General features: G+C 42.8%; 7 protein-coding genes, 1 non-coding gene and 1 pseudogene across 15 annotated transcripts; 4 read left to right on the top strand and 5 right to left on the bottom strand.

Moving 5' to 3' along the window:
- Positions 1 to 13,061: 13,061 nt before the first annotated feature.
- On the bottom strand, positions 13,062 to 27,009 carry LOC106588449 (protein shisa-7). Its single transcript, XM_014177459.3, has 6 exons — positions 26,695 to 27,009; positions 26,216 to 26,297; positions 19,760 to 23,545; positions 19,310 to 19,464; positions 17,903 to 18,094; positions 13,062 to 17,368 (listed from the first exon to the last, which is right to left on the bottom strand). Exons 3-6 carry the CDS (start codon positions 20,500 to 20,502, stop codon positions 16,542 to 16,544), a joined length of 1,917 nt encoding a protein of 638 aa, XP_014032934.1. The 5' UTR covers positions 20,503 to 23,545; positions 26,216 to 26,297; positions 26,695 to 27,009; the 3' UTR covers positions 13,062 to 16,541.
- A 3,217-nt stretch (positions 27,010 to 30,226) lies between these two features.
- Positions 30,227 to 47,231, bottom strand: LOC106588450 (CCR4-NOT transcription complex subunit 3-like). Of its 2 annotated transcripts, none has more exons than XM_014177462.3 (18): positions 47,067 to 47,231; positions 44,175 to 44,241; positions 43,470 to 43,537; positions 42,793 to 42,867; positions 42,209 to 42,298; positions 38,680 to 38,808; positions 38,026 to 38,121; positions 36,469 to 36,688; positions 35,839 to 36,011; positions 35,425 to 35,481; positions 34,311 to 35,268; positions 33,992 to 34,097; positions 33,728 to 33,869; positions 33,475 to 33,571; positions 32,867 to 33,059; positions 32,503 to 32,635; positions 32,194 to 32,319; positions 30,227 to 31,941 (listed from the first exon to the last, which is right to left on the bottom strand). In XM_014177462.3, exons 2-18 carry the CDS (start codon positions 44,197 to 44,199, stop codon positions 31,843 to 31,845), a joined length of 2,787 nt encoding a protein of 928 aa, XP_014032937.2. In that variant the 5' UTR covers positions 44,200 to 44,241; positions 47,067 to 47,231; the 3' UTR covers positions 30,227 to 31,842. The 2 variants fall into 2 exon arrangements, with proteins under 2 accessions (XP_014032937.2, XP_014032938.2); XM_014177463.3 differs by having other exon boundaries at positions 36,469 to 36,682.
- A 1,026-nt stretch (positions 47,232 to 48,257) lies between these two features.
- Positions 48,258 to 64,433, bottom strand: LOC106588451 (splicing factor U2AF 65 kDa subunit). 2 transcript variants are annotated; one of them, XM_014177465.3, is made up of 12 exons: positions 64,310 to 64,433; positions 63,589 to 63,724; positions 63,395 to 63,433; positions 62,842 to 62,948; positions 55,375 to 55,529; positions 55,023 to 55,139; positions 54,693 to 54,831; positions 54,511 to 54,590; positions 54,218 to 54,340; positions 52,305 to 52,391; positions 51,584 to 51,835; positions 48,258 to 51,201 (listed from the first exon to the last, which is right to left on the bottom strand). In XM_014177465.3, the coding sequence occupies exons 1-12, from the start codon at positions 64,356 to 64,358 to the stop codon at positions 51,067 to 51,069; spliced, it is 1,419 nt and encodes a 472-aa protein (XP_014032940.1). In that variant the 5' UTR covers positions 64,359 to 64,433; the 3' UTR covers positions 48,258 to 51,066. The 2 variants fall into 2 exon arrangements, with proteins under 2 accessions (XP_014032940.1, XP_014032941.1); XM_014177466.3 differs by lacking the exon at positions 63,395 to 63,433.
- A 2,312-nt stretch (positions 64,434 to 66,745) lies between these two features.
- Positions 66,746 to 68,385, top strand: LOC106588287 (transmembrane protein 238 pseudogene; annotated as a pseudogene). Of its 2 annotated transcripts, none has more exons than XR_014382975.1 (3): positions 66,746 to 66,802; positions 67,529 to 67,881; positions 68,093 to 68,385. The product of XR_014382975.1 is annotated as a transmembrane protein 238 pseudogene, transcript variant X2 (transcript). The 2 variants fall into 2 exon arrangements; XR_001324622.3 differs by having other exon boundaries at positions 66,749 to 66,840.
- Positions 68,386 to 76,913: 8,528 nt separating this feature from the next.
- LOC106588288 (visinin) lies at positions 76,914 to 88,103 on the top strand. The gene is made up of 4 exons (XM_014177123.3): positions 76,914 to 77,183; positions 79,054 to 79,615; positions 85,975 to 86,086; positions 86,201 to 88,103. The coding sequence occupies exons 2-4, from the start codon at positions 79,235 to 79,237 to the stop codon at positions 86,287 to 86,289; spliced, it is 582 nt and encodes a 193-aa protein (XP_014032598.1). The 5' UTR covers positions 76,914 to 77,183; positions 79,054 to 79,234; the 3' UTR covers positions 86,290 to 88,103.
- Positions 88,104 to 88,984: 881 nt separating this feature from the next.
- On the bottom strand, positions 88,985 to 101,571 carry LOC106588452 (germ cell-specific gene 1-like protein). Its single transcript, XM_082969988.1, has 6 exons — positions 97,229 to 101,571; positions 96,189 to 96,383; positions 95,141 to 95,188; positions 92,932 to 93,090; positions 92,655 to 92,766; positions 88,985 to 91,152 (listed from the first exon to the last, which is right to left on the bottom strand). The coding sequence occupies exons 1-6, from the start codon at positions 97,422 to 97,424 to the stop codon at positions 90,741 to 90,743; spliced, it is 1,122 nt and encodes a 373-aa protein (XP_082826114.1). The 5' UTR covers positions 97,425 to 101,571; the 3' UTR covers positions 88,985 to 90,740.
- On the top strand, positions 100,082 to 100,161 carry trnae-uuc (transfer RNA glutamic acid (anticodon UUC)). Its single transcript has one exon. It is a non-coding gene; the product is annotated as a tRNA-Glu (tRNA).
- A 591-nt stretch (positions 101,572 to 102,162) lies between the features above and the next one.
- epn1b (epsin 1b) lies at positions 102,163 to 116,712 on the bottom strand. 4 transcript variants are annotated; one of them, XM_014177478.3, is made up of 11 exons: positions 116,632 to 116,712; positions 115,838 to 115,978; positions 115,569 to 115,670; positions 114,549 to 114,704; positions 110,468 to 110,596; positions 109,315 to 109,435; positions 108,948 to 109,129; positions 107,824 to 108,805; positions 106,042 to 106,194; positions 105,424 to 105,561; positions 102,163 to 104,022 (listed from the first exon to the last, which is right to left on the bottom strand). In XM_014177478.3, the coding sequence occupies exons 3-11, from the start codon at positions 115,635 to 115,637 to the stop codon at positions 103,589 to 103,591; spliced, it is 2,364 nt and encodes a 787-aa protein (XP_014032953.2). In that variant the 5' UTR covers positions 115,638 to 115,670; positions 115,838 to 115,978; positions 116,632 to 116,712; the 3' UTR covers positions 102,163 to 103,588. The 4 variants fall into 4 exon arrangements, with proteins under 4 accessions (XP_014032953.2, XP_014032954.2, XP_014032955.2 ...); XM_014177479.3 differs by lacking the exon at positions 116,632 to 116,712 and adding an exon at positions 116,394 to 116,619; XM_014177482.3 differs by lacking the exon at positions 102,163 to 104,022 and adding an exon at positions 105,861 to 105,882 and having other exon boundaries at positions 105,435 to 105,561.
- Positions 116,713 to 116,967: 255 nt separating this feature from the next.
- On the top strand, positions 116,968 to 124,244 carry LOC106588454 (adaptin ear-binding coat-associated protein 1). Its single transcript, XM_014177483.3, has 8 exons — positions 116,968 to 117,283; positions 118,134 to 118,234; positions 118,415 to 118,519; positions 120,042 to 120,123; positions 120,362 to 120,470; positions 120,640 to 120,787; positions 122,187 to 122,283; positions 122,430 to 124,244. The coding sequence occupies exons 1-8, from the start codon at positions 117,189 to 117,191 to the stop codon at positions 122,482 to 122,484; spliced, it is 792 nt and encodes a 263-aa protein (XP_014032958.2). The 5' UTR covers positions 116,968 to 117,188; the 3' UTR covers positions 122,485 to 124,244.
- The last annotated feature ends 12,119 nt before the right edge of the window (positions 124,245 to 136,363 follow it).

The raw sequence follows: 136,363 nt of genomic DNA, 5'->3' as shown, positions 1-136,363 counted from the left end.
GTTTGTCTCTGTGAATGGTTTGTCCTCTGACAAATCAATTGTAAATTTCGGTGTTCCTCAAGGTTCCGTTTTAGGACCACTATTGTTTTCACTATATATTTTACCTCTTGGGGATGTCATTCGAAAACATAATGTTAAATTTCACTGCTATGCGGACGACACACAGCTGTACATTTCAATGAAACATGGTGAAGCCCCAAAATTGCCCTCGCTAGAAGCCTGTGTTTCAGACATAAAGAAGTGGATGGCTGCAAATTTTCTACTTTTAAACTCGGACAAAACAGAGATGCTTGTTCTAGGTGCCAAGAAACAAAGAGATCTTCTGTTGAATCTGACAATTAATCTGGATGGTTGTACAGTCGTCTCAAATAAAACTGTGAAGGACCTCGGCGTTACTCTGGACCCTGATCTTTCTTTTGAAGAACATATCAAGACTGTTTCAAGGACAGCTTTCTTCCATCTACGTAACATTGTAAAAATCAGAAACTTTCTGTCCAAAAATGACGCAGAAAAATGAATCCATGCTTTTGTTACTTCTAGGCTGGAGTACTACAATGCTCTACTTTCCGGCTACCCGGATAAAGCACTAAACAAACTTCAGTTAGTGCTAAATACGGCTGCTAGAATCCTGATTAGAACCAAAAAATTTGATCATATTACTCCAGTGCTAGCCTCCCTACACTGGCTTCCTGTTAAGGCAAGGGCTGATTTCAAGGTTTTACTGCTAACCTACAAAGCATTACATGGGCTTGCTCCTACCTATCTTTCCAATTTGGTCCTGCCGTACATACCTACACGTACGCTACGGTCACAAGACGCAGGCCTCCTAATTGTCCCTAGAATTTCTAAGCAAACGGCTGGAGGTAGGGCTTTCTCCTATAGAGCTCCATTTTTATGGAATGGTCTGCCTACCAATGTGAGAGACGCAGACTCAGTCTCAACCTTTAAGTCTTTACTGAAGACTTATCTCTTCAGTAGGTCCTATGATTAAGTATAGTCTGGCCCAGGAGTGTGAAGGTGAACGGAAAGGCTGGAGCAACGAACCGCCCTTGCAGTCTCTGCCTTGCCGGTTCCCCTCTTTCCACTGGGATTCTCTGCCTCTAATCCTATTACAGGGGCTGAGTCACTGGCTTACTGCTGTTCTTCCATGCCGTCCATGGGATGGGTGCGTCACTTGAGTGGGTTGAGTCACTGACGTGGTCTTCCTGTCTGGGTTGGCGCCCCCCCCTTGGGTTGTGCCATGGCGGAGATCGTTGTGGGCTATACTCGGCCTTGTCTTAGGACGGTAAGTTGGTGGTTGGAGACATCCCTCTAGTGGTGTGGGGGCTGTGCTTTGGCAAAGTGGGTGGGGTTATATCCTGCCTGTTTGGCCCTGTCCGGGGGTATCATCGGATGGGGCCACAGTGTCTTCTGATCCCTCCTGTCTCAGCCTCCAGTATTTATGCTGCAGTAGTTTATGTGTCGGGGGGCTAGGGTCAGTCTGTTACATCTGGGGTATTTCTCTTGTCTTGTCCGGTGTCCTGTGTGAATTTAAATATGCTCTCTCTAATTCTCTCTTTCTCTCTTTCTGTCTTTCTCTCGGAGGACCTGAGCCCTAGGACCATGCCTCAGGACTACCTGGCATGATGACTCCTTGCTGTCCCCGGTCCACCTGGCCGTGCTGCTGCTCCAGTTTCAACTGTTCTGCCTGCGGCTATGGAACCCTGACCTGTTCACCGGACGTGCTTGTTGCACCCTCGACAACTACTATGATTATTATTATTTGACCATGCTGGTCATTTATGAACATTTTAACATCTTGACCATGTTCTGTTATAATATCCACCCTGCACAGCCAGAAGAGGACTGGCCACCCCTCATAGCCTGGTTCCTCTCTAGGTTTCTTCCTAGGTTTTTGGCCTTTCTAGGGAGTTTTTCCTAGGGAGTTTTTCCTAGCCACCGTGCTTCTTTCACATGCATTGCTTGCTGTTTGGGGTTTTAGGCTGGGTTTCTGTACAGCACTTTGAGATATCAGCTGATGTACGAAGGGCTATATAAATACATTTGATTTGATTTGATTTGATTTGATTTATACTGACATCATTCATACTGAATCCACAAGGGTGACAAAGGGGAATAAAGGGACAAACGACTTCATGTTTTGGTATAAGAAAGGTTGAGAGAACAATATCAAAATGACTCCCATATCACTAGACACTTAATAACAGCTGCGCATCACATATGTGAGGTAAAGCAATTAGAAATAATTAGTTCAGAGCGTGTGGCCCAGAGAGTTTTATATTCCTGGAATTTTAAGTAAACGAGTACAGTGTAATTATAGGGCCATTTATAGAATTTACAACCAGTTTGAAAACTTTATTTATTGTATTTACTTATTAAGGATCCCCATTACCTTCCTGGGGTCCAGCAACATTAAGGCAGTTATATACAATTTTAAATATTACGTGACATTACATTTCATAACACTTTTCCCAACACATGAAGTGTGTTCCCTCAGGCCACTACTTTACTGTCACATATCTATAATACAAAATCCTTGTGTGGGTGATTCTGAAACTTCGGGCACTTCGGCCCTGCATTTTTCAGAAATTAAAACTTATTCAAACACCATTTTACAAGTATTTTTGATTGTCTTTGATTTGTCTAGAAACAATATCTGATAACCGCGGTATCTATAACACATTTCACCTTTATTTTTTAATATATTTTTTGATTTCACCTTTATTTAACCAGGTAGGCAAGTTGAGAACAAGTTCTCATTTACAATGGCGACCTGGCCAAGATAAAGCAAAGCAGTTCGACACATACAACAACACAGAGTTACACATGGAGTAAAACAAACATACAGTCAATAATACAGTAGAAAAATTAGTCTATATACAATGTGAGCAAATGAGGTGAGATAATGGAGGTAAAGGCAAAAAAAAGGTCATGTGGCGAAGTAAATACAATATAGCAAGTAAAACACTGGAATGGTAGATTTGCAGTGGAAGAAAGTGCAAAGTAGAAATAGAAATAATGGGTTGCAAAGGAGCTAAATAAATACATAAATACAGTAGGGGAAGAGGTAGTTGTTTGGGCTAAATTATAGATGGGCTATGTACAGGTGCAGTATTCTGTGAGCTGCTCTGACAGCTGGTGCTTAAAGCTAGTGAGGGAGATAAGTGTTTCCAGTTTCACAGATTTTTGTAGTTCGTTCCAGTCATTGGCAGCAGAGAACTGGAAGGAGAGGCGGCTGAAGGAGGAATTGGCTTTGGGGGTGACCAGAGAGATATACCTGCTGGAGCGCGTGCTGCAGGTGGGTGCTGCTATGGTGACCAGTGAGCTAAGATAAGGGGGGACTTTACCTAACAGGGTCTTGTAGATGACCTGGAGCCAGTGGGTTTGGCGACGAGTATGAAGCGAGGGCCAGCCAACGAGAGCGTACAGGTCGCAGTGGTGGGTAGTATATGGGGCTTTGGTGACAAAACGGATGGCACTGTGATAGACTGCATCAAATTTATTGAGTAGGGTATTGGAGGCTATTTTGTAAATGACATCGCCGAAGTCGAGGATCGGCAGGATGGTCAGTTTTACAAGGGTATGTTTGGCAGCATGAGTGAAGGATGCTTTGTTGCGAAATAGGAAGCCAATTCTAGATTTAACTTTGGATTGGAGATGCTTGATGTGAATCTGGAAGGAGAGTTTACAGTCTAACCAGACACCTAGGTATTTGTAGTTGTCCACATATTCTAAGTCAGAACCGTCCAGAGTAGTGATGCTGGACGGGCGGGCAGGTGCAGGCAGCGATCGGTTGAAGAGAATGCATTTAGTTGTACTTGTATTTAAGAGCAGTTGGAGGCCACGGAAGGAGAGTTGTATGGTATTGAAGCTCGTCTGGAGGGTTGTTAACACAGTGTCCAAAGAAGGGCCAGAAGTATACAGAATGGTGTCTTCTAGCACCTATAGTTGAAGTTTACATACACCTTAGCCAAATACATTTAAACTCAGTTTTTCACAATTCCTGACATTTAATCCAAGTAAAAATGCACTGTCTTAGGTCAGTTAGGATAACCACATTATTTTAAGAATGTGAAATGTCAGAATAATAGTACAAAAAAATACCAAAATAAAAAATAAATAAATAAAAATGTAAATATAAATGTATGCATTCACTACTGTAAGTCGCTCTGGATAAGAGTGTGACTAAAATGTGACTAAAATGACTAAAATATAAATGTAAAATGTAGAAAGAATGATTTATTTCAGCTTTTATTTCTTTCATCACATTTCCAGTGGGTCAGAAGTTTACATACACTCAATTGGTATTTGGTAGCATTGCCTTTAAACTGTTTAACTTGGGTCAAACGTTTTGGGTAGCCTTCTACAAGCTTCCCACAATAAGTTGGGTGAATTTTGGCCCATTCCTCCTGACAGAGATGGTGTAACTGAGTCATGTTTGTAGTCAACCTTGCTCGCACACACTTTTTCAATCCTGCCCACACCTTTTCTATGGGATTGAAGTCAGGGCTTTGTGATGGCCACTCCAATACCTTGACTTTGTTGTCCTTAAGCCATTTTGCCACAACTTTGGAAGTATGCTTGGGGTCATTGTCCATTTGGAACACCCATTTGTGATCAAGCTTTAACTTCCTGACTGATGTCTTGAGATGTTGCTTCAGTATATCCAGTCCCTCCTGCAGCAAAGCACCCCCACAACATGATGCTGCCACCCCGTCCTTCACGGTTGGGATGGTGTTCTTCGGCTTGCAAGCCTCCCCCTTTTTCCTCCAAACATAACGATGGTCATTATGGCCAAACAGTTCTATTTTTGTTTCATCAGAGCAGAGGACATTTCTCCAAAAAGTACGATATTTGTCCCCATGTGCAGTTGCAAACCGTAGACTGGCTTTTTTATGGCGGTTTTGGAGCAGTGGCTTCTTCCTTGCTGAGCGGCCTTTCAGGTTATGTCGATATAGGACTCATTTTACTGTCGATATAGATACTTTTGTACCTGTTTCCTTCATAAGGTCCTTTGCTGTTGTTCTGGGATTGATTTGCACTTTTCGCACCAAAGTACATTCATCTCTAGGAGACAGAACACGTCTACTTCCTGAGAGGTATGAGGGTTGCATGGTCCCATGGTGTTTATACTTGCGTACTATTGTTTGTACAGATGAACGTGGTACCTTCAGGCGTTCGGAAATTTCTCCCAAGGATGAACCAGACTTGTGGAGGTGTACAATTATTTCTCTGAGTTCTTGGCTGATTTCTTTTGATTTTCCCATAATGTCAAGCACTGAGTTTGAAGGTAGGCCATGAAATACATCCACAGGTACACCTCCAATTGACTCAAATGATGTCAATTAGTCTATCAGAAGCTTCTAAAGCCATGACATCGTTTTCTGGAATTTTACAAGCTGTTTAAAGACACAGTCATCTTAGCGTATGTAGACTTCTGACCCACTGGAATTTTAATACAGTGAATTATAAGTGAAATAATCTGTCTGTAAACAATTCTTGGAAAAATGACTTGCGTCATGCACAAGTAGGGTTCCTAACCGACTTGCCAAAACTATAGTTTGTTAACAAGAAATGTGTGGAGTGGTTGAAAAACAAGTTTTAAATACTCCAACCTAAGTGTATGTAAACTTCCGACTTCAACTGTATTTATTGAGGGAAGAGTTAAAGCTGACAGCTGTACATGTTTTAATTAATGTATGATTTACATATATTTACATAAACAGTACCTTTATGTCCTGCTTTGTATACATTGTATAGTGAGTTTCCAAGGGTACCTAAGGCTTAGAAAGAGAGCTAAGTTCCTCCCAGACCAAGGCATCCAGCTCCATGTGCCTTTTGGTCACTGGATGGGGCTCAGGGACAAGTCCAAGCACATGCTGCGGTCTGTACCATATAATGTCGTCTCTCATCGGCCCCAAAAAACGATTGGGGCCAACGCGACTCATGGTTTTCACAGGAGCACCACTCTCTGCGTGACCGACTTGCACGATGCCAGGGTAAACGTCCTGATCATACTCCACCACACACCACTTTCCGATCAATGCTTCACTTAGATCTTCAATGGGCTGGAAGGCGTTGTGAGATGTGTTGGATTTTTCCATCGCAGTCTGCCTCTCTTTTTCCAACCAGAGTCACAGTCTTTGGGCTGAAACAGCTGCAGTGATGTGGAAGGGAACAGAAGCAACTGAGTATTCTCTGGAGGACTGTCGGTGACCATCTGGAAACACAGGAAATTGTCAAAGTTGTGTGCGTTCGAAATATATAATGATAGCATAGTCTAATGACACATAGTGTAGTGATAATATGTTTGTTTAACAAATGTGAGATTTGACATAAAATAACCCTGAACTATTACCGGGTATATCATTGTCTCGCGGATCGTCTCCAGGTGATCCGGTAGGAGAGACTCCATGCTCTCTATCTCCTCCTCTGAGATATATAAGAGCTTGATAGCTGACTGATCTTTTGGCAGTTCCTCAAGAACAGTTCTTCCATTTGGGAGGTCCTTGCCTTGTGCCACAATTTCCATCTGCTCTTCATTTCACAGCTGTCCCTACCCCATCAGCTGGGCCTTTTCTATGTCCAGCTTCTAGGAAATTCTATGTGACTCTCTGGAAGCCCATTTCAAAGGGAAGGGTGGAGAGATAGTATAAATAATTGTAAGACCTATACTGGGTTGTTGGCCCATCACTCACAAAATGTACAGGAGTAGCCGATGGGCAGAACTCAAGGAAGTTGGACAGTGTTTTTGAGAGATGGGCCCGGATAGCAGAGAGGTCATAGAAGAGCTCATTGAGCAAAGTGAAACTGTATAATTTGTGGTATATCCAACACAAGTGTAGATGGTGACCTGCTCGTGAGAATCACCAAAGTGAACTGGTTTGATTTCACTGGTGGATTTACGCAGGTAGTTCTCTGAAAAGTCAATATGTACTATGATCTCCTCTTTCCCCAGATTCTCTTTAAATTCTCTCAGTTTGGAGAATTGGTGTTGAATGTTTTACATGTGTTTCCACAAATTCTCTTTCAATCCTTTCGAGAAGTCCTCCAGTAGAATCTGCAGTGTGCCACACACCTTTTCTTTAACTGTCAAATGTACAGTGAACTTCTACATGTTTCCATCTTTGTTTTTCTTCTCTCTCTTTTCAGCTTTGTTTTTCCACTCAAACCACCATGTCTGCTCACCAGCATCAAAGTCAGATGTTTAAGCTCTTTTGCTTGGCAAAGGGAGAACTCTCTGTACATGCACTCTTTCTTCAGGTTTTCACATCAACAAAGACTCCAAAGGTTCTCAATGTTGCTGCAGCTGATCATTTCGTGATACTGTCATTCAAGAAGCGCTTCTGCATTTTCTTCTTGGTCCTCGTTAGTGTGTCTTTTTCCTCTGTTGTTGCTCTACTGTTGAAATCACGTTCACAGAATCGAGTGATTTTCTCTTCTCTGGCTGTGCTAATTCTGTTACACTGATTTTTCCTGGAGTATTGAGGACTTGTTGGCCTGTTTTCATTTGCTGAAAATCCAAGTGATCTGTTTGTGGCTTTGACCAGGCCACACTTTCTCAGGATGTTGCCTCTGAGCATTTTTGAAGCCACTTGTTTGTCCTTAGCACTGTGCATTTTTTGATACTTTTGCTTTAACTCTGCAATGATGGCATTTTGAAACAATAAAATGCTTTTAAAGTTCTTTGGAGTTCCCTTCATTTGCTGTTTTGTTTTTGGGGAATCTTGTCTCTCCATTTTCTTCATCAAGTCGATCACACTTTTTTGGTATTATTTAGCTTTCCGTAAAGCATTATCAAGTTTGACATTTGTCATGCAAAGTTATCTGTATGTTTTTGAGTGACCTCATCCAACCTTTTCCCTTCCAGCAAGTATTCAACTTCTCATTCGTGTTGCAGACGATGAGGAAGGGGTATCATGCAGTGTATCAGGGGCAGGTAAGTTAGGGGCAGGTATATTGGCCTCTGGCTGCAAGTTATCTAGTTGCAACTGTTCTCTTTAAAGTCTGTCTTCTATTCCATTGGTTGCATTTCCATTGCCTTCTCTTGCTTCTTTGTTCTCACTTTGTAAGCTCAGAGATAGATTTCACTTCTCCTTTCTCTTTTTTCTCTTCGCCTAAAGTAAACACAAATGAAAGCTAATGGGATAATGAATTTTGTCATTTTCACCATGTTCTGTCATTTCAACCACAGTTAACTTTGTGATAGAAATGATGCTTCTACAGTTTTTGGAGAAAATTGACAGGCTGCTTAGCATGCTTTGGCTAGTATTACAGCTAGCATATAGTTTACACTAAATGCATGAAACAGTAAAAAAAAAAAATAATAATTATACAACAAATTAAAGAAATTATAGCCTGTTTGGAAATGACTGACAATAAAAATATTTTCTACACAAGCAATATTTACCTACATTTTTCTTCAACCTGAACTTCACATCTGGAACAACTGTCCGCTACAGCCATGTGCTTCAGTGTCACAATACGTTTCCATAGTATCTAAGTTAACATTCTCTTGAAAAAAACGTTATTAATGAGGAATTTGTCCTCAGCGGTGGAAATGACACCACTACCAAAGGACAGTTATATTTTGTGTAAAAAACAATATAAATGGCATACTCACAATAAATATTGATATGGATTTTATTTCATTGACTCTGTCTCTAGTAGAGAACACTATATAATGTGTAATTATTCATGTTTCTCATAGAAAAACAGTAAAATCTCAAAAGTCTGGGTCAGGGACAAGGGGAAAACAGTGAAATTGAAGTATAAAATGCATCTGAAAAGTCGCTAAAACACAGTGGTGGAAAAAGTACTCAAATGTCATACTTGGAGTAAAAGTCTAAAGGTTTTTGGTTTTAAATATACTTAAGTATCAAAAGTAAATGCAACTGCTAAAATATACTTAAGTATCAAAAGTAAAAGTATAAATAATTAAAAAATCCTTATATTAAGCAAAGCAGATGGCACATTTTATTTCAAAACACATACAACACATACAGTGCCTTTGGAAAGTATTCAAACCACTTGACTTTATTTTTTTGTTACGTTACAGCCTTATACTAAAATTGATTAAATAAAATATTTTCCTTATCAATCTACACACAATATCCCATAATGACAAAGCAAAAACAGTTTTTAGCATTTTTTACAATGTTTTAAAAATAAAAAACTGAAATACCTTATTTACATAAGTATTCAGACCCTGAAATTTAGCTCAGGTGCATCCTGTTTCCATTGATCATCCTTGAGATGTTTCTAAAACTTGATTGGAGTCCACCTGTGGTAAATTCAATTGATTGGACATGATTTTGAAAGGCACACACATGTCTATTTAATGTCCAACAGTTGACAGTGCATGTCAGAGCAAAAACCAAGCCTGGAAGTCGAAGGAATTGAACGTAGAGTTCCGAGACAGGATTGTGTCGAGGCACAGATCTCTGGAAGGGTAACAAAAATGTCTGTAGCATTGAAGGTCCCTAAGAACACAGTCGTCTCCATCATTCTTAAATGGAAGAAGATTGAAACCACCAAAACTTTTCCTAGAGCTGGCCACCTGCACAAACTAAAGAATCGGGGGAGAAGGGCCTTGGTCAGGGAGGTGACCAAGAAACGGATGCTCACTCTGACATACGTCCAGAGATCCTCTGTGGAGATGGGAGAACCGTCCAGAAGGACAACCATCTCGGCAACAATCCAGCAATCAGGCCTTTATGGTAGTGGCCAGACGGAAGCCACTCCTCAATTAAAGGCACATGACAGCCCACTTGCAGTTGGCCAAAAGGCACCTAAAGACTCTTAAAAACATGAGAAACAAGATTCTCTGGTCTGATGAAACCAAGATTGTCCTGCATGCCAAGCGTCACGTCTGGAGGAAACCTGGCACCATCCCTACGGTGAAGCATGGTGGTGGCAGCATCCTGCTGTGGGGATGTTTTTCAGAGGCAGGGAGACTAGTCAGGATGGAGGGGAAAGATAAACAAAGCAGTGTACAGAGAGATCCTTGTTGAAAACCTGCTCCAGAGCGCTCAGGAGCTCAGACTGGGGCGAAGGTTCACCTTACAACAAGACAACGAAGGAGTGGCTTCAGGACAAGTCTCTGAATGTGCTTGAGTGGCCCAGCCAGAGCACAGACTTGAACTCGATCGAACATCTCTGGAGATACCTGAAAATAGCTGTGCCGCAACACTCCCCATCCAACCTGACAGAGCTTGAGAGGATCTACAGAGAAGAATGGGAGAAACTCCCCAAATACAGGTCTGCCAAGTTTGTAGCGTCACACCCAAGGAGACTCGAGGTTGTAATCGCTGCCAAAGGTTCTTCAACAAAGTACTTGAGGGTCTGAATACTTGTGTAAATGTGATATTTTGATAGTTTTACATTTTTTATACAAGCAAAAATGTATAAAAACCTGTTTTTCTTTGACATTATGAGGTATTGTGTGTAGATTGATGAGGGGAAAAAACTATTTAATCCATTTTAGGATAAGGCTGTAACGTAACAAAATGTGCACAAAGTCAAGAGGTCTGAATACTTTTCGAATGCACTGTAATTTACAAACAAAGCATTTGTGTTTAGAGTCCGCCAGATCAGCGGCACTAGGGATGACCAGGGATGCTCTCTTGATAAGTGTGTGAATTTGACAATTTTCCTGTCGAAAAGTAACGAGTACTTTTGGGTGTCAGAGAAAATGTATGTAGAAAAAAGTACCTTATTTTCTTTAGGAATGTAGTGAAGTAAAAGTAAAAGTTGTCAAAAATATAAATAGTAAAGTACAGATACCCCAAAAAACTACTTAAGTAAAAATACTTTAATGTACTACCTAAGTACTTTACACCACTGCATAACATATAGGTTTTTCCATCAGCAGACTACAATCGATAATGTCAAAAGCCACACTGAAGTCTAACAAAAAAGCTCCCACAATCTTTTTATCATCAATTTCTCTCAGCCAATCATCAGTCATTTGTGTAAGTGCCATGCTTGTTGAATGTCCTTCCCTATAAGCGTGCTGAAAGTCTCTGGTTAATTTGTTTACAGTAAAATAGCATTGTATCTGGTCAAACACAATTTTTGCCAAAAGTTTACTAAGGGTTGGTAACAGGCTGATTGGTTGGCTATTTGAGCCAGTAAAGGGGGCTTTACTATTCTTGGGTAGTGAAATTACTTTTGCTTCCCTCCAGGCCTGAGGGCACACACTTTCTAGTAGGCTTTGATTGAAGATATGACAAATAAGAGTGGCAATATCGTCCACTATTATCCTCAGTCATTTTCCATCCAAGTTGTCAGACGTCAGGGGTTGCCATTATTGATAGACAACAATCATTTTTCACCTCATCCACTATCACTTTACATAATTTAAAATCACAATGCTTGTCTTTCATAATTTGATTAGTTATGATTGTATGTTTAGTGTCAGCGTTTGTTGCTGTCATGCCTAAATTTGCTAATCTTGCCATTGAAAAAATAATTAAAGTAAATGGCAATATCAGTGGGTTTTGTGATGAATGAGCCATCTGATTCAATGAATGATGGAGCTGAGTTTGCCTTTTTGCACCAAATTTCATTTAAGGTGCTCCAAAGCTTTTTACTATCATTCTTCATGTCATTTATCTTTGTTCCATAGTTTAGTTTCTTCTTCTTTTTATTCAGTTTAGTCACATGATTTCTCAACTTGCAGTACGTTTGCCAATCAGTTGTGCAGCCAGATTTATTTGCCATTCCTTTTGCCTCCCCTCTCCTCATCAATCCACGGGGATTTTACAGTTTTTACAGACATTTTCTTCATGGGTGCATGCTTATTAGTAACTGGAATACGCAATTTCATTAATGTGTCAAGTGCAGCATCTGATTGCACCTCATTACACACCACAGGCCAAAAAATATTCTTTACATCAACAACATAGGAATCACTACAAAACATAGTTCTTGTATGACCACTATATTAGGCACAGTCTTTGGAACTTTGGTTTTCCTAGATATGGCTACTATATTGTGATCACTACAGCCGATGGATTTGGATACTGCTTTAAATAAAATTTCTGCAGCATTAGTAAAGATTTGACCAATACATGTTGATGATATCATCCCGGTGCTGTTTGTAACTACGCTGGTAGGTTGACTGACAACCTGAACCAGGTTGTAGGCACTAGTTACAGTTTGAAGCTTTTTCTTGAGTGGGCAGCTTGATGAAAGCCAGTCAATATTTAAATCACCCAGAAAATATACCTCTCTGTTGATATCACATACATTATCAAGCATTTCACACATTATCCAGATACTGACTGTTAGCACTTGGTGGTCTATAGCAGCTTCCCACAAGAAAAGACTTTAGGTGAGGCAGAGGAACCTGTAGCCATATTACTTCAAAGGTATTTAACATGAGATCGTCTCTAAGCTTTACAGGAATGTGGTTCTTAATATAAACGGCAACACCTCCACCATTGGCATTTCTGTATTTTCTGTAGATTTTATAACCATGTATTGCTACCACTATATCATCAAAGGTATTATCTAAGTGAGTTCAAAAGCACAATACATTTTTTCATCCAAATGGCAGCCCCGCCACTTGATTTGCTATAATAATGAGGGATGGGGCTGGAGAAATGTTACCACTGTCAAATTCATGGAGATATGGGTGCAAACTTTTACAGTCCATGAAATCAACATATTTTTAAGCAATACATGCTTGTTTAAAAAAAAAAAAGGCATTGATACAAACCACAGAGTACAACATTTGTATTTTTGGTTATGATGGGGTAAGTCAATTGTTGGCTGCTCAATTCATTTGATAAATTGTATTATTTAAGAATCAATGGATACATAAAATGTATAAAATTTATGTTGAAAATGCATTCTCTCTCCCGTGATTACTGACCTAAATTTTGGACATGTAAATGACAGTGCTCAGCACCGCCACATAGTTGCAGCATCTTCTGTCTTTCTTGTCTGTTTCCTATCCATAATTGATCAGTCAGTCCACCCATAAAACAATGAGCCAAAGTGATTTACATAGAATAATCACAATCATCATTTGTGTTGATCTGATGAACACCAATAACCCAGTGGAAGAAAAAATTTGTAATTGTTGGGATTTTTTTAATTGTTATTATCAATTGAACAGTATGATTCTACAAATGCGAGAATTCACCAATAACCAAAATAAGGGTTGCACGCTTGTGAGATCTTCACTTTATATTCTTGGAAACAGACATGGGGTTTATCTATTAGATTAATCCCTATACATTTTTCTGAGGTAATACAGTACACCCCTGCCTCATCTTCCCGCAATACAATTAGGGGCCAATAAAGCTATCTCATGTTTACTTACACTTCCTTCTATCTAGAAAACCTCACGCCACTAAATGTCACCCCACGAGCCACACACCAAAACAACCATTTTATACCACAACTTCCCTCTTACCTCCACCCACCCACACACACACCTTCTGGAATCATTTCCTCAGACCACACACACGCATGCAGGCACACACGCATACACACACACATTAATCAACAGTACATTTACAGGCACACAGATTAATGAGGGCGTACTCAACAAAAACATAATCACAACATCAGTATACCTCCAAAAGTACAATAAAAACATACATTTAAAATAACTGAATCTTCGTGTGACATAAATATATTTTGCCTCTCTTCGTTTTAGTTTAACAAGATTCCAATTATGGAATCTGAAGTTCTTACTGTAAAAATCATTGGGCCATTCTAGTCCTATAATTGGTGATCCATAATCATGTTAGACAACAAGGCAAGTCACAATGCATTCTCCAAACTATTCTAGCAAAATCCTCATTCTTTACAATAAATAGTAAAGTTCTTGAAAAGAGTGAGATTCCGGTCACATAAATGTAATCTTATAACGAAATGCACAAATCTTCACAAAAAAATGGCAACAATGGAATTGTATAGCTTTTGCTCTACACCTTGAAATGTGAGAAAAGTAGATTTTGTTACATTTGCTTTGGTGAATGTCACTTTACAAGGACAGCTTTGATTGATGTCCTTTCTGATACTAGGCTTTTGAATCCAAAAAGCCAATGTGAATAATAATATCATAGCTTTGGGTTTGAAATAGTTTGTGGATTCTCTGAGAAACACAATTGTCTTACTTGTAATATCCCAAGTCAGATCAAATGTGAGATTCAGCATTCCTGAAAATAAATAAAAATACACACACGGGCACACAAATACAGACGCATGTACATTACACATACACGCCATGACATCATAAGTCAGCACTATGACATCGCAAACACTGGCTTTGACATCTTCATGCGGTTTGTCTTTTCACTTTGATTGCATCTGCTTTTTTTTTTTATCAAGAATACAAAGGTTAAAATCCACTAGAAAGATGAATATTCAAAATCCAGGAAACATTGAGCTTCACAGAGAATAAAAATAGGGGAACTAATAATCATGATGATGATAATAATAATCAGAGTAAATCTATAGTAATCATGACCATAAACACAAACACATATCATAGAGTTTTAAAAACATTGTCTGGTTGAAAGTAATACATTTTTGTCTTTATCCAGTCACAGTTAAAGGGGAGAGCCGAAATACTATACAAAGATTTTGTAAATACTATGGTCTCATTATCCCTTCAGTCAAAGTTGAGTTCAACCCTTTCAAAATTGGCCAAAAATGACCACATCTTCCATTTTATAATCCGTCAAAAACCCACAAAAAAATAAACTTTTGTAAATGTACAAAATACGACATTAGGTCCACCTCCACCCCTGCAATGTAAAAAAACAATAATATGATGGCTTTTTGTCACACTCAATGTCAACCTCACGGGGGCACAAAGTAGCTTTGCAGCATTGACTCTGTTTTCTTCACACTTACAAAATGTGTCAGTCATTTCTGCAGCGTTGCACAAACTTTCCCCAATATTGACACAGAAAAAGCCAACATAGTAGACCACAGACACACATAAAGAGTTTTCAGAATAGCCCTTGGTGTTAAGTGTCCATTGTCTTCTGTTCTCCCTTTCCCACCTTCCTCCAAATATTGTGAACGGCTTGAGTTTCAGAAACAGTCATGTGGAATTCAGAGAAGTCGGAGTAGTGATTGGTATATTAACTACTAACAAATCAATGTTTTACCTCACAATCTTGGTAAACAGCTCAGAAAGGATTATCAATGGAGCTTGGCTGGTTTTGGGGATTGTTTTAAGGGACAGACCAATGGGCAGGTATGGCTAAACAAAGCACTTGCATTAGCCAAGAGGTAAATCCTCTGTATGACAGTGTCCCTCAAAATTAACACATCTTCGCTGAGCTTTCATTCTCATCTCATGTGGTCAACAATTTTGTTTAGGTTTTTTCTTTCAGCTGGTCTTTAACTCCTTAAAAACACAACTGACATTGTGTATCGAATAACAGTGTCAAAGCATTTCTGTGTGACTATAAACATAACTGGAATCAGCTCCACAGTTTGGAAACTGACCTCATTTGAGACTTGGGTCTCTATGGGAATGACAGCCATCACATCGACCAGCCAGCCAATCAGGCGAGGGTGCAAAGGTCATGCAGCAAAGTTATATTTGTGTCAAATCATGCTAATAATAACTGAAGAAATCCAGCCATAATCAAGAGGTTCAACCCTTACATGACCTTGTACAAAACGTCTGCAGACTAAGCTATGGCTGTAGTGTGAGATTGTGGTAGCTAGCAACAATACTCCAAAATGTGTCTATTTTCAAGTCGTCCAATCAAAAATTAGGAAAGTGACAATGGGCAACTCAAATGTCCACTCAGTGTCAGCCATTAAGTCATCAGGCTATAGCTGTGTGATACCCCCCCAGAATACACATACTGTCTAACAGGGCTTTATTCCTTTACAAAAACCAACAATTTACAGTCTTGTATTTTTTTTTTTTTTTACAAAAGTCAAACCACCATCACATTGTTCTGCATTCCATTGACATCTCAGTGTCTGTTCAGATTCAAAGACAGTTTCGTTCTCTCTGTCAGAGCAACAAGAAACTCAATAACCATTTATTCATTTAATCCATTAGTAAAAGTCATCATGTCCTCGAATAATGTTTCAATTGCACGAAAAACTTTTTGAAATTGTTCCTTTTTTGCTCTATACATGGCCCTTTTTCTCTCTTCCTCCTCAACAATATGGTTGAATATTCTCTTTCCCAAGACTCACAATAACATGAATCAAATCAATAGGCTTCATTCAAAATTCCCTCTAATAATTCCATTTTCTCAATGGTTTCTTTCTATCATTGCCCTTTTCTGTGTTTCCTGGCAACAGGTAACAATGGCATCCACTCTTCTCTCACGTCTTTCATTCTTGTTGGGACGTAGTATCCCTGTCATATCCTTCTCTCTCATCAGCTTGCCCATGTCTCTCTTGTTTCTTCTCCTATTCATCTATCGTTCCATCATGCCCCAATTGACCTTCTCTTCCTCTCCCTTTCCTTTCTGTGTGAACACTTTCAGCTTGAACATTCTCAACACGACCTTCATCTCTCCTTCACCGTTGGCTTTACTCTCTCACACAGTCACCTCGTTCTTACTAGCCGTCCTCAATGTCTGGCCCCCTCCTCCGCCACCGGGGATATATTGGAGCTGTTCGATGGTGTTCTGCCTCTTGGTGGCGAATGCCATCCTCCGCACGTTGTGGCCCCCGATGGTCCCCGCCCCGCTCCCTTGCCCATGAGGGTCCCCCCAGCTTCCTACCGGGTGGCCCGCCACACTCATCTCCAGCTCGTGGCCCGATGTGGGGTGGGAGTTCATCTTGATCATGTGATGGCGGTCCAGCGAGGGTGTGACGCAGACGTTCTGCTGTGATTGGGCCTTGTGGCTGAGGCATCCCATTGTCGGGAACCCCATCCCCCCAAATTCCCCCATCCCACTCATACCCACCATACCGCCTACCCCTGACATGCCCATGCCCACCATCCTCTCCTCCAGACGGTCGGGAGAGACTAGGAGTCTCTCGTGGGACTTGCGAAGCGTCTGTGAGGTGGAGCTCTTGCTGGTGGTCATAGCCTTGTAGTACTGGTGCTGCTGGTTCTTGGAGAGTCTGGAGAGGGTGTTGCCCTCGCCAAGCGCTAGGAGCTGGTCCTGGGACATAACCCTCCGCGGGGCCTTGTCGAAGGCAGCCTGGTACCCCGACGACTGGGCTGGCAGAGGGTAGGGATTGGGGGTGGATGGTGGCACGTGAATATGTGTCCGGGAGGAGTGGAGGGTACCTTTGGCTCCGAGAGTGTAGTCACCGCCCCAGTAGAGATGGTGCTGGGAGGAGTGGAACGACAGAGGAGCGTTGTTAGGTCGTCGCTTCGATGAGTAGTAGCCAGAGTAGTCCTCCAGATCTTTCTCTGTGTTTTTTTTGGGGGGGGGGGGGGGTTAAGTTTTTAAAGAAAGACGATGAAAGAAACAAATGTAGAAATAACATTTAGTGAAATTCATTCATTATTAGGTGAAAGAAAGTGTTCCAACATTTCTCGTCCTAAGAAGTCTTTAATCTTTAAAGACTTTCCCTGGACTGAGCTCCCTGACAGCAAACTGAAATGTGGCCATTAGCCAACCGTTGGTTCCTCTCTCTCTGTTTATTCTACAATCCCCCTATACATCCTCCCTATTACATCGTTTTCCGGGGCACCCACTCTAGACAAACAGGCCTTTATCAACGCCCATCATATAGACTATAACAGCCTACATTAAAGGCACAACAAAAGAGAATACGTCTGACACACACACACACCGTCGGCCGCTGTGCTTCTCGCCTGTTATTGCTTCTTCCACACACATATCTCTGGAGCTCTCTCTCTAACAACCCCCTCCCAGCAGCGGCTGCCACCCAGACACCCAGCCCTCACTCCGCCCCACCCCCCCACCACCCCCCTCCTCACCGAGCCTCTTCAGGGAGCTGGAGCGGCTGATCTCAGGTTTCATGGCCGCCTCGTAGGAGGGGGGAAGCTGGGCCAGGTTGTGGAAGGAGTGCGAGAAAGGGGGTTGCGGGTGCAGGCCGGAGCTGTTGTGCTTGCCGGTGAGGAGGGTCCCCGTGGAGGCCAGCTGGGCGTTGTTCATGCGGGGCACGCGCTCTGGAGGAGGAAGAGGAAGACAGGAAGACATTTTCAAAGACCCGACACGCACGGGAGCATTAATTAGGGCCCTAACACACAGGGATACATTTAGAATGACCTTACATGTTTATTAACATAATATATACAGTATGATTACATTTATAAAGACCTAATATACACACACACACACACACACACACATATACATTTACAAGGACCTAACACCTATATGGTGGGTAGCTACATTTATAATGGGCCAACATGTATTTAAAATGACCTTAATGGTACATATACATTGACAAAACGTGCCAACTCCTCACAAATTACTAGTCTTAGAGAATTGCAGCCATTTGTAATTTGTACATTTTCAAGTCATTCTAAGGCGACTAGTATGAGGTAACATATATAACAAGCCAAGATGATTGTCTGACACTTTGGCCATTGACCATGTACAATAACGGGCAATAACAGCCAAGAATATCTTTATAACCACTGAGGGAGCACACGGGAGACATTGACCACTGTGGAGTAACACGTGCAGGCTTCGGGTCGCTGACTTCACTCAAGCCAAGGCCCATAGTGTAAGTAAGCACACTTACACCACAAACAGATACAGTACGTAGCGCATACTGAGACACTTACGAGGGAGACGCACACACACACACACACAGAGTGAGTGGGAGCACTGAAACAGCGACAGTGTTAAGGAAACAGCGACTGCGCTGAGGGGAAAAAAAACACCCGGCGGTACATGTACAACACCAGACAGACGGGTCACCAGGCCAACTCACACACTCGCCGCCTGTGTCAGCTCGTTAGGCTTACCCTTAGCAGCCGAGTGTTTGGGACTGGAACCAGACACCTGGATAAAATTGTGGTGCAAGTTGCCAACTGCAAGAGAGCACAGCGAACACTGACGGTACAGCCACTCGTGCGTGTACGCGTGAAGCATGAGCATTGTTTGCGTGTGTGGTGGAGTGTGAGCGGTGGGATTACGTGAGTGTGTTCAGAGTGCAAGCATTGTTGAGCGCGACTCCATACAGTCAGCGTTACCAGGCTACTGCGTCCGTCACCGCCGTCCCGCGATCATCACTGTAAGGGTTCGTGTACATCTGAAAACAGGCTATTACTGTGTTATTACAATGTAATAACAGCGTTAGCGGTTCTTCCACTAACAGTGTTACGACATTGTTATTACAGTGTTGTCCAAATGCGTTCTGTTGCGTCACTCACTGCGGTTGTCTTTGCTCTGGAGCACCGGGGTGTAGAGGTTCTTGGGGGGGCGACCGAGGCCGTCTCCTACGGTGGTGTTGGTCAGGACGCTGCTGTCATTCCTCTCCCCCTGTTGGACTGGGCTGGCCTGGCTGCGTAGGATGTCCACCAGGGCTCTGGTAGGAGGAGGAGAGAAGAGGAGGGGAGCGGAAAAATCATGGACAAGGGCAAGAGAGTAGAACAAACTACTTTCCGTTCAAAAAGTAGAGCATTCGACTTAGCTGGCCACCAATGTAAAATGTGCTACTTGTTCATTGATTGTGGTTCAGTTTCATCACCCCTGTGGCTTGTGACCTCAATGAATTTAAAAGACTAAAACCCACTGACAGACCCACCTACACCCATACGGCCATTTTTCCGACAGTGCTTACTGATCGTCTGCTCAAAGACAATTCTCCATTCTTTTCTCACCTGGGCATGTTGATGTCTCTGTTCCGAGGTCGTCGGGATATCTTGTGGAAGGCCACCTTGATGCCCACTGCCACCACTAGGGTGAAGGAGATCACCCCTCCGATCACGTACGCCGTGCTGTTGCTCTGCTGCTGCAGCTGCTCCGAGTCTGGGTCACCCCGGTTCCCCGACAGCGGGGGGTTCGTCTGCGGTGTGTCGAGCCACCCGGGCGAGATGTAGTTGTTGCACGACTCCTGGTCCAGGCGGCTACGCTGGTGGTCACAACAGTAGCGGTAGTGGCAGGTGCCGCAGCAGTAGATGTAGGTGCCCTTGGAGCAGTTGAAAGTGCTGTCTAACTGGCCCATGACATCGTAGTAGGCCCGACACACGTCCACATCCACCAGGCGCCGGGGGGGTGGAGCCACCTGGGCAGCACCCAGAGGGGGCTTGAGGGCGTCAGCTGCCGTCATGTTCTGAGGGAGCTTGATCTGGGGGAGGGGCTTGGGGAGCGTTTCGGGTACTTTCGGCTCGCCGTCGTGAGCGTCCTCCATCTCAGCCGCTTTAGGCGCCACCTTCGCTCCCCCCGGGGGCGGCGGCATCGGTTTGTTCCCAAAGCCGGTGAGGAGGAACAGGGTGGCGCCGCTGGGGCCGCCGTTGGATGAGCGGCGCTCTGTGGTGATGGTGACGGCGGAAAGGACGAGGCCGGACACAAGGAAAAAGATGAGGGAGTTGCTGAGCATCCTTCTGTAGGTTCTTGGCCTCATTTTTTTTTTTTTTAAAGGCCCGCCGGGTGTTCAAATATCAAGGTCCTCTTCCAAGAGGGAAAGTGTCTTCTTTGAATTTCACTGGCGTGTAAGTCTAACAATATAAAAAGCTTCTACTCAAGGTTTCAATTGGAATACGATGAACTAATCCTTTGTTAGTGCTTCCGTATACAGAACACACACTAGTGTGGGTGTTTTTACGTTGTTGAAAAGTTTTTTTTTTTGTTTGTTCAAGCAATGCGTGTGGCGTGTAACTTATATGTATTTATGTAAACATATTTCTCAAGCTCTCAATACAAATCTTTTCTCGTTCGTAAGCAGCTTATGTAAATGTTGAGGTTTTATATATTCCTATATTTCTACGTTCTAGACCTTAGCATGTACTGGCCTATATTATGGCTATACTTGTGAAAGGACAATTTGAAGTTTGTCTCGACAACTTCAACTTAGCACACAAAAACAAAATAGATGACGAGGATGCTGGAAAATGTATATATTGTAAACATCAGTCAATAAAGTGTTATTTTATGGAATGGTAAGAGTAATGATAATGTCTGTGGTCTCTACTGTGCAGACCTCACTCAAACGGCAAGTGTGGGTTGTCTTTCTTTATGAGAAGCAGTATTATCTTGTAAACAAAACCAATGTGTAAACGTTTCGTACCCTTCGGAGTCTTTTGAACTATCCCACAAAGTTATGAATAAGGTAGCAAGCAAATCCTATTCGAAGGGCAAGTGTAGTCTGTAAACATTAAGGGTTGTATGTAAACTTCATTTTCTTTATTTGAGTACTTTTCACCTATGCTTAATTGTATATTTTCACTTGGAATTAGCACTTCAGTTTCCCGTTGTAGGTATTTGACCCGCAAACCTTAATGTAAAACTTTGTGTGAATTGTAAACAATGGTGTTGGCAGCTTTAGGTGTCTCTAATTCATAATGTCCATACATGTGCTAAAACAGATTGGTCTATTATCAGTATTAGCTTGATAGTGTCATTTCTTCTGCATGGAGCTTTCTATTTGTTCACAGATCAACTCTTTGAATATTGAGAGAAAGGAAATAGAGGTGGGGTGGTCAATTGAGAAAATATCATTCAGAGAGACGTTGGATTCTAAATTCCGACTTAAATACAGTGGTTGAAAGCCTAAAAAAGGTTTGCGCTATGAGAAAAGGACCAATCGCAAAAGCTTGTCACAAGGTCCGGTGAAAATGGGTACTGAAGAAATGTACCAAGCAGCATATATAGTTGAGACAAACTGGGACCACACAATTTACACCTAACTTAGTGAGAAAGGAAAAACTAAGATATAACACAGCGAGTGATGGACAAAATGAATAAAGGCAGTCGGAGATAGTAATTTCTGTTTGTTGGTGAATTAGGAAAAGGTGAGAGAGGGAAGGAGGGACTGGTGATGGGAGGTGGAGGGACGAAAGGAGGCTAAGGATCTATGTGCGTTTGATCCCCTTGCGGGAGTGTCTCTGCTCTGAGTTTAACTCGGCCCAACAGAATAGAACGAAGGTGGGCTTGGGCCCGGTTCTGGCAGGACAGCGCGGCTCCGCCCACAGAACAGACATGAAAATGTCTGGATTCATTCGTTCAATGCAGAATATGTGAAGGAAACGTACACTATGATATGGTCACTTTCCAGCCTAACCTAACCTGGGCTGATGACTACAGATACATGGTAATTGTGACCTAAACGAGAAAAGTAGAACAATCTAATATGAATAGCTTTCTAAGCTTTTTTCTTCAGAATTTTTTTTTAGGAAATGGTATCCTAGTGTCATATAAGCTCTTCACTGTATCCCTGAATGTATGAGCGCGCCTATATTTGAAAGTTACTATATGAGATGTTGTTGATGCAAAGAAATCTTAAACATAGTAAGATGGTAGTTCTAAAATGTTGGGTCATAGTATGGCTGGTATAACATGGCTTATGTGTTAAAGTGGATCTCCTTTGACAGACAACATCAATACGCTGAGGGGCTGTGTTGCATGTTTTGAGAGGAAGAAAAGAAGAACAAGGGTTTGAATATCATTCGGGTTAAAAGGAAACGGGGGCTTTTCAGATTGTTAAATGTGGTGTGCCAACGTGCTGTATGGGAGAATGCTGGAGAGATGCTGATAGAGAAAAATTGAAACAATGTGAGGTATATATTGAGGGAGACAAGCAAAGTAGCGACAGAATAGCAGCAAGGTCAATGTATCACGTTATATGTGACTTGTCTTGCCCTTCAGTCAGTCAAAGCCTAGTTCGATTGATCGATCTGGGGCCGAGCTTTCAGAGCCTGAGCAAGTTTGTGAGTTATCACTGCTTACCATTCTCCAACTAATGTACTACAAACAAATACAGGTCACCATTAAAGATTAGTTGAACGAACCAATAATGCACTATTCATCCAAATCTGAACGATTTTTTTCATTTTTCGTCAGGACAATAAATGTACATTTAACTACAGGCATTAGGCTAACTCTCCACAATGTGGTTCTAACTACTTTTTGATTGATAGAATGTTATAACTTTATGTACGCTTTGAGCTTCAATGCTATTTTGATGTAATAAGGATATGAAATGTGCATTTTATGTGTTAGGGAGACTAATGAAAAATGACTATTTTGATATTGAATCTGAACGCTGTGTGAACTCAAGATAACACTAAGTGAAACATGAGGTACGAATGATAAACGTGGCTTTGGTAGTTTCGTTGTTGTCGTTCTTTCTTCATTTTTCTTGCACAGTTTGTATGGCACCGGTTTTGGTCTCGCTCGAAACGAAACAGGGGAAGAAAGAAAAACAGTCAGTGTAAATAAAGGTCAGAAATCCCCCCCCCAAAAAAATAAAGAAAATAAAAAAGGGATGTAGAAAGTCCGTTGTAATTAGCAAACAGCCTCTGGTTCTAAAGCAGGGGAGAACGTCCCCTTAGTTGTTCCACCTGGCCAAGACAGTGATGATGACGTAATCCAGGTTTGAGGTTCTTTCAGTTCTTAGCTTTTTTTTTTTTTCAAACTTCTTCTACGTCTTTACTTATTCTAAATTGACACTGCAAAAAGAAGAAGACATCGAGCTGATCAATGGATGACCTTTTCTTCATTCCACAGTTTAGCCATCGTGTTTCTATTCTAGGAGAGTTTAGGTACAAGACATAAACTGAGTGTACAAAACATTAAGGACACCTGCTCTTTCCATGACATAGACTGACCTGGTGAATCCAGGTGAAAGCTATGATCCCTTATTGATGTCACTTGTCAAATCCACTTTAAAATCAGTGTAGATGAAGGGGAGGAGACAGGTTAAAGAAGGATTTTTAAGTCTTGAGACATGGATTGTGTATGTGTGACATTCAGAGGGTGAATGGGCAAGACAAAATATTTAAGTGCCTTTGAAAGGGGTATGGTAGTAGGTGCCAGGCGCTGCTGGGTTTTTCATGATCAACAGTTTTCCCGTGTGTATCAAAAATGGTCCACCATTTGGACGTCCAGACAATTTGACACAACTTTGGGAAGCATTGGAGTCAACATGGGCCAGCATCCCTGTGGAACGCTTTCGACACCTTGTAGAGTCCATGCCCAGACGAAATTAGGCTGTTCTGAGGGCAAAAGTGGGGGGGTAAAACTCAATATTAGGAAGGTGTCCTTAATGTTTTGTACACTCAGAGTACAAAAGCACTGGTAATACCAACACTGAACAAGCATGCATGATTACTCCTACATAAACAGTTGACTAATAACTGGTATAAGCAGTAATTAACAAGTGCATACATTCACTCTGTTTGGCTAAATCGATTCATATTTCAGTTTGTGCGATATCCACGGTGTAAAAATAACAACGCACGTTGCATTATTGCATTCATTTAAAAGCAACGATTTCATTTATTCTAATCATCATACTGTCAGCAAATCTATAACATAATACAATTCGGAAAAGCTCATCCTTTCACACCAGACCTTGAATATCCCAGTCACAGACTCCTGAGGACTACAGTCTCCTACAGCCCTTCGTTAGGTAAGGACCTGCGAGATCACACTACATTAACATCAACTTCGAGAGAATAGACATGTTTTGACTTCGACAACAAAAAAACTGCTAGATGGGACATGATGATGAGACACACCATATGGATAATACTGACACCGAGACACGAGTGTCAGGGGAGAAGAGTAGGTCTCATAGTGAAGACTGGGCCTCGAGAGGAGAGAAAGGAGGGGAGAAGCCACAGATGTGAGCAGAGTGGGGGGTTGCCCGGAATGGGAGTATCGTTTCGAAATGGGAGGAGGAAAAAAGGAGGCAAAGCTGGGTTGGAGGCCCTAACAGTGGAGTCTCTTGTGCTGAAAAGTTAAGGGTGCCTTTAAAAATCACTCACTGCCCTGGGGGCCATTTGCATTCCGTTTCCTGGATGCAGCAATTAAGAAGGTATTGACAACAGCTGATCACCTCTAATGGGATGCTTTCTAGGCAGACCCATCGGTTTCGACAGACACACCACTCGGCCTGGCTACAAATAGGGAGATGTTATGAGTCTGTTCGGTTCCATATGGAACAGAGAATTCCGAACATGTACACTGCCTGAGCATCTGCATATGCCTGGCCCCTACCGCGAGCACACAGGTCTTAAAGAGACAGCGCACATGCTGGCACACAGCGTGTTAGCGCTACACCGACCCCCCCCCCCCCCACTCGCTCCCACCTCCCTCCCGCTCTCTCTCTGCCAGTGAGTGGGCTGGAGCAGGCTCTCTCAGAATAGCACTGCAGCACTGAACGAGAGGAAGAGTGAGAAAGGGAACGAAAGGGAAGGCGCAACACCGTCCTCCACTTTCTCTCCATGTCAACACATATCCGTCTATCCATTGTCTTATCGATGCCCTCCGTTGTACAATGGGCTTTGCTTCACCTCTCCTCCTTTCCCAAGGATCTCTCCATCTCGCCCTACTCCCAGGCTGCTCAGTGTCAGATGTTTGTCCACCCCACCGCTCCTCTTGTTCGTCCACCCTACCCCACCTTTTCTCCCCATCTCTCTCTGGACTGAGGCATGCTGGTTCGAAGGGCAGTCCACTAGGACAGTGAGCAACAGCGTCCTTTGTAATTAGGTGTCAGCGTGCATAGGCCTCCGAAGACAAGGCATCATGAATTATGGAAGCAACTTAATTACTGTAGACCCATTACTGACTCCCCTTGATAGTTAACGATAATTACCTTTACTACTGGGAAATGTAGTATTTTTGACCATTATTTAACTATTGTGGCTGTTTCTTAATGTGCCATATCATGTAGCATTCCTTGAGTTTAGTCTATAGGCTCTTTGTGGGAGATTATATATCGATAAGCCTCCCACTGCTGAGGTTTTGGGCAGCAAACATGTGCCTCTATGTGACAATGTTATCAAAGCAAAACCATATCGATACACATTAAAGTTAGGAAGGCTTGCTGACCATGAGCATTATGGTACGGCTGGTGTGTCGACATTTGCATTCATGTGGCGTTGCTCATGTCGGGAACAAGTCACACAGTCATTGTGTGTCTAGGCCAATTCACACACTTCCATTTTCTATTGCTGCTAGATGACTTCATTTATGGGGGGGAAACGGACAAGATAGACACAAAATGGGAGGGTAGTTACGGTGGTCGAGGCGCAAAGAGCGAGACCTGTTCACGTGCGCGTTTCATTAGGCAATGTTGCAGCACTAAACAGAAACAAAATGAAGGAACGACTTACCTGCGTGTCGCTGGTTGTATTCAAAGGGCAATAAGATGATGATCCATTTTTAGATGCGGTCGTCAGGCCCGTCACCATGTTTCTTTGAAATTAAACAAGGGGAAAAATAATATTGTAGCACATTAATTGTTGCCAATACAATAATTCCAATATAAATTGAGTACAAATGGCCCTACACTATGCCACATCACAATAAAAGCCCATAGACTGGAGTTCACACGCGGCTGCGCTGGTCTCTTGAAAATATTAAATAACTACACCAAAATTGTATGTGTCATATGGTCAAAAATAATTGTTAGAAAAATACGAAAATCAGCACTCAATTAATAATTAACTTCCATCCTAAATTGCGAGAGTCGTGTTTATCTATCCACTCGAATGAGGCAGTGGAAATCCGTTTTCAAGCTTTTGAAGTTATGCAAACAGGAGAACATTAATCAGATTTTGTTCATTAAAAAGTGTTCAAAAGGTAGCTTTACCGGATGTCTAGTAGTCCATTCACCAACATTGGATCTTAATTGTGATTCCCGGAAAATAATCGATCATGCCTACATTTTCCATTGTAATTCCAGGTGAGGATGAAATTAATTTGTCTCGAAGGACATGCTTCTCTCCGAAAAGACATAGAAAAACACACAATAATAAAAAAAAGAGAGGGAGGTCGTCTGAAAATATATTTTCTGATATAATTTTGTTAATCACATTTTGCTATTTCCTTTTAGCGGTGACTATAATCCTCAGTGCGCTCCCCCCTTTGCTATAGAGGTTCCACCGCGTTGATAAAATTCATAAAAAGTGATTGCTTTCACAAAGGTCCGCTACACTCGATGCTCATTCATTGATAGGACAGTATGGTAGGACTACTTGTCCACGTTTCCATTTGTTAAGTGAGCAAAAGTATCTACCAATCGGTGACACGCTTTATTCCCAATGAGATATTTCTTTCGCGGAACCATTGGTTTACAAACGAGGATGGAATGGAATGGTTTAAACGCATGCACCAGGAGCGAACACGCACACGCCTTCAAAAAGCAAAATGTTTCTGTTCTATGTGCACAACTAAGCTCCTTGCAAATAACAGTGGAATGTAAAAATCTAAAACACTAGCAAAGTTATGGGGGAAAATTGACACTGCTTTACAGCGTTTCATGGGGAAATAGATAGAGAGGGAAGAGTCTAGGATAATGCAGTGTCATTAGTTGCCTTGACAACCATGCCCATGTATTTCAGCTTAATTATGAATTTGATGGAAATTAGCAGATGCTTGTTTCCTTCTTCCCAGTCATTGCCCCATTCACTAAATGACGTCATCATAAGAAAAAAGGAAATATGCAAATATAAAAAAAAAACTTCAATTTGTTGCACAAACTGTTCCCAAATTCTCTCAGGCACGCCTTCCCTCAGTGACAGATAAATGACAGTACCCTGTAGGCTACATAAAATAGAACCGAACAGAGCAGAATAGAAAATAATATGCATCAAAATCTACCATAAAGTCCACCATTGGTGGGAGCATTATTATGTGACAGAGGCAGCAATATTTATCAGTATAGCAGAACGGGAGCACACTGAAGGACTGTATGTGGTCTGTGGCACCACAGATGGTCTTCTATAACATGGTACACGGTGGCTCTTAGAGCCAAGGTCCAAATCATCACTTCTCACCAGTGATTACTCTGAACGTCAATATATCAATGAATTAACCAAACACATGATCAATATTGCCTCCAGGAGGCTAACAAATATGGCAATAGTCATTTTAACAACAAAGGTAAGTGCTGACCGGACGCTTCGCAAATGAAAACTCTGAAATTGCATCTGAATGAAAATGTCCAGAGACTCACGTTTCACTCCATAATAGCCATTTGCGGACAGGCTAAAAGAGAACCCTTGTGAACCAGCCACAGGAAATACTCCCCCCTGAACAGGAAAGGGAGAATTCTCAGGGGTATCTACAGTCAATGGGTAAGTCCACCTATTTGAAGTAGACAGGGTGTCCGGTGTTGCGGGACTGCACCTCACAATGACAATATGTAGACTTTGGGCAATTTCTTACTTTGTGTTGTCTAGTAGTCTTAGATCCAAAGAAAGAGAAATGTTTGGCAAGTTCTTGAGGGCATTACAAGCCTGTTGGTGGCTACGCCAAAACATACTGATATGAGTACGTTGGTCAAAAAGGTACTGTAATGGAAGATAGTAATGGCTGACCTATTATTCACTTCAGGCTTTGGACCCGTCCCCTTTTTTGGCATAACTACAAAGCATATGGATGTATACAGTATATTTTCTTATCTTTATTTCACTAGGCAAGTCAGTTAAGGACACATTCTTATTTACAATGACGGCCTAGAATAGTGGGTTAACTGCCTTGTTCAGGGGCAGAACGACAGATTTTTTACCTTGTCAGCTCAGGGATTCGATCTAGCAACTATTTCGGTTACTAGTCCAATGCTCTAACCACTAGGCTACCTGCAGCCCCAATATGAACCGTTGAACAAATTAGCATTAAAGGATCAAATCTGGGTCACATGACGACAGCGATAACGACAAGCTCCCAGATGTGATGTGCGTGTGCACGTGGGAGAAAGTTAAGGCATAAGGAGCCTTTCCTCACCATTTGCGTCACTTCCTCCATTCCATGTCTTGAGGGGCAAAAGAGAAGCATTGTCGCCATCGCTATGCAGGCCTCTCAATAGTAGACGTGCCAGACCTCTACTCAGTCAACAGTGCAGGATGACTCAAAGTGTCCTCTGGCCAGGATGGAGTCGGTGTGCGTCACAAGCACACACACACACACACTTTGACACACAGCACCTTCAGATACACAGGGCCAAGCACCTCTGGCTCCCAAACAACTCCAGGCGATAGTCCATGACCAGGTGAAATCATTTCATCAAGTAGCATATGCAGAGCCAGTCTCCCGAGAGAGCCCCAGCAGCCATCTTGTTGTTGAACACATTAGCAACCATGTGTTGTGTTGTGCTGCGTATATCATAAGGTATGTAGAGACAGGGAGAGGAAAACATAGGCACTCAATGGTGCAACGTAAACACAATGAAAGGGAGGGGACAGACAAAATTGAATGGTCAAAGTGGTAACATTTGACTTAAAACCAGCAGGTATGATGCATTATGGTGCAGTTATAATGCATTGAAAGACTTATCATAAGCCTGCATGGACCCCCCCCCTTAAGATATAGCAATACACATTATGTGGTCACACCTTAAAAAGGACTACACTTCTACGACCCAATGCAATATTCATGGGTAGTTCTACCATCTGATTGAAGTGGCTGGTGCATTTTGCGTGACTTTATTCTTTACTCGAGTAGGGTACTCTATTTTACAGAGTACTAGGTCTCTGCCTGGAATAGGTCTTCTACTGAGGTGACAATCGAAGCAGTTACCTGCTGTTCCAGACTTAGGAACACTACATGCTAATGCTAGGCTCATGCACTTAACTCACACCACCCTGTAAGAACAAGATCTTTAAATGGGGCAATCTGCCGTTGCTACATCCGTTTCTGTACTTATCTACCCATTGCACATTGAAGAACGTAACTTCTGACTCATGAGCTTACTTCGGTCCAACTCCACCAGAACCCAAAATACAAGCTTGTTTTACTCCAATGTTTGTAAACGATGTAATTGTAAACAAACATGGTTAGAACTATACGTTTGATCTCATGGCTCGTCAGTCCTTGCATCAATTGCTCTAGGAATTTGAGTGGCTAAATCTTTCCAGCCCCACCCCTCAGCTGTGGGGCAAAAAGTGGCATGTAAACCGCTTTGTTATTGTTTGCAGATTGCCCCTTTAATATTTGCATGTGGTAAATGTAAATCCCATGTAGTGTTCAGTGTACAGTACACTTAGACTATGTGCGTTCCTAAAAAGTTATTACTGTAGTAAAACTGTACTGTTATAACAAGTAATAACGCATTATACTTGTCTGCTACCCAAATTTAAGGCACTCAAAAGGTTTATGAATATGATTAAAAAAAAAAAACAATATTCCGAAAAGTAATTATTTTATTAATATTTTACAATCCTTTATTCATGGTTATGGTTCATATTTACTTAATTTCTCAGCTCCACTTTGCAAGTGTCATGCTGTCCAGAAGACGACAAACGGAAAGGATGAAAATGACAGTCTATACAACACCTTTTCAGAGGGGGAGATTCACATTTCACCTCTGGATGACTTCTCTTCCCTTCCGCTCGCCAAATAGGTAAAGATAACATTAAAAACAGCAGGCTTGTCAGTGAATGGTGCCACGACAAGTTATTTTCTTAAAAAAAAAAAAAAAAAAAGTGTCTCACTCCTTAGAATTTAAACGCTTTCCATCTCTGAGATGACATAAGCAAACGAAAATGACAAAACTTAAGATTGCACTCCAAACATTGGAGGATACTATTTTTAAAAAGCCTTATAGAAATGAAACAAATGGCCATTAAATGGGAATAGAAAGCCTTATTGGGGCAGACAAAACAAAGTTGCCTGGAGGTGTCAGTCTCATTTGTGTGGGTTTTTTTGTGCTGCAATGGAGCTTCTGATTTGGTATATTTCCTCACATAATAATCCATCAAACACTTCCTGAGAAAAGGAAATATCTACCTGGTGGTTGAAGTGAATTTGGAAGTGCAATCACAATTGATTTGTACATTATCATCAAAGCGACAGGAACAAAAATAATGAATTGTTATTACTAGGGCAGTCTTGAGTTTTATTGTAAAAGCCCGCCTCTGGGGTGAAAAACACCTGTAAACTTTCTCTACAGACGAGACGCTTCAGTGCTGGTGTGGTTTCGGTTGCCGTTGACCACAGCAATATAAACGTAATGTAACGTGGGACAAGAATGAATTGGTTACCATGTTGTACTACAGCAGTCTTTATGGCAGTGTGGTCAATGCTGGGTGTACCCAAGAGGCAGCTATTAGTTTAGTATTAGGGTGGGGCTGGTGACCCTGAAGAGAGGATTCATTAGGGCTAAAAACATGGAGTCACCCCAATAAGCCCTTATTGTAGCATGGAAATGCTACCGTTTCCCTATCTAGTCTTTAGCTTGTGTACAACCCAGCGATGACCTGACTGCTGTGAAACACTTTGGAACCATCCCGGACCCAACATTCCCCAAGGGCTCATTTGATTGGCCTTTCTCTGTGCCTTGTCACTTTTTTTTCTTCTCTTCTTTCTTTTTAAATTGGACTGCCATACTGCTGGGAATTAAGACGGATTTGACCAATCATCTTTGGTTGTCAATGAGTGGTGAGTGAGTTTTGAAGAAAAATAAATAAAAAAACAATACAGAATGCGTTATCAACCAAACATTATATGAAATCATGATTTCTTATCTGTCCAACAAAAAAAAGGGTGGGATCCAGTTCAGGTAAGAGATTAAAAGCTTCAATCTAAATCAAAACGGCCTGATGGGAAAAGAGGGAGGGGGTTTATCACTGTAGGGGTGTGGCGTCGCAGGGCAAAGAGGGAGGAGCTCCAAATGCATTATGTTGTTCTCAGACTGGCTCAGTCTCACGTCTGCATCCGTCCCTCTTCCCAGTGTGTTGAGTTCAATCCAGGAATGTCGACAGTAGTCCACCCTTCTTTTATTCTCCTCCTCTGCCTTATGTCACTGGAGGTCTCGGTCTTCAAGGTACCTGTACTCAAACGTGAATCCCTCCTTCTTCCGTTGTCCCCACTTCTCGTAGTCAAAGTAAATGTACGTCCCCTTTTAAAAGACATTGGAAAAAGCACAGCAATGTTAGTGAAAATCCTTAATTTGACAAATCTTCATCTTTAAATATGGGTTATATTTCAACGGAGCATGCAACGGAAAATGCAAGTGAGTGTTTATTATTGGACAAGTCAAGGTAGTAGTCCCTTCCTGTTTCAATCTGTTTTCTTCTGTTTGGTGCCCAATGAACACGACCCAGGTTGCGATCCAAGGAGTCTGCAGTGTGTGGAGGGGGGACGAGCTCACCTGCTCAAACTCATCTGTGATGGTCTTGGGCTCTTCGTGCCTCTGGAACCACATCATGTACTTGGTGTGGAACCGCCATGACTGCTTCTTCAAGGCCTTGGCTGCCAGATACTGGGCCTTAGTGCCCTGTGGAGAGAACACAGAAGGGAATATGCTACGATTATGTACACAACCATGTCCAAAACATGACAAGGCCTGAAGACTGAAACTACACACACAGCCATCTTTCTCTTCAAAAGTAAAACCATGAAAATAAATCAGTGTCTCAGTCACACAGTGAAGCTTGTTTTGTCACATGTAGACACACACCTCTAGGTAGTAGAAGATGAAGAACAGTGTCTCCGTGGACAGTCTCTGGTAGAACTCTACAGAGTCGGAGTGGGGGGGTGGCACCTGGTGGTGGAAAGGCAGGGTGGGACACGGGTTCCTCATCAGGTACTGCCTGGAGGACCAAAACAGTCACAATAGGGGATTAAATACATGCCTTTAGTCTCCAAAGCAACAGTGCAGAGAAGAGATACAGATATCCTCCAAAATGTAAGCCTGGGGTGAATCTCAAAAGTATTTTCCTTGAGTACTCATGTCCTCTCCAAAATGTGAGGGGGAAAACGAGAAGACTTGAGATTCAACCCTTGAGAATCTTTGTGGCTTCAGATTGCCTTCATGTTCGTACCTGATCCTCTCTGAGTCGGAGGGGTGGGGCATGTGCGTCCAGGCCGACTCCTGCATGGCCTGCTGGTACAGCTGGTCTTTGGACAGGGGTACGGGCCCCAGCGGGCACACACCCAGCGATGGGGGGATGCTGACCTCCGAGAGCGAGGGCTGCTGGGGGGCCGAGGGAGGCGCTGTAGTGCTGGGGAAAATGTCTGAAGCCACAGAGAGAGAAAAGAGAATTAGGAGAAGAGAAAAAAAGAAAAAAATAGTCTGGTCAAAAAGGATTTAAAAAAATGGTTACATTGTTTTACAGGGTCAGCCATAGTAGGAGCCCCTGGACCAAATTAGGGTTAAGTGCATTGCTCAAGGGCAGACAGATTTTTCACCTTGTCGGCTCGGGTATTTGAACCAGCGACCTTTCGGTTACTGGCCCAACGCTCTAACCACTAGGCTACCTGCCGCTCAGTAACAATACCATAAATAATTGAAAGGTGTTTAGAAAGTCTCCCAGTCAGCAACACTTAACACACTACATGATGTTCTTGTTGTAAACTGGAAGATATATCAACACATTCCAAGACTGAATCAATGGACCAATTGAGTCTTTATGTCCAGTTGGTTGCTCACCTGTGGTGAGGTGCAGAAGGGGCAACTCTCCCTCCATTGCTGAGCCCAGTGCCGCTTGTTCAGCCATGGACTTCACAGTGCTCAGAGGCTCCTGGGGCTGAAAGTGCAAAAGGGGTTAAACCCAACTGGGTGAGAGATCAGGAAATCTGAAGTCCTCCCCGTTATGGCTCAGGTTAGTATTTGGGGTTGATCCTAGATCAATGTCTACGGCCAGGGTCATTTTTACATGAAGCTCCTTGTGTTTTTCCCTCACCTTCATGCTTTCAGAGGCCTGTGTGTAGCAGAGCGGCCCGTTGAGCATACTGCTGCCTGAAGGTTTACTCTCAATGTAGGATGGCGAGGGAGTGCTGGTGGGAAGGGTCATGGACCCTAAAAGGCTGGGGCCACTGTCTTTACTGGGTGGGTAAGAGAGACATTGGTTGATTTGGTTTTGAGTGAGTTTGAATAATTATGACCATACAGTGAGATTCACGATACAAGATACCATAGGATTTAAAAAAATATATATTTTACTCACAGCTGATTGGTGGTGGAGGTCAAAGACGAGGGTTGGCTGCTTTGTAATTGGCTGGCACTGTTGAGGGCGGAATCTGGTGTGCTGTCTGCTACTACAGCACTGTAACCTGGGACAGAGGAGATTGTAAACCTCTCTCTCAAACAGAACTCTGATAATACTGTACATAGGTGATATTCATTTGGTTTGGTCTACCTTATATAATCTGTACAACCCAATTCTAGGTTGAACAACTACTCTAGACAAAACAATTCACAAAAAAATGCCATGGATGGATATAACCAATCAACAACAATATAAGCGGATGGTAATTCAAGCTTACTAGTGCTACCATTCTGCTTCTGTCCACTGGGCAGCCTTGCGATCGCCGCGCTTCCTCCTCCGATGCCCACACTGTTGCTTGGCGCTCCTGATCCAGAGTTCCCTCCAATGCTTCCTATAGCTCCCAGGCCTCCTCCTATGGGACTGGGGGTCACCAGTGGAGGGCCCTGGACTGTCGACTGTCCTGAGCCAAGGCCCAAGATCCCACCACTGACACCAACTGCACCGGGCACAGAGCCCAACAGGCCCGTGGATCTCTCGCTGACACCGTGTCCGCTCACCAGTCCCACTGCGCTGGAGTTAGTGCTGCTAGTGCTCAGGCTGCTGATTTTTCCTGCAAGGGGGCTTCCTATGGTCCCGGAGCCTGCTGCTGCCGTGGCGTAGGGGGCCGAAGTGGAGCCCGCCAGGAGACCGGCCATGGTGTTTAAGGACGCCGGCATCCCTGACAGGCCAAGGCCCGACATCTGGCTGACGGCCGGTGACCCACTCATGCCGCCTTTACCAAGGCCCAAGCCCAACCCGAGCCCCAAGGTGGAGCCCGGAGAGGGCCTTGACGGAGCCTGGGGCTGGGTGTTGGGTGCGAGGGCTGTGCTAGAGATGGCGGGCGAGGAGGCGGAGGGACTGGGGAGAAGGATGTTGTTCGACGTGCTGGAGGGGGCGTTGGAGGAGAGGACTGAGTTTCTGGCCTGCTGCGTTTGGTGGTGATGCTGCTGCAGTTGCTGCTGGGTAGCGTCGCTGTAGCTGCCAGAGTTGGAGAGGAGACCCCCCATGTTGCCCAGGAGGCTGTTGTTGTTGCCCCCAGCGATGGCCTGGCCGCCTCCGGCCATGGTCACCATAGAGGCCAGCGAGGAAGAGGCGGCTCCCGAGGAGGCGCCAGAGGCAGATGATGAAGAGGAGGAGGACGAGGACGACGACGAGGAAGACAACGACGAAGAGGGGTTGCCGTTCTTGACAGGCGACTGAAATGGAGTAAAAGACATACTTCAAAACCACTTCTGGTGCAGCACAGCACAGCTGAAGGAATATAGACGGAAAGGTGCAAAGTTTTGAAGACCATAGACCCAACAAAAAGCAAGTGACTCAGACAGCACGGTTTACTTTGCAATGCATCTTACCTGACTGATTTCACTGTCTGTCGAACGTCCCCTTTTCTTGTCATCTTCAGAGTTCTCCTGGAGAAAAAAATAAACCCCAAAATAACTCCCAATCAGCACCGAGCTATGACCACCGGTTCTAATTCAACGCAAAACATGTTTTGTACCGAAATTAAATCAAGTGCTGTTCATATTGAGGCTCAATACAAACTTCATATGCTCGCTTTCATCCGTTTCTCTAAACCCCCTCTGATCTGAGAGCGAGGGACCACGGAGCACCCACTCCAACCCAGGAACAAGTCAACATTCACAACACCTAATTACTATACTCTGACAGTACGGCCTGAGAGTGGGCGGTTCTAAAGAATGGGAGAGCAAGTAGGGGACACAACGGAGACTGAAGTGAGAAGTAGACAGAACCAGGGGTTTCCTCACCGTAGTGTACGTGGCGGGGATGGGCGAAGAGGAAGTGGTGGAGGTAGGCGTGCCGCTGGAGATCTGATTGAAGAGATCGTCGTCCAGGAGCGATTGGCCCGGCGGGGACGTGGCCACCAGTGACCCGGCTAGAGAGACAAGAGATGGATGGGGGGAGACAGAGGGAGAGGTAGCTACATAAAAACAAAAAAAGTTGCATAAGGAAAAACGTTAAGTGGGCAGTTATACAGAGACAACAGGATCAGAAATGATAGAATGTACAGTATTGCAATAACCAAGCCATCATAAATTATACACACATGGGGTCTAAGATATGCAGTACACACGCACATTCAGGAATAAACACATACATGGAATAGTGATGTCTAGACACAGTATCGATACTCTTTCCATGGCTTTTGCCAAGGAAATACTCTATGGTCCTTTAAGAAATGGCTTTAGGTAAAAATAGTGTGTGCTATAGATTTTATTTTTCTACAAATGTGACTTTAGGGTGGCCGTTTCCAACATCAGGACTGTTTCCTCAGGAAATTGTCCGCTTCCTGTTTTATTTCCTTGCCGTGATTACCGTCCTTTGTAGTATCAGTAGCGTGAGTATCACGACGAACACCACCATGAAGCACCACTTACGGAGTTCCTCGAGATCCAGGTCGTCGTAGAGGAACTCGTTCTCCTCGAAGTCGGGGTCCTGCGACGAGTCCATGTAGTACTCCACGTCATCCTTGACCTTGCGGATGGAGTCCACCGGCAAGGTGTCGTTGTCCAGCATGCGCAGGATGGTCTCCAGCATCCGGATGTGGTACCGGTGCTTCTCGATGAAGCGCTTCAGCTCTTCGATGCGGTCCTGTTTCTATAGCAGAGATGCACGTGTAAGTTTATGCCTAAAACTCAGTGTACGCATTCAGCGCAGAATGTGCTATATGCATGTGTGGAGGCATGGAAGTGGAAAACAGATGGTACCTACTTTACATTAGGTGCATTGGGTAATGCAGCGTGCCGAGAAAATAAAGAGACATATAGGATGAGAGATGAATTTAGAGTTAGAATGACATCATCTATAAAGAGAAAAGACTTTCGTATGGAAGAAAACAGAGAGAGAGAGAGATGGAGGGGAAGATATGGAGGAGATGCACTATAGACACACAAAAGTATGTGGACACCCCTTCAAATTAGTGGATTCGGGCTATTTCAGCCACACCTGTTGCTGACAGGTGTAGAACATTGACCACAAAGCCATGCAATCTCCATAGACTAATGTTGGCAGTAGAATGGCCTTACTGAAGAGCTCGGTGACTTTCAACATGGCACCGTCATGGGACGCCACCTTTCCAACAAGTCAGTACGTCAAATTTCTGCCCTGCTCGAGCTGCCCCGGTCAACTAAGTGCTGTTATTGTGAAGTGGAAACGTCTAGTAGCAACAACGACTCAGCCGCTAAGTGGTAGGCCACACAAGCTCACAGAACGGGACCGCCGATGCCAAGCGTCGGCTGGAGTGGTGTAAAACTCGCCGCAATTGGACTCTGGAGCAGTAGAAACGTGTTCTCTAGAGTGATGAATCACGCTTCACCATCTGGCAGTCCAACAGACAAATCTAGGTTTGCCAGGAGAACGCTACCTGCCCCAATGCATATTGCCAACTGTAAAGTTTGGTGGAGGAGGAACAATGGTCTGGGCTGTTTTCATGGTTCGGGCTAGGCCCTTAGTTCCAGTGAAGAGAAATCTTAACGCTACAGCATACGTTCTAGCCAATTCTGTGCTTCCAACTTTGTGAAAGGCTTTTTCCTGTTTCAGCATTACAATGCCCCCATGCACAAAGTGAGGTCCATACAGAAATGGTTTGTCGAGATCGGTGTGGAAGGAACTTGACCGGACTGCACAGAGCCCTGACCTCAACCCCATTGAACACCTTTGAGATGAATTGGAACACCGACTGCGAGCCAGGCCTAATTGCCCAACATCAGTTCCTGACCTCACTAATGCTGGTGTGGCTGAATGGAAGCAGGTCCCTGCAGCAATGTTCCAACATCTAGTGGAAAGCCTTCCCAGAAGAGTGGAGGCTATTATAGCAGCAAAAGGGGGACCAATTCCATATTAATGCCCATGATTTTGGAATGAGATGTTTGAGGAGCAGGTGTCCACATACTTTTGGTCATGTAGTGTAGATAACATATGGTGCGACTACTGACCTCTTTGTCTCCCTTCTTCTTTCGAGTCTGGACTGAGAGGGACTCTACTTCGCTCTCAAACTGGTCCACCTGCATGTTCAGAGTGTCTATCGTATTCTGATGGACGACAGGCGAGACATTCAATGATTTAAACCAAAACAACAGACATGATCACACCAGAACCAGTCATTATGCAGCGTGGTCTATGCAAACACTTGAAAACACCAAAACCTATTTCATAGGTGAAACTATTAGGGCTGGGACGATACCAGTATCGTGGCAAGGAAAAAAAACAAGAAGCGGATTTAAGTTCTTTAGGAAAACAGCCCTAATGTTGGAAACAAACATTTTCCAAGCTAAAGCACACTGTTTTGCATACAGCAGGTTTTAAAGGACTAAAGAGTTTGGTCTGCTTGGTGTTTTCATTTTTGCCATGGAGAAAATATTACAATACTGGTACGGTCCTGGCTCTAGAAATTACGCAGTAAAGCAAATTCAGATTTGGACATTTAACAAGTCTTATGTACTTTGAAATCCAAGTACACTGCAATGAATAGGCATAGCTTGCATGATGAAATCCCCAAGTCATTAATGTCATGTCATCAGACCATATTATTGCCAATAGAAATGAGCTCATGTGTGAAACAAATGTTTTCAATCAAAAGTAGTGCTCACCGTTAGCCAATTGCCGACCTCCTCCTTCTCCCTTTGGGCCGGGTCCACCTTCTGTGCCAGGCCCAGCCCCTCTTTCGAGTAAGCCTTTGTCTTGGTCTCTCGTTCCACGATCTTGAACCGCTCCATTTGCTAAAGGGGGAGATAGCAGGAAATGGTTTATAAATCACTACAGGTGATACGTTCTCTTTGAGAGTCCATTAGCTGACCACATGCTAGCTATGCCAGAGATAAAAATAAAAAATAAACTAAAAAAAACTTTTGGCTTGTGAAAGCAGACGTTTCCACCTGCTCACGTCAAAGCATTGGACTAGTTGGCGATCAAAATAAGGTCGTGTTAGGGCATACCGTAGCAAAACTTTTTGAAATGTTATTCAACGGAAACCCAAAGGAAGCATTTTTTTTTTTTTTTTTTTGGGGGGTGGGGGGGTGGGGGCAAGTTCAGATACTACCTTGCGGTTTCAGACCTACTGAACGTGTGCCTGCTGGGCACTGTGGGTAGAGATTAACACGGAGTCCTCACCAATTAAAGCCATCCTCCAATAGAACGCTTCAGAGTGACCGCAGCAGGTGTACCGATCTCCCAATTAGGCCAGTGATTACTCAATTTTGACACCTGTGTGCTTCCTTGACCCGTAATGCTGGATATACTCCACTAGGTGTTCTCAGAAGAGGCTCCACAACCTCTTGACTCCCACAAGCAGAGTTCGGTGCAGAATTTGTATGATGTTTTGCTAAGGCGAATGCTTGGAGGCGAGTAAACCCAGCCAAACACGTAACATTGTTTCAATGCATTTCCCTAGAAGTCAGCAGCCCCAGTAAGTGTAGTAATATGCGTCATCCACACAAGAGCATGCCAGCAGCACCTTTGTATATAAGATTGATAGTCCCCCTGTGTTAATCTGTTAACAGTATAACAAGAAGCTAAATTAAAACCCTAGCATGAAGCCTGTGAATGCTTAGCAGAGCAGTGACTATTTGCTAAATGTTATTCATGTGGCTAACTGTTCTCCTGAGGGGGGCCTGGCTGTGGATGGAGTCTCCGCCTGGTTATTTAATCCACCTCAGCCCTAGAGTGGACTGATGAAGCCTTCATATAGATCAGGGTAGGGCTCTGTGGAACTGGAACCTGAAGGGTACTTTGTAAATGGTACACCACTGTCATTGGGGACCGAGACAAAGGGGGCAAACTGCCTGCCTTGAACAGGTGTCGCCGCATTACAGTAAGTACCTACAGTAGGATCCTACCTCAATGCTACAAAACGTATTGGAAGACAAGCTGGGGCTTCAATAGGTGCTATGGGGCAACTTCCTTCATTTATCATATCTGCGGACCATAAACTGGGATATGGTGACGACATAATTTTGACTAAGTCTGATCAGTTTAGTTTTGTTAAAGTGATGTAGCAATTGTCTGATTCTAGAAGTTGAGTGTCAGGCTGGGGGGGGGGGGGGGGCTGCTGCAAAAAACAGAAGCACATTATGCTTAGAGGCATTTCCATCAAAGGACCCATGAGCGCCAACATGTGAAATTCATTGCAGCGTTGGAGTCAATTCCATTTCATTTGCAGTCAATTCAGGAAGTACTCTGATTTCAGTTCTCTTCAATTAGGAACATTTCTACCTAGAATTCTAATTAGATTGACCCCAACCCTGCATAAGAGCATATCAAACAGGGTGTCAAATGAAAGCCAAGAGTCTATATTTTTGTTTGGGAGAAATTGTTTACCATCTAAGTTTAAGAAATGTTACCAAAAACTAATTTCTTAAAGATATTTTCATGACTGAAGATAAAGTTGACAGAAGTAACTTTTAATGGTAGACCTACCATTTTTTTTTTACAGTGATTTTACGACATCCCTTTTGTTTATGAATTAAGTGATTAAAACTCATTATTCTGTTACCAAATTGGTAACAGAATTAACCCCCCAAAAATCTGTAATGGAATTATGTTAAGCTCATAACTGTTTTCTGTCTCTGTTGGCTGGTGGTCAAACCAAGAGTGTTAAAACAGTCTAAGCCTGGACAATCCCTCCCTCTCCAGGTTCATTTCACCTCTCCCAGATTTTACTGATACCTACCTATGAGCCCCCTCTTTCCATTGACTTTAACCAGCATCCTCACCCACTGAGCATCGACCAATACCGGATGTCCATGGACATTTAAAAAGTAGGTGAAATTTGATCAGTCCACCCTGGCCTTGATGTTAACGTCTACAGACGGACCGGACTGGACCAAATCTGAACCCATCATAGACTTATGTTTAACAAGTTTGGACAGTACAGTAATATACAGTAAAGAAAAGTAGCATGCAGTATATTGTACTGTACTGAAATCCGCTCTATTGTGCTGTGCTGTCCAAACTTGTAAAACATGAAGAGAATGACATTCATATCCATAATTATGCATTTCTGTGTAGTACAGGGACCCGTGATGTAATTCTGTTACCAGGTGTAAAGCCACTTCACTTACTGTAGTTCAATCCCATAGCTGACACCCCATTCTTTTTGCAGACATCTTTAAATCTTAATTCGGAGCAGGTATTTAAGAGTTTTTGGAAAATGTGGTCGCATAACCTGGGATTCTTCAGTGGAAATTGTTAAAAGTAGTCCTTGTGCATAGAGGTGTATGGTTTGTTAAACTTGGAAATCAATGGTTTTTGTTTGGCATACATTTTAAAAGTGAAAAAAAAATATGGTGCAATTCTGTTACCATGGAATTGCCCTCAGCTAAACAAAGTGTTACAGGTGTGAAATGCAGATGATTAGAGATCTGCAGTAGACTCAATATAAACCAGGGGTCGGCAACAGGCGGCCAGCGGGCCAAAACTGCCCCGCAAGTGATTTTATTTGGCCCCCCAAAGTAAAACTTTTTTTTGGGGGGGGAGGGTGTCGGTTCCAAAGTATTCACACGAAGATGTTTTTTTTTTATAGATGTGACCGTGTCTCAATGTAATCAAGGTATGAAATTGTTATTTTCAAATAAAACATTTTGGGGCTTAGTTGTGGTCAATTTGCAGTGTACAAATTATAATTATGTTCCGGCCCCCTGACCACCCGCTCTGACAAATCGCCCCTCGCGGCTGAATCTAGCTGCCCTCCTCTGATAAACCTTACTGCTAACAGAGATCTAGTATTCACAATGAACATGGCTTTGAATACACACACACAAAGGTAATATTAAAAGTCACCATTGTTTGTCTCAATTTGTATTGGCTGATCACCACAATACAAAAGTCACATCAAGAGTCCTGATATCCAAATGTCCTTTTCAACATCATCGCATGTATTTTTTGGCTTAGTAGCACCACATTTCAGGTCAACCAAAACCTCAGATGCTCACACACTTAGATACAAGACCATAGATCCAGAGGTTAAAATGACATCTCATTGTGTTAGCAGGTGCGGTCATTGAAGCTGTCTGAATAACGTCATCAACGCACTGTGGTTTGGTAAGCCGCGCTAAGCACAGGTGTTTATACCAAGGGATTTCTCAGTATGCGGCTAATGAACATGTGTTCCCACACACTCACCGTCTCAATGAGTTTGCGATTCTCCACTAGCTGCCTTTTGTCTTTGATCTCGTTGGAGGCCACCCACGTCTTGATCTGGTCTCGAAGACGCTGGGGGGGGAGGGAACAGAGCGGGAGAGGAAGAGACATAAGTTATCTTATTGAAAGCATGCAGTGGCTTGCCCTGTGAGATCAAGTATGGTTGACACGCATACACATAAGTTTGGTCCACATGGACACGTTCAGAAACAAAATCACAAAGTGGACAGCCAGGTGCTTTTGCTTGGTTTTAAGGATAGCTGACCCTCATCAGATTTAATCAACGCATGCATGTCTGCACGTACATGCACACACACACACACACACACACACACACACACACACACACACACACACACACACACACACACACACACACACACACACACACACACACACACACACACACACACACACACACACACACACACACACACACACCCTGTGGGCAGGCTAAACCATATAACACTAGTACACATTGTTTTGACATTTGAGGAACATCCCAAAACCCATGTGTCCTCAAGCCACATAACAGTTGAGAACCCTAGCGTTGTCTTGTGTCCCACCTGTAGTTTTTTAATCTCTTTCTTGAGGTCGGCTTCATACTTCTCCTTCTGGTTAGCATTGGCTGCATTGTGAAGCTGTGGTTTGGAGGGGCACAGTCACACAAAGTACACTCAGACAAACAGTATCTCTTCCCAAACATATTTCATATAAAGTCTTTGTAAACAATGTAGCCTATAGCTTCACAATGTCTAAAACTAGCGTGGCAAATTCAATCTCATGGAGTGTCAAGCCTAGCATCCATAGCTTAGCCTCTGTCTGTACGTTTTAGTGATTAGTCTACATTCCCTCCCAGTCCCATCATCCCTCAACTTTACACCAAATCAAGTGGCGGGGCTGCCACTGGGCCGAAACACCCAACTCAGGAGTGTGGCTTTAAAACGTGTTCTTCTTTGCTTTACACACTAACAAACTGTTACTTCTCTGTCCCCACGGCCGTGAATAACAATGTCTACAACCCTACCAAACAAGGCGTGATGCAGTATTTAAGACCCTGCATATACAATGGATGTTAAACGTTGAATAATTTGGTGGACCTTCGTACGGTCAGCACAAAACATTCCAACAAGCAAAGCGCTGGGGAGGTAGCGCTCAACTTCCATATCTGTGCGCAGTTAGCACGTTTTCAGATCAACACACAAACATTCTTTCAAAATTAAAAATGAGATATGGCTGTTACCTTTTGCCAAATGTCTTCAAACTGTTCCACGCCTTCCGTTACTTTTTTCAAACATCGATCTATTTCACCTGGGGAAGGGCATAGAATAACAGGGAGGTTTGGGAAAAAGAGCCGCGGCTTCAAAAAGAAATCCTTCACGACGCATCACGTCAGGATGAATAATGTAAAGTCCAAAATGCGAAGCGCTCCCTCTCCTCATAAGCAACACCGCTTTTACAACTGTGGCTGGCAGGCTCATCAATGATAGATGCAGTAAAAGCTACATGTGTCACCCCAAACCTGGTTAAAAATGCAGCGCCACAGGCACTGGCCACGATAGTCTTCATTTAAGAAGGTTGTCTCCGCAGAGTAAGTCTGACTTTGGCCTTGCGCAGCCTTCCTCCTAAACGTTGCTTCTGGCTTCATATTTGTGGCATCACAACCCTTTTCAGTAATACAGTGCAGCACTTTTCTTACTGCGATCACATCCGCGCAGGACGATTTGATCACAGTAAGCAGAGTGCACCATACTGCACTGTAGCGTGACAGATTTAGAATGAAGAGGTAAATCTCTACCTGAATGGATAGAGATTAAGTGACATTTCATCTGTTGGCTAGACGTGCTTCATAGAGAAAACACGCATGCCGGGAGGGAATGTAGTGATTGACTGGGTGGTGGATGTCTGGCAGGTGGTACCATTCTGATCGACCATTTGGTAACCTCACCTTGAAGTTTCCTTTTATCAGCCATGACTGTTGACTAGGATGCTTTCTTCATGCCTTACTTCTTTCACTGTAGAGAAAAATAAGTCTTACGGTGTGATTAGTCATCTCTGGCAACGCTTTTACACTACATTACTTTTTCATAGCACGTTAACTCGGCAGCGAAGTTCAGCGAAGTTAGCAGTGTGAAATCCTGGGTCGTATTCGGTAGGGCACAGGCACACCACAGTAAAACGTTTAGCAAGAGAAGATTTAAAACGAGCGTTTGTTATTGGACAAGTTCAGGTAGACTCCTGCCCGTTTCAGTCCGCTTTCTACCGTTTGCTGCCTAATGAATACGACCCAGCTTTCCACCTGGGGAGAATGTTTCCCACATCTCAATGTGATGAAGATGTATAGTGAGAGCATGCACGGCGCAGGTACATGGCTTCCACATTAGGCTACCGCATCAAAACGGCCAGCATGCAGAACAAAGTTTTGATAACTCAAGATTCATTTCTAATGGTACAGTATTCGACTTTCAACTCAAGTTAAATACATTAAAAAGCATTTTGAATGAGACACCTCTCTGATGTACACCCTGGGGGCATTGTCATTACCTTGTATCAAAGTGTCTAGTTATTAAGGATTAGTATAGACCATAGCTGACAGTCTGACTTGTTGACATCTTACACATCGTCATCTCCTTGTTGAATGGTGCATGTAATTGGGTTTAGACATGGGTCCTTTAATAACAAGGCATTTCTGACCATTTCAAGAAAGGGAAAATTACTTTTCAAGGGGGGCCTCACAGAAACATATACTGCACAAAAATATAAAATGCAACATGTGAAGTGTTGGTCCCATGTTTCATGAGCTGAAATAAAAGACCTCAAATGTTCCATACGCACAAAAATATTATTTCTCTCAAATGTCAGGTGAATGCACAAATGTGTTTACATCCCTGTTAGTGAGCATTTCTCATTGCCAAGATAATCCATTCACCTGAGAGGTGTGGCATATCAAGAAGTTGATTAAACAGCATGATCATTACACAGGTGCACCTTGTTCTGGGGACAATAAAAGGCCACTCTAAAATGTGCAGTTCTGTCACACAATACAATGCCACAGTTTTGAGGGACCGCGCAATTGGCATGCTGACTGCAGGAATGTAAACCAGAGCTGTTGCCAGATAATTGAATGTTAATTTTTCTATGAGCCACCTCCAACGTCATTTTAGAGAATTTGGCAGTACGTCCAAACGACCTTACAACCGCGTGTAACCAGCCCAGGACCTCCACATCCGGCTTCTTCACCTGCGGTACGGTCTGAGACCAGCCGTAGCTTATGCCTGGACAACTGATGAAACTGTGGATTTGCACAACTGAAGAATTTCTGTACAAACTTTCAGAACCTGTCTGGGAAGCTCATCTGCATGCTCGTCATCCTCACCAGGGTCTTGACCTGACTGCAGTTTGGCGTCGTAACAGACTTCAATGGGCAAATGCTCACCTTCGATGGCCACTGGCACGCTGGAGAAGTGTGCTCTTCACGGATGAATCCTGGTTTCAACTGTACTTGGAAGATGGCAGACAGCGTGTATGGTGTCGTGTGGGCGAGCAGTTTGCTGATGTCAACATTTTGAACAGAGTGCCCCATGGTGGAGGTGGTGTTATGGTATGGGCAGGCATAAGCTACGGCCAACAAACATAATTGCATTTTATCGATGGCAATTTGAATGCACAGAGATACCGTGACGAGATTCTGCGGCCCATTGTTGTACCATTCATCTGCCGCCATCACCTCATGTTGTTGTCTGTTTCAGCATGATAATGCACGGCACCATGTAGCAAGGATCTGTACACAATTCCTGGAAGCTGAAAATGTCCCAGTACTTCCATGGCCTGCATAATCACCAGACATGTCACCCATTGAGCATGTTTAGGATGTTCTGGATCAACATATGACAGCGTGTTCCATTTCCCCCAATATCCAACAACTTCACACAGACATTGAAGAAAAGTGGGACAACATTCCACAGGCCACTATCAACAGCCTGATCAACTCTATCCGAAGGAGATGTGTCTCTCTGCATGAGACATGGTCACACCAGATACTGACAAGTTTTGTGATTGATGCCCCTTCCTTTTTCTTTTAAGGTATGTGACCAAAAGATGCCTATTTGTATTCCCAGGAATGTGAAATCCATAGATTAGGGCCGAATGAATGCATTTCAATTGACTGATTTCCTTAATTGTTGCGTTTATATTTTTGTTCAGTGTATGTTTGTTTTATTGTACAAGACTCGTTTTGAATGTGTCTGTCAATCAATACCATAACACAAGAGTAAACAGCACAAGAGGCAGTAGATTGCAGCTAACCGATTTAGCTAGTTTAACTACATGAATTGTAGCCACTGAGAGGCGTCTGGATACTTTGACATTCAGACAGTGCACGTGAGTTCAAAAATGTAATGGGCGAGGCAGGTTACTTTGCTGAGCATCACTTGTTACTTTTTTTGCGACAATGTTAAACGTCCACGCAGCTCGGCTAGTCTCCACATCTGGCTTGGGGGGAAACGATCGCTTATTTAAAAACGTGAGCATTAAAGAAACACATGTTACAAGCAACAGATTACTTTATAAGCTGTTTCTATTTGTCAGAGATAAGCAAACAAGTAGACCACTTCAACACCTGAGTAACAAGAACTTGTCGGCTACAAAATTGCCGTGCATTATTGCAAAACATGTTTTCCAAGGAAATTCAAATCAGCCGAACCCATGTCAATTTGGCTCTGTAGCGGATATGATAGCCAGCTAGTGGATAACCACCGGCTAAGCTATTAGTGTAAGACAAATTGGAAGGGAGAAGAAAATGGCACATAACTAGATCTGTTTTAGGGTACGATTCATTTACCTGGATTTTCCGATTAAGCGTTTCTTTTATTAGTTGACCCCACTCTTTTAAGTCGTATTTTCCCCAAGTCCTCACGCTATTTTTCTAAATTGTATTAATATTTTCGCCAAACAATCACTCCGCACATCCAAGATGGCTACCAGGAACACCTCCTCCGCTGTTGCCCTGATGGACTGGAGGCCCGCCTCCCTTGCAAGCGATTGGATCTTCGTCCTCATTTTTGCATTCCACTGGCTAGACTGTCTGTCCTTCTAGTGGGATAGATTTACTACTTCCGCACAGGTCGCACTATGATTGGTTAACTTTGAAAGGTGAAAGGTAAACATGAGTTCTCAAACCTCGCCCCCCTTATGTTTTGATCCCTGTCCCTAACCAGTAACACTGACCAGCAAATGACAAGAAAACACGATAATAAACTGAGCCGACAGAAAATCTATTGATAATATGAGCTGTAATAGTCCAAGTGTAGACTGCCATGTAGATTATTAATTACAGTGCAATATGAAATCATTCAATGCTGTCTTTCATTAATCAAATGGCCTACATGACTGAAATGAAAGATGTTGCCAAAGCAATATTACAATATATAGTTTTCAAAACTCACTGAATAGAACTCTGGGCTGGCATTGTCTTTTTTTCCAACCCCACTGGAAGGCACTGGGAAATTAAAGACAGATTCAAGCCTTTGCCCATTTGGGAACACTTGACAGCAATTCAGCAGTAACTTTAGCTTGAGAGATTACATGAATCTAGATTTTATTTATATATATTTTTTTACCTTGATTTAACTAGACAAGTCAGTTAAGAACAAATTCTTATTTACAATGACGGCCAAACCCGGATGACGCTGGGCCAATTGTGCGCCGCCCTATGTGACTCAATGACGGCCGGATGTGATACAGCCTGGATTTGAACCAGGGACTGTAGTGACGCCTCTTGCACTGAGATGCAGTGCCTTAGACCGCTGCACCACTCTGGAGCCTCATTGATACACATTGGTTTTATATGGAGTCTCTGGACACTGTTCCATCACACCTTTTGATCCACTTTTCCATTCACCATAAAAAATATTCCTCCTTGGAGCAGAACCCAAATAGTTGGCTCCATAAAATACCAAGGATGAGCCACACGCACACTAAAATTCTGATTCAATATCCTGTAGACATGAAACAGATCAGACAGGCATCAGAGTACATTACATCTGTTTTAATATGATCACTCAGACCTGGAAATAAAAAATGCAACCTTACAACGTTGAGGGAAGTGACGGAGTGCAAAAATTCTCACCTGCTAACCTGTTCACAGTATAAGGACAGAGACAAATACATTTTCTTACATAATCTTTCAACCTGTTTAGGAAAACAACAAAAGTCTTAGATGTGGAAATGGTTCGGTAATGCAAATCATCGAAAAATCCTCAGGAGACTACAGCATTTGGAGCGCAAAACCTGTCAAAAGAAATATCCATTATGTAATTCTAAGCAACGGAAGGTCTTGGAGAAGGGGATGGGAATAGAAAGGAAAATAATGTCAGACAGGTTCCTCCAAGTGTGGTGCTTGTAGTATAGACAATGAAAACGATTAAATAGGAAAGAGGAGTGGAAGTGGAAGAAAGGGGTATGTAATTGATTCATATTGTTTCATAGAGCCTACCCACACATACAAATTATCTACATTATCTTAACTTTTATATTGTCTCGCCTGTCATAAACCTGAATTCATGTCACCCATCAGAAAGCCTCACACGTGCAGATCCACATGCCTCTTTGGGTCCTAAAGAGATCTCACTTTGAGGCAAAGCCATGAGAGCTCAACTGGGTTAAATAGAAACTTACAATTGAAACATATAATAACATAATACAAAAATACAGCAGATATGATTTTACAGTGAAATAATAAATAACATTACCTAGTGATTGTAAGTCAATGCCAATAATGTTTTACAAAACCAACCAAGGGTCGAGGCAGGGCAGTGATAACTCTGAAAAAGGCTTTTAGCTGTATAGCAGATTTTCTAAGGAGAGAGAGAGAGAGAGAGAGGGAAGCTGTGGGCGGGGAGAGTTCAGGGTCATGTTCATTAGGCACCAAACTGAAGAAAACAGAGAGATCTGAACTTTTCCAATAAGAAATACACATTTGTTTTCTGTTGCAAAACATTTTGCTACGGTGTGCCCTAATGAACACGACCCAGCGGTATCAATTTCAGAGGCAGTCACAGTACCTCTGATTGGGTGAGAGCCTTCTATTACAGAATCTGGCCTGGTTCATCAGGTATTTCCTGTTAATATACTATATTGTTTCTTGTGGAATGGGGGTTGCCCACTGAGAATTGGTGCCAGAGCCACAAAGTCAAAACATTACATCATTTTCAGACATTTTGTTATCAAAAGAGGGTGGTGATGATAAGTTAAATGTAGACACACACACTTACAGTATTTGCATGTCCCCTCAGACATGAGTCAGACTTCACGATTAGTGGCGTTGATGTTCTGAAAATTGTATATATATGGACACCCCTTCAAATTTGTGGATTTGGCTATTTCAGCCACACTAGTTGCTGACAAGTTTATAAAATCAAGCACACAGCCATGCAATCTCCATAGACAAACATTGGCAGAAGAATGGCCTTACTGAAGAGCTCAGTCACTTTCAGTGGGGCACCGTCATAGGATGCCACCTTTCCAACAAGTCAGTTAATCAAATTTATGCCCTGCTAGAGCTGCCCCGGTCAACTGTAAGTTCTGTTATTGTGAAGTGGAAACGTCTAGGAGCAACAACTGCTCACACGCGAAGTGGTAGGCCACACAAGCTGACAGAATGGTACCGCCCAAGTGCTGAATCACATAGCGCGTAAAGATCGTCTGTCCTCGGTTGTGTCCAACACTCTCTACCGAGTTCCAAACTGCTTCTGGAAGCAACGTCAGAACAAGAACTGTTTGTCGGGAGCTTCATGAAATGGGTTTCCATGGCTGAGCAGTCACACACAAGCCTAACATCACCATGCGCAATGCAAAGCGTCGGCTGGAGTGGTGTAAAGATCGCCACCATTAGACTCTGGAGCAGTGGAAACAAGTTCTCTGGAGTGATGAATCATGCTTCACCATCTGGCAGTCGGACGGACGAATCTGGGTTTGGTGGATGCCAGGAGAACGCTACCTGCCCAATGCATAATGCCAACTGCAAAGTTAGGTGGAGGAGAAATAATGATCTGGGGCTGTTTTTCATGGTTCGGGCTAAACCCCTTAGTTCCAGTGAAGGTAAATCTTAACGCTACAGCATACAATGGCATTCAAAACGATTCTGTGCTTCCAACTTTGTGGCAACAGTTTGAGGAAGGCCTTTTTCTGTTTCAGCATGACAATGCCCGTATGCACAAAGCAAGGTCCAAACAGAAATGGTTTGTTGAGATCGGTGTGGAAGAACTTGACTGGCCTGCGCAGAGCCCTGACCCTTAACCCCATTGAACACCTTTGAGATTAAATTAAACGCCGACTGCGAGCCAGGCCTAATCGCCCAACATCAGTGCCTTGACCTCACTAATGCTCTTGGGGCAAGTCCCCGCAGAAATGTTCCAACAAATAGTGGAAAGCCTTCCCAGAAGAGTGGAGGTTGTTATTGCAGCAAAGGGGGGAACAACTCCATATTAATGCCCATGATTTTGGAATGAGATGTTCGATGAGCAGGTGTTCACATACTTTTGGTCATTTGGTGTAACAATAAACAACTGGTACCTGAAGCTCAGGCATGGACAAAATAAAATGGTTAAAATCATGATTGAACTTGATTCATTGAATGAAATCATATAATTATAAGCGACGAGGACAAAAGTAATACTTCAACCAATTCTGCTGATTTTACAGTGATAAGTGGCCTTAAATGAACTTTCTACGCCTCCTCTAAAAAAGTGCAAAAAGTTGAGTGTTGTGATGCTCATAAATATTCATATCATTACATAAATAACATGAAACTCTGCTTCTCTCCCTCTCTCTGGTTCTCAGGTCTACCAGAAGTCTCGGCGGTGGTAGGCGTCTGGGTCACAATACTTGGTCACCACCATCCTGTTGGCAAACTTCCTGCCTGTCAGCGCCTGCATGGCCTTCTGGGAGTCAAACAGGGTCATGAACTCCACAAAGATCTGAGGGAGGGAGAGAGAGGGAAAGAAAGAAAGGATAGGAAAGTGGGTGTATGGCCATTCTGTATGGAACCAGACAACCATGTTAAATGTAATTCTACAGCAATCAACTATGATACATGTTTACACACACACACACAAAGGGATTATTGCATTGGAAACTATTACCACAAGCCTAGGCAAGAGTGATAAGTTATGAATTGCTATGCTTGTTTGATGGGAGGCAAAAGACACATTTCCCCAAGGAGATTCAATAATTTCACCTGAACTGAACAAATTCACTTTGAAACAACAACACAAACTCTCCTCAAAACACTGCAACAAACACCCCATGCCCTATCCCATCCTAATACCCAGGTACCCCTATTCCCCTCCCCCTCCTCACCTTCCCAGTGCCTGGGACCTCCAGGCCATCCACAGGCCGGGGGATCTCGATGCTCTTCACCTGACCGTACTTGCTGCACTCACCGCGGACGTCCTCCACGATCTCCTCGTACTCCTCGTCATCCAGCAGCTCCTCCACAGCCACCATGTTCATCAGGCAGAGCACCTCAGTGGGCAGGCCACCCAGCAAGGCCATGGAGGTGGGCATCAGGCCTGGCACTTGGAGGGTCACCGGGGTCTGGTTCATACCTGTCTGGTGAGGGGAGGGGTGGGGAAGGGTGGGGGTGGGGAGAGGTGTTGGTTATTGGGAAGGTTGAAAGAACATGAGATACTTTTAGAAAACGTTTTAGAATGTTTATGGTGTAAAAACACAGAAGGAAATGGAAGATTTTTTAATTTTTTAAATGAAACAGTTATTATTCAATTGCCAACTTGTTTTTGTCATAATACTGTCTACTTTCCAGTGGTGCATATGCTTAGTTAATTCCTTAATCAGCTCTGGATTGTCCTGAAATGAAACAGAGCTTGATGTTTTAGGTCAGCGGAGGTGGATTGAAGAAGGCTTGTGTTCAGTAAGGCACAAAATGGGAGAGAACATTTCAAACAGAGGGGATAGTTAGGTCCTAACTTACCCCAAAATATCACTCATTTTCCCCCCATCTCTGTCTTATATTGAACACCATCCATTTGTAAAGTGGTAGTCTATCATCTCTGGTACTCACCAGAGCTGCGTTCTTGGCCCCAACACTGGCTCTCTGGACCAGGAGCTTCTTGTCCCCCAACTGCATCCCATTCAACCCTGCAATGGCCTGAGACAGCAAACAGAGTTAGAACAGTGATCAAATGGTTTTTTAAAAATTATTTGTAATAAAAGGTACACAAAACAGGTACACATGGACAGAAAAACAAGTGACCAGACCGAACAAGACAAACAGTTCCCATCCCACCCACAGGACTTCCCGAACCCGAAGTTAGATAGCAGTCTTTTTACAGAGTCATAACGTTGATGAAAGAGCAAATATGTTTCTTTCACTCGCCCCATGCATGCCTACAGTCCTACAGATATTTCCATGTCAATAATAGCCATGAATGATAGCAGCCACTGCTGACTGTTTAAAGAATGAGGAGGCTGCCAGCCAAATACAATGCTGTTTGACAGATAGGTCTAGTGTCATCATTTAACAATAAAATAGTGAACATGGTACATTTCTACTCATTATGTCAGAAAGACAGGATGAAACACAACTCCAGAAATGTAAAACCACTGGGCACTCCCAAACCATATGAAACAATTTTCCAGGAGCCCCCGGAGGGCACAATGAGCAATTTGGGGTTTGTCTAGCTTTCATCTTAAATAGTTTGCATGGTGTACAGTACGTTCGATGGGCAAAATTGTAATGTATAAATTGGTGGTTGGGGTCTCTTGATGAAATTGATATGTTGGACCAAACTCTAGTCCAATTAGTCACAGTACTACATACGGAAAGTTCTTTCTTCCATGATGCTAGGGAAGGGATTGGTTTGTGAGTCATTTTAAGTAGCAGAGAATGTCATTTAGAGACCAGTCCCTGTGTACTAATATGAATAAATCATTTGTGAATAGGGTGGACAGACCATTCGTGCCTCCCAAAGGAACATATGCGCACAAAGCAGAACGGAGTTGTAAATAAACGAAAAAGAAAGTACCAGGTAAGTTAAATTGCTTCTGGAGGTCTTGAAATGCACACAGATAGTAGCCTTCAGTGATATCTGAGATAGTAGGAATCCCTCTTTCAGACCATTGATGAAAAGAGAGGACGACCACCCAGGTGGAGAGCATGGTTGTGAAATAAAGGAAGGTGAGGATAGTGAGGTTGGTTTTGGTATGGTTACCAACCAGGCACCAGACTGAAATAAGTTGTGAGATGATAGGTCCAAATTTGAATTTGCAATGTTTGAGCGGGATATCAGAATTGATTATGTCTTGGAGTCTGTGAGGGGCAACTTGTTTATCCTCTAGGGGGGGCCAAGATACAGCTGTAGCAGGATTTAACCATGAGTACAGAGGGCGTAAAATCAAAGCCAAAAAATATCATTAGAAATTTGGGAGGTTTTGGCAACCTGCACATTTTTCACGCTGAAGTGTAGAAAACATAATACGAGGGTGTTCAGAGGGGTTAAATGTGGAAAACACATTTCAGTTGAATGCATTCAGGTGTACAACTGACTAGCCTTTACTCTTCCAAATGAATCTAGCAAGTAAAGAATGTAGCCTATCCCAGTATCCTGCTGGTGGTGAAAGAGGGATCATGGAAGTATAAAAGTTCATTCTTGGCAATATAGACATTTTAATTATAGAAGGAGTTTGGGATTTGCTGCCATCTTTCCACTCAAAATGTGCTTCCTATTCTCACCTCCTTTCCTACAACAACACTGATCTGCAAAGGCTGGATAGGTGAAAGCAATATGGCAGAAGACTATTATGAGATTTGCTTTCACTTGGCCAGGTATAGCAGATCAGTGCAGATGAAAGAAGGAACACAGGGTAGCCACTTTGGACTATTGACATGCAGCCCAAGAGTCTATGACCTTATGTTAACCTCAAGTCTATAACAAGATTGCGCACAGCATTACAGGTACAATATCTGACACTGACTTGGTCATTCAAATTGACGTCCACATATTCACAGAAGGCGTAGCCCTTGGAGAGGGCCGTGGCGCTGTCTTTGACCAGGTTGAAGGCCTTCAGAGGGCCAAAGGAGATCAATAGCTCTTTTACCTAGGTGACGAAGGCAGGGTGTGAATACAGGAAAACAGATTGCTCTATCAGGTAACATTGTTGGAACTGAATCAAATTCTTCTCAACCTTAAATAAAACAGTAGCATAACATTTATTGATCATGCTAGAGACTTAGAAAGAAGGACTTCAACGAGCTAGAAAGGTCTGACCTGATCATCATTGAGATAATTTGGCAAGCCACCGATGAAGAGTTTGTGGGCTGAGTCTGGCACCACGGTCGAAACCACTCCTAATCCAAGCAACAGTGAGAAATAGGGTTAAGTACATTTGAATTGAAATCAGAGGATTCGACAGGGTCAACAAGCCGTGGATGTCCTATGGAAAGACCCACCTGGTACATAGACACTGGGGCTCTCACTCATGCCGGGAAGGGGCTGGTAGTCGTGAGGCCGTCTGATCTTCAGGCTCTGACCCTGGAAGATGATGCCGTCAAAGGCCATGGCCTGGGTCGTCTCGTCCACCGAGCGGAACTGGAAGAGGAACAGGTAGAGAGAAGGTCAACATTATGACGTGCTATTGCAGAAGAATGCAGAAGTCAACAAAACTTCAGCAGTCAGGAAGGAAACTGTTACAGGGCAATGCAAGTTAGCTGATAACTGCCGTCCATGATCTATTTCATGCTATTTTGTTTTTATATTAAATAAATTTTAGTTGAGCACACCTCGAGGAAGGCAAAGTTCTTGTCCTGGTTTATCTGCACAGCTAGAACAGGGTTGCCAGGGGCCTGGGTAAGACCGCCGAGGAGCATCTGGGCATTGAAGAAATCCATCACGGCCTCCTATTGACACAACATGGACGATCACACGAAAGAGTCACTTACTATACATTTTGCAGTGGGGAAGGCAGATGTAGAAGGCTCTCGACCAGGCTGATGCTATGGCACAGTAGCTACGATGAAATGCAGAGTTTTACTACCCATATCTCATAGGGTTGTGGCGTTAGTCTTTAACTGTATTTTAGGCCTTATGTACAACACAGTCGTGTGGAATGGATAGCAGTTCTCTATTACCTACCTCTGTGATTCCGAAAGGTATGTTGCCAACGTAGAGCCTCCTGGCCTGCCTGGTCATTTGGCTGCCCACCACAGGTACAGAAGTGTGGGTGGAGGCCAGCCCCTCTGGAGTTATCTTGGTGGGCAGTAGGGCCGTGGCTGGGATCTGGCCAGCAGCTGAGAAAGGAACATGGACTCACGTTAGATATGACTCCCAACGGAGAAGAAATACTGAACACCTGCTCTTTCCATGACGTAGACTGATCAGGTGACTCCAGGGTGAAAGCTATGAGGTATGAGGAGACAGGTTAAAGAAGGATTTTTAAGCCTTGAGACATGGATTGTGTATGTGTGCCATTTAGAGGGTGAATGGCCAAGACAAAAAAGATTTAAGTGCCTTTGAACGAGGTATGGTAGTAGGTGCCAGGCGCACCGGTTTGTGTCAAGAACGGCAACGCTGGTGGGTTTTCATGCTCAACAGTTTCCCATGTGTATCAAGAATGGTCCACCATCCAAAGGACATCCAGCCAACCTGACACAACTGTGGGCACGGGCACAACTTGTGACAAAACTGCACATTTTAGAGTGTCTTTTTATTGGCCCCAGTACAAGGTTCACCTGTGTAATGATCATGTTGTTTAATCAGCTTCTTGATATGCCACACCTGTCAGGTGGATGGATTATCTTGAAAAAGTTGAAATGCTCACTAACAGGGATGTAAACAAATTTGTACACAACATTTTAGAGAAATACGCTTTTGGTGCGTATGGAACATTTCTGGGATCTTTTATTTCATGGGACCAACACTTTACATGTTGCATTTATATTTTTGTTCAATATAGATCAATAATCAATATTGAATTGCATATCTAACCAATAGCCTAACAAATTCTTACAAATAAAGTACAAAATACTTTTTATTAAGATATCCTCTATATCAAATTTCAGCCGGACCACCCAGCCAGCCCGAGTCGCCTGCACCCCCAACCCTCACCAGTCTAATCAATAACTAAACTCTCTCCCCAACACAACTTCCTTCCCATCTTTTATGTCTCAAGGGAAAGGTTTGGAAATCAAACATTTAATAAAAACACACATACACCTCCTACACATTCACACAGAAACAGTACATCCCTCATATCATTCGTATCATAGGCCTAATAGTACTGTAGAGATATTTTTACTTGCACACAATATAGCTGGGTCACCCCGTCCTGCCCCCTAGGGGCCCATGGCCCTGCAGCGCCTGAAACCAATACACCCAACTCAGCTTTAGAATCTTAGTGAAACATCCATTACTGGTTTCAGGTGTGTTAGGCCAAGGCCAGTGTGACAACCAACAGTACGGCAGACCCCCAGGGCCAGGACTGAGCAGCCCAGAAGCTAGGGATTGACGAAATAGGTTTTCAATAGACTCCTTTTCTTGTACAGTATTCCATAAGGAATCCAGACCTTATGAAAGTTGCACAGTATACCCTTAATCTTGAAATAAATCAAATCTAGTGCTGCATATCTTCCAATGTGACATTATCGGAGGATAACCAACCTTCCAATTAATGGCAATGCATGTCTTAGCCTCTATAAATGCTAGGTTACAGTTTCGTCTGATAACAGTCTCCAGTATCAACATTTATAAGCAAACAAATAGTGAGAATCAGTAGACATGCTGAGATAAAAGAACATAGTCTTTGACAGAATTCAGCCAGCCTTCACAAGACCATGATATATGCAAATATGTCCCCGTTTGTGTTTTACACCTCCAGCAGAAGAATGACAAATCTGAGTGCATGATATTCCATTTAACTGGCAAATAATATGTTATATGGATGATCATAAACTGCAATAATTTATGTCTGAGATTATATGAACATGACTGGGCATTCAAACACATCTGTATCCATTTATCATCATCAATAGTGTCTCCCAGGTCTTCCTCGCATTTTTGTTTGACCTGTTTTGCATCATCGGGGAAAACCCTCGATACAGTTTGGAAATGTTTGTCAGACTGCCTTAAAATAGTTTAAATCTTTGAAGCTTCTTCCTTGTCCAGTGTTTGCTTCACAGAGAGAATAAAGTGTTGCATCTGCAAAAGTTCTCCTCAGCACTGTCACAGACTGGTCTTCCCTGGCTGCCTGACCCTGCTGAGACCCGTCACCATCTGATCCTGCTCAGATGAGGCATGACAAAGAATTACCTTGGTGTACATTTATACATTATATTATCCAAGAATAGAATCAATGGTTCAATAATTGAAATGACCATTATTCCCAGACTGTAGCCTACCCATCAACTCAAGATGGAACTTTGTATCCATTCACTGATTGCAAAATTCACCTAAGCTCCGTAGACTGGTCTTCCCTGGCTGCCTGACCCTGCTGGGATATGATGAGCATAGTGTTGTGTACTGACTGTACACCATGGCAGTGTAGCCTGTAGAGCTGTTTATAATGTGTCACTGTGAAAAGTAGGGAATTAACTAGGGAAACTAACAGTTGAATAACGTTACATTGCTTTACTGACTAATAAAAACTCACATTACGCTGAATAAATATATCGGCCTTCAATCGTTTGGCCGCTGGTTTAATCATTTGATTCAGGTCTAGTGTGATTGAGGCAAAAATAATAGCAAAGGTTAGTGAGCTAGCTAGCTAACGTTACCCAACTTTTGGCTAGCTCTAGCTAATGATACAATGGTTCAAATTTACTTCTGTTAAAACGGGACAAAACAAAGTCTACAAAACATTTCCATACACACATAAGCTGTTAGATACTGCTACCTGACAGATGGCTAGAGGCTAGCTAGAGCTGAACTGGCTATGGTAGGTACACTAAATGACCAAAAGTATGTGGACACCTACTCATCGAATATCTCATTCCAATAACTGCAGCCACCCTTCTGGGTAGGCTTTCCACTAGATGTTGGAACATTGCTGCTGGGCTTGCTTCCATTCAGGCACAAGAGCATTAGTGAGGTCGATCACTGATGTTGGGCGATTAGGCCTGGCTCGCAGTACAATTCATCCCAAAGGTGTTCAATGGGGTTGAGGTCAGGGCTCTGCTACAAAGTTGAATGCCACAAAGTTGGAAGCACCGAATCCGCTAGAATGTCATTGTATATTGTAGCCTTAAGATTTCCCTTCACTGGAACTAAGAGACCTAGCTCAAACTACGGATAACAGCCCCAGATCATTATTTCTCCACCACCAAACTTTACAGTTCTGCTCCAGAGTCCAATGGTGGCTAGCTTTACACCACACCAGCCGACGCTTGGCATTGCGCATGGTGATCTTAGTGGCTCCTCAGCCATTTCGTGAAGGAACAGTTATTGTGCTGACATTGCTTCCAGAGGCAGTTTGGAATTTGGTAGTGAGTGTTGCAACCCAGGACAGACGATTTTTACGCGCATCAGCACTCTCGGAGGTCCCGTTCTATGAGCTTGTGTGGCCTACCACTTCGTGGATGAGCTGTTGTTGCTCCTAGACGTTAGTTGACCGAGGCAGCTAGTGCACTGAGCAATTCAGTAAAGGCCCTTCTACAGTCAATGTTTGTCTATGGAGATGGCATGGCTGTGTGCTCGATTTGATACACCTGTCATCAACGGATGTGGCTGAAATAGCCGAATCTACTAATTTGAAGGGGTGTCAACATACTTTTGTATATACAGTGCATTCGAAAAGTATTCAGACCCCTTTACTTTTTCCACATTTTGTTATGTTACAGCCTAGTTCTAAAATTGATCAAATATTTTGTTTTCCTAATTAATCTACACACAATACCCCATAATGACAAAGTGAAAACAGGTTTTTAGCTATTTCTGAAAATGTATAAAATATATATATATATATTTTATACACACACACACCTTATTTACATAAGTATTCAGACTCTTTGCTATGAGTCTCGAATTCGAGCTCAGGTGCATCCTGTTTCCATTGATCATCCTTGAGATGTTTCTACAACTTAATTGAAGTCCACCTGTGGTAAATTCTATTGATTGGACATGATTAGGAAAGGCACACACCTGTCTATATAAGGTCCCACTGTTGACAGTGCATGTCAGAGCAAAAACCAAGCCATGAGGTCAAAGGAAGTGTTCATAGAGCTCCGAGACAGGATTGTGTCGAGGCACAGATCTGGGGAAGGCTACCAAAACATTTCTGCAGCATTGAAGGTCCCCAAGAACACAGTGACCTCCATCATTCTTAAATGGAAGAAGTTTGGAACCACCAAGACTCTTCCTAGAGCTGGCTGCCCATTCAAACTATGCAATCGGCAGAGAAGGGCCTTGGTCAGGGAGGTGACCAGGAACCCGATGGTCATTCTGACAAAGCTCCAGAGTTCCTCTGTGGAGATGGACAACCACCAATTAGGCTTTTATGGTACAGTGGCCAGATGGAAGCCACTCCTGGGTAAAAGGCACATGACAGCCTGTTTGGAATTTGCCAAAAGGCACCTAAAGGACTCTCAGACCATGAGAAATAAGATTGTCTGGTCTGATGAAACAAAGATTGAACTCTTTTACCTGAATGCCAAGCGTCACGTCTGGGGGAAACCAGGCACCACTCATCACCTGTCCAATACCATCCCTACGGTGAAGCATGGTGGTGGCATCATCATGCTGGGGGATGTTTTTCAGTGGCAGGGACTGCGAGGCTAGTCAGGGTCGAGGAAACTATGAACGGAGCAAATTACAGAGAGATGCTTGATGAAAACCTGCTCCATAGCACTCAAGACCTCAGATTAGGGCGAAGGTTCACCTTCCAACATGACATAGACCCTAAGCACACAGCTAAGACAACACAGGCGTGGTTTCAGGACAAGTCTCTTAATGTCCTTGAGTGGCCCAGCCAGAGCCCAGACTTGAACCCCATCGAACATCTCTGGAGAGACCTGAAAATATCTGTGCAGCGATGCTCCCCATCCAACCTGACAGAGCTTGAGAAGATCTAAGGAGAAGAATGGGAGAAACTCCCCAAATACAGGTGTGCAAAGCTTGTAGCGTCATACCCAAGAAGACTCAAGGCTGTAATCGCTGACAAAGGTGCTCCAGCAAAGTACTGACTAAAGAGTCTGAATACTTATGTAAATGTGATATATATTATTCTGTGTAGATAAAACATCTAACACATCATTGTGATCGCTACAGCGCTGTTGGCTGGCCGACATTGACCTTGCGTAGGCTTAAACACTGGTATACACTGATTTATAAGGCCATATTGGGTAAAATGCCATTTTCTCTCTTCTTTTTTAGTCAGGTCGGTAAATAAATATCAATTACGGTCCCATTCTCATTTGCTTCTAACAGTACCAAAAATTAGAACAGGTCATGGTAGAAATTGTTTTAGTTACTGAGCTCCGTGGAATTCTCCCCTGAACATTTTAAAATTTGATGATCTAGTTTCGTTTAATCAATTTTACAATTAACTAGCTGCTAGTAGTTCATTCATTTCAGTCGAGAGGGGATTAAACATTGGTTAACGTAACATGTCAGTTACACTACTAGCTCAGCATTTTGAATAAAAATAAACAAATTCGGTCAAACAGCAGTAACCTTGCCAGCTAGATTAGTCAACTAAAGAGTAGCCAGTTTATGTTCTGCTTGCTTTTACTACTCAGAGAAAAAACCCAGACAGCAGCTGCCTCTGATCATCTCTCCCTTGCTGGTCTTATACGCCAGCCTTTCAGAAGCTTTGCCTTCACACAGCCTGTCTGCACGTTCTGTGGTGTCCATGCAAGCCTAAATCCAGCTGTCTGAAACCGGAAAACAGCCTACCGCTCTGAGGCATCCACATGGTACTAAAGCACACTGGAGCCACATTTTGTATCACAGTGCAATTATAAAACTGTTATTTCAGAATGTGTGTGGGGGGGGAGGCGGCTCATGTCCCCGTCCCCAGTGAAAGTTGCGCCCGACTGTGGGAAGCATTGGAGTCAACATGGGTCAGCATCCCTGTGGAATGCTTTCGACACCTTGCAGAGTCCATGCCCTGGCAAATTGAGGCTGTTCTGAGGGCATGGGGGGGTGCAACTCAATATTAGGAAGCTGTTCTTAATGTTTTGTATGACTATGTATGACTATATATATTTATGAACAGCACCAGTCAAAAGTTTGGACACACTTACTCTTTCAAGGATTTTTCTTTATTTTTACTATTTTCTACATTGTAGAATAATAGTGAAGACATCAAAACTATGACATAACACATATGGAATCATGTAGTAACCAAAAAAGGGTTAAACACATCAAAATATATTTTATATTTGAGATTCTTCAAAGTAGCCACCCTTTGTCTTGATGACAGCTTTGCACACTCTTGGCTTTCAACCAGCTTTATTTATTTTACCTTTATTTAACTAGGAAAGTCAGTTGAGAACAAATTCTTATTTTCAAATACGGTCTAGGAACAGTGGGTTAACTGCCTTGTTCAGGGGCAGAACGACAGATTTGTACCTTGTCAGCTCGGGGATTCAAACTTGCAACCTTTTGATTACTAGCCCAACGCTCTAACCACTAGGCTACGCATTTCAATTAACAGGTGTGCCTTGATCAAAGTTATTTTGTGGCATTTCTTTCCTTCTTAATGCGTTTGAGACAATCAGTTATGTTGTGTCAAGAACTTTGAAAGTTTCTTCAAGTGCAGTCACAAAAAAACATCAAGCTCTATGATGAAACTGGCTCTCATGAGGACCGCCACAGGAAAGGAAGACCCAGGGTTACCAGCCTCAGAAATTGCAGCCCAAATAAATGCTTCACAGAGTTCAAGTAACAGACATGTCAACATCAACTGTTCAGAGGAGACTGTGTGAATCAGGCCTTCGTGGTCAAATTGCGGTAAAGAAACCACTACTAAAGGACACCAATAATAAGAAGAGACCTGCTTAGGCCAAGAAACACAAGCAATGGACATTAGACAGGTGCAGATCTGTCCTTTGGTCTGATGAGTTCAAATTTGGTGACGAGCCGTGTCTCTGTGAGATGCAGAGTAGGTGAACGGATGATCTCCACATGTGTGTTCCCACCGTGAAGCATGGAGGGGGTGTGATGGTGCTTTACTGGTGACACTGTTGGTGATTCATTTAGAATTCAAGGCACAATCAACCAGCATGGCTACCACAGCATTCTGCTGCAATACGCCATCCCATCTGGATTGCACTTAGGCAAAGGGTGACTACTTTGAAGAGTATAAAATATATTTTGATTTGTTTAACACTTTTTTGGTTACTACATGATTCCATGTGTTGTTTCATAGTTTTGATGTCTTCGTTATTATTCTACAATGTAGAAAATAGTACAAATAAAGAAAAACCCTTGAATGAGTAGGTGTGTCCAAACTTTTGACATGTACTGTATATGTATGAAGTGATAGAGGGACTGAGTTGAATACTTTCATACAATATCACATCAACAGCCTTTGCTTTTGAGCAGACAATATACGGACTGTGATGTGACACTATTATAGTGAGAGCTGACAAGTATTGCCGAACTGACCCTGCATAGCCTTGTACTGCAGGGGGGTGATATGCTCGAAGCCTGGTGCCGGAACATCCCAGTACTTCCTCACTTTCTTCTTCTCTCTGTGCAGAGCTGGAGAGCGACTGCCGGAGAGAAACAGTAAGGGACAGGACAGGAGAGATGGACATATAGCCTTGCAATGCAGAGAATGTGTGGACAGAGGACAACGAATAGCACAAAAGTATGGGAATCAAAGGGATACTAAAAAATATACATTTTGGATGGATAGTTGTAACACATTCCTCTCAGAACTCTATCTTCCTGGCATCTACATGGTCACATTTGTATATGAATTAGACATGAGATATCGACCAAAATATAAGTACGGATTTCAAAGCAAGCCTCTAAGACAGTTACAGATCCAAGTCGTCTCCCCTTACCTTGACCTCGTATTAAGAAGCAATTCTAACGTTAGTACACTCAACAACCACCAAGTACAGTACATAACCAACAGATGGACAGCTGACTCATAATTAGCAGTTATACTTTGAAGGTGTCATGCAAGTCACTGTCCGCTGTATTACTGTACCTCACAACAGTCTCTTGGGATTGTTTTTGAGTCTGTGTGCTGAAATGACAGTTAAAACATGGGTATTCCGTTTACTATTGCATAAAGGTGGGGGAAAGAAATAGTTGAAACAAGTCAATGGTCCACAAAGCTGACAACTATTCACACAAAATGGGAATGGGTCTCATTTCAAATACTTGAACAGCGGTATCCACCTGCGCCTGTGTTGATGGTCCTTGCTGTCGCTGGGGCTCGGCCTGCTCTTCCTCCTTTCCCAGCTCCTCTTCTTCCTCTCTCGGCTGCGACTGCGGGACAGTGTGCGCCGTCCGTGCCGATTCTCCTTGTCCCGCTCTAAAAGGGGGAGGGAGGAAGAATAAGCGAGTAGGGCAGAGTCACTGACAAAGACACAGCGTTAGAGGAGTTAAAAGGCAATTCAAAATTCACTCCATCAACATGCAGAGCAAGCACGATATGTAGGCATATCTGTAACACTATTCCCTTATTCTACATTGCATTAATGTACAGTTGTGTGTCCTGGTACAGTACCCTTTAGATAAGCTATCGGATAGTCAGCGTGCTGCAGTTAATAGCAGCACAAGTCAAAAAGTAATGGACAGGTCGCAATTAAGAAATGTGGCTCCCAAATAAAAAAATGTCACTAGTCAATCCTGCAGATGTAGCTAGCTATTCAGGTATGGATAGCGTGTCAAACAGTACCCTTTTGTTATACATTGCCAGCAGAGGTGCAAGCAAGCATGTGAGTCTCTTGTCATAATATTGTTTTGGTAAACACCTTATAGGCCTTGTGCAAGCTAGTTAGCAGCAATGCAGTGACAGGGAGCTACCGGTATGATAGCGAGCTAAAATAATCTATTGGAGCTACTGTAGATGGTAAAATTAACCATTAATGTAGGATGAATGTGCAACAACACTCACCTTTCTTATTTTCAGTCAACAGTCTCTCGAATTCATCAAAATCCGACATTTTGGACCTAGATTTAATGACTTGATCTTGTTAGTTTAGCTACCAAGGCTACAAATAAACATCTGTTTGAATCAAGACTGGACACAAGGAATTAGGATGCCCTCTGTCGGCATGGAATAATACTAATCCAGTGTGTGTGCTGAGCAGAGAAATTCTGGAAAATTGTTCAGAGGCCAGCCAATTAGTAATAAACACATGCACATTTCTGATCAATTTAATATCTAGGAAGACATACCAACTACAAAAACCCATAACTACATTTTGCACAAATGATATTGTTTTATTGTACAGCAGATGGGTTACACTGCTTTCACTGACCTATCAAAACGTGAAAAAAAATAAAAGACAGAAAAAAAGATTCAGGTATTAACAAATGGTTCAACAATAAAAACAAATAAAACATGTACAGGTGGAGTTTCTTTAACACCACGGCTCAGAACGGCGTGCATGTCCATTAACTTTCTCTACCATCAAAACAACAATATGTGCTCAAATTATTCACATTTTCTTCTCAAACGGAGGAATGCAGTGTCTGCAATATGTCAGTGCTTCTACCATCCATGAATCATGCAGCAACACCTCACATCATCATTCTGCTGTGCCATCTAACTGAATGAAAGATAGTATTTGATTCATGGCTATCAAAACATAATCCAATTACCATAAACAGCATGCCCAACCAATGGATGACTCAGGATGGAGCCAACACTATTTTTCTATGTAACTGCTGTAATAGGCTACATCACAAAATGTGGCTTTTAGTTAATACTGTGATAGACTACAAACCTTTCTTACACATCTCTTCTTCCTTGTAAAAAAAATGAGGTTGGGAGAACAGAAATCTCTTGGTAAACAAAAAAAGAACTCTTCTCTGAGCCTCAACGCAGTAATCCTGCAATTAGCCACTGTTAAATTATTCAACCACAATCTCCACTTTGGACAATGAACAAGATACTTCAAGAGCTGATGTAGGGGGGGGGGGGGGGGGGGGGACGGGGACCATTCTGAAGCTAGAGCCAAATGACTGTGACCAAAGCCTTATAGCTTTTGGTAAGTGAATCCCCATGAAGGTCAATAACTTCACGTCTACATTCCCATCCCTTGATGTCTAAACTTATAGGAGGAAAGGAACCCCCATTAGTTTCTAAACCTGTAGGTGATGGGCAGAAGCAGGTGGTATGCACTGAGAAGTTATTGACCACTTGACCTATGACACCATAATTACATTATTGAGTTGATGAAGGTATCAAGAGGTGATTATGCAGAGCCCTATTCATGAGGGATGGTAGTTTAATTACCTCCACCCTCCAGGTCTGTGGAATTTCTAGCCAATTAGTGACATGAATCAATAAAATGCAGATCATGTTGCCTGTGTTCCAGTAGCCCGGAACTATCTGACATTTCATAAGAGAACATATTTATAAGGGGTTGCTTAACTCACTAGTATTCTGTATGTTCTCCTCAAAGGGGAAGGAGACTTCACATCCATCCACAACATTATACAGACCTTTAGGGACCACAGTCAATGGTAGTGACACATAATTAAGAATTATGTTATTTGATCAACTAGAAAGGGAGAAGCAGCTCTTTAAATATAAGTGCCTAGAGAGTAGGCTAACCCTGGTTTTATAAATTTCTATAGTAAATGCAGTAATATATACGGATTTATAGTAATTTAGTAAAATAACAATTAGACCGGAGGAGGAAGACAAGTTAAAGTGCCTGTTGCATTCCTCGTGCTTGTCCGAGGATCAGTCATCTTTCATGGGCTGAGTGTTGTTTTGCAAATCTGTGATAGGCTACATATGGCAACATTGTAACATTATAATAAGCACCATCATGGATCATACGTTGTACGGAAAGTGTTAAAACAGTCGTTAGTCCTCCGACACGGTGATGTCACCAGCTGTAAAACAATTAACTTTAATATTAAAATGCAATTTCGCCATATGAGTTGTATCTAGTAAGTTCACCTGCTCCAAAATTGGTTGCACAAAGCTGAAATGTAGCTAAATGAAGATTCATGTAAAAACAACTTATGTTTTCGCATGAAAGGTCATCGAATCGTTTGCATTAGTTGTTACCTCGTTCTGCAAAAAAATAAAATAAAAAGACGCAAGTTAATATTAAAGTTAATAACCATCCGCTCCCCATCAGGTAAATTCGTCAGCTTTTCTCCTCAAGCGCACATGCGTACGACTTGTAACGCTTCGGACTTCCTGATGGCTAATGAAAATGTATAAGAATTACAGTGAAACTAACATTGTACCTACTTCATCGTGTCTTCACACATCAACTACTGTATTTGCATGTCCAAGCCTTATTAGCCTATCAATGATAACCATGTCTTATACAATTTTTTCATCCCGTTTGTGGGCGGGGCTCAGGTGAAATTGTGGGAGGGGTAAAGTGGTCGTTGAGAAAAACACACAAAAAGTGAAAAGGTGGGTTCGAATTCCGGAAGATTAAACAACTTGTCCAGGTAGATAACTATTTTTGATAATAATAAAAAAAAAAACATTCAACGATGTCGGATTCGACATCAATTTCAGTAAAAACATGACATATTTTCCAGACAAAGGGCAACTTGTACGCCGACTATGGAAAGCCAATGGTTTAAAAACAACGTAGCCTCCCTAGCCTAACTATCGTCTTTGTTCCTTTGGAGTGAAAATGTAATTAGTTAGGCTATTCTGATGTTATAAAATAGTGCCTTCCCACTGGTGCCATCTCAGTTCAACGTTCAGTTGATTTAGGCTACATTTGGTTGAGTTGTGAGTTAACGTGAAATCATCCAAAAATGTCATCTTGTCTATGGATTTAGGTTAAAGGTTAGGTGAAAAAGAAACGAAAATCTCTTACCTTGATGACTTTTGGAAATCCAGTTAGTTTCCCACGTTGATTTAAATTCATTACATTGATTGTTTTGGTGGAAACAACGTTGATTCAACCCGTTTTGACCAATGGGTTCCTGTTTATCCCATACAAACTTTGTTTAAATCTTTGTAACCTAATACTAACCACTTTTATATCCAACTCATGTAGATGATAAATTATATGTAGCCTTTCATATTCCCTAGAATTTATTTGATGCACTTATTCTTTACCCAGTTTTTTTGTGTCAACTTGTAGCACCCCAGGTCAGATTTCTGATTCCCTCATTCTCTCAGGTGTGACCATGGGGCTCTGTGATGGCCTGTCCCACTGTAAACTGGCCCTGGCCTTTGCAGTGCTGATGGATTTGCTGGGTGGCACCGCCTTGCTGGTGGGAGTCTTTGTCCCTCTGACTATCAAAGGCAGGGACTTTGGGGACCTCCTGGTGTACACAGGAGCACTGTTCGTGCTCATGTCCCTGGGGGGCTGGGTGCTGTGGTACAGCGGAAACATTGACGGCCTCGTCTCCAGCAAAGAGCTTGGCCACATCGGCACCACCGTGGACCGACTGGCCCGCACCCTCAGCCGCAAGATGCATATCCATCGCCACCGGGGGCCTTAGGTCTGTGGTGACTGGCCATAAAAGCAGGTAAGTTAAGTTACTAGGGACTTGAATAATGGGTTATAGGCCAAAACATATTCTACATTATACTTACAGGGCTCATCTGTGAAAGAGACCTTGTTCTCAGCATGACTCCCTTAAATAAAATAAATACGCCACGAGACATGCTATTTCTGCAGCATCTAAAATAATTAATTGATTTGTAACCTCTCGCTCTCTCTACCTCTTCTCTCAATAGGCTTCCCATCTACACATTGGTGCGTGGATGCCAGACATATATTGGCTCAATCACCCCCAATCTCCCCTCACATTGAACGACTTCAATAGTTCTTGTGCTAGTGCAGTATTTTACATTTTCTTCTGAGATTTGAGTCCAGCAGTATTAAATGTGTGATGGGTAATTAGCACTGTTTTATGCCAAGCAGTTGAAATGCACTCACCTAGCATGTTATGTCTCCTGTATATTACAAACTATTAATGTCCAAAGTAAAATAAAAAAGAATAATGCAATTGCTCATCTGTTAAATCTGACATAGTGGATGTGATTTAACATTTCTTGTGTGGTGTGATTTAATTTAGAAAAATGCCCTTACGGTCAATCATTTTCATTTCGTTATTTTGCTAATACATGTTTCCTTGTGTGAACAGCTTCTTCAGGCTCTTTCAATTTTGGAAATGTCAATAGGTTTACTAGTAATCTAAATCGTTTAGATGGTAGCCCTGCAGTGTGAATGTGATCCATTGTGTTTTACGTTTCTGGGAGGCGCAATTGCAGTATTTTCAGTCTCTCCAACCATTCCCTCTTATCTTGGGACAGTTCCTACTGTGAACTGTAGATGGAGACAAACAGATTTACTCTCAGGTCCCCACAAGGAGAGTACAGTATGTACGTCACAGGAGGCTACTGAGGGGAGGAAAGTTCATAATAATGGCTGTAATGGAATGGTATCAAACGCATAAGAAACCGTATGTTTGATAAGTTCGATTACCATTCTATTTAGTCCATTCCAGCCATGGCTATGAGCCCGTCCTCCCCAGTTAAGGTGCGTGCCACCAACCTCCTGTGATGTACATTATGTACCAGTAGACCTGTTTGGACTGACACTCTTATTCAACCAAATCACACAGCATACATTTAAACACACTTAAGAACCTACATGCACACAATGCATATTCCATCGTAGAGACACAGCGATGTAAGTATGTGCGATGACTACTATGCAAAGGTAGATATTCATAATTGTACTCTAGCTTCCATGTCCTGTGTGTGACCACAATTTGGTTTCCCAATAAGAGAAAAATGGGAGCTTTTGTTTTACGACTTAAACAAAAATGAATTAGCTTTATATTGAGGGGGCTCAAATACAGTTTATTGCTGTGTTATTCAGAGGATACCGTCAAACAACTGATATCCTGTTAACCTGGCAAGAAGTATTATATTAAAAACAACAAACAGGCTTAATGGAAGGCAGGGAAGAGAAAATGGACTCTCCTGGACACAGGAGGTTGGTGGCATCTTAATTGGGGAGGACGGGCTGGTGGTAATGGCTGGAGCAGAATTAGTGGAATGGTATCAAATACATCAAACACATGGTTTGATGCCATTTCATTCACTCCGTTCCAGCCATTATAGTGAGCCGTTTTCCCCTCAGCAGCCTCCACTGCTCCTGGAAGAAGAGAAAATAGTTTTGTCCTGCCAAATTTAGAGGGGTCTTTGACTTGTGTTCTATAAGAGGGTGTTTCCTCATAAGCTAGGTAATGAGTTTGTGTAGCAGATAATTATCATGTACTCTCAAGCTTGTTCTGTACGCTGGGTGACCTAATATTTTTTTAATTTAACTAGGCAAGTCAGTTAAGAACAAATTCTCATTTACAATGACAGCCTAGGAACAGTGGGTTAAACTGCCTTGTTCAGGGGCAGAACAACAGATTTTTACATTGTCAGCTCAGGGATTTGATCTAGCAACCTTTCGGTTACTGGCCCAACACTCTAACCACTAGGCTACCTATAATATAAGTACATATCTGGGTTAGTACATATATGAATGTGAGATCAGTGTTCTGGTTTGTCTGGATCCACACTTAAATGGATAGTTCACCTAAATGACAAATCTATACAATTGTATGGGTAGATTCAACTGATCACTAAGAGTCAGCAAGCAAAAATATAAACTGGCCAGTTTATTAGGTACAGGAACCGGGTCAGACCCGCCCTTTGCCTCCAGAACAGCCTGCATTCTTCAGGGCTTGGATTCTACAAGGTGTCAGAAACGTTCCAAAGGGATGTGGGTCCATCCTGACGCGATGGCAACACGCAGTTGCTGCAGATCGGACGGCGGTACATTCATTCTGCGTACAGCCCATTCCATCTCATCCTAAAGATGCTCTATTGGGTTTGTTCAGCAACAATGTTCAGATACCCTGTGGTGTTCAATCGTTGCTCAATTGGTATCAAGGGACCTAACGTGTGCTCGGAAAACATTCCCCACCAGCCTGTACCTTTGACAGCAGACAGGATGGGTCGGTCCATGGACTCATGCTGCTTACGCCAAAGCCTGACTCTGCCATCAGCATGATGCAAAAGGAACTGGGTTTTGTCGGAGCAGACACTGTCGTGTGTGAAAAGCCCAGGAGGGTGGCCATTTCTGAGATAGTAGATCCGGCGCACCTGGCACCTATGATCATACCACGCACAAAGTCGCTTAGGTCACTCGTTTTGCCTTTTTAACATTCAATCGAACAGTAACTGAAGGCCTCGATCGCTGTGTGCCTGCCACGGCCACGTTACTCACTGTCTGTAGAAACGGTTAATTAATGAATTATGGTCTTCAATTTAATCATGGCCTTAAATGAAGATCATGATTAGTCTAATCCGGTATTTAAGAGCTGAGCTGTAACAAAAGGGCTGTACCAAAAGCCTGCCCAGTCTGAGGCCAGGAATGGAGTTGCCTATATAGCCTGCCATGGCTAGTTCGTTCCATGTTCCATTGTTGTGATCCAATTGCCAACTATTTTTATAAACTGTAATAAAGATAATCTAACGTTTTACCTAATGATATATAAGGAGGGCATTTGCACAACATGTTTCACAACAGCACACAACAAAATTCCAGAGACATATTGAGCAACCAACTGATACCAATCACGACCACACCAAGAGACAGATGGCTGACTTAAGCCCTAGCCACACGAACTGACCACTGGTGTAAAGAACAACATTCCATGAATATCGAAAGCACCCAGACACGAATTACCAGAAATACACACACACACACACTTAGGTGTGTTGGACTCCGAGGACAAAGGACACTGCCAAGGGCCAATGGGAAGTCGACACCACCTGGAGAGTGGACCGTCCCTCCACTCATCGACCAGTCAGGAGAGCGGACCTACTAGACTCAACGTCAACACACTGTTATTTCATTGTATAAATTGGATGTATACTATGTTTCGGGGCTCTCTTCTGCTAGTTCCCTATGAGCTAAACGAAGGAGTCCGTGCACGCTCAGCCAAATATCTTTGTCTCATAATAAACTGCCTTACTATAAACTGAATCCACCCGGTCAAGCGTCTTGACTTGTCTCCTTCTCAAATAATTGATCATCAACAAAATCTAACTATATTTACCATGGCATGTATCTTTGACAAACAGACTAATAGGATGGATGGCATGGCCATTCGGTTGCTTTGGCACCGCTCTGTCCTGACATAAACCATCAAAGCCTCCATAGCCTCTCCTCTGTCTATCTCTCCGTCAATCAAAAGATCCCTTCACTAGCGCGGCCGGCCCGCCACCCACTCGGCCTAAACCTTGATTTAGGGCAAAGGTTAGATTGGTCTCGGGGCAGCAGCTTTACTGGCTCAGAGAGTTGAGGGGGGCGTCAAAACACTTAATCCAATAACCAGGGGCTCTTGGCAAAGTATATTTCTAGCCGAGGGGAAAATCCCCTCTTTAAAATAGATGGATGAACCAAACAAGTGGGGGGGAGGGTGCGTGTCAAGCCAGGGAGATCACTATGGATAAAGTGTGTGTGGACAAAGTGGAATGTGAGGACAAGACTATAGCTGAAGAGTGGTACTATGCCACTCTGTTTTAAGGGGATCTGTGCCTCTGTCCATGGGTGTTCTGGCCATCTGAACATTGAAGTAGTTTGATTTCATTTACAGGTGAATTCGGGGACTGATGGTAACACACACGTCTTGGCGCCAGTCTATCCAGACGTCTCTCTTGATGTGGTTGATCAAATCGAATCCATGTTATCAGGTTAAAGGTGTGGTGTTGCTTCACACATACAACAATCAAGCACATAGACAATAAATAGACAAGAAACATAATCAGCATCCTCGATGGTACCTCCTATTGTTGTGCCTTTGAGCAAGGCACTTAACCCCCTAAAACTGCACCAGAGGAACTCACTGAAAATTGGTGACTTGTATTATAGTACAATCTAAAATACATACCTCTTTTGCTGTAAGAATGTTTGTATTCATTTGATCAGTGAGATAATGTTTGCTGTGTGAAACAAAAGAAACTGAATGCATTTTGATTCAAACGCACTTTGGCTGCGTTTACATACATACTTACACAGGCAGCCCAATTAGCCCAATAATTGGGCAAAATATGAGAATTGGGCTGCCTGTGTAAACACAGCCTTTCTGTATTAGATTCAAAACACAGTGTTGAAATCCAAACTTTCATACTGTACATAGGACCATCTTTTTCAAGGTGTTGATAAATTGACCACTTCACAGTGTTGGGTCCCTATAACACACTGTGGGTTTTGAAAATGAACATTGTGTCAGTCAATCAACCAATAACACTAAGCATTATAGGTGGAGTATGGAAAAGGCCAGAGAAAACAAGGAAGAATAAGAAAATGGGTTAACCAAGCCAATAAAAACATGGCCCCTCCAGAGGGGTATAATACAAAGCAGGAATAATGAGTTAGCCAACTTTGATAAACAACCAGAAATAACTAATGATTTTCTGGTTCATTAAACTTAGGTATGTGTTTTTGGTTGTCGACTCAATTAGACCATACGCATTTCAAGCATATAAAATGTAAAAAAAATATTCTGAATATTTATGCAAGTTCGATGGCTAACTCATTGATCCTGCTTTGTTGTAAACCCCTCTGGTCCTAGTGATAAACAGAGGTAGATAGAGGTGGCGAAACCTCCAGGTATCAAGGCCCATCCTTCTTTTATGTATGGCTATCATGGTTTTCAACTAGTGTCAACCAGCGACAGTCATTATACTTATACCCAGTGGCGAACCCGCCTGTTTTGAGCCACACCTGTTTAGCTAATATATATATATATATATATATATATATATATATATATATATATATATACAGTACCATACATACCATACAGTATATACATATATAAAAATATATATATGTATATATATATATATACAGTACCAGTCAAAAGTTTAGACACACCTACTCATTCAAGGGTTTTTCTTTATTTTTACTATTTTCTACATTGTAGAATAATAGTGAAGACATCAAAACCATGAAATAACACATTTGGAATCATGTAGTAACCAAAAAAGTGTTAAACAAATCAAAATATATTTTATATTTGAGATTCTTCAAAGTAGCCACCCTTTGCCTTGATGACAGCTTTGCAAACGCTTGGCAATCTCTCAACCAGCTTCACCTGGAATGCTTTTCCAACAATCTTGAAGGAGTTCCCACATATGCTGAGCAGTTGTTGGCTGCTTTTCCTTCACTCTGCGGTCCAACTCATCCCAAACAATCTCAATTGGGTTGAGGTCGGGTGATTGTGGAGGCCAGGTCATCTGAAGCAGCACTCCATCACTCTCCTTCTTGGTATACATTTTCATCATTGAATATTGTAAGCACTTTCATTGTCTACTTATATGCCCCCTTCATTTATCCTACGGTTCTGACTTGGTGTACAGGGAAAATACTGTAAAAACAGCCCATGTTCTGAATTCTGTTGCTGTACATTTCAAAAGTGCTGAACAAATAGTTATATTGACTACGTCCGTCCTAGCTCGCTCGTTAATGTCTTAATCGAAATTACGGATATTCTCTTATCCGCTCGTCATCCACTTATTCCATAGTTTGTACATCTCAATTGTCGGTACAAACCACATTTGTTTAAGCAAGTCAGCCATATCAGCTATGTTTTTTTTAAAGGCGGTAAATGAGGCTGAATGAACCATTTCGCTGCCAGACAAGATACCGCTGATAGCCAGGTGTAGCAGTGGTAAGGTGTTGGGACTGCTGTTGGGACTCTGCTGTTGGGACAGCTTTATGTAGGCCCTAACATTTTGTGGGCACCATTTGCAATCGTTATAGTGCAATTAATGTAGTGTTTAGTGTTGTGTTGTGTAATGGCTTTGCTGGCATGCAAACAAAAAAAAATTGGGGAGTTTGTCCCACCAACATTTACATGCTAAAATCGCCACTGCTTATACCAACTCCAACTAAATTGGGGAAGTTATGAGGATTCTACCAAAAATATAATGCACATTTTCTTTCAGGCAGTTTCACCTCAGCAGGTGGTGGACTACGGCTTATGGCTCATAGGTCAGGTAAGTGCACTTAAGTCCCCTGGATCAAAGACAGAGGGGTCAATTATCACTAACTCGTCTTAGGTCTGTAAGACCCAAGAACCTGAAGGTTTAGCCCTTTCTAATTACGGGGGAAGAATAGGTAACCTGTGTGTTATTGACATACTGAATCTCTTTGTTTGTGAGACCACCCTTTACTATTTTGTCTGTTTCTGTCTCAAAAGTGGTGTACATGATGGAAAGAGGGGCGTTTACGCACATCTTAAATAGTAACAGGACCTTGACAAAAATATCTACATCTTATTCTTCTTCTGTGGGTTTTATGGCGGACTACAACCCGAAAAGGTATATTGCCTCAGAGGGTGGTACGGCATGTGACAATATTCCATGTAACTCCTCTGCCAAGAAATCTTTCAGTCCCAGGAACCCCTCCGCCGCATCCACAATAATATCTATCTTCCTGGACCTCCTCTTCACCTTGGCAGTGCCATTAATCACTATAGCTATAAAGGCCACAAAGTCCACCTTCTTAACCTTGAAAATGTCAGGGTCCTGCTGTTGAAAGGCAACCCCTACAGCCTTTAGTGAAGGCCTATCCACCACCATGGACTCTTCAGGAGCACCGTTCAAACCCTCAACACTTTTAACAGCTGCTGCATATGAAATGCTCTGGACAGCCCCGACTTTGGCCACCTCGTTCTCTTTCACCCTGGTTGGGCATTCCAAAGACGTGGCTTCATGGTTCCCACCACAATTGCAATGTCACATTTTCCTCACTTTTAAAACACATGATTTGATCTTTTCCACAACTTGGACATCTCTGCTCCTCCCTTCTGCAAACACTTGAAACATTACCAAAAGCTTTACAATGATCACAGTGCTTTGGTCTTTGGATAAATGTTCTGACTATGTAGTTTATATATCCCAACTGCACTTGAGTAGGGAGAGACTAGAACAGATAGACTGTTTTCCACCATTCACCACACGATTCATCCGACGTTCATTAATCACTCCAGGAATATTTTTCATCTCTTCAAAATCGACTTCCCACGAGATGCCAGATATAACCCCCTTGAGGTGTGCCCTGTTCTGAAGAGACAGCCACGACACTTCAAACTTATCAAATCGGGGGAGACGCCCATTTCTTCTGATCCGCAGAAGCACAAAAAACCTAAACAAGCCCGTCTCTCGGGATCCTCACAGCCTTCACTTTGCCCAACAGCCTTCACTTTGCCCAGCACTCTCTCCATCAGTTTGGATATTTAAAATGGTTTCTTCAAGATCGGTAATCTGCTCAACTGCTCTTCATTAAGAAACTGTACTTCTACTAGATACGAAGGGACATTCTGTCACGACTTCCGCTGAAGTCGGCTCCTCTCCTTGTTCGGGCGGCGTTCGGCGGTTGACGTCACCGGCTTTCTAGCCATCGCCGATCCACTTTTCATTGTTCCATTTGTTTTGTCTTGTTCCCTGCACACCTGGTTTTCATTCCCTAATCACACTGCATGTATTTATTCCTCTGTTCCCCTCCATGTCTTTGTGTGGGATTGTTTATTGTTATGTGGTTATTGTGACGCGCCAGGCTATGTTTCCATGTTCCGTGTTTGTGCACGTTGTATGTTTATTTGGTACATTAGCTTTGGTGAGTGTTTTTTTTCACGCTTTGCACTTTTGCCTTTTTGCTGGAGGTTTTGACGCAGTTTGCGTCCGTCTGTTTGTTCACTCCAGCCTGAGTAAAGTGTGCGCCTGTTCACAAACTCTCTGCTCTCCTGCACCTGACTTCGTCACCAGTACACACACCCTTGACACATTCTCATCACTGTACACTACTTTTCTATACAAATTCTCCTTGATTCTACCGCCGTTGGATTCAGAATCCACTTCATCATCTGCTTCCGCCTTCTTTTTCCCACCAAGTTTCTCCCAGACCATGCTCAAAGTCAAAGATCTACATCAAAAAAGGAATCTTTGCTCACTGTTATGCTGCTCCCAAACATGATGATTTAATAAAGCTATCATGGTGATTTAATAACGCTAACGTGGTCATTTACCTTGAAGGCGATTTGAATAAAGCTCGAAGCCTTATTAAAATCACCTCATCTGGGAACAACAAAACAGCGAACAGACATTAATTTGTTTCTATGTTAGTGTTCATAGTTGAACATGTTTGACCAAACCCTCTACTTAAGTGGGATCCTCGACTAAAGCACTTGAACCATAAAAACGGACCTACGGTTGGCTATCTAGGAACTGCTAGCAATGTGTTGAGAAATGGTTGCATGGCCCCTGTACACTAACCTCTGATATCTATAAAAACAGCTCATACCAAAGACCGTTGTTGTTTTTCTTATTCAACTCAAGTGATGATAACGGACAACAAGTCTTAGTGAAGAAGGTAAAGCTACAGTCAAAAACTACACAGCAACCTATGTGGATAAAATGCTCACGGCAAAAGATTTAAAATAATTGAATTGTTTAAAGTTATTTGAACTTTGCTTGTTAAGACAGGGCAATAGAAAATAAGGACATATTACGACATTACATGGACATTACATAAAATATATTTTGTGTGTGCTAACGTGTAGACATGGAATGATCGAGAAACAAAAAGAAGCAGATAAGAAGTTCATTTGGGTGTGTTTGTGGCTTAGCGCCTTAACAATCCTGTGTAATTGACTTAGCCCAGCCGGCAGATGTAACGGAATCCCACTTTGCTCTCCGCTGACCACGAATATCACTTCTATCTTGACTTGTCTTCTCTGAGTCACTCACACAGGTAAGCGTTTGAATTCATCTTTATTTATGTCTTTCCTTATTTGTTTCTGTCTATAGTTCTAGCTGTACTCCAAGGAAATGCATTTTTGGAGCCAGGGATGGGTTAAATTCCCTTCAAATTTATGTGGAAGATTGGAATTTATTTTGGAATTTCAGTTTGCTTTCTAAATTGACTGAATGGTACTCCTTTCTAAAAGCATATGGACTTTCTCGTTTTTGGTATCTACTCAACATACTGTACTCATTTCACCCATAGTTGTAATTTCTGTTCTAGTACTTTTGAAGCTTCTAATGGTCTGATGTACACCTGTGCTTTACTACACATTACAGCCATTTTAAAGTTGTATTATCATGAATGTATGCTAGTCCATATTTGAGTCATAGATCAAAGGAATAACCTCCTATAGCTCCTGCCACCAGCCTTCTCTGATTGTGATACATGTACATGTCTAAAAGTATAAGAGTAATGGGCTCTCAACTGCTAATGCCATATGTGTATTGAGCTGGCATATGAATCACTGGTGAGTCCGAACAGTAGACAGGTAGACTTGTAAACACCTTAAAGCCTGGGTATATCACATATGTGGGGCTTTATGAAGCGACAAACAGAACAGAGAAAGCCTGGATGTTGTTCAGGTGTGTGTGTGCTCGTGTGTGTGTGTTGCGTGTGTAAACTCATTAGCTGACTGTAGCCTGTATCCTAGACCCGATGATTAGGAATGGGTATTTTATGCCTACTAGACGGAGATCACAGAGCACAGATAATGGTTATCATGTCTACGACATCGGACCTTCCCTTGGTCATATTCTCGCGAGGCAGAAATCTCATAGACCAATTGGTACACTCTGATTTACCTCTATTTGCGCCCCTACTGGATGGGAATTACAAGTGTAATGGCTGTGCTCAATGCAATGGCCCTTATAAATGTACATCCTTCAAACACCCCCAAACAGGGAAACAGATCCCAATCAAAGGTGTTATCATGTGCTCCACTAAGGTAGTTATTTATCTTATAACTTGTCCTTGTGGTAAAAATTATGTGGGTAAAACAAAGCGCGAATTAAAAGTACGTATCTCAGAGTATCGTAGCACCATTAGGTGCATAAACTTGATTTACCCAGTTGCGGCCCACTTCTTGGAAGCAAACAACTCAATTTCGTCTCTGCGTTATATTGGCATCGAACATGTCACCCTCCCTAGGAGAGGGGGTGACCTTGATAATTTATTGTTAAAACGAGAGGCTGCATGGATCTTTAATTTAAAGACCCACGCACCCTTCGGTCTCAACGGAGACTTTGATCTGAAGCCATTCTTGTGATTATGTGACTTTGCCATTGTAATTGTTTGTAAGCTTGTGTAGTCTAAAACAAATCTATGATCGTATGCTATCCATTTGTTTTTTTTGTATGCCATTTTTATATTTGAGAATTAACCAATGATATTAGGCCACATTTGGCCCTGATTACAGACACCTGTGTGTCTTTTGACACTATATAAACGAGTCATCCCGCAGTGTTCATGGTCATACCCTGATGAAGACATCTTGGCTGTCGAAACGTTGGATATTACATTTTTGCGTCTGAGCTCCTAGTGTGCGGCTCTCCTTTATTTTCAAGTTTTCTACTCCGCTAGCTAGCACCTCGCCTAAATAGGTGTGTGCGTTTCTTTTTCTTCTAGATTATCATGTCTAAAATAACTGTCATCCCGTCACATGCTGGATACACTACTGCAATTAGTTATGGATGGCTCGTTGTGCCCAGATACTGCTCTTGATTAAAGATTAAAATATTAAAGACATTGGACTCCACTCTGCGATTTGTTAGACTGGAATAACCTTATTAAATGACTTCATTCCTATTTTCATTTATAGTTGCTTTTCAAGGGGTCAAGCGAAAAGCCTGCTTACAGAGAGAAGGACCCAGCCTCCCAGCTTCTGGATATCGTATATTGTCGGGACGTACAAAAATAACCCACATCACAGTCCGTGTTGATATACATTTGCCCTTTAAAAGACACATCAGGGGGCTATTTCTTTGTCCTGAAAACATAACATGGGGAACGCCAAGAGCAGCGCCGTCTCCAAGGAGATCCTGGAAGACCTGAAGCTCAGCACCAAGTTCACTGAGACGGAGATCACCCAGTGGTACGAGAGCTTCCAGAAGTCATGTCCCTCTGGACGTATCACGCCCAAGGAGTTCGAGGTCATCTACAGCCGCTTCTTCCCCGAGAGCAACGCCCAGACGTACGCGCAGCACGTCTTCCGTTCCTTCGACACCAACGATGACGGCACTCTGGACTTCAAGGAGTACATAATTGCGCTGCACCTGACGTCCACGGGCAAGACCACCAGGAAGCTGGAGTGGGCCTTCTCGCTGTTCGACGTGGACAAGAACGGATACATCACCAAGTCGGAAGTGACCGAGATCTGTAGCGTAAGTAGTGGGAGGAGAAACGGAGAGTGGATGGGTGGGTGGATAGATAGATCAATAGAGATGACATGCATGTTAGAAACAAATCCTGTTGACTGATGCTTGTCATCTAAATAAGCCTCAAGCTCTGTTTGATCTTCAAAGATGTAATACTTGACCCCTGATACTTCTACATACTTCTACACACAAACCTTTTACCCAGAAATGGGCGACGCTTATATCAAGGGCTCTCAACCATAGGATAATTAAACACTTTGCAACATGAGCAAACTAAGCCAAAAAATAGAATGTTCAATCCAAAAAATCTTGACTTTCCATTTGACAAAGAAAGTAGTAACCCCAATATCTCACAATTCATTGCTTTGTCGCCTCACTTCTGCTGTGGAGTCTCAGGGAGAACTATAGTGACTTGGAGGCAGGGATACATTGTTTTGCCTCGGCGGTAGTGTCAATGTCCCTGTGGTGCAGATGAATTCAAGCGCTGATACCACTCCACTTCAACGTCTGACCATATTCTCCGGGCCCTGAGCTTAAACTGAAAGGGTGTAGGAGTGAGGGAATTAGGGAAGGAGGGATAAATGTAGGTTAGTAGAGAATGGGGACTGAGATTAAACAGTGTTTAAGATTTAAAGACGCATCTCGTGTGTCCTGGGGTAACATAATTGCTTCCGTCCCTCTCCTCGTCCCATCCTGGGCTTGAACCAGTGACCCTCTGCACACATCGACAACAATCACCTTCGAAGCATCGTTACCTATCATTCCACAAAAGCCGCAGTCCTTGCTGAGCAAGGGTAACAACTACTTCAAGGTCTCAGAGCAAGTGACGTCACCGATTGAAACGCTACTAGCGCGCACTGCTAACTAGCTAGCCATTTATCACCGGTTACACTGGGCTGCAGGTCAAGATGTACGTGACACTCACTGTGCGATTATCTCCCATGGCTGTCTGAAAGTAAATGTATGTTTTGTTCAAACATGCAAAGGAGGTTGAATACTAAAATCGTGAATAACGTTTTAGTCCAAATTTAAAAAAAACAATTTTAAACCTACCATTTCTTATATGGCCCTTCGAGCCGGATATATGCTAAAGAATGATATTGAGTGGTCCCACCCTATAGCGATCATGATGAAGCATACAATATTGCTAACCAATAACTGAACAGTCAGTGCTTTGCCATGTAAATGTGACCAATGGCAAACACCATATACTGTTTTTTGCCTAGGGTAGTAGTGGTTTTTATATATATATATATATATATATATATATATATATATATATATATATACACAATGGGGGAAAAAGTATTTGATCCCCTGCTGATTTTGTACGTTTGCCCACTAACAAAGAAAGGATCAGTCTATAATTTTAATGGTAGGTTTATTTGAACAGTGAGAGACAGAATAACAACAAAAATATCCAGAAAAACACATGTCAGAAATGTTATAAATTGATTTGCATTTTAATGAGGGAAATAAGTATTTGACTCCCTCTCAATCAGAAAGATTTCTGGCTCTCAGGTGTCTTTTATACATGTAACGAGCTGAGATTAGGAGCACACTCTTAAAGGGAGTGCTCCTAACCGCAGCTTGTTACCTGTAAAAAAGACACCTGTTCACAGAAGCAATCAATCAATCAGATTCCAAACTCTCCACCATGGCCAAGACCAAAGAGCTCTCCAAGGATGTCAGGGACAAGATTGTAAACCTACACAAGGCTGGAATGGGCTACAAGACCATCGCCAAGCAGCTCGGTGAGAAGGTGACAACATTTGGTGTGATTATTCGCAAATGGAAGAAACACAAAAGAACTGTCAATATCCCTCGGCCTGGGGCTCCATGCAAGATCTCACCTCGTGGAGTTGCAATGATCATGAGAACGGTGAGGAATCAGCCCAGAACTACACGGGAGGATCCTGTCAATGATCTCAAGGCAGCTGGGACCATAGTCACCAAGAAAACAATTGGTAACACACTACGCCATGAAGGACTGAAATCCTGCAGCGCCCGCAAGGTCCCCCTGCTCAAGAATACATATACATGCCCGTCTGAAGTTTGCCAATGAACATCTGAATGACTCAGAGGACAACTGGTGAAAGTGTTGTGGTCAGATGAGACCAAAATGGAGCTCTTTGACATCAACTCAACTCGCCGTGTTTGGAGGAGGAGGAATGCTGCCTATGACCCCAAGAACACCATCTCCACCGTCAAACATGGAGGTGGAAACATTATGCTTTGGGGGTGTTTTTCTGCTAAGGGGACAGGACAACTTCACCGCATCATTTGACGGGGCCATGTACTGTCAAATCTTGGGTGAGAACCTCCTTCCCTCAGCCAGGGCATTGAAAATGGGTCGTGGATGGGTATTCCAGCATGACAATGACCCAAAACACACGGCCGAGGCAACAAAGGAGTGGCTCAAGAAGAAGCACATTAAGGTCCTGGAGTGGCCTAGCCAGTCTCCAGACCTTAATCCCATAGAAAATCTGTGGAGGGAGCTGAAGGTTCGAGTTGCCAAACGTCAGTCTCGAAACCTTAATGAATTGGAGAAGATCTGCAAAGAGGAGTGGGACAAAATCCCTCCTGAGATGTGTGCAAACCTGGTGGCCAACTGCAAGAGACGTCTGACCTCTGTGATTGCCAACAAGGGTTTTGCCACCAAGTACTAAGTCATGTTTTGCAGAGGGGTCAAATACTTATTTCCCTCATTAAAGTGCAAATCCTTTTATAACATTTTTGACATGCGTTTTTCTGGATTTTTGTTGTTGTTATTCTGTCTCTCACTGTTCAAATAAACCTACCATTAAAATTATAGACTGATCATTTCTTTGTAAGTGGGCAAACGTACAAAATCAGCAGGGGATCAAATACTTTTTTCCCCCACTGTGTGTGTGTGTGTATGTGTGTAGATATATGTATATATATATATATTATATATATATATATATATATATCTATCTATACATACACACACACACACACATATATATATATATATATATACACACACACATACATACACACACATATATATATATTAACAAAAAAATTAACATGACATGCAACAATTTCATTGATTTTACTGAGTAACAGTTCATATGAGGAAATCAGTCAATTGAAATAAATTCATTAGGCCCTAATCTATGGATTTCACATGACTTTGAATACAGATATTCATCTGTTGGTCACATATACCTTTATGAAAATGGGCCTCACAATGGGGCTCAGGATCTCGTCATGGTATTTTAGTGCATTCAAATTGACATCGATAAAATGCAGTTGTGTTTGTTTCAACACCATGCATACATGGAATGAAAAATAATTGAATCTTATTCAACATTCTGACTCCAAAGCGTGGAGCGCAGGTCACGAAGCATAGGCCGATTTCGATGCACACTGAGGCGCGTGCGCTCCTTATTACGCACAACCATAATGTGGCTTATGCTTGTCCACACCATAACCACACCACCATCATGGGGCACTCTGTTCACAACGTTGACATCAGGTAACCGCTCGCCCCATACACGTGGTCTGCGGTTGTGAGGCTGGTTGGACGTACTGCCAAATTCTTTAAAACGTCATTGGAGGCGGCTTATGGTAGAGAAATGAACATTCAATTCTCTGGCAACAGCTCTGGTGGACATTCCTGCAGTCAGCACGCCCTATCAAAAATATGGCATTGTGTTGTGTGACAAATGCACATTTTAGAGTGGCCTTTTATTGTCCACAGCACAAGGTGCACCTGTGCCATGATCATGCTGTTTAATCAGCTACTTGATATTCCACACCTGTCAGGGGGATGGATTATCTTGGCAAAGGAGAAATGCTCACCAACAGGGATGTAAACAAATTTGTGCACAAAATTTGAGAGAAATAAGCTTTTTGTGTGTATGGAACATGTCTGGGATCTTGTATTTCAGCTCATGAAACATGAGACCAACATTTTACATTTTGCGTTTTATATTTTTGTCCAGTGTGTGTACATATAAAAAGAAAAAATCCTTCTAAACAAACTGAATCTATGTGAACTGTAAACAAGCTGCTGCTGATTTGTCAGTTCACACCAGTCCTTAGGCTCTAATCTTATTTAAGCTCCCTGTTTACAGTTGAAACACTAAAATGTGATTTAGTGTTTTTTTTGTACCACCGTTTTTCTCTCCAATGTTATTTTGATTTCTTACAATCCATGGGAACACAATGCGATTTAATCAAAACTAAGGTTCAGATGGGAAGAATATTTATAAATGGTGGATGCTAACATTTGAAATCCCTCAAAACCAATATAATCAAGGACGTTCAGAGACTTGTCCCAAAGCCACTGCTGCATTGTCTTGTTCGTGTGCTTAGGGTTGTTGTCCTGTTTGAAGGTGAACCTTCACCCCAGTCAGAGGTCCTGAGCGCTCTGGAGCAGGTTTTCATTGAGGATCTCTCTGTACTTTGCTCTGTTCATCTTTGCTTTGATCCTGACTATTTCCTAGTCCCTGCTGCTGCAAAACATCCCCACAGCATGATGGTTTCCTCCAGACGAGACGCTTGGCATTCAGGCCAAAAAGTTCAATCTTGGTTCCATCAGACCAGAGAATCTTGTTTCTCATAGTCTGAGAGTCTTTAGGTGCCTTTTGGCAAACTCCAAGCGGGCTGTCATGTGCCTTTTACTGAGTAGTGGCGTCCGTCTGGCCACTCTACCATAAAGGCCAGATTGGTGGAGTGCTGCAGAGATGGTTGTCCTTCTGGAAGGTTCTCCCATCTCCACAGAGGAACTCTAGAGCTGTGTCAGAGTGACCATCGGGTTCTTGGTCACCTCCCTGACCAACGCCCTTCTCCCCCGATTGCTCAGTTTGGCCTGGCGGCCAGCTCTAGGAAGAGTCTTGGTGGTTCCAAACTTCTTCCATTTAAGAATGATGGAGGCTACTGTGTTCTTGGGGACCTTCAATGCTGCAGACATTTGTGCCTCAACACAATCCTGTCTCGGAACTCTACGGACAATTCGTTCGACCTCATGGCTTGGTTTCTGCTCTGACATGCACTGTCAACTGTGGGACCTTATATAGACAGGTGTGTGCCTTTCCAAATCATATCCAATCATTTGAATTTGTGGACTCCAATCAAGTTGTAGAAACATCTCAAGGATGATCAATGGAAACAGGATGCATCTGAGCTCAATTTCGAGTCTTATAGCAAAGGGTCTGAATGCATATGTAAATAAGGTATTTCTGTTTTTTATTACGAGGTGTTGTGTGTAGATTACTGAGGAAATGGTTTTATTTAATCCTTTTTCGAACTGGGCTGTAACATAACAAAATGTGGAATAGTCAACAGGTCTGAATACTTTCCGAAGGCACTGTATATTCACAGAACGCAAATTCATTTTTATTTCCATGTGAATGGTACCTGATTATTTCATACATTGACATTGTTCAGGAAAGAATACAGTATGTGTTTTTGACAATGCTTCAGAGCGATACGTTTTCTTTAGCCTTACATTACCTTTAAAGATTATAATTTGATCATTTCACAGTACAGACATCAATGTTCTACAGTAATCGCTCTTTTAAAATAGTCTGCCCTGGAATATGGTTTTATGAGAAGATTAAAAAGAACAGGATTGGGGTGTTGTAAGGATATATTCTCACTGCAGTGATCTGGTGTTTTATAGTTTATATAGGGTGAGTGAATATCCATGACATCCTTTCACAAACACTTCACAACAACACGCCGCTTGTATTAATTCCTAAACTGAATGTGGATAAAAATGGTTCCATAATAATAGTTATTTGTGTTGGACAACATTAATGAACTTGACATTTTGGCGTAGTCGGCAGGATTTGCTTCACATATTTGTTAGTAAATCTCCCGTGTTACAGAATAACCGCTGAAAGTGACATACCATAAAACTTCAATTAAACGCTGAATCTCAAATAGCCGTCGGTCCCTTTTTTAATAGCCGGTCATCGAAAAACACATTTCAGCAAATAAACACCTGCTTCAAATAAACACCAGGTTGAAATGAATTGTTTGCAAGATTAGCATGGGACACAGCTCTGATATTCCCATGGTCATTAAAAACATTGGTACAAAATTCTGTCGTTGTTGCTAGCCATTGCGCCACCAAAATGAACATGCAACATCAACAGTACCCTTCTCCGTTGCGTTGAAGCGCGAAATGGAGCGCGTACGATAGGCAGTCTAGTCGTTGCAAGTCTGATCTGCGATGGATTTGTTATTATAATGTTTACACTGGTCATACTTGTCACAATAAACAGTGTGGTAGTCTTTTTCAAAATGTTATTGAGTATTAAGGAAATAAACACCTGGCTCAAATAGAAGCCTGTCTCTAATAAACGCTGTTTTTATGTACCCAACAGGCTATTTTCAAGCTAATTCCCAAGGATAAACAGGCTGAGCTGCCCAACGACGAGAACACACCGGAGAAGAGGGCCAACAAACTCTGGACATTCTTTGAGAAAGAAGACAATGGTGAGGAGAAGAAAGTCTTGCTTAACGTGATTTGACATTTTAACTGTAATATAAACCTGATGATGATGATGATTCCTATCTGTTTCTTCCTCTTGCTCTCTCTCCCCACCTCAGAGCGAATTGCAGAAGGAGAGTTCATCAAGGGTGTGATGGACAATGAGGATGCGCTTCGCCTCATTCAATATGAACCTGCCAACAAGTAACCCTCTGCTAATAAAGTCCAATGGTCATAGGACATGACCGTAAGTGTTGACCATAGGAGTTGACAAGACAGCACAAATAGATCTGGGATCAGCTTCCTACATTCCACATTCCCCGCCCCTATCCTCAACTTACCCATCTTAATGCAGAAAGTATTTCGTTTTAATCCCAGTCTAACTTAAATGTTTATCGGACTTCGGTTCAAATAGAATGTTTTGCTCCAACTACTTTAGCTGTGCTTGATTGTAAAAACATACGATAAACCCTCAACCCTGGTGTTGCAAGCGCCATGCTCTACCAACTGACCTACACGGGACATTACTTTTTACTGTATACTGGTATTGTTTATACTGTATACTGGTATTGTTTTTACTATATACTGTATACTGGTATTGTTTTTACTACAGTTGAAGTTGGAAGTGTACATGCACCTTAGCCAAATACATTTAAACTCAGTTTTTCACAATTCCTGACATTTAATCCTAGTAAAAATTCCCTGTTTTAGGTCAGTTAGGATCACCACTTTATTTGAAGAATGTGAAATGTCAGAATAATAGTAGAGAGAAGGATTTATTTCAGCTTTTATTTCTTTCATCACATTCCCAGTGGGTCAGAAGTTTACATACACTCAATTAGTATTTGGTAGCATTGCCTTTAAATTGTTTAACTTGGGTCAAACGTTTCAGGTAGCCTTCCACAAGCTTCCCACAATAAGTTGGGTGAATTTTGGTCCATTCCTCCTGACAGAGCTGGTGTAACTGAGTCAGGTTTGTAGGCCTCCTTGCTCGCAAACGCTTTTTCAGTTCTGCCCACACATTTTCAATAGGATTGAGGTCAGGGCTTTGTGATGGCCACTCCAATACCTTGACTGTGTTGTCCTTGAGACATTTTGACACATCTTTGTAAGTATGCTTGGGGTCATTGTCCATTTGGAAGACCCAAGCTTTAACTTCCTGACTGATGTCTTGAGATGTTGCTTCAATATATCCACATAATTTTCCTGCCTCATGATGCCATCTGCCATCAAATGTATTTATAAAGTCCTTCTTACCACAGCTGATGTCACTAAGTGCTGTACAGAAACCCAGCCTAAAACCCCAAACAGCAATCAATGCAGGTGCAGAAGCGTGGTGGCTAGGAAAAACTCCCTAGAAAGGCCAGAACCTAGGAAGAAACCTAGAGATGAACCAGGCTATGAGGGGTGGCCTGTCCTCTTCTGGCTGTGCCGGGTGGAGATTATAACAGAACATGGCCAAGATGTTCAAATGTTCATAGATGACCAGCATGGTCAAATAATAATAATCACAGAGGTTGTAGAGGGTGCAACAGGTCAGCACCTCAGGAGAAAATGTCAGTTGGCTTTACATAGCTGAACCTTCAGAGTGTCTCTACCGCTCCTGCTGTCTCTAGAGAGTTAGAGAGCAGGTCTGGGACATGTAGCACGTCCGGTCAACAGGTCAGGGTTCCATAGCCGCAGGCAGAACAGTTGAAACTGGAGCAGCAGCACGACCAGGTGGACTGGGGACAGAAAGGAGTCATCAGGCCAGGTAGTCCTGAGGCATGGTCCTAGGGTTCAGGTCCTCCGAGAGAAAGAAAGAGACAATTAGAGAGAGCATACTTAAATTCACACAGGACACCGGATAAGACAGGAGAAATACTCCAGATATAACAGACTAACCCTAGCCCCCCGACACAAACTATTGCAGCATAAATACTGGAGGCTGAGACAGGAGGGGTCGAGAGACACTGTGACCCCGTCCGATGATAGCCCCGGACAGGGCCAAACAGGCAGGATATAACCCCCCCCCCCCACTTTGCCAAAGCACAGCCCCCACACCACTAGAGGGATATCTTCAACCACCAACTTACCATCCTGAGACAAGGCCGAGTGTAGAGCACGAAGATCTCCCCCACGGCACAAACCCAAAGGGGGGGCGCCAACCCGGACAGGAAGATCACTAGGGTTTACCATGTCTTTTGAGCACGGTTCTAGCAGCATTTGAAGTCTAGCTCATTTAATACACATTCCTTTAATTTTGATAAGATACTGACTTTATGAAAGAGTTGTCATAAACTTTAGATTCCATTACCTTCAAGCTTCATTAGATAAAAATGGCCCTTTTAATAGTTCTTAGAAAGCTGGGGTGTGTAGCAAGACATCAAATCTATCAGATGATTATTTGTGTTCTTTGTTTTTGATTATTAGTGATTTGTGCTTCCCCCCTCTGTTTTTGTACACTTTGTTTTGATTAAAAAGTATTATTGTGAAATAAAGCATTCCACTTCAAGAAAAGTAATTTTTTTTAATGGTTGATACATTCATAGAAATGGCTATTTTCTGGTTGGAAATGTCAACATTACATTTAAAATTGATCCATACAAAATGTAAACTCTTTACATTCCACACAGTATTGTCACACTACTTATATTGCTGATCTTATATGCTACCATTTTGTTTTTATTTACATTCTCTATCATTTACCACATACATCTGAATAATCCTACAGACTTGAAGAGATGGCTGTCACATCCATCAATCCATCCTTCCCTAGTTCCACCCGCTCTTTCTTTTCTTTCAAACAAGGGCTTTATTGTCATGGGAAACATATGTTAACATTACCAAAGCAAGTGAAGTAGATAATAAACAAAAGTTCAAATGCCGTATTATGTCTACAGTGTTGTAACGATGTGCAAATAGTTAAAGTACAAAAGGGAAAATAAATAAACATAAATATGGGTAGTATTTCCAATGGTGTTTGTTCTTCACTGGTTGCTCTTTTCTTGTGGCAACAGGTCACAAATCTTACTGCTGTGACAGCACACTTTGGTATTTCACCCAGTAGATATGGGAGGTTATCAAAATTGGGGTTGTTTCGAATTCTTTGTGGATCTGTGTAATCTGAGGGAAATATGTGTCTAATATGGTCATACATTTGGCAGGAGGTTAGGAAGTGCAGCTCCGTTTCCACCTCATTTTGTGGGCAGTGTGCACACAGCCTGTCTTCTCTTGAGAGCCAGGTCTGCCTATGGCGGCCTTTCTCAATAGCAAGGCTATGATCACTGAGTATGTACATAGTCAAAGTGGTCAGGTATTCTGCCACTGTGTACTCTCTGTTTAGGGCCAAATAGCATTATAGCATGCTCTGTTTTGTTCATTCTTTCCAATGTGTCAAGTAATTATATTTTTGTTTTCTCATGATTTGGTTGGGTCTAATTGTGTTGCTGTCGTGGGGCTCTGTGGGGTCTGTTTGTGTTTGTGAACAGAGCCCCAGGACCAGCTTGCTTAGGGGACTCTTCTCCAGGTTCATCTCTCTGTAGGTGATGGCTTTGTTATGGAAGGTTTGGGAATCGCTTCCTTTTAGGTGGCTGTAGAATTTAACGGCTCTTTTATGGATTTTGATCATTAGCGGGTATCGGCCTAATTCTGCTCTGCATGAATTATTTGGTGTTTTACCTTGTCCATAAAGGATATTTTTGCTGAATTCTGCATGCAGAGTCTCAATTTGGTGTTTGTCCCATTTTGTGAATTCTTGGTTGGTGAGCGGACCCCAGACCTCAACTATAAAGGGCAATGGGTTCTATAACTGATTCAAGTATTTTTAGCCAGATCCTAATTGGTATGTCAAATTTTATGTTCCATTTGATGGCATAGAAGGCCCTTCTTGCCTTGTCTCTCAGCTCGTTCACAGCTTTGTGGAAGTTACCTGTGGTGCTGATGTTTAGGCCGAGGTATATATAGTTTCTTTGTGTGCTCTAGGGCAACGGTGTCTAGATGGAATTTGTATTTGTGGTCCTGGCGACTGGACCATTTTTGGATCAGCATTATTTTTGTCCTACTGAGATCTACTGTCAGGGCCCAGGTCTGACAGAATCTGTACAGAAGAGTTCTGGGGAGATAATTTACATAATCTTCTGCATTTGAAACCATCTGTCTTAACATCCAAAGCTCTGTGTTTTGTTTATGTAATCTTTGACTCAATCTTCATTTAACTACAAGATAAAATCATCTATTTTTGGACGTCAACTGGAGATATTGAGACAGTTGTCCCAACAGACAATTCCCAGGATCGGTCCAGTCCATGTAGAAGAACTGACATGACATGAAAACTGACATGATGGACAGTTACTATCCATATCAGGATAGTAATAACAGGGTTAACATAAATGCATAGAATAAAAGTGAGATATATTATACATGTTAAATGTGGCCAATGCCAGGCATTTCTTAGTGATTGTCTATATTGAGCTCTACCCAGACAATACATATCACTCTCTGTGCTTGGTTTTACAGAGCTTTAGCTACTCAGATTTAATGCATGGATGGAGGTACTGAAATAATTATCACTGCAATGACTGAAATCAAGAGCAGTCCATTTCACAGTTAAAAAAAGAAAAGAAGAAAAAAAGTTTCAGATGGCCAGAACCTCTTTTTAACGCCTCCTCCTCCCTTCCCTCAGCACCTCTCACAGTCCTCTCTCTCCATCTCCTCCCCCTCTTCCCTGTCTAGGGCGTCCTCAATCTCGTCCATCTCCCTCTCGCAGTCCTCGCACCCCTCTGTCCCACAGCCACCAGCCATCACCACCAGCCCTCTGGGGTCTGGAACCCCCGGGCCCACCAGCGGCCCCCTTCCCTCACACATGGGGTCGACCAACGCCCCCTGATGGCAGTGCTGGAGCAGGCTGCTGACTGAGTAGATGCCCCCGGCCGCCTGCAACACCTCGTCATAGGAGGGTGCCTGGATGGCCGCCCGGGCCTCCTCCAGACGAACGCGGGCGCGGTGCTTCATCTCGATCAGCGTCTTGGTGTAGGAGTTGAGGGTGAAGACAGCCGCCGCCATGCAGCAGCTGAAGGAGATCCAGGCCAGACTGGAGGTAAAAGAGAGGGCCGTAGTGGTCATTGGTTATAGATAGGCTGTAAATATGGCCTAGGAAGTTTAAAAGATGCTAATATCGGGTACATACTGTACAGTCGGGTCCGGAATTAATGGATCCCTTGATAAATACAATTATTTTATACTAATACAATTGAGCAGAGAAAAATATTTTGTTTAACAAGTAATGAAACAAATATATTGTTTTCAATACTCCAGCACCCTCCCCTTTTTCTAAAATGTTTTATGAGATTGGAGAAGACCATTCCTCCATACAGGATCTTTCCAGATCCTTGATATCCTTTGTCTGTACAGTACAACTGGACTTCCCTCTTCAATTCAAACCACACATTTTCAATGCGGTTCAAGTCCAGAAACTGAGATGGCTATTGCAAAATGTTGATTATGTGGTCAATTAGCCATTTCTTTGTGGATTTCGATGTGTGCTTGGGATAATTGTCTTGCTGGAAGGTTCACTTGCGGCCAAGATTCAGCCTCCTGGCAGAGGCAATCAGGTTTTTGGTTAAAATGCCCTGGTACTTGGTAAAGTTCATGATGCCGTTGACCTTAATACAAGGGCCCCAGGACCAGTGGAAGCAAAATAGCCCCATAACATCAAAGATCCACCACCATATTTTACAGTGGGGATGAGGTATTTTCTGCATGCATTGTTTTTCGAAGGCCAAACCCACCATTGGTGTGCATGGTCAAAGAGCTCTATTTTAATGTCATCTGACCACAGCACCTACTGGAGTTTGCTAAATGCCATTGGCACTTGGATTGGAACCGGTGCTGTGGTCAAACGACACGAAAACAAAGGTCTTTGGCCACGCACACCAGCTCACATCAAAATCCACAAAGAAAAGGTTCCTTGACCACAAAATCATAATTTCGCAATGGCCATCTCAGTCTCTTGATTTAAACCTCATTGAAAACCTGTGGTTTGAATTGAAGAGGGCAGTCCATAAGCACAGACGAAGGATATCAAGGATCTGGAAAGATTCTGTATGGAGGAATGGTCTAAGATCCCTCCCAACGTGTTCTCCAATATCATAAAACATTTTAGAAAAAGGCTCAGTGTCCTTATCCTCACAAGGGGAGGATGCTGGAGTATTGAAAACAGGGGATCCAATCATTTTGACCCCTACGTTTTTGAGATTTTTACTAGTTGTTAAACAACATCTCTTTCTCTGAGAAATTGTGTTAGTATAAAATAATATAAATGATTAAAAAATATATATAATAGCATACAATATAGATCAGTATTTGTATTATTTCCTTTATACACGCTTTTTTGCTCATCATTATCAAGTGATCCAATCATTCTGGACCCACTGTTTTCCATTGGTTAGTGGTTAGAAAATGGAGACAGTGCCTAGACAAACAAACCAAACCATTGCAGGATTGCAGTCTCAATGTCCAAAGACTGCTTTCAGGGTAAGGGAACAAATAAGCAATTTTGTAATTTGGGCGAACTATGCCTAAGGAGATACTTACGCAAATGACCAGCCGTAGTCCCAGGTTTGTGGTCTCCAATCTTTTGGCCCAATGCTCACAGTCAACTGGAACACTGTGGTGTACATCATATGAGCCACCATTCCCATCAGACCTGAGAGAGAAAAGGTATTTGCTGACAATCTCCTATTTTATTTGACTAACATCGAATAATCAATGCTTTCTTTACCTTTTTGAATATTTTTACAGAGTACTCAAAAGCCTTGGCATGTATCATGTTGGTGATAAGAGAAAGTTCTGCTCATCGTGGCTGTCTCACCTGAAAGGACAGTGCATATAGCGGCAAAGGCGTTGATCTTAAGAGCGTACATCTCCTTCCGGGCACAGAGACACAGCACCTCCACCCACATGAGGAGAAAGCCCATGGCCAACAGGCCTATGTACGTGAACTCTGATACTACTGACAGCCACAGCACCCCTGTCAGAGAGAGAGAGAGAGAGAGAGAGAGCGAAAGAGTGAGGAAGAGAGAGAGAAAACGGGAAAATGAAGATTGGACAGAGGTAGAGAGATAAAATGTTGGCATACAGTCCTTATTTGCAATTTAACGTTGCAGTATTAGCTGTACCTACAGTATACAGTTGAAGTTTAAATTTAATGTTGCCGTATTAGCTGTACCTACAGTATACAGTTGAAGTCGGAAGTTTACATACACTTAGGTTGGAGTTATTAAAACTCATTTTCAACAACTCCACAAATTTATTGTTAACAAACTACAGTTTTGGCAATTTTTCCAACAATTGTTTACAGACAGATTATTTCACTTATAATTCACTGTAACACAATTCCAGTGGGTCCGAAGTTTACATACACTCAATTAGTATTGTATGTACAGTTGAAGTCGGAAGTTTACATACACCTTAGCCAAATACATTTAAACTCAGCTTTTCACAATTCCTGACATTTAATCCTAGTAACAATTCCCTGTCTTAGGTCAGTTAGGATCACCACTTTATTTTAAGAATGTGAAATGTCAGAATAATAGTAGAGAGAAGGATTTATTTCAGCTTTTATTTCTTTCATCACATTCCCAGTGGGTCAGAAGTTTACATACACTCAATTAGTATTTGGTAGCATTGCCTTTAAACTGTTTAACTTGGGTCAAACGTTTCGGGTAGCCTTCCACAAGCTTCCCACAGTAAGTTGGGTGAATTTTGGTCCATTCCTCCTGACAGAGCTGGTGTAACTGAGTCAGGTTTGTAGGCCTCCTTGCTCGCAAATGCTTTTTCAGTACCGCCCACAAATGTTCAATAGGATTGAGGTCAGGGCTTTGTGATGGCCACTCCAATACCTTGACTGTGTTATCCTTAAACATTTTGACACATCTTTGTAAGTATGCTTGGGGTCATTGTCCATTTGGAAGACCCAAGACTGATGTCTTGAGATGTTGCTTTAATATATCCACATAATTTTCCTGCCTCATGATGCCATCTATTTTGTGAAGTGCACAAGTCCCTCCTGCAGCAAAGCACCCCCACAACATGATGCTGCCACCCCCGTGTTTCACAGTTAGGATGGTGTTCTTCGGCTTGCAAACCTCCCCCTTTTTCCTCCAAACATATTGATGGTCATTATGGCCAAACAGTTCTATTTTTATTTCATCAGACCAGAGGACATTTCTCCAAAAAGTACAATCTTTGTCCACATGTGCAGTTGCAAACCGTAGTCTGGCTTTTTTTCTGGCGGTTTTGGAGCAGTGGCTTCTTCCTTGCTGAGCGGCCTTTCAGGTTATGTCAATATAGGACTAATTTTGCTGTGGATATAAGATACTTTTGTACCTGTTTCCTCCAGCATCTTCACGAGGTCCCTTGCTGTTGTTCTGGGATTGATTTGCACTTTTCGCACCAAAGTACGTTCATCTCTAGGAGACAGAACGCGTCTCCTTCCTGAGCGGTATGACGGCTACGTGGTCCCATGGTGTTTATACTTGCGTACTATTGTTTGTACAGATGAATGTGGTACCTTCAGGCGTTTGGAAATTGCTCCCAAGGATGAACCAGACTTGTGGAGGTCTACAATTTTTTTCCTGAGGTATTGGCTGATTTCTTTTGATTTTCCTAAGATGTCAAGCAAAGAGGCACTGAGTTTGAAGGTAGGCCTTGAAATACATCCACAGGTACACCTCCAATTGACTCAAAGTGATGTCATTTAGCATATCAGAAGCTTCTAAAGCCATGACATCATTTTATGGAATTTTCCAAGCTGTTTAAAGGCACAGTCAACTTAGTGGATGTAAACTTCTGACCCACTGGAATTGTGATACAGTGAATTATAAGTGAAATAATCTGTCTGTAAACAATTGTTGGAAAAATTACTTGTGTCATGCACAAAGTAGATGTCCTAACCGACTTGCCAAAACTATAGTTTGTTAACAAGAAATTTGTGGGGTGGTTGAAAAACAAGTTTTAATGACTCCAACCTAAGTGTATGTAAACTTCCAACTTCAACTGTACTTTCAATGAGCACAAACCTTGTGTCTCCCCTGGAGTCAATTCAATGAAGCTTCGGCACTTCTCCTCTATAAGACAAATAGAATGTGATTAGTTATAAATCCAACTTAAGTCAGTATATTCACATGTATCTTTTAGGGCCTTGTCAAGAAAATGGACGTACTGATTTAATAAGAGATCCCTTGAGTGGCTGTTCGGAGATCTTAAGACAGTGCTCCATTTGGCACGGGAAATCTGAAGGGGACACTTTCTGTAGTAAAATAAGCCACATTGAGAAGAGAGAGAGAAATCCACCAGATGTTTTCTATCTAGGGTCAAGACCAAAGCTCTAACTCTCCTCTCTCTACAATGATCTAGCAAATTATTCCTGAGGTGATATGGGAAGATATTCCTTTAAGTTAGCCTTCACTGACTCTTGACTTTACATCACTGACATTAAAGACGATTCAATTATTAACAAAGCACCCGCTTGTGATTATTTACCTCTACATAGCCTCGGCTGATTAGGGACAATCCCAGATCAGTGGATGAGTATGGTGTTAAAGCAACCAGTCTTGCACAATGGTAATTGCTGATAGATATATCGACGTTATAGTGCATTCTAATCACTAGTGTCCAGTGATTATTAGGGTTCCACAAGGCTCAGTCCTAGGTCCGACCCTAAGACTGGACTCGATGAAGGTTCTGTAGATCAACAGCCTAAAACAAGATCTATCTCCTGTTTTATTCACTGTTCCAATGAAGTTCTCTGTGTCAAACAATTACTGGCTAAGGCTAGGGATTCATTTATATTTACATTTTACATTTTAGTCATTTAGAAGACGCTCTTATCCAGAGAGACTTACAATTAGTGCATGCATTCCTTATAGCTAGGTGAGACAACCACATATCACATACTGTATCACAGTCGTAGCAAGTACATTCATTGAGGAGATTGGATCTTACAGTACAAGGACCAGGCATCATTAGGTTCTTGGGATGAAGGCTACTTAACCCCTCTTTCTATAAGTGTAAAGCATATTCAAACAATGGTCTGGATAAAGACCCAATGTTTAGCCAAATGCTCACCCTCATTGTGTGCCTCACAGGACAACCAGAAACCTGTGTGGAAGTAGCGCAGCATGTACTTGTCCTCGCCCGTCTCCCAGATGTAGTGCACTGCGTTGGCGAGGGCCTTTTTCCGAAGCCTCGCCTGCTCTTCGTTTTCCTGGGGCGACAAGGTGACGTTGTTTGCCGGCTTCTTAGGGTCCAGAGTGGGACTCTCTGAGGAAAAGAGAGGGTAAGGGGGTAGTTGGGACAGGAATGGTTGGACAGTTTTAGGCGAGATCTACAGTACCAGTTGGAAAAGCATTCCGGGTGAAGCTGCTTCTTGAGAGAATGCCAAGAAACTGAAATATAACATATATTTAGATTTGTTTAACACTTTATCGGTTACTACATGATTCCATGTGTTATTTCATAGTTGTGAATAGTAAAAATGAAGAAAAAAACTTAAATGAGTAGGTGTCCAAACTTTTGACTGGTACTGTATGTGTCTAGTCTACACACCGTATTAATGTTGTTCTACAATAAACTCCAGAAACACACATCTTCCAGCCATGTTCCTCAAAGGCATAACAAGACCATCATTTAATATTCGTCAGGCACAGAGGTCAAAAGTGCTCCCTAGTGTCAATGGAATGAAGGGGCAACAATCTACAGCAAAATCTGTCAGAAATCACCGCTCTTGACGTAATCTCCCTTATGTAGAAAAATTGCACATTACATGGCAATAGGCTTAGACAACGATGTAATCCAGATAGTCAACAAAGTTTGAGATTACATAGATACATTGGACTATGTGGACTATGTCAACAGACCTCTGGTTGCCTTCTGTTGATACACAGTAGATTGCTCAGAGAGCGATTGCGAAAAAGGGATAGGTAGACTTTTTGCTAAGGGTTTCCCTGACAAATCTAAAAAGTAATAATTGTCAGTTTCAGGACTCATGTTCAAGGGTTGGTTCAACAGGGGTGAGTCCACAAGTATAGAGTGAGGGGAAACAAATCGTTAGGTACTGGGCTCCACATTCGTTCTTGCACAGGTGAATAGGGGAATTAGTTCCCTACCTGTTGTGTAGGGCTGGCTGTTGTTCTGCCCGCAGTTCTTCAACTTGACCGGGGAGAGGCAGAGGGGCTTGACAACCTTGTGGGTCCCCTCGCACCAGTACGAGGTGCAAAAGGCCAGAATGGACAGTGCCAGGGCCAGCGAAGTCAGGGACAAAGAGAGCAGGGAGCGGTTGCATCGTGACATGTTCTCCAGCATGGTGGATTATGGGAGTGGGGCGAGGGCCACTGCGAGAAGAAATAATGCCCCTCCAATAGAGAGACAGAGAGGTGGGAGACAGGCAGGAAAGAGAAGCGAGAGACGGGGTGTCTCAAGAGGAGCTTGAGGCGAAGGATGGTGAAACAGGGTGAGGGTGCTGGCTAGAGGATGGACGCAGGGATGACAGAGGACCGAGGAGAGACCAGCTAGAGCGAGGGCATTGACAATGATGAGGAGGGAACTGTGGGGGAACTCAATGACACGGCAGAATGAGGGGAATGGAATGGAGAGATATAGAGTGGAGAAATGGGAGTGGGGAGGGGGATTGACAGAGGGATGGCTTCAATTTCACCACGTTTGATACAACCCCTAATCCTTCTCTCCTGTCTCCTTTTTCTCAGGACATATTCTGTTCTTCCCGCACATCTCGACTTTCTTAGGCAGACAGTGATTCAATGTAAGGATTAGTCCAATCTCTCAGCCTACCTCTCTATTAGCCTGTAATCCTCATTCATCTGTGTTAATCTCCCTGTACTAGGTGAATCTTGGTAATCCCACTTGATATCACGATCGTAACGTCTGTCCAACCATCTATAGAGCAAGACAAATCATTTGCATTAGTATTGGGAGGAGTAATTCATGGACAACAATCTACAGCAAAATCCGTCAGAAATCACTGTTCATGATGTAGCCTCCCTTATGTAGAAACATTTCATATTACATGGCAATAGGCTTAGACAACGACGTAATCCATATAGTCAGCAAAGTTTGAGATTACATACATAAATTGGACTATGTCGACTATGTCAACAGACCATGATAATCCTCGTCATCATTGTCATCGTCAACATCATATCATCGTCACGGCAATCTTTATCATCATCTTCATCACAATCATCCACACAATCGTCATCATCATCACATCATGTCATGCGGATGAGGGCTAGCTAACCTCTAGCCTCTGTCATGGTCTACTCCAACGAGTCCTCTCGATATTCCTCCACCCTTGACACGCTGATCCAGCTGTGGTCCCTCGATAACGACTTGTGATGATTAATGAGCAAATCAACGCAGTCTTTGAACTGAGGCAATCAGGCAGAGAGCTTTTCATCTTTAGATTTGGGAAGAACAAATTGAATGAATGAATTTTTCTTACATTTGACATTTTTCGTCTGAATGCTACATCCCGTGTTTCCAGCTTCATGACATGGAATTGACATGTGTTCGCTGTTATACAGTCGTTTCCTGGAAGAGGAACGCTTCAATTTCACCACATTTTATACAACACCTAATCCTTCTCTCCTGTCTCCTTTTTCTCAGGACATACTCTGTTCTTCCCGCGCATCTCGGCTTTCTTAGGAAGATTGTGATTTGATGTAATGATTAGTCTAATCTCTCAATCTACCTCTCTGTTGGTCCGTAATCTGTGTTAATCTCCCTGTACTCGGTAAATATGGGCAATACCACTTGACCTCACGATCGTAACGTCTGTCCAACCATCTATAGAGCAAGACAAATAATTTGGATTAGTATTGGGAGGAGTAATTAAGGGGCAACAAATTACAGAAAAATCTGTCATAAATCACTGTTCACTGTAATCTCTTTTAAGTAGAAACATTTCATATTACATGGCAATAGGTTTAGACAACGATGTAATCCATATAGTAAGCAAAGTTTGAGATTACATACATACTTTGGACTATGTCAACAGACCACGATCAACATCGTTGACGATCACCATCGTCATCATCATCACAGCAATCTTTATCATCATCTTCATCGTCACAATCTTATGCATCGTCACAATCCCAATCACCCACACAATCATCATCCTGTCATCGTGGTCATCCTCATAGTCTTTATCCTTATCTTCATAATCACAGTCTTTGGCATCATCACAATCATCATCATCATCATACTATACGGATGGTTTAATGTACTGGTCTGATGTCTGTTTCATTTCCATGAATCATTATTGGTCACCTTAGAGAATAGTTGTCACGACTTCTGCCGAAGTCGATGCCTCTCCTTGTTCGGGTAGGGTTCGGCGGTCGACGTCACCGGTCTTCTAGCCATCGCCGATCCATTTGTCATTTTCCATTTGTTTTCCCACACACCTGGTTTTCATTTCCCAATTACTGGTCATGTATTTAACCCTCTGTTTAACCCTCTGTTTAACCCCCCATGTCTTTGTGTGTGATTGTTATTTTGTTCAGGTCGGAATGTTCCGGCTGGTTTGTACCGGGTGCTGTTTATCACCCATGCTTTGTGGCAACCGTTCTTTTTGCACCTTGTAAATTGTTTACTTTGTGCTGTCGAGTAAAGTGTGTTGTTTCCCTCATCTCTGCTCTCCTGCGCCTGACTTTATACACCAGCTACACCCACCAACCTGACAATAGACATTGAAAGATCAATCCATCTGTGTTGATATGGTCTTTATGTAGAATAGCAATCTGACGAAGATGGCAGAATCACAGATGTGATGTTTGTATATTTTTTATTTCATCTGGAAACATCTGCATACATTACCACTATACACTCAGACAAAAAAGTGCTATCTAGAAGCTAAAATGGTTCTTCAGTTGTCCGCATAGGAGAACCCTTTGAAGAACCCCTTTTCGTTCCATGTAGGACCCTTTCCACAGAGAACCAAAAAAGGTTCTCCCTGGGTGGCTCAGTTGGTAAAGCATGGCACTTTCAATGCCAGGGTCGTGGGTTTGATTCCCATAGGGGACCAGTACAAAACAAAATGAAAAATGTATGCACTCTATAAGAGCGTATACTAGTTTACAAAAATGTAACCAAAAAGGGTTCTCCTATGAGGGCAGCCGAAGAACCTTATTGGCATTTTTCTAAGAGTGTATAGCTGTGTTGTTGCCAGATTTGTTTGTCAATTGCAGCACAAAATAATGATGGAGATGATTCCTCGTGACAGTAAGACCAGGAGTTAGTCAGACTGCTCCCTAGTGACACCCATATTAGGCATTTTCAAGTTCATCCAGAAAAGTAAGGCATTTCATTTATCCCATCATGATACCAAAATATTCCAACATTTGGAATATCCTTCAAACTTGGTCAATTTACTCCCGAAATATCAAATTACAAGCCCTTCAATTTTCCAATTGTTTAAATCTGTCAGCTTTTCAACAATTTCTTTTTTCAAACTGTCAATCAATCTGTCCTTTCGAAGAGTCTCATACATATAAACTCCAGATACTCTGACACTATTTTATTGCTTCACTCGAAACTGTAAAAGATTTGGGGCAGTCTAGGGACTGCATCAATTTAACGGGTAAACCAAAGAAAATCTCCTATCCCCATTGTCCTGCAATATGATTAAATATGACAGCCGGCACACAATCACACACGCAGTATCATTTTTCCTTCCCATGTAATTCAGATGGTGCTACAGCACATATGAAGCTGTAGAAAACTAGCTCCCCAAGATAAAAGCTACTTTCCACACTTCCTGCGGGATACTTGTAGGCTATCGTAGGTAGATAGGTTTCATTTCTTGTAATACCTGTGCCTAGATATGATTTCCAATTGCCGTACGCATTGTATTTTCTCTACGTGCTGCATATCGGCGGGCTTTCCATTGAGTCCTTGTCCACCCGTTAGGTTGTACAATGCATGCATGAAAGTTACCGAACAGATGTTTGTGAATGAACGAAGCTCAAAAAAATCACATTGGAATGAAAGAAAACAACTTACCATATAAGGCCTTCAAAGACATCGACCCTCTACACTCCTTCGTCCTCTCTACCATATTCACTTCCTTCGCTTTTTCTCCCTCACTCTCACGCTCGTCTTTCTTGGGTGAGTTTCTAACACAAATACACCCAGATTTGACTTAATCCTCAAGCACCCATCTGTTACTTTCTCTCTCTTTGCACCCTATCTCTATCCATCCATCCCTCACATTCTCTCTCTCTCCCTCCCTCTCCGACCATTTCTTCCACTCCACTTTAGGCAAATCCATGATCATACTTTCTAGTTCACTACGTAATGATTAAGGTTATGGCTTTAGACGTGAACCCACGGTGTCATTTGTTGTACTCTACTGGTGTGCTGTACTGCTCTGACCCCTCTGATTACACAAGATTTCACACAATCTGTTCCCCTCCGGGGAATCCCCATCGTGACCCGGATGACGAGTCAAACTTTCCTTTGGGTCATGCCCATATTCTGAATGAGGAGTGGAATTAGAGAATTTACAGTATGCACTGACCACTCAGCCCCTCGCTTTCACCCCGTCAGTTCAAGTTATCTAGTACACTCATCAGCTCTGACTCACCCAATTTCCCTTCAACCCAGCAATCTCCACTCCGTTCAGCTCACTCCCCACCAAACAGCTGTTCCGAAAATGATGTCCACAAGTTAGTTTGAATCATCCCGATTTCGGAGAGGGGCTGGAAGAGTGAAGTGGGCAAATGAAAAATAATTGAAATTGGGTTTTAGTCTAGTGGCGCACATGCATGTATGTGCAAACTAAATATATATATATATATACAGTATAAAACACAGACTCACTGTACTGGAGTGACAGATGTGTCGCCAGCCCTCTTGTGGCCATTTGTAATAGCAACCATCACTATGATGCGAATTGAGACGAATGTTGATTGCGCATAGACTATACGCCTCATTCAAAGAGTTAACATGCATTGATAGAGATACCTTAAAACATAAGAAATGCCAACCAAGAGAGAATTTGCAGATACTGTAGTCAGAGCCGAGCTCTCAGGAATTGAATCATTTTATTTCTCAAATGTGTACTGTCACAGTTTACATCACAGCCTTGACATACACAATAAAATAAAGATTTATCATACAAAATGTAATTATAATAGTAGCTATGATAACATTTATCGTAGCTATACTAATACACTTGCACTACGATTCAGAAATTAATTTGTTGACTTCCAGTCCCACTTTCATTTCGCTTCACGTTTTGTGCACCGTCTTGTTGTACTTCGACCGTTTCGTTTGAGGCCAAAGAAGGAATGCAAAAATACAGAATGACAAGCATCCAATAGGCTTTACGATGAAAACTCACTGAATAGACATAGATTAACAGTATTGTATGCATGGAATGTTGTCTTTCAATACAAATATTTGACAAAAAACGACTTTCAACTGACAGATAGTTTCGCAGGACAGAAAAAATGGATATGACAAATTCAGCTTTCATTTCTATACAATGTGTTTGTTCCCGAACATAAGTAAATAAGTAGACATAAATGTGTACAAAATGATAAAAGGGAAATAAAGCCACTATTGGTTATTGGATGATAATGTGGATGATTAGGGTTCTATCCAATTGGATATGACCGTTTCCAACCAAAGTCACTGTTCAACTCAAGAAACCCACGGGACAATGACAACTTTGATGCTTGCTGTCAGTAATGTGAGATGAATTAATTTGAATATGGCTCCAGTTTGTTTTTCGAAAGTATCTGTTGGAGGCCAAGTGTTCAAGAAACAAACAAATCGTTTAATAAATAAATAAATAAATAGGATAATAAATTAATTTTAAAAAATACAACAGAACTTTAAAAAGTTACTGTTGTTATGGTTACTTTTGCTGAAGGACCTCACCTTCACACAAAACATGCTCGCTCACACACACACACACACACACACACACACACACACACACACACACACACACACACACACACACACACACACACACACACACACACACACACACACACACCTCCTGAAAGCGTCTCTACTAGCATCCTGTTCTTTATGGGTACGTAGGCTTTTGTAATGATTGTACACATATTGCTATCAAGTCTTCTTAACCCTCCGTCCATCTTTCTCAGAGCCTTATGAGTCAAGCATAAAGAACGAGAGCGTTGATAATAACCTGGTCAGTGTAACTGAAAACGAACAACACGAGAGCAAAATCACACAAGACCTAAATGGAACTAGCTCCTACCGTCCCCGATGAGTTTCCCCCTCTTGAAAGAACCGAAATGAAAATCGAATCAACCAAAATGGAATGTTTTTCCATGAAAAATCATTTCAGAATACTTATATTTTGCCTTGCTTCATTTCTTACATATCGTTGCATACACCTAAATTGGACATGTACATTATATTAACCATTGTAGATTTTGGGGTTGAGGAAGGTGAGCTGGACAGGTTGTAGCTTTTCAAAAAAGGAAAGGATTGTTGTTCTGTTGAAGAGGCTCTGCCATCCCGGTGTCCAAAACCATGTGTGGCTGCAAAGGGACCCCCCGTCCCATTGGAGGAGTGGAAGCTCCCAAGTGGGCCACTGCAGAGTGACCTTCCTGAGGAATCACCCCCAGACAATTGGGTTGTACCATCACAGCTCCAAAACAGGGGGGTGCCATCTGAGGTCCCATTGCAGGCATAGCCAGGCCAGGACGAGGCATGCCCAGGGAATGGGATGATAGCTGGGATAAAGGAGTCCCCAGCATGGGGTTGGGGGACTGAAAGCTGGGGTGGGTAACACCGTAGGACATAGCGGTGGAACCTAAAAGGCTGGCGTTTGGGGGGATTGTAGTACGAGACACACCAGCAATGGACGTGACTCTGCCCATAGGGCCTGGGCCTTGTAAAATGCCTGGGAAATTAGGAAAGGCAAAAGAAATGGGGCAAGAGAGGGAGGAGGAGGGATACACAGTACAAAACATTCCAAGAGAGTGTACAACAGAGGGAGGAGTGAAAAGGTTACATATCTAAAATATATACAATACCAGTCAAGTTTGGACACACCTATTCATTCCAGGATTTTTCTTTATTTTACTATTTTCTACATTGTAGAATAATAGCGAAGACATCAAAACTATGAAATAACACATATGGAAACACGTAGTAACCAAAAAAAGTGTTAAACAAATCAAAATATATTTTATATTTGAGATTCTTCAAAGTAGCCACGCTTTGCCTTGATGACAGCTTTGCATACTCTTGGCATTCTCTCAACCAGCTTCATGAGGTAGTCACCTGGAATACATTTCAATTAACAGGTGTGCCTTGATCAAAGTTATTTTGTGGCATTTCTTTCCGTCTTAATGCATTTGAGCCAATCAGTTGTGTTGTGTCAAGAACTTTGAAAGTTTCTTTAAGTGCAGTCGCAAAAAACCATGAAGAGCAATGATGAAACTGGCTCTCATAAGGAGTAGAGTAGGTAGGTGAACAGATGATCTCCGCATGTGTGGTTCCCACCGTGAAGCATGGGGGAGGTGTGAAGGTGTGGGGGTGCTTTGCTGGTGACACTGTCTGTGATTTATTTAGAATTCAAGGCACACTTAACCAGCATGGCTACCACAGCATTCTGCAGTGATACGCCATCCAATCTGGTTTGCGCTTAGGGGGACTATAATTTGCTTTTCAACAGGACAATGAACCAGCACACCTCCAGGCTGTGTAAGGGCTATTTGACCAAGAAGGAGAGTGATGGAGTGCTGCATCAGATGACCTGGCTTCAACAATCACCCAACCTCAACCCAATTGAGATTGTTTGGGATGAGTTGGACCGCAGAGTGAAGGAAAAGCAGCCAACAAGTGCTCAGCATATGTGGGAACTCCTTCAAGACTGTTGGAAAAGCATTCCAGGTGAAGCTGGTTGAGAGAATGCCAAGAGTGTGCAAAGCTGTCATCAAGGCAAAGGGTGGCTACTTTGAAGAATCTAAAATATATCATATATTTTGATTTGTTTATCACTTTTTTGGTTACTACATGATTCTATATGTGTAATTTCATAGTTTTGATGTCTTCACTATTATTCTAAATTGTAGAAAATAGTAAAAATAAAGAAAAACCCTTGAATGAGTAGGTGTGTCCAAACTTTGACTGGTACTGTAAGTGACTACAACTACCGGTGCTGACCCACACAACAGTTATCCACTACAGGGTGAGGAAGACCTAGTCAAAACACTGAATCACAAGCACTGCTTTAAATGAACGGATAAATATATATTCCCTCTCTCTCTCCCCTGGTCTCTCATTTACCCATCCTTACTTTGTTGCTTGGCAAGGACGTTGAGGGGGGGTTGTTTGGGTTCGGAGGAGAGGAGTGAGTCCATGTTCACGAGTGAAGCTCCTGCGCCAAGGAACCAAGCTGGCGATTTGTTGCTTTTGTCTGCGGCGGCTCCATTGTCTGTAGAGAGAGAGCAAATATTATTGTGATATACAATAAGAGATTGATATAAGATTTTGCCAAACCCTAGAGGAATCATTGCCTATGGGTGGGAAGTATAAATATGAGCAAGGATGGGTTTCACCAGACAAGGATGTGTTAAGTATAGTGTTGGAGACAGACAGAGGGAAGACAGATGGAGTGCTAACACACAAAGAAAAACATTCATGGAATCTGTGAGCGTAACCAAACATGCGTGACTGAAAAAGGGAATACAGCGTTTAACTAAGGGACTTAGGAATCCAAAAAAATCATCTTACCCCAGGACACATCAATTGCCGACTATCCCAGAGAAAGAAAAAGGAGCACTCAGATATCTGCATGCAAGGATGTTGGAGGCTTATTGCCTGGACAAAAAGACAGGCTTACATTGCGGCGTATCAGACGCCTTCCTCAGAGCTTGGAGGCCTTTAGGAAGCATACATTACTACAGTATATTACCTGTGCCATTACTTGGAGCTCCCCATGGGTCAGAGTTCATAGTGTCTGTAGTGGTGGAAGCCCCTCCATCTCCCCAGGGGTCACTTGTTGATGCTGTGTCTGTGGGAGCAGCAGTTGCACCCCAAGGGTCACTGGCGGTGGGCGGAGTCGATGCTGGGGGAAAGGGGAAGGGGTTAAACCAATCTAATGGGGAACTCCAACCCAAAAATGTAAATATGGTAATTGTGCTCTCCATCTTAAAAATGACTATATATTAATTTCCTATCGTGTGTTTAACTTTAGGATTGAGCCAAAATCTGTATTAAGAGCACGTGTGATGATGTCACAAGGTTATAACCATTACCAGTAGTTCATCAACTACTTCTCAGACAGAGTTCAGTGTGTAAAATCGGAGGGCCTGTTGTCCGGACCTCTGGCAGTCTCTATGAGGGTACCACAGGGTTCAATTCTCGGACCGACTCTTTTCTCTGTTTATATCAACGATGTTGCTCTTGCTGCGGGTGATTCCCTGATCCACCTCTACGCAGACGACACCATTCTGTATACATCTGGCCCTTCTTTGGACACTGTGTTAACTAACCTCCAAACGAGCTTCAATACCATACAAAACTCCTTCCGTGGCCTCCAACTGCTCTTAAACGCTAGCAAAACCAAATGCATGCTTTTCAACCGTTTGCTGCCCGCACCCGCCAGCCCGACTAGCATCACTACTCTGGACGGTTCTGACCTAGAATACGTGGACAACTACAAATACCTAGGTGTCTGGCTAGACTGTAAACTCTCATTCCAGACTCATATCAAACATCTCCAATCCAAAATCAAATCTAGAATCGGCTTTCTATTTCGCAACAAAGCCTCCTTCACTCACGCCGCCAAACTTACCCTAGTAAAACTGACTATCCTACTGATCCTCGACTTCGGCGATGTCATCTACAAAATAGCTTTCAATACTCTACTCAGCAAATTGGATGCAGTCTATCACAGTGCCATCCGTTTTGTTACCAAAGCGCCTTATACCACCCACCACTGCGACCTGTATGCTCTAGTCGGCTGGCCCTCGCTACATACTCATCGCCAGACCCACTGGCTCCAGGTCATCTACAAGTCTATGCTAGGTAAAGCTCCGCCTTATCTCAGCTCACTGGTCACGATAACAACACCCACCCGTAGCACGCGCTCCAGCAGGTATATCTCACTGGTCATCCCCAAAGCCAACACCTCCTTTGGCCGCCTTTCCTTCCAGTTCTCTGCTACCAGTGACTGGAACGAATTGCAAAAATCGCTGAAGCTGGAGACTTACATTTCCCTCACTAACTTTAAACATCAGCTATCTGAGCAGCTAACCGATCGCTGCAGCTGTACATAGTCCATCTGTAAATAGCCCACCCAATCTACCTACCTCATCCCCATATTGTTTTTATTTACTTTGCTGCTCTTTTGCACACCAGTATCACTGCTTACACACCATCATCTGCTCATCAACATCTGCTCATCTATCACTCCAGTGTTAATCTGCTAAATTGTAATTACTTTGCTACTATGGCCTATTTATTGCCATACCTCCTCATGCCATTTGCACACACTGTATATAGACTTTCCTTTTTTTTCTATTGTGTTATTGACTGTACGCTTGTTTATTCCATGTGTAACTCTGTGTTGTTGTTTGTGTCGCACTGCTTTGCTTTATCTTGGAACAGGTCGCAGTTGTAAATGAGAACTTGTTCTCAACTAGCTTACCTGGTTAAATAAAGGTGAAATAAAAAAATAACCATTACTCCTTACCTGGTGGTCCCCATGCGTCATCATCAGCCTTCGAGTCATCGCCAAATGGATCTGCGGGGGGAGAGGCAGCTGTGGTCCCCTCGTCTCCCCAGGGATCAGCCTTCTTTTCGGACGGTGGATTGGATGGAGCACCCCATGCATCTGAAGCCTCGGTTGGTGGACTGGATGGTGCCCTAAAAGGATCAGCACCTTTCGTTGGGGTATTCAATGGGGCCCCAAAAGGATCAGAATTGTCTTTTGGCATATTGGATGGTGCCGAAAATGGATCCTCTTTTGGTGCCCCAAACGGATCGGCTCCATCTTTAGACATATTGGATGGTCCTGAAAAGGGATCATCTTTTGGTGCCCCAAATGGATCGGAACCACCTATTGGTGTATTGGATGGTGCTGAAAAGGGATCATCTTTTGGTGCCCCAAACGGATCAGAACCACCTTTTGGTGTGTTGGAGGGTGCTGAAAAGGGATCATCTTTTGGTGCCCCAAACGGATCAGAACCACCTTTTGGTGTATTGGATGGTGCTGAAAAGGGATCATCTTTCGGTGCCCCAAATGGATCGGAACCATCTTTTGGTGTATTGGATGGTGCTGAAAAGGGATCATCTTTTGGTGCCCCAAACGGATCAGCTTCAACTTTAGATGATGCATTGGATGGTGCAGAAAATGGATCAGAACCATCTATTGTAGCTGCAAAAGGATCTGAACCATCTGTTGGGGCACTGGCTGGCGCCGCAAAAGGATCTGCTTCTTCTGTTGTAGCATTAGATGGTGCACCCCATGCCTCCTCGGATGGCGCTTTGGATGATCCGCCCCATGCATCCTCGGATGGAGCTTTGGACGCAACCCCCCAAGGATCAGGAGCGGGTGTTTTGGCTGCTGCACCCCATGCATCCTCTGATGGTTCATCTGCCCCGCCAAAGGCGTCAGCAACTTTTCCTGCTTTGGCGGCATCCTCCCATTCAAGCTCTTCCTTGGTCATCTTTGACTGCAATGACATAAGTGATTGGACAATCATGATGTCAAACACACATTTATTTGGTAGATGATCCAAAATTGTCCTAAGTGTACAATCATTTACTGAAGTCCAAATAAAGGGAGAAATCAGACTATTGAAGTGTAAAACTAACCCGTCGTTCCTCCTCTTTTTTCTGGGCCTCTATTCTCAGTTTTTCTTGCTTCTTGGCCTCAAAGCTGGCGGCGAGGTCAGCCACAGAAGGGATGTTGGCCAGGGAGGGGAGCCCGGTGGCTCCTGGGACATACACTGGCTTGTAGTTGGGGTCCTTGGGGTCGTTGGGGTCGTCCGAGGAGGCTGTGGGAAGAGCACGATAAGATATAGCATGATAAGATACATTATGTCAAACAGGGTTGGGGTTCAATTCAGGTTTCAATTGAAGAAATTGCTTATTGTTTTCTGTGAGATTTTCCGGAATGTTTTAAGAGAAATGGGTCAAATGAAGTCTCTCAAATGTAGAGTGTGTGCTCTCTAATGCTCACCAGTGGCGTTCTTTGAGATCTTGTCTCTGGTCTTGAGCGCAGACTCTCGCTCTTCCTTTAGTTTCTCGTCGTCCTCCATAAGAACCAGTACTACCTTGGCCTTCTCCCTCACGTTCACCCCCTGTGAAGGATAGCATGAGCAGACCTTAGCACGTACCGCTAGGCAGCTCTCTTTCTGGAGCATGGGGCTCCCTAAGTGTAACTGTACCAAATTAGTATGGGAAAGCTCAACATCAGAAAAGAAGTGGCCAGTGTATGAATGGCAAAGCACTGTGTTAGCTTAGATGTTAGTAGAGCCAGATACTTCCAAGCCTCACTCACTTATTGGACTGGTTTCCCGGGCCGGTTTAAACCTATTCCTGTTCTACAAAGCACTTTCACTGGAGATTTTCTGAATGTACTAATCATAAAAGTGATGCTAATTTTGTCATTTTTATTAGGATCCCTATTAGCTAACGCCGTAACGCTAGCTAATCTTCCTGGGGTCCAACACCAATTAACAAGACATTACAAACAACCACAATCAAGACTTCAAACATTCAACAAGTAGACAATACAGATAATTAAAATACCTGACAGGAAACACATTTAACATTCAGTTGATACTTTCTATTTCCTGTCCAGTCATATGGTCTATCACATTCGATGTTCTTTTATTTTTTTCTTGAAGGTGGATTTACTTTTTGCCTGAGAAATATGGATTGGTAAAAAGTTCCATTTAGCTATAGCTCTATATAAAACTGTAGATTTAAAGCGATTTGTCCTTGGCTTGAGTTGTTTTAGCTGCCCTGAATTTGCCTGTCTGGTTTGGTGGTTATGCGTGTTGCTAATATGTACTAATTGGACTGAGAAACACTGTGTTGTTTTTTTTTTTTTTAAATATAGCATTCCTAAAGAAAATCAGAAGACTAGATAGTAATTTGTTTTTAACGTGAAGCCATGAGAGATTCGGATGCATTTTAATAATATTAATTCAGTTAGAGCAATGACGAGATAATCTGGAGATAAAAGTTATGCTAATGGTAATTATGAATACGTAAATTCGCTCACAGTTAATTTCTCAAGTGGGGAGGCTTAAAGTAATACCTTGGAGATGGAACTTGCATATCAGAGGAGTTGGTGGGACAAACATGCATTTAGCAAGCTTTAGTACCTGATCTTTCCCATCCTTGTCCTGGAAACGGAACTCTGTTAGCGCTTTCACAATGTAGACGTTGTCCTTCATCGTATTCAGAACGCGGTCTGAGCCCGTCTTTAACAGGTTCTCCAACAGGGTCAACGACTGCAGTTGGGGGATGGGAGTAAAAAAAACTAAATAGGGAATCAAGATGATCATCGCCTACTCCTTAAAAACACTCTCAGAAACATGATCCCTGCATGGAGCAATCGTCAGCAGGAAAATAAATACATCATTCATAAAAATGTAAGATGGCACCACAGTGAAATCCAAGACGTGCCAGAAAAATATGGCGAAGATGGGAGCGTTTTTATGAAATTACAAGTGGATTGTAAAAGTTGAGAAAGATTACAAAATACAGTACCAGTCAAAAGTTTGGACACACATTGCAGGGTTTTTCTTTATTTTTTACATTGTAGAATAATAGTGAAGACATCAAAACTATGAAATAACACATATGAAATCATGTAGTTACCAAAAAATTTGTGGAATTTCTTTCCTTCTTAATGCGTTTGAGCCAATCAGTTGTGTTGTGACAAGGTAGGGGTGGCAAACAGAAGATAGACCTATTTGGTAAAAGACCAAGTCCATATTATTGCAAGAACAGCTCAAATAAGCAAAGAGAAACAACAGTCCATCATTATTTTAAGACATGAAGGTCAGTCAATCTGGGAAATGTCAAGGACTTCGAAAGTGCAGTCGCAAAAACCATCAAGCGCTATGATGGAACTGGCTCTCATGAGGACCGCCACAGGAAAGGAAGACCCAAAGTTAGTTAACACTAAGTTCATTAGTGTTAACAGCTTTAGAAATTGCAGCCCAAATAAATGCTGCACAGAGTTCAAGTAACAGACACATCTCAACATCAACTGTTCAGAGGAGACTGCGTGAAGCCAGCCTTCAAGGTCTATTTGCTGCAAAGAAACCACTACTAAAGGACACCAATAAGAAGAAGAGACTTGCATGGGCCAAGAAACACGAGCAATGGACATTAGACTGGTGGAAATTTGTCCTTATGAGTCCAAATTTCAGAATTTTGGTTCCAACCGTTGTCTTTGTGAGAAGCAGAGTCGCTTGACCAGCAACACGTACCAGTATTGTGGAAAAACTCAATAAATATAACAATTCCTAAAGCATCTAATCCCTCTGTGCTGAATGACTACTGTCTTGTTGCCTTGACATCCTTAGTAATCAAATGCGTTAAGAAAATTGTGAAAAGTCCTATTCTCAGCGTCATCCAGAAGCTCCTCGACCCATTTCAGTTTGCCTATCAGCCCAACAGAGGAGTCGATGATGCCATTCTTACTCTCCTCAACATGGTCTACAGACATCTAGAGGGTGTGCCCTCCTCAACATGGTCTATAGACATCTAGAGGGTGTACTCTCCTCAACATGGTCTATAGACATCTAGAGGGTGTACTCTCCTCAACATGGTCTACAGACATCTAGAGGGTGTACTCTCCTCAACATGGTCTACAGACATCTAGAGGGTGTACTCTCCTCAACATGGTCTATAGACATCTAGAGGGTGTACTCTCCTCAACATGGTCTATAGACATCTAGAGGGTGTACTCTCCTCAACATGGTCTACAGACATCTAGAGGGTGTACTCTCCTCAACATGGTCTATAGACATCTAGAGGGTGTACTCTCCTCAACATGGTCTACAGACATCTAGAGGGTGTGCTCTCCTCAACATGGTCTATAGACATCTAGAGGGTGCCAAATCCCCTGTCAGAGTTTTGTTTGTTGGCTTTTCTTCTGCCTTCAACACAATCCAGCCTTACATTCTGGCACAGAGACTCATTCAGGACTTCTCCTTAGATTGGGGGCTGGTTTTGTGGCTGTTGGACTCCCTGAGCCACCGGTCACAGCGGGTCAAGGTGGATCCCCACGTGTGGGACATACGCACCACCAACACAGGCTCTCCTCAGGGATGTGTTTTGTCCCCACTCCTGTACATCTTATACACTAATAGTTGTACTAGTTCCCATACTGACAGACACCTTGTTAAGTTCGCTGATGACACTGCCCTTGATCAGCCTGTTGCATGATGATGAGGAACACCATGGCCCGGTCCTAAATGACTTGGTAGTGGTGTGACCAATCACACGTGGTCCTCAATATCAATAAGACCAAAGAGATGTGCATAGACTTCAGGAAGCATACAACACCTACCTCTGCAACATCTATTAGAGGTCAGAACATAGAGATTGTAGAGGAATACACATATCTGTGTGTCCTCTTGGACAATAAGCTTCAGCGGAGTAAATGTGCAGACCTGATCTACAAAAAGAGTCAACAGAGACTGTACTTTCTCAACAAGCTGGGATCTTTTAATGTTAATTGTACTTTACTGACTCTGTCTTACAAATCTTTCATTGAGAGTATTTTCACTTTTTGTATTGTTTGTTGGTTTGGCAATGCCACTGTCAGCCAGAGAAATATGCTGAGAAGGATTATCACCACAGCAAGCAAGGTACTTGGAGTCAATCAGACAAGGCCTGGATGAGATCTTTAAGATCAGGGCCTTCCGCAAGGCTCACAAAATAATTTGACCCAAGCCACCCCCTGTACCCAAACTTTAAACTACTCCCCTCTGGGCGCAGGTACCCCTCAGCAGGAAAAACAGAACTAGACAATAATTTGTGCCAGGTGTGATATCCCACCTAAATAATTCGGGCTAATGTTCCTATCGACCCAGTAAAGCCAGCAGGCTAGTCCCTTTTTATTGGTATGTAACCGATACGAAAGTTGTATTGTCAATTTGGTTTGTTATTTAAACGTCACTTTAAACGTGTACATGACACTGCAACAACATTTCCCCATTGGGACAATAAAGTCAGTAAAGTAGGTGAACGGATGATCTACACATGTGTGGTTCCCACAGTGAAGCATGGAGGAGGTGTGATGGTGCTTTGCTGGTGACACTGTCAGTGATTTATTTAGAAATCAAGGCACACTTAACCAGCATGGCTACCACAGCATTCTGCAGCGATACACCATCCCATCTGGTTTGCGCTTAGTGGGATTATCATTTGTTTTTCAACAGGACAATGACCCAAAACACACCACCAGGCTGTGTAATGGCTATTTTACCAAGGAGAGCGATGCATCAGATGACCTGGCCTCCAAAATTATCCGACCTCAACCAAATTGAGATGGTTTGGGATGTGTTGGACCACAGAGTGAAGGAAAAGCATCCATCAAGTGCTCAGCATATGTGGGAACTGCTTCAAGACTGTTGGAAAAGCATTCCTCATAAACCTGGTTGAGAGAATACCAAGAGTGTGCAAAGCTGTCATCAAGGCAAAGGCTGGCTACTTTGAAGGTTACTTTTTTGGTAAGTACACGATTCCTTATGTGTTATTTCATACCTTATGTCTTCACTATTATTCTACAATGTAGAAAATAGTCAAAATAAAGAAAAACCCTTGAAATGGGTAGGTGTGTCCAAACTTTTGACTGGTACCGTGTACGTCCGATGCCAATATAAATACTGTAGACGAAATGTATTTGTATCTGATTTGTGGCGAAAGAAACAAGAAAGTGTTAAATAATATATATATATAAGTTTTACAAAGCTCTCAACCACAAAAACCACCAACCTACTTGAATAAGAGAACATAATATTACAGGAAGCATGGACTGAACAGAAATATAAAAGCACCATTCCTATACAAAGGCTTGATATCGACATTGTCGTCTCTGAAAGGTAACCACACTGAAGTGATCGGTACCAGTAACTCAAACCCAATGCGTCATAGCAATCCACCCCACCAAAGGCAAGATAAATAAATCATTTGATGTGACGGAAAAAGAGAGAGGCGTGGTTCTATCCAGCACTGGTTGATGAACTGAGCTGTTCAGCAGGGTAGCGCATCAATTATTCAGAATAAAGTTTCAGAATAAAGAATGCATACAACCAGTGAGCCATACAGTACGAACAACTTTGACGTTATGATGAGTAGATGTACATCTGTAGATTAGATTCTTGTATTCACAATCTAAATCTTTCGAACTATAAATATGTGTAATTATACCCCTTTTGGCCTCACCTTGTAGATGTGCCTCCAGTTCTTGTCGTCTTTGAGGCGTTTCCACAGCATGGTCATGATCTCATTGCAGGCCACCACATTGTAGGTGAGGTCCGAGATGTCGGCCATCTGCGAGCTGGAGGGGCCCCAGGGGTCATTGGAGGTGGCCTCCCTCACCTGACAGACATACAGCAGTGTTAACACAGATTATTTTCCAGACGGAGAACAAAGACTCCCCTATTTGACCTAGATAGTTTGTGTATATGCATTGATATGTAGGCTACGTGTGCCTTTTTAAAAATGTTATATAGTTCTGTCCTTGAACTGTTCTTGTCTAATGATGTTCTGTATTATGTCATTCTGTAATATGTTTCATCTTTTGTGTGGACCCCAGGAAGAGTAGCTGCTGCTTTTGCAACAGCTAATGGGGATCCTTATAAAATACCAAATACCATCCAGGCCTTCTGGCACCAAACTTGTACTATATAATTGTAGGAAAATACTGGTGATAGAGTCACTGGTGTTACAGACAGGGGTAGCAGATGGAGGACTTACCCATGCTCTGCTACAAAGGGTGTGTCTTATTTCAGAACGATGCTGCAAAGGCACTTCAGAATGCTGACAGTGTCAACTGAACAGCAGGGGAGGCCATTCTTACCCTACAAGGGCCAGTGTGGATGCAGGCTTTTGCCCCAGCCAACCAGTACTAACTCGATTCTACTAAATTAAAGCCTGATCCAGGACTGCGATCAGTTGAATCATGTGTGCTACTAATTGGCTGGCACAAAAGCCTGAACCCTCACCAGCCCTTGCAAGGTAAAATGACCCACCCTTGGTACAGCATTTAGAGGAGAGAAAGAGAGGGATAGAGTGAAGATGAAGGGAAGTATGTAGAGTAGTAGAGAGTGAGAGGAAGATGAGACAAATCAAGAGGAAATCAGAGAGCAAAGGATAGAGAGCGAGAAAAGAGAGAGAGCGAAGGGGAAAGGAAAGGAGGAAAGACAAGATGGGCGACGATGGAAAGTAAGTCATATCCTTTACCTTGACCTCAGCCTCAGAGAAGTTCTGAACGAGGTTCTTCAATTGTCGGCGTAGCATAGAGGACGTCATGGTGCCTGATGGGGTGTCTCAAACCACAAGGACCTAGTCAGGATAAAGACTAGTAAAAGCATATACACACACCTTTCACTCATATATTAACCATGCCGCTTCAGTCTTGCCTCGCGTAACACCAGACATGTACATGTCTGTAACACAGGAGAAGCTGCTCGGCACTTAGCCCAAATCATGCTGCTTATACCTCTGCTTACCTATTGAAATAAAACGGACTGTGGGTGATGTCAAAGAAGCGAGTCTCTCTTTCGATCTGCTCTCACTGGATGCTCATTCTGTTAGCCTCTCTCCACGACAACATTGGGTCCCAGCACACACAGATCTGGAAAATAATTATCCTAAAAAGGGAGCAAAGCAATGACAAAGCTATAGGCAACTTCACATTGGCATGCCACTGGGCAACAAATTGTATCACCCAGTCATGCAATGGTTAGCTTTGTGTTTTTAAATGTAAATACCAAACAGAAAAATGTCAAAAGCAGCCTAGTAACTAGACATCGTCATGATTGTAACCAAATCAACGCCATTCATGTTAGCAAAAGGCTAAACTAGCTTAGTAGCTAGCTAGCGTCATGCAATGCCAATGTAATGCCGACAAATCCAGGATCTACAGTGCTACAGATTAGCTATGCACCCGAGTAGGCTACTGTCGATTTAGCATGCTATTTGGCAATATTCTTATTGAAGAACAGTAATTACGATAGATCAACCAAGCTACTGTCTGCATCACGATTCAGAACCATGGACAGCTACCGTAGCTAGCCAACGTCAGTGCATCTTCATGGCTGTCGAATGTTGTTTTCATCCAAGCTTTAGCGTAGCAAGCAATCTAACCAGTTAGCTATCAATGACAGCCGTCTAATGACAACGACAGCTTGGAAAATATAGCTTTGGTAAACTTCTAAGGAGAGCGGACACTTTTAAGATAACATGCTTCCATTGGGTATCCATGTTTCATATGATTTTGCGTGTATTTGAAAGGAATACGAACCTTCGGGATGCTTTCAGGGATCTGCTAAGAACTACAATTTCCGCTTCCGTCTGCAATCCGCACCTGACCTGTCTAAAAGACCACTCCCCCTACTTAATAATCACGAGAACGTTACATTGTTGTCAATAAAATTAAACAATGTGGCAATAATGTAACGTTGTCTCTATTGGGACTGAAACAAATACTATGTTTGCTTCTTTGTTCTTCCACAAATGAACTGATTATCCTTGGGAGCAGTCATGCCTGTTTCTCATAAAGTATGTGTTTATTGAGCATTTTCTGGGTCTCAAAAGTGTACATAAACAGCTGTTTGCCATATTTACCTATGCCATCTATGGGTGCTTACACATCTAGCCTATTAATACATATTATTGGAAGAGGGATGCTGCCTTAAAACATTGGGGGATGTGCGCAGGGTCAATGCATCCATTGATGGAGCACAAACTCTGCTCTGGAATCCCCATCACGTCATCGCCGTCTTGTGAGTATATAGGCCACTCGCAAAAAAACCGAAAGGAACTATAAATAAGCCACACATCAATTTAATTTACATCAAGATGGCGACCGAGGGCGAATACGAGTCGATCCTTTGCGTTAAACCCGACGTCAACGTTTATCGAATACCACCGAGGGCTACAAATCGTGGATACAGGTAAATATAAAGGGTTGGCCCATATTTAGGGTGTTGGACAAAAACCGCGGTGCCGGTGGTTCTATCTGTGGTCATGGTGCTGCATCGTGTGTGTGCCCATCTGTCTGTGCGCTAAGTGGATGTTAACAGCAGTTGACGTGTGTCTAATATTTGTTTTGCGTAGGCCTACGACTCACTAATTATTCTGCTCCATTGGTAATATTGATGTTACTCTCGCAAAGCTGGCACTATCAGTGCGGATGAATCGACAGTGTATGGCATGATATGTGTATTTGCGTGTGCTGTTTATCAGCATAATTTAACCAGAAAATGTATTGACAGCAAATGTTATATGGATGTATATTAGGTGATAAATAGCCCTATATCCATGGGCCTATAATACAAGGCTCCCGATCATTCTACACCAGTCTATTATGATAGTAACATTGATTACAGAATAGCTCAAATAATGAAACCAATGTATATTAAAGGCATCTGAAACAAACAGTTCAAGGCTGCCAGGGAGAAAGTAGAGTAGTTTCAGCAGACTACTGTTTTCAGTCTGGCCTATATGTGTGTGGCCCAGTTAAATGTAGGCTAAATGGTTTTAAATGAAATTCTCAAAAACCGTACATTATCTGATATGCTATTAATTGGGGGTTGTGATCTTCATAATAGTCTTGCTTCAGCCTTCAGGAATTATAAGAACAAGACAATTGGGTCAATTCAGAATTCTCTCCATATTGTACAGTACTATTTGTTACAAAAGCTGGTCTGAGAACAGTTGGAATAGGCACTGTTTACTGACCTTCTGACCTACTGCCTGTTTTGCCTTGTTATTGGCTACCTCTGACCTGGGTATTTCCTGTAGGGCAGCAGACTGGAAACTGGATGTGCCCGATTGGTCAGGGCGCATGCGGATCACGGCGAAGGGGAAAGTGGCCTACATCAAACTGGAAGAGAAAGTCTCAGGTGTGAGAGTCGTGTGTGTGTGTGTGTGTGTGTGTGGGTGGGTGGGTGGGTGGCAGGCACAGGTGCCTCTTTGTCCCAACATTGCTCATTAGGGCCCTTTCAAAGTAGCTAGTAAAATGAACTTCATACAGCATATCTGTGGTTTATTATTATGATTGTGTTTCTCCTCCCATCCTGCAGGGGAGCTGTTCGCTCAGGCCCCTGTCACAGAGTATCCCGGCATCGCAGTTGAAACCGTAAGCGACTCCAGTCGCTACTTTGTCCTGCGAATACAGGATGACAATGGTGTGTGTGTGTGTGTGTATGAGTGAAGAACCCCTCACTGTGCGTTCATAGCTATGTCAGCCTTTTACACAAGTCAGATAGTTATGTCAGCCTCCTTTAGCAGGTTTTAGTACTTTCATCAGTCTATGTCAACATATTTTTTCTGATCACAGTGCGCTCATAGAGTTTGTCAGCTCTCCTCAAGTGTAAGTTTACTCTACACTTACAGTACCGGTCAAAAGTTTGGACACACTGACTCATTCAAGGGTTTTTCTTTATTTTTACTATTTCTACAATGTAGAATAATAGTGAAGACTTCAAAACTATGACATAACACATGGAATCATGTAGTAACCAAAAAAGTGTTAAACAAATCAAAATATGTTATATTTGAGATTCTTCAAAGTAGCCAACCTTTGCCTTGATGACAGCTTTGCACACTCTTGGCATTCTCTCAACCACCTTCACCTGGAATGCTTTTCCTTTATTCTTGAAGGAGTTACCACATGCTGAGCACTTGTTGGCTGCTTTTCCTGCTGTGGTAGCCATGCTGGTTAAGTGTGCCTTGAATTCTAAATAAATCACTGACAGCGTCACCAGCAAAGCACCATCACACCTCCTCCATGCTTCACGGTGGGAACTACACATGCAGAGATCATCAGTTCACCTACTCTGCGGCTCACAAAGACACAGCAGTTGGAACCAAAATTCTCAAATTTGGACTCATCAGACCGAAGGACAGATTTCCACCGGTCTAATGTCCATTCCTCGTGTTTCTTGGCCCAAGCAAGTCTCTTCTTCTTATTGGTGTCCTTTTAATAGTGGTTACTTTGCAGCAATTTGACCATGAAGACCTGATTCACGCAGGCTCCTCTGAACAGTTGATGTTGAGATGTGTCTGTTACTTGAACTGTTACTTGAACGCATTTATTTGGTTTGCAATTTCTGCGGCTGGTAACTCTAATAAACCTATCCTCTGCAGCAGAGGTAACTCTGGGTCTTCCTTTCCTGTGGTGGTCCTCATGAGAGCCAGTTTCATCATAGCGCTTGATGGTTTTTGCAACTGCACTTGAAGAAACTTTCAAAGTTCTTGAAATGCTCCGTGTCTTAAAGTAATGATGGACTGTCATTTCAATTTGAGCTGTATGGACGTGGTCTTTTACCAACTAGGGCTATCTTCTCAAACGCATTAAGGTGGAAAGAAATTCCACAAATTAACTTTTAACAAGCCACACCTGTTAATTGAAAAGCATGAGAGAATGCCAATAGTGTGCAAAGCTGTCATCAAGGCAAAGGGTGGCTACTTTGAAGAATCTCAAATATAACATATATTTTGATTTGTTTAAACACTTCCTTTGGTTACCACATGATTCCATGTGTGTTATTTCATCGTTTTGATGTCTTCACTATTATTCTACAATGTAGAAAATAGTAAAAATAAAGAAAACTCTGGAAGGAGTAGGTGTGTCCAAACTTTTGACTGGTACTGTATGTCAGCTCGATGTCAATGAACTCATACAGCTATGTCAACCTACTCTCTCAGGCCGCAGTGCGTTTATTGGTGTTGGATTCGGGGACAGAGGGGACTCTTTTGACTTCAACGTGTCTTTGCAGGACCACTTTAAGTAAGTGATGGAAGGGGTCACTCCAGGGACAATGTGACTGTCAAGGCACTCAAACATTGGCGCTTCGCCATCTCCCACTAATAACAAACACACGTACTGTGGTCTGTCTGCAGCATAAGTTGCCAGCCAAAACAACGTGTCATTGCGTTTGCTTGTTCCAGATGCTGCAGTTTTCAAAACAGCTGATGTTACATTGCTTTTTCCTGTGTCAGTGCAGTCAATATTGTGTGTGTTACAGGTGGGTGAAACAAGAGAATGAGATCAGCAAAAACCCTCAGGGGACAGCTTTGGGACCAAAGCTGGACTTGGGATTTAAAGACGGACAAACCATCACCCTTAATATTGGGGTAAAGACCAAGCACAATTGAACTAGATCATTCTTGTAGAAATTGTATAACAAAATCCTAGCCCTTGCCGCTGGGGTCTGTTTGGGATTGGCCATTTGGCTTTTCCCCAACACCAATATTCCTTCAGAATTCCAATCTTGTTTTCTCTCTCATCCTTTCTCTCTTCAAGCAAGGCAAAAAGAGGGATAAGCCACGCCCACAGGGGGCAGGTGGGCTCGGTCTCCTACCGCCACCACCAAAAGGAAAGATGGCTCCTCCTCCTTCCTCTGCCTTCTCCAATTACAACACAGTGCCTCAAACAGGAGGCTCAGATACGGGTACATCAGTTAAAACTCTCAATAAAGCCTTGATAAACTTCTCTATAGCTAAATAAAGCTTTGATTGGTAAACTACATGGCCACATTAGTGGATTCGGCTATTTCAGCCACTCCCATTGCTGACAGGTGTATAAAATTGATCACACAGTCATACAATCTCCATAGACAAACATTGGCAGTAGATTGGCCCGTAGTATGACTTTCAACGTAGCACTGTCATAGGATGCCACCTTACCAACAAGTCAGTTCATCAGATTTCTGCCCTGCTAGAGCTGCCCCGGTCAACTATAAGTGCTGTTATTGTGAAGTGAAAATGTCTAGGATCAACAAAAGCTCATCCGCGAGGTGTTAACCACACAAGCTCACAGAACGGGACCGCCGTGTGCTGAACTGCGTAGCACATAGAAATTGTCTGTCCTCGGTTGCAACACTCACTACCGAGTTCCAAACTGCCTCCTGGAAGCAACGTTAGCACAAGAACTGTTCATCGGGAGCTTCATGAAATGGGTTTCCATGGCCGAGCTGCCTCACACAAGCATAAGATCACCATGCGCAATGCCAAGCGTCAGCTGAAGTGGTTTTAAACTGGACAGAATTGAAGCAGTGGAAAGGCGTTCTCTGGAGTGATGAATCACGCTTCACCATCTGGCAGTCCGACGGACAAATCTGGGTTTTAGTGGATGCCAGGAGAACGCTACCTGCCCAAATGCATAGTGGAGGAGGAATAATGGTCTGGGGCTGCTTTTCAAGGTCCGGGCTAGGCCCATTCGTTCCAGTGAAGGGAAATCTTAATGCTACTGCATATAGGGCGATTCTGTGCTTCCTACTTTGTGGCAACTGATTGGGGAAGGCCCTTTTCTGTTTTAGCATGACAATGCCCCCGTGCACAAAGTGAGATCCATACAGAAATGGTTTGTCGAGATCGGTGTGGAAGAACTTGACTGGCCTGCACAGAGCCCTGACCTCAACTCCATTGAACACCTTTTGGGATGAATTGGAACACCGACTGCGAGCCAAGCCTAATCGCCCAACATCAGTGCCCGACCTCACTAATGCTGTCGTTGCTCAATGGAAGCAAGTCCCCACAGCAATGTTCCAACATCTAGTGGGAAGCCTTCCCAGAAGAGTGTAGGCTGTTATAGCAGACACTCCATATTAATGCCCATGATTTGAAATGAGATGTCCGACGAGCATGTAGTGTCCCTGTAGTATAGCTTTTGGCCATGTAGTGTAGCTTTGATTGTTCATTTTTCTCTCTCTCTGTGTCGTGTGTCTCTTTCTCAATTCAAAGGGCCTTTATTGGCATGGAAAACATGTTATCATTGTTTATTTCACTTGCTTTGGCAATCACAAATGAACAGTTAACACAAACATTTCAGGAGTTTCTCTCTCTCTCTAGGCTGTTTGCTAGATCTGGACAGTAGTAACTCCAACACTGTGGTCCAACCATCCAACCCCAGCAGTGATCTTTGGGGAAACTTCTCCTCTCCTACAAGGTAACTTGTTAGAACTGTCTGTGACGGAGCTTATTTGAGCTTTTTTTTCTTGTTATGCTATGACATACTGATATATGCTTGATATACTGTAATACCAGCATTGCTATGAGTCAATCAGCCTGTAAAAATAGTCTCTTCATCTTCAGTTCGCTCCCTCCAACATCGCGACAAGAGCACACGCCGAATTGGGGCCAGTTTTGAGTGCACATCATCGCCTTTTTCATTTGTCTCCATCGCTGAACGCAACGCCTCCCTCCGTCGCTACAAACACAGTCAAAGCAAACTTTCCAAAAGTCAAAGAACACTATGCACGTCTAGAAAGTCTTTATCAAATCTAAGAATGGATGTACACTACAATCTCCTCCCAAAGTAAAAATAATAATAAAAAGTAATATTAGGGATAATAATGCAACTCTATTGCAAATATTCAATATTTTGTCATATGAGCTTCATGGTATGTCTTCAATATATCCTAAGGGCTATGATGATAGGATCTTCAGTAGCAGCAATTTTACAGTACTGCTTTTTACCCGGCAACAGCGCCCTCTTGTTAATGTTTACCTAAACATACCTACATGCTTGATTTTTAGAGAGTGTCATTCCCCATGGGTTCCCATCTTTCCCACAGGGTTTTCCTCTGATCATAGTAGGGAACAGCATTCGTAGTAAATAATTGTGAAAAGGAATTGCTCAGACACTCGCCCAATTTAGTTTCGCCCCCGTTCTCCTCAGTGTGCAATCGTTCACTCCCCCTCAATGATTTAAAAGCATTGGATGAGTGTATGCTTTGGCTGGAGGGACTCTATCATATTCCTTATGATTGCATTCAAACTATAGGCTATTTTTGGGAGAAGGAGGAGAACTGGAATGGGGCTCATATTGATGAACTTATCTGTTTCCATTGTACTGACTGCCTCACACTTGGCCTGTTTTAAAGAGCGAAGAGCATGTATTCTTGTTAACTTTGCTGCAGAGGACTTGACACAGCCCTCTACAGTCCATTTGTAAGTTGGTAGATGTGATGTAGTGTACATTGGGTGAAAATCCCTACTTGTAATGACAGAACATACAGTTGAAGTCGGAAGTTTACATACACCTTAGCCAAATACATTTGAACTCAGTTTCCCAATTCCTAACATTTAATCCTAGTAAAAATTCCCTGTCTTAGGTCAGTTAGGATCACCACTTTATTTGAAGAATGTGAAATGTCAGAGTAATAGTAAAGAGTGATTTATTTCAGCTTTTATTTCTTTCATCACATTCCCAGTGGGTCAGAAGTTTACATACACTCAATTAGTATTTGGTAGTGTTGCCTTTAAATTGTTTAACTTGGGTCAAACGTTTCGGGTAGCCTTCCACAAGCTTCCCACGATAAGTTGGGTGATTTTTGGCCCATTCCTCTTGACAGAGCTGCTGTAACTGAGTCAGGTTTGTAGGCCTCCTTGCTCGCACCCGGTTTTTCAGTTCTGCCCACATATTTTCTATAGGATTGAGGTCATGGCTTTGTGATGGCCACTCCAATACCTTGACTATGTTGTCTTTAAGCCATTTTGCCCCAACTTTGGAAGTATGCTTGGTCATTGTCCATTTGGAAGACCCATTTGCGACCAAGCTTTAACTTCCTGACTGATGTCTTGAGATTTTAATTCAATATATCCACATAATTTTCTTTCGTCATGATGCCATCTATTTTGTGAAGTGCACCAGTCCCTCCTGCAGCAAAGCACCCCCACAACATCATGCTGCCACCCCTGTGCTTCACGGTCGGGATGGTGTTCTTCGGCTTGCAAGCCTCCCCCGTTTTCCTCCAAACATAACAATGGTCATTATGGCCAAACAGTTCTATTTTTGTTTCATCAGAGCAGAGGACATTTCTCCAAAAAGTACGATCTTGGTCCCCATGTGCAGTTGCAAACCGTAGTCTGGCTTTTTCATGGTGGTTTTAGAGCAGTGGCTTCTTCCTTGCTGAGCGCCTCAGGGCGAGGCTCGTTTTACTGTGGATATAGATACTTTTGTACCGGTTTCCTCCAGCATCTTCACAAGGTCCTTTGATGTTGTTCTGGGATTGATTTGCACTTTTCGCACCAAAGTACGTTCATCTCTAGGTGACAGAACGCGTCTCCTTCCTGAGCGGTATGACGGCTGCATGGTCCCATGATGTTTATACTTGCGTACTATTTTTTGTACAGATGAACGTGGTACCTTCAGGTGTTTTGGAAATTGTTCCCAAGGATGAACCAGAGTTGTGGAGGTCTACAATTCTTTTTCTGGGGTCTTGGCTGATTTCTTTTGATTTTTCCCATGATGGCAAGCAAAGAGGCACAGAGTTTGAAGGTAGGCCTTGAAATACATCCACAGCTTCACCTCCAATTATGTCAATTAGCCTATCAGAAGCTTCTAAAGCCATGACATCATTTTCTGGAATTTTCCAAGCTGTTTAAAGGCACAGTCAACTTTAGTGTATGTAAACTTCTGACCCGCTGAAATTGTGATAGTGAATAGTGATAGTGTTGGAAAAATGACTTGTGTCATTCACAAAGTTCATGTCCTAACCGACTTGCCAAAACTATAGTTTGTTAACAAGAAAATTGTGGAGTGGTTGGAAAACGAGTTTTAATGACTCCAACGTAAGTGTATGTAAACTTCCGACTTCAACTGTAGGTGTAAAACTAATGATATTCGCAAAAGTGCTTTTCAGTGTTTAATTTGTATGAGTTTTAAAGAAGTAGCCCGGGATGCCAGATCTGTGCCCGCCTACTCCTCCAGTCTGGCAACCAGGCTGTGAAATGATGATTGTCTAACACAGTGTAATATGAATGTGTAACAACTGCAACTATTGTTGTCGAGGATGTGCTGTTGTATATGGATTGAATAAGTTGCCTCGTGTCAAAGGTGTTTGTTTACCTTCCCCAGAACATGGTTTCAGATGGCTCTGTCATTCCATAGTTACTGTAATTTCACCAGACGCGTACTTATGATTTATTGCCTTGGTCGTCATTACTCATGACATCTGAAAGTGGCAATAAAAACCTTCAACGGGAGTCGTGTGTCTTTGTGCCTTCTTCCTGATGATGCATGGTAGAAAAGGTTAGACTTTGATTAAGAGGGTCAAAAAACAAAAATAATTACGTTTGTCATTTTTTTCAATCTCAAAATATGACGTTTGTATTTTGTTATTTCAGCTGTTCATGAGAGTGTAGACAGTGTTTTGCCTTTTATGTATGTCAACGGTGTTCGAAAAACATGCCTTTCAAAAAAACAACAGACATTCCAAAAATTAGGACATTTAATATTTGGAAGTTGTACATTTACATGAAATGTAAATAGTTAGTGTAACTCTCAACTTCTACCACTAGGGGGACAGCCCAACGCTGACCACCACGGAGCCACTTTGAACTGCTTCGTACATGCTCTGCTTTTTAACCTGCCACTCCAGCCTCAGTACATCTACTCACACCTACATACTGTACCAGGGACTTGAAGGCAAGTACAGGCAGACGCCGATTCCCACGTAAAACTACCTGACATTATCTGAAGCACGAGGTTGATAAGTTAACAGACCCGACACATTCGTCACAAATACCAAGTTGACACAACAGGGTCAGGGGGACATGGGCAAAGGGGACATAACGTGAAGAACACCGTGGACAGATAAGACTGACACGAGCCAGGCAGAGGCGGGAAGTAAATTAAGAGAGCGAGAGAGAGAAAGGGGGTCAGCGTGACTCCATGACTGGTTGCTGGTGATATACATTTTTTTACATTACATTTTAGTCATTTAGCAGATGCTCTTATCCAGAGAAACTTTAAGGAGCAATTAGGGTTAAGTGCCTTGCTCAAGGGCACAACGGCAGGTTTTTCACCTAGATGGCTCCTGGATTATGCTTATAGTTTGACATTTTTTTTAATCTCAAAATATGATGTTTGAAAGTTAGATTTGTATTTTGTTGTTTCGCCTGTTCATTAAAATTAAGACAACGTTTTACCTTCAAGGTGTGGACTGTATGTCAAAGGTGTTAGTAAATATGGCTTCCCAAAATAAATTACAAAAATGAGGACATTCATATTTAAAGTTGTACATTTACATTCCTATATCCCTTGACAGGGAAAAAGTATGTCAAACCAGTGACCTTTCGGTTACTAGCCCAATGCTCTTATCCGCTAGGCTACCTGCCGCCTTGATATGACCCAGGCAGAGGGGTGGGCATCATCTATCCATGGCTGGTCGCTTTTAGCATTGCTGACAGAGAAAGCGATTGACGGATATGGATGGATAACAAGAGTAATGAGAGAGATGGAAAAAGGAGAACAGGTACAGTCCTCCGCTGAGCATCATCTATCTCTCTCCATTCCCCCACCTGTCCCTGGATATTGTTCCACTGATCAATTGGCAACACGTGGCTGATAGACATGCACTCATAGTTCTGAGGAATGGGGCTTGCTATGCTATTAGTCTGTCAATGCTTTGAAGATGACATAGTCTGAAAATACCAAGAGGGTCTGCACCAAGCTCAGTGTCAAATATCTGTACATTTTTCACATTTCAAGGGATAATTCAGCCAAATTGGAAATGTAGCATATTTGTTTACTTAGTCCACTGTCTGTATGCACAAGAAAAGACTGCAATCCATACTTTGGTTTTGTTCAACTAGCCACTGCCACCAATGGCTGATATTAGCATTTTCTAACCAAAAGCCATGTAAGTCAATGTTCCCCAGTTAGCATGCTTAACAGTTCATGCACAAATCATCCAAAAGTAACTTAATTTGAAATAAACAATCCCCTTCAGCGATTATTTGGACATCAAATTTGAAGCATGCTAACTGGGGACTTCCACTGACCGACATTAGAAAGTTGTAGTATTAGCGGTTGGTGGCAGTGGTTAGTTGTGACAGAGGATGTTGCTCTCTTAAAACACAATGCCACTTACCTAGGTTGTAGTCTATTCCGCAAAACAGTTTTGGGATAAATGTGCGGTATTTCGCTTTAGGTATTTGATTGAGGTGTTTTCAGAGCCCCATTCATTCTGAAAATATCTTTGAAACACCTTTGAAACATATTATAAAAGTCTCTTTCAGGAGGACGTGACTGCATAGCATTTTTGAAAAGTAGCTTTATTATGTTATCCTTTATTTCAAATTATATTTGTATACAAGTGTAAAGGACGTCACGTTACTTGCTTAACAAGTACCACTTCCTCCCTATTCGGCCCATACCTGGCACGAACTCGGGACTTCTGCCTTGCTAGCTAACACGTGACCACCCTCTTGAAGCGCGTTAACAATCAGGGCCACGCGAAAAGCTAGCTATTCCCTAGTGCAAGTGGGGCCACTTCAGGCATCCCCATGTGCTACACAAGCATATGAGATTCTAGTTCTGATTCCAATTATCTCGTCTCCTCCATCCATCATTTTTTGAAGTTGGCTCACAAACACAGGTCTGGTTGAAGGCAGTTGGTGGTTCAGGTATCAGGCCACAGAGTGCTAGGCTGCACTAGTCTTGTGCTAGGCCCATTAACAGGCTCGTAGTTACTGGATGCTAATATTAACTTGCCCATGAGAGGCTGACGCCTTATGTGTCTTGTAAAATTGTATGTCAACGTTTAATACACGTCTATTAATGAAACTCTGAGCCAAAAAACGAGACCGATCGGTTTTAATTCAGTTAGCATGGGATCTGATGTTGTGGCCACGTGAAAATACATTTTCAATATACCTAAAATGCATGTCTCTCGCTCTTTCTCTCCCCCCCACTCTGACACACACATAATTCAGCATACATTTACAAGCACACCATCAATGACTCATATCAGGTGAAATGTCAGGAGTGAGCCGCGGTTGGAAAAGTGTATTGGAGCTGTGCAGCGATCCTTCTCACCCCCCTCCAACCCAGCCCCTCTCCTTCTCATGTGTAATACTCTAATTAAACTGCCCAGTCGTTAACGAGACATTATTAACGACTTTAACGAGTTTTGGCCAAGTGGGTTATAACCTGGTGTTGTTAGCCTGCCACATCCAGATGATAACTATTTTATCCGTCCATATATATTTGTTACTGGCTAGTGCCCCTTTTCTGACGCCATTTTCGGCCCCTTGTCTTGCTCCTAAAGCCGGGGTTTTTACTCTTGGATTCACGCAAAGGGCAACCCATGTAGGGTGACCTACATAGTGTTCATGTTACACATAAGTTTACCCATCTGGGCTGCACTGTGGTGATTTGAGGACTATCGGGCATTGGGGGCTTCAACCTCAGTGTTTTACAAGGGGATCAGGTGTTCTGGCGCAGAACTTAACACTTGCATTTACATTGACCTTTTTAGTCATTTAGCAGACGCTTTTATCCAAAGCAACTTACAGTAAGTGCATTCATCTTAAGACAGCAAGGGGATAAAACCACATATCACAGCTGTGGTAAGTACATTTTCCCTCAATACAGAAGTAATCAGCAAAGTCAGTGCTAGTAGGAAAAGACAACTGCATAAAAAAGACTGAGATGTCTTATTTAAGATACTCTTTGAAGAGGTAGGGTTTCAGTTGTATTCAGAAGACGGGCATGGACTCTGCTGTCCTAGCTTCAGGGAGAAGCTCGCTCCACCTTTGAAGAGCTTTGACTGGTCTGAGTGGGAGCTGACCCCCCCGTAGGGGTGGGACGACCAAGAGACTAGAGGTGGCAGAGTTGGAGTGCTCAGGCTGGGGTGTTGGGTTTGAGCATAGCCTGAAGATAGGGAGGGGCGGTTCTTGCTGCTCCGTAGGCAAGTATCATGGTCTTGTAGTGCAGTGGTTCCCAAACTTTTTATAGTCCCGTACCTCTTTAAACATTCAACCTCCAGCTGCGTACCCCGTCTAGCACCAGGGTCAGCGCACTCTCAAATGTTGTTTTTTGCCATCATTGTAAGTCTGTCACACACACACACTGTACGATACATTTATTAAACATAAGAGTGAGTGTAAGTTTTTGTCACAATCCGGCTCGTGGGAAGTGACAAAGAGCTCTTATAGGACCATGGCACAAATAATAATATAAAAATAATCAATAGTTTTGCTCTTTATTTAACCACGTAGAAAACCTTATTTGTTCGTAAATTGTGAATAACTACAGGTTAATGAGAAGGGTGTGCTTGAAAGGATGCACATAACTCTGCAATGTTGGGGTTGTATTGGAGAGAGTCTCAGTCTTAAATCATTTTCCACACACAGTCTGTGCCTGTATTTATTTTTAATGCTAGTGAGGGCCGAGAATCTAACACACAGACACACTCTAACACACAGACACACCACCCGACACACGCCCTCTAACACACAGACACACAGACACACTCTAACACACAGACACACTCTAACACACAGACACACTCTAACACACAGACACACTCTAACACACAGACACCTCAGCACACAGCCTCTGACACACACAGACACACTCTAACACACAGACACACAGACACACTCTAACACACAGACACACGCCCTCTGACACACAGCACCCGACACACCACCGACACACAGACACACGCCCTCTGACACACAGCACCCGACACACAGACACACACAGACACACGCCCTCTCCCGACACACAGACACACTCTCCCGACACACCGACACACAGACACACTCTGACACACTGACACACAGACACACTCTGACCACAGCACCCGACACACAGCACCGACACACAGACACACTCTAACACACAGACACACCGCACCCGACACACTCTGCACACACAGACACACTCTGCACACACAGGCACACCGCACAGACGGCACACTCGCACACACAGACACACTCGCACACACAGACACACTCGCACACACAGACACACTCGCACACACAGCACACTCCCCGCACCCACACACGACACACTCTAACACACAGACACACTCTAACACACACATCATATTTTTGTGGTATTATTTGTACTGTTATTTTAGTTAAACGTTTTGGTATTGTTTGTATATCCTTGTATTTTAAATTTGTGTGACTGTCCTTGTCTATCAATGTATAAATGTTTAGTTACTTCTCATGTGTTGTATTTTTTGCAGACCCCAGGAAGAGTAGCTGCTGCTTCAGCAAAAGGTCAACACAATTTGTTATAATAGTTTATCAAGTTGTCATAAACCATCTATACATTAATACTTAACTTGTTTTATAAGCAGCTTACAAGCCCTTTATAAAGCCTTTATTAACTATACCTTAATGTAAAGGATTACCAAATAGATAAAAGAAAATGGCTGAAATCATATAGGTGAGTATGACATAACCACTTGAGAAGTTTTCCAGTTGTCTTGTGTCGGTTGATTTACAATCCAATAATGTGTGTTTTTTTTGGGCTGGGCACCAGGCAATGGTTCTACATACTGTACATATATATCCTTCCCGTCCTAGATTCTAAGGGGCTGACCTTGTCGTTTCCAAGAAGTTGCGAGTGTCAGAGAGCAAATGTATTCAAGCAAATAAATTGACTAGCTGACCATGGTCTGCAGAACTAACCCCCTTTGGGTCGTAGTAAACAAAGACATATTGCAATAGTTTTAAAGAAGAACTATTTTATTGACAGACTTATTGTACATGGAGTTAGAGGGATATGTGGACATGGAGTGTTTATTGTTCATGTATGCGCATTGACGGTAGGAGAAAGAGACTTGACACCACTATGTGTACATGTGTGGTCTGTTCAAGGAATTCACCCTGTGTTTGTGATAATGTTGACTGAAAGTGTGTGCAACTTTTGAAGTGAATGCTGTGTGTGAACTGTTTGACTTTGTAGGGCCACAAGCGAGAAATTGGCAGAAAACGGGTTTGGGGTTGGGGTAGATAGATAGGGGATGGGTAATAAACTGTGGCCGGTCAATTTGAAATAGGTTTGTGGTGGCACCCTGGGAAGATCTCTGTGTGTGTGTTTGTATCTGCATGCGAGGGCATGTGTTTGTATATAGGCCTATGCATGCCAGGTCATCATATTATGGTCCTTAAATAATGTTCAGTTGCTCGCACAACATAATGCAAATGTATCATATCAAACAGCCATTTTGTTCCAATCTACCCTGAATCTCAGTCACTGTGTCCTCTTGTGGAGTGGAATGGTCCGAATACATAAAATGGCCTCCATATTGCCGTCCATTTGTAATGGAGACGATGACAGATTCTGCTGACATCGTGCATTATTATGGGCTTTTTTTTGGAGCACCCTGCAGGGCAGACGAGCAGATTTATGTTGTACCAGTTCCTTCTATGGCGGGGAGTATGGCTACTTGTTGAAGGCCCACTGCCAGTTCACATTACGGCGTGATAGTCATGACCCACTGGGCATAAATGTCAGTTCAACGTCTAGTTTTGATTTACATTTGTTTGAGTTAACGTGAATTCAACTTGAAATCAACAAAACATGTCACCATCTCATTGGATTTAGGTTAAAAGTTGGGTGGAAAAATACGAAATTCCCTTACTTTTTACAAAGCCAGTCAGTTTTCCATGTTGATTCAAAGTCATCACATCACATCCAAGATGACGTAGCAGTGTGTTTTGTCTTGTCCCGCCCTGTCCCGTGTAAATATCGCTTTCCTCGTTTTGCTTCGTATATATTTCGTATATATTTTAATCTCACTTTCCATCTGCGGACTGAATATACTCTCCTACAACCCGCCTCACCCAATGTGGTACGGATCTGCTATTTTTATACTTTTTAACCGGAACACCCATCAGAAGCTAGCCAGCTAACTAGCTACTAGCTAGTAGTCAGTTAGCCACTGCTAGCGGTCTTCACCGTTAACTCGGACACCAGCCAGCCACAGCTCAGTCAATACCTCACAGTCTGCACAGCGCGATATCAACCCAGAGCATATCGGACTGCTTTTTCTCTACCACATCTCCGGATTCCTACCGCAAGTTCTGAACCTTTACACCAGATCATTGCAGCTAGCTTGCTGCAATCCATGTGCCTACTCCTGGCTATCGTCTCTGTCCCGAAGCAAGCACCAGTTAGCCTTAAGCTAGCCTCGAGCTATAGGCCCATCTCCCGGCTAGCTGAAGAGGTCCACCAGCTAATTCTTGGGCTACAATACTTCTTTTGCCAATTGGCCTGTTTCCTTTACTGCCGACACGGAGCCCCGCCGATCCATCACTACTGGTCTGCCGACGTAATCGTCCGAGGTGGTTTCAACAGGCTCTTCCGTTGCGAAGTCACCGAAGGCCCATCTGCTAGCCCCGGCCCGCTAGCTGTTTGAATCGCCGTGTCTCCAGCTCGACTAGCGTAGTAGCAACTACTGAACGGCTCCCTGACTCACCTATTGCTACTCATTGAACCCTATGATCACTCAGCTACACATGCCTCACCTTAATGTCAATATGCCTTGTCTATTGCTGTTTTGGTTAGTTATTATTGTTTTATTTCACTGTAGAGACCCCAGCTCTGCCCAATATGCCTTAGATAGCTCTTTCGTCCCACCCCCCACACGTGGTGACCTCACCTGGCTTAACTGGTGCCTCTAGAGACAAAACCTCTCTCATCGTCACTCAATGCCTAGGTTTACCTCCACTGTACTCACATCCTACCCTACCCTTGTCTGTACATTATGCTTTGAATCTATTCTTCCACGCCCAAAAATCTGCTCCTTTTACTCTCTGTTCCGAATGCACTAGACGACCAGTTCTTATAGCCTTTAGCCGTACCCTCCTCTGTTCCCCTGGTGATGTAGAGGTTAACCCAGGCCCTGCAGCCCCCAGCACCACTCCTATTCCCCAGGCGTTGTCATTTATTGACTTATGTAACCGTAAAAGCCTTGGTTTCATACATGTTAACATCAGAAGTTTGTTTTTTTCACTGCTTTAGCACACCATCAACCCTGATGTCCTAGCCGTGTCTGAATCCAGGCTTAGGAAGGCCACCAAAAATCCTGAAATTTCCATCCCCAACTACAACATTTTCTGACAAGATAGAACTGCCAAAGGGGCGGAGTTGTAATCTACTGCAGAGATAGCCTGCAGAGTTCTGTCATACTATCCAGGTCTGTGCCCAAACAATTTGAGCTTCTCTTTTTAAAAATCCACCTTTCCAGAAACAAGTCTCTCACCGTTGCCGCTTGTTATAGACCCCCCTCAGCCCCCAGCTGTGCTCTGGACACCATATGTGAATTGTTTGCCCCCATCTATCTTCAGAATTTGTACTGTTAGGTGACCTAAACTGGGATATGCTTAACACCCTGGCCATCTTACAATCTAAGCTAGATGCCCTCAATCACACCCAAATTATCAAGGAACCTACCAGGTACAACCCTAAATCCATAAACATGTGTACCCTTATAGATATCGTCCTGACCAACTTGCCCTCTAAATACACCTCTGCTGTCTTCAACCAGGATCTCAGCGATCAATGCCTCATTGCCTGCGTCCGTAATGGGTCCGCGGTCAAACGACCACCCCTCATCACTGTCAAACACTCCCTAAAACACTTCAGCAAGCAGGCCTTTCTAATCGACCTGGCCCGGGTATCCTGGAAGGATATTGACTTCATCCCGTCAGTAGAGGATGCCTGGTTGCTCTTTAAAAGTGCTTTCCTCAATCTTAAATAAGCATGCCCCATTCAAAAAATGTAGAACTAAGAACAGATATAGCCCTTGGTTCACCACAGACTTGACTGCCCTTGACCAGCACAAAAACATCCTGTGGTATTCTGCATTAGCATTGAATAGCCCCCGCGATATGCAACTTTTCAGGGAAGTCAGGAACCAATATACACACTCAGTTAGGAAAGCTAAGGCTAGCTTTTTCAAACAGAAATTTGCATCCTTTAGCACTAATTCCAAAAAGATCTGGGACACTGTAAAGTCCATGGAGAATAAGAACACCTCCTCCCAGCTGCCCACTGCACTGAGGCTAGGAAACACTGTCACCACCGATAAATCCACGATAATCAATCATTTCAATAAGCATTTTTCTACGGCTGGCCATGCTTTCCACCTGGCTACCCCTACCCCGGCCAACAGCTCTGCACCCCCTGCACCCCCCCCCCCCTTGTCCTTCACCAAAATCCAGACAGCTGATGTTCTGAATGAGCTGCAAAATCTGGATCCATACAAATCACCTGGGCTAGACAATCTGGACCCTCTCTTTCTAAAATTATCCGCCGCAATTGTTGCAACCCCTATTACTAGCCTGTTCAACCTCTCTTTCGTATAGTCTGAGATCCCCAAAGATTGGAAAGCTGCCGCGGTCATCCCCCTCTTCAAAGGGGGAGACTCTCTAGACCCAAACTGTTACAGACCTATATCCATCCTGCCATGCCTTTCTAAAATCTTTGAAAGACAAACAGATCACCGACCATTTTGAATCCCACTGTACCTTCTCCACTATGCAATCTGGTTTCCGAGCTGATCATGGGTGCACCTCAGCCTCGCTCAAGATCCTAAACGATATCATAGCCACCATCGATAAAAGACAATACTGTGCAGCCGTCTTCATTGACCTGGCCAAGGCTTTCGACTCTGTCAATCACCGCATTCTTATCAGCAGACTCAACAGCCTTGGTTTCTCAAATGACTGCCTCGCCTGGTTCCCCAACTACTTCTCAGATAAAGTTCATTGTGTCAAATCGGAGGGCCTGTTGTCCGGACCTCTGGCAGCCTCTACGGGGGTGCCACAGGGTACAATTCTCGGGCCGACACTTTTCTCTGTATATATCAAGGATGTCACTCTTGCTGCTGATGATTCTCTGATCCACCTCTATGCAGACGACACCATTCTGTATACATCTGGCCCTTCTTTGGAGACTATGTTAACAAACCTCCAAATGAGCTTCAATGCCATACAACACTCTTTCCGTGGCATCCAGCTGCTTTTAAGTGCTAGTAAAATTAAATGCATGCTCTTCAACCGATTGCTGCCCGCACCCGCCCGCCCGACTGGCATCACTACTCTGAACGGTTCTGACTTAGAATATGTGGACAACTACAAATACCTAGGTGTCTGGTTAGACTGTAAACTCTCCTTCCAGACTCACAATAAGCATCTCCAATACAAAATCAAATCTAGAATCGACTTCCTGTTTCGCAACAAAGTCTCGTTCACTCATGCTGCCAAACATACCCTCGTAAAACTGACTATCCTACCGATCCTTGACTTTGGCGATGTTATTTACAAAATAGCCTCCAACACTCTACTCAGCAAATTGGATGCAGTCTATCACAGTGCCATCCATTTTGTCACCAAAGCCCCATATACTACCCACCACTGCGACCTGTATGCTCTCGTTGGCTGACCCTCGCTTCATATTCGTTGCCAAACCTACTTGATCCAGGCCATCTATAAGTATTTGCTAGTTAAAGGCCTGCCTTATCTCAGCTCACTGGTCACCATAGAAACACCTACACGTAGCACGCGCTCCAGCAGGTATATTTAACTCTTCATCCCCAAAGCCAACACCTCCTTTGGCCGCCTTTCCTTCCAGTTCTCTGCTGCCAATGACTGGAATGAATTGCAAAAATCACTGAAGCTGGAGACTTATATCTCCCTCTCTAAGTTTAAGCATCAGCTGTCAGAGCAGCTTACCGATCACTGTACCTGTGCACAGCCAATCTGTAAATAGCACACCCAACTACCTCATCCCCATATTGTTATTTATCTTTTTGCTCTTTTGCACCCCATATCTCTACTTGCACATCATCATCTGCACATCTATCACTCGAGTGTTAATGCTAAATTGTTAGTATTTCACCTCTATGGCCTATTTCTTGCCTTACCTCCCTAATCTTCTACATTTGCACACACTGTACATACATTTTTGTGTTATTGACTGTACGTTTGTTTATGTGTAGCTCTGTGTCGTTGTTTTTGTCGCACTGCTTTGCTTTATCTTGTCCAGGTCACAGTTGTAAATGAGACCTTCTCAACTGGCCTACCTGGTTAAATAAAGGGGGGAAAGAAAAAAAAGAACAGAATGTTTTTGTTGAAATTACATGGAAACCACGATGATTCAAACAGTTTTTGCCTAGCGGGGCACTTGCAGTCACAGTTGTTATTCTACCCTCCAAGTCCAATCATTTTGAAAAATCTGAAATCATGTCAATTGTCCTGTGTGGCTCAGTTGG

Source organism: Salmo salar, chromosome 27 (assembly GCF_965601325.2).
Source record: "Salmo salar chromosome 27, fSalSal1, whole genome shotgun sequence".
NCBI classification, from domain to species: domain Eukaryota; kingdom Metazoa; phylum Chordata; class Actinopteri; order Salmoniformes; family Salmonidae; genus Salmo; species Salmo salar.
The sequence above is the reverse complement of the archived record's forward strand: the minus strand, read 5'-3'. Positions and strand labels throughout refer to the sequence as shown.

What these genes read in the sequence shown, in the direction of transcription:
- LOC106588449 (XM_014177459.3), bottom strand. Translation starts at nt 20,502, where the DNA reads ATGAGGCCAAGAACCTACAGAAGGATGCTCAGCAACTCCCTCATCTTT. An exon ending in CCAGAGCAAAGACAACCGCA is followed by an intron (nt 18,095 to 19,309) that starts GTGAGTGACGCA and finishes TTCCTCCTCCAG; the next exon opens with AGCGCGTGCCCCGCATGAAC. An exon ending in CAGCTCCCTGAAGAGGCTCG is followed by an intron (nt 17,369 to 17,902) that starts GTGAGGAGGGGG and finishes AAAAAAACACAG; the next exon opens with AGAAAGATCTGGAGGACTAC.
- LOC106588450 (XM_014177462.3), bottom strand. Translation starts at nt 44,199, where the DNA reads ATGGCTGATAAAAGGAAACTTCAAG. An exon ending in TGATAAAAGGAAACTTCAAG is followed by an intron (nt 43,538 to 44,174) that starts GTGAGGTTACCA and finishes GCCCTTCCCCAG; the next exon opens with GTGAAATAGATCGATGTTTG. An exon ending in CCTGGATCTCGAGGAACTCC is followed by an intron (nt 36,012 to 36,468) that starts GTAAGTGGTGCT and finishes GTTTTTATGTAG; the next exon opens with CTACCTCTCCCTCTGTCTCC.
- LOC106588451 (XM_014177465.3), bottom strand. Translation starts at nt 64,358, where the DNA reads ATGTCGGATTTTGATGAATTCGAGAGACTGTTGACTGAAAATAAGAAA. An exon ending in CCCCAGTGTCTATGTACCAG is followed by an intron (nt 54,591 to 54,692) that starts GTGGGTCTTTCC and finishes TGCTTGGATTAG; the next exon opens with GAGTGGTTTCGACCGTGGTG. An exon ending in GGGCCAAGAACGCAGCTCTG is followed by an intron (nt 51,836 to 52,304) that starts GTGAGTACCAGA and finishes TCCCCTCACCAG; the next exon opens with ACAGGTATGAACCAGACCCC.
- LOC106588288 (XM_014177123.3), top strand. Translation starts at nt 79,235, where the DNA reads ATGGGGAACGCCAAGAGCAGCGCCGTCTCCAAGGAGATCCTGGAAGAC. An exon ending in AAGTGACCGAGATCTGTAGC is followed by an intron (nt 79,616 to 85,974) that starts GTAAGTAGTGGG and finishes TGTACCCAACAG; the next exon opens with GCTATTTTCAAGCTAATTCC. An exon ending in CTTTGAGAAAGAAGACAATG is followed by an intron (nt 86,087 to 86,200) that starts GTGAGGAGAAGA and finishes TCCCCACCTCAG; the next exon opens with AGCGAATTGCAGAAGGAGAG.
- LOC106588452 (XM_082969988.1), bottom strand. Translation starts at nt 97,424, where the DNA reads ATGCTGGAGAACATGTCACGATGCAACCGCTCCCTGCTCTCTTTGTCC. An exon ending in CAGCCAGCCCTACACAACAG is followed by an intron (nt 96,384 to 97,228) that starts GTAGGGAACTAA and finishes TCTTTTCCTCAG; the next exon opens with AGAGTCCCACTCTGGACCCT. An exon ending in TATATGCACTGTCCTTTCAG is followed by an intron (nt 92,767 to 92,931) that starts GTGAGACAGCCA and finishes TTTCTCTCTCAG; the next exon opens with GTCTGATGGGAATGGTGGCT.
- epn1b (XM_014177478.3), bottom strand. Translation starts at nt 115,637, where the DNA reads ATGACGTCCTCTATGCTACGCCGACAATTGAAGAACCTCGTTCAGAAC. An exon ending in TCTCTGAGGCTGAGGTCAAG is followed by an intron (nt 114,705 to 115,568) that starts GTAAAGGATATG and finishes TATGTCTGTCAG; the next exon opens with GTGAGGGAGGCCACCTCCAA. An exon ending in ACAAGGATGGGAAAGATCAG is followed by an intron (nt 109,436 to 110,467) that starts GTACTAAAGCTT and finishes TATCCTTCACAG; the next exon opens with GGGGTGAACGTGAGGGAGAA.
- LOC106588454 (XM_014177483.3), top strand. Translation starts at nt 117,189, where the DNA reads ATGGCGACCGAGGGCGAATACGAGTCGATCCTTTGCGTTAAACCCGAC. An exon ending in TCTTTGCAGGACCACTTTAA is followed by an intron (nt 120,124 to 120,361) that starts GTAAGTGATGGA and finishes TGTGTGTTACAG; the next exon opens with GTGGGTGAAACAAGAGAATG. An exon ending in AACAGGAGGCTCAGATACGG is followed by an intron (nt 120,788 to 122,186) that starts GTACATCAGTTA and finishes CTCTCTCTCTAG; the next exon opens with GCTGTTTGCTAGATCTGGAC.